This window comes from Falco cherrug, chromosome Z, assembly GCF_023634085.1.
Source record: "Falco cherrug isolate bFalChe1 chromosome Z, bFalChe1.pri, whole genome shotgun sequence".
Lineage (NCBI taxonomy): Eukaryota > Metazoa > Chordata > Aves > Falconiformes > Falconidae > Falco > Falco cherrug.
This window is the reverse complement of record NC_073720.1, coordinates 13,887,914-14,032,009: the sequence shown is the minus strand read 5'-3', so window position 1 is coordinate 14,032,009 and position 144,096 is coordinate 13,887,914. Positions and strand designations below refer to the sequence as shown.

At 38.6% G+C, this 144,096-nt stretch overlaps 1 protein-coding gene across 1 annotated transcript; it reads right to left on the bottom strand.

The window, feature by feature from the left end:
• Positions 1 to 43,151: 43,151 nt before the first annotated feature.
• On the bottom strand, positions 43,152 to 111,368 carry SLC1A3 (solute carrier family 1 member 3). The gene is made up of 10 exons (XM_005432892.4): positions 111,183 to 111,368; positions 109,350 to 109,624; positions 90,349 to 90,486; positions 63,454 to 63,658; positions 62,032 to 62,074; positions 53,043 to 53,338; positions 51,234 to 51,467; positions 48,499 to 48,693; positions 46,941 to 47,075; positions 43,152 to 45,706 (listed from the first exon to the last, which is right to left on the bottom strand). Exons 2-10 carry the CDS (start codon positions 109,528 to 109,530, stop codon positions 45,502 to 45,504), a joined length of 1,632 nt encoding a protein of 543 aa, XP_005432949.1. The 5' UTR covers positions 109,531 to 109,624; positions 111,183 to 111,368; the 3' UTR covers positions 43,152 to 45,501.
• Between the last annotated feature and the right edge of the window lie 32,728 nt (positions 111,369 to 144,096).

Below are 144,096 nucleotides of genomic sequence, written 5' to 3'. Positions count from 1 at the left end.
CTTTTGCAGTAAGGCACTATGCTTAATTTCAGACAAGTTATTAGTAGAAAAGTTGATTTTTTTTCATGCTTCCACAGAAATCCTATTAAAGATATCTGTACTTGGTTTTTAGACTACAGTTTCCAGACATTGATAACCTTTGATTTAGTTACACTGTAGTGGAGACAATCTACAAAGTTTTAGTTGATGTGATGTTTGTTGACACGTACTACTAGAGCAGGAGCTGGCACTGCAGTGGAAGGAGGTATGTCAGAGTTTCCTCACTCACCAAGTGACTGGAAGACATTCTGCCAGTTAAGTAGGCCACAAAGAAAAGATGAATGGGTGTCCAAGGAAAGAACTGATCCTGGTTTGGAAGACTGTTCCTATATCAATAATTTCCTGTGAGGCCTTGAGCACACCACTCAGGGTGACATTTGTGAATACTTGTAATACTTACTAAGGTCCTAAATCACTGTTCTGAGTGGAATTGAACAGGTCCCTCGCTGGAGAAACCTAGATGGGGACAAGAAGCTAGCACATGCTTGTTTTCTGTTGCTTTGCTCATGATTCATGTGGTCCTCAACAGATTTGACTACTTGCCTTATATAGCCCTCCAAGAGTAGCTCTGCAGGCCTTGTGGGCTGCTAGAGGTCCAAGTCCTCATGTTCTTACCACTTCTCCACATTTTCAGGCCACATCTTCCAGACAGCTCTGTAGAAGTCTGTGCCTAGTAGTCCACAAAGTACTTATTTTTAACCTGCATCTGTGAGTAGCTATAGTGCTGACACAAAGTAGTACCTGATGTGTGATTAACGTTTGGGTGGACTGAGCCTAGACACAGGTCTCTACTGCGGGGAAAGCTTAGAGGCAATAATATACAGATACTGGGCTGAAGCTGGGCATCTTCACATAAAATGACAAAAGTAGAGTTCGGGAAACTGAAGGATGTATTGTGTCTACAAAGACAAGAACTGAACTTAACCTGCCAATTCTGGGATAAGTTGCACGAGATACTCAACAAGGAGCTGAACTTGAACTTCTGACAGTCCAAATCCCTGTGCTTTTGTGATACCAATGAAACCAAGGACATAAGGGAAGGACCCTCACTGCTAAACCACCAGAATGCACATTGTCATCTTTTTCGTTGTCAGAGGGATCGGCTAGTCTGGGGCAAGTCTGCGGTCTGCCAGGAGCCTAGATTTAATGCATTTCCTCAAACATCAGTTATGGCATCCCAAATGCAATCCTATTCAAGAGAGAGGACCATGGCAACTGTCTTATGCAGCAGGTAAGTGTAGGCCAGTCAGGAAAGTCCAAGGAGATTAGAGTACGCCACTGTTAAGTCCAGTCTAACTAAGGAATTAATGTCAGATCACCTGCCAAAATGTACTGGTTTCAACTAATAAATCTGGTTTTGGGAAGAGCATCTGAGGTAGCAGAAAGTTCTCAATCTGTTCAACATTCATAGCTATGCTGTAAAGATGCAGGAAGGACCAGCCAGTGTGGTGTCTCACACAGGAAGATAGAAGCTCCTTGTTTTCAGCTAAATATATAGATGAGCTGAAATAACTTCTGTTACGAGATCCAGGAAAAAAAGACAATCAATATGTTGAGAACCAGCTGTTGCTGGTGAACCACAAAGAGCCTCAGGTACTCCTGGAAATTCTGTAGCTAAATGCATGTAGTTGAAGCACCAGTGTAGAGAAGAATATAGTGGCTGTTGGAAGCAACAATATGGATTATCAAACCTGGCCATGTTTAAGGTACCATCATACTGATGTGCTACAGTAGAGGCAAGCTTCCACGTACTCAGGGGTGCTAGCTGCTCATGCTTCCTAGCCAAATGGTATAAACAAACATGAATAGCAACAGCATCAGAAAGAAGGTAGGTGTTGACCTCTCTTGCCATGATCTCTTACAATAATTAAATTACTTGATATTTTAAAACCCTTAAGGATTTTGAAAAGAAGTATTTCTCAAAGTGGAAATGGATTTAGACAGAATGAATTGAAAACTGCCTTTCTGAAATGCTGAAGAGGATGAAATCTTACAAATTGTTTTAGTGAAGTCTCCTGTGAGGTGTAGATGTTAATGTAAAATTTATTATAGGAAAGATGGACATGAATTTGGAAATAGCAAATTTGGAAATCTGAAAGTACTTGGAAGGATAGTAAAATTTCTGTTTCACAAATAAAATTGTGAGCTATAAAAAATGAGTTTCATAAAAAATTAAAGAACAATGATTGGATACAAGTACAGACATTTTTCATTAAAATATAAAGGAGTTCACAACACAAATCAGTGGTATCATCAAGCAAAAGGGTTATTGTGTCCTCCTTTTAATAAAAGAAACAAATACATAAACCTACTTTTCTCCACATATTTCCAAGCCTTGCAGAATCACTGTTACTGACCAATAGGACAAAGCTCCAGTAAGCCTGCAGCATTGAAGTCTTGGTTGGATTTCTTGATAGATATATGAAGCTTGACCGGGGTCATTTGTGGCTCCAGAAATAACCTAATTACACTGAGATAGATGGCTTAAGTTGGTATAAGCTAGCATTGCCAAAACAAAGCTGTCCTTCCTGCCCTCCCAATTCATGGCTGTTACCAGCCCCTTGTCTGTCCTAGCACAGGTATTCATGTGGTCTGTGAATGCTACCAGCAGTGAACTAACGTTACTTTTTGCCTGTGCTGGTTTTGCCAAGTGCTTTGCTTTGTGGCTGGGAAAGCACTTGCACCAGGTCAAAGAAAATGTTGCAGAGGTGGGAACAATGACAAGGTAAGACTGTATGTTTAGCAGCATTGCTGACTTATTTGGCTCAAGACATACATAAAGTTATGGCCTGCATTTCCAGACGGGCACCCAACCACAAAAAAAAAGCAGCGATGAGAAGATGACAGTTGCCTAGGATGAAAAGGGTTGTTCTGTTCAGTAGCATGAAGACAACCTGTATCTCAAAGGGGTTTGACATGACTGGAATGGAGAAATCTCATGGTTTTGAGTGGAGAGGCTGGGACAGTAAGCTTAAACATACAGCATTATGCCGGCATTATCAAATAGACCTAGACCTTGCCTAGTTGCCCTTACAGGATGCAAAAAATAAGCTTTAAGGACTGAATAACTTGAATAAACCAGAGTACATTACAGATGCTATCTCCTATTTACAAGGATTACAAAAAGAATGAATTATGTGATTTTTACATATCACCAAGAAATTAACTACCTGATTTTCATGTGACAACAAGAAATAAAAACACCTTTGTGTTTGCCAAGGTAGTGAGTATCAAGGCATGCTGACCTGGGTCTTTCAGGGTGGAAACGAATATGAGTGGGTTCCTGATATGTGATAAACTTGATGACAATGGTGGGCTGTGTAATCCTCTGCTAAGTAAGAAAGAAAAGAACTTGTCAATGCAGAGAAGCAATTGCCAGACAGGACTGAATGAGATTAATTTGAGACATGCTTAGTAACAAAGGCACAGGGGAAAGGTGAAGTGCATTGTACACGTGGAACTTGAGATATTATAACAGCTTCATCATACTTACTAACTTGTTTCATTAATCTCTTATTTGTTAAAACTGTTGCCCTCAAAATTTCTTGGACTGGCTTTACAGAGCAAGGTGAATGAGGTAAGGAAGAGAAACACTGGAAGAAATCCTGTTGTGTAAATTAACCACAGTAGTGTATTCTGAATCTGTTTCAGAATGAATCCTATAATCAGTGTGAGCACATACAGAATGAAAGTTCTTTTTGTAGCATTGTCCAATTATTTGTGTTTGCAGAGCACTGAATATAATGTTAACAATTGGCTGAAACAGGAAAAGTGACAGTTGTTAGGTTTTCATGTGGCTTCTGAGATCTGTGGTCATTGGGAATTCCAGTACCTTTGTGTGAGGCACCATCTACATTTCAGAAAATTATAATGCTATTACCTAATTGATTGTTAAATGTGAAGAGCAAGCACAGGCAAGAACTTCTGAGGCATATTTTCAACTAACTACAAAGAGTGAAAGCAAGGAACTGCTTGAACAGGATTTTCTGAAGGGAATATAATTCAAGATCTCCCAAGTTTTCAGAGCAAAATTTGAAAACCTGAAAGGAAAACACATCGTGGTACAATCTGAAGATCTTACAAAGGAACTGTATATAGTTGCCCAAAAGAAAAAATTCCAAGCATCCAGAAGTTGTGTACTGTGATTATTGAGATGAAATTGCTCCCTATGATGCTATTATCCCAAATCTGGGTTCTTCAGTTTATTATTGTGTGTCTGTGCAGTGATGGGCACTAGGTGGTAAATCCACAAAGCCAGCACACTTTTAACACATGGGAAAACATTTTATACACTCTGAACAATTGTTTACAATTACATTTAGTCACACTTAAGTCTCACTGGTTCTTATGAGTCTTGTCTTCATTTAAAGGTACACTGTTCTTTCTTTTCACCGCACCTGTTCTGTGGGGAGGGGGTTTTGTTAGTAGGGGGCTCTCTTTACTCTGGGGTGGATCTTTTGGTATGCTAATTAGGATAGTTCACGTATGGCCAGTAATTTTCTATTTAGTCTCATTAACCACTTGGTTCTCCTGGAGTTTTATCATGTTGTGCCCCAGCTTGACACATTTGTGGCATCTATTCCTTCTCCCAAGGCCATGTTTTGTTAATTGTTTGTAAGGATTTAACTAACATCCTCAGTTTTTCAAATGCTTTCTTGATTTCCACTATATATATTTACTTTTCTGTTCATTTTTTATGTAAATAATTCTTATAACAATGGTGTTCTGTAAAATGTAGTGTTCATATTTTACTATTCCTAGGAAACTGGTGGAAGCTATGTTACACTCGCGAACAACTTCATTTCCATCAGATTTAGACAGACAGAAATTTTCTGTGACAGTGAATGATTTGGATTTATTGGTCTGGTTTCTCTAATGCGTTCTTACCCCTTCTGACAATAAGACTTGGAAAACTATCACTGGAAGAAGAGGATTCTCCATTCTCAAGGTGTGCTACTGATTATTTATTACAGTTTGTGTTTATGCTCTTCTGAACAGACACACCCAATCTCTTGTGAAGGACTCGGGGAAATGAGTCTGACTTGTGGGTTTCTGTGTTAGAAATGTTCTTTCAGAATTGCCACCAGAATACATTTACAGCAGTGAGCCATTCCTCACTTCCTCATTTTCCTCCTTATTTTTTAACTATTTATTAGAAAATGGTAAAGTTCTTGAAGGTTATGCTTAGTCTGATGCCTTCTGGATACTATGACACTATGACAACAGGGTGGGGAAGCATTTCTGTGCTTTTTGAATACATTAAGTGCATCCTGCAGATTTTCATGGTTAAGGTCTTTAGAAAAACAGCACAATGCACAAGGAGCTGCTACAGAAACAACATATTGTTTCTACAGAAGGGGCATCAACTACTGCTTTTTATTTTTCACAGCCATGGTGTGTTATAGTAGTACTGTATACATACCACACACTCCTTGTCATTTTTAAATTAAATGTTTATATATTAAAAACCTTTAAGTATGTCAACATTTATTTAAATGGTAAGTGGCCTACCACATCCACATCAGCCGTCCACAAAGCCAACATTTTAATATGCTACTCTCAGGAGAGTTAGCAGTGAAATTTCTGCTTCAAGACACTGCTGCCATCTGCACACAATGAAATGACATACTGTTGATCACCACTGACCAGCCCGGATATTTGCAGGTCATTTGTGATAGAGGAGGAAGGCAGTTTCATCACCAGAGTGAAAAATGAAAGAGATAAAATGTAATCTTGATGGCTAATCTTGTTAAGAGGGGAACTGGAAAGTATTTAAACATCCTGCTTGATACTAATATGCTGTTCTATAGGATTAGAGCAAAGATTAATACTCGGTATCTGTAGACAAAGCTTCCTCTGTACAATCACAAGCTTCTCTTGAGTCTTATGAGACTTGCTTTTTTGCAGGTGGTACCTCCCCCTCACCCCCTTGATTATCAGAGCAAAACCATATGCTTTTAGGAAAAAAATGGGATTTTTTAGAAGAATGCCTAACAACATTTTTACTCTATTATTTAATTTCAAATACAAATTTTTATTTTCTTTTAGAAGTTGATGTAGTTAGTAACTTTCTTGAAAGTCAAAAGACGTCTGGAAGTTTTTTCTATCAGTTGTAATGAAGGCAAAGTACCTTTTTTAGGGAACCAAATCTTCAGGTTCCTGCTTGGCGCCAAGTTCTCTTTTTACATATGAGCAGAGGGAGAGAATGGCTCAAGAGTTCTCCTTGCCTTGGGCAGATCATGAAAATGCCAAGTAGAATTTTAGCCTTTTCTTGGATGGGGCTGGAAAGGGCTACTTGCATTCCTGCTCTTTCCAGTGGAATGATACAGATCTTCACTGTACTGTAAACTGTTTAACAGATTCACTCTGTTATCGTGAGACTATCTCAGTATTTGATCTATGCTGTTAAAGAATTAGTGAATATGTAGAACTGACATTGTTTTTAAGTACAATTCTTCATTCCTTACTAGCATAATGGATGATTTCATGATTCAGTTGAAGTCTGAACAGGAGAACATGGACTTTAGATAGTAGAATGCATCTGTCAGACATGTAATTAGACTATATAGTTAAAACATTTTAGCAGCAACAGCAAAAATCTGTTAGTTTTTTTCAATCTGCTAGTTTTTGTGTCCTAATAATGGAAGTAATGTTCACATTTTAACTCATTTCTTAAATTCCTTGGTGTAAAATTGAGAGCTACAGATTCATGAGAATAAAAATACTGCAGAATGATGCTACCAGTAGTAAGTACGATGTTCTGTTACAGAAATCTGATAAAATGAACCTTGAAATACACACTTCATATTGGGATCAGATTTTCAGAAGAACAGCTGTGCAATTTATTCATTTGAATTTGAGAAGAACACAAATATCTATTCAATAATGTTTTGATTATTGACACAACACTACAAGGTCTAATTCAGTGGAAACCAATTTATGTGTTTGACTCATGTACTCTATACTTAATAGACTATTTTTTCTTCACTGGATTAAGGCCTGTTGTTACAAACAGAGCAGTCGGAAGGGAGAGTCTTTGGAGAGTCAAGTTGTTAGGTAGGAGAGTAAGAGATTCTTGCAGCAAGAATATGAAGAATGAAGTGAGAGCTCTAGAAGAAAATAGGGATGTTGTTTTGAGTTTACAACAGATGTAATTGATGTCTTGTCAATATCCAGCACAGCTATAAGCTTTATAAGTGGAAATTACTAGGATACTGAAAATCAGAAAAAAGTCTGGAAGAGGAGATCACAATGTTAAATGAAACTACATTATATGAGAAAACACTGTATGTTTGACAAGTTAATGGAAGAATAATTTAATTATAGATGTTACAGTTTTTGTCTTGCATTTATAGCTGAAGCATTTTCTCCTCCTCTTCCTGATATTTTCTTCTATTCTATGCTCCTTCCTGCTTTGCTTTGCCTTTTTCTTCCTATTGAACATTTAAATTATTTTCTAATCTGTGACTGCTGTAATTTTATGGTATAATGTGCTTAACAGACCATTTTGTTAATATATTTACTGAAGCTTTATGTGAATTTTTATTGTAAACAGGAATAAAAAATATGTATTGCAATATGGATAGGCATATTATCAATTAATGTCAGATTCAGAAATTGTGATGCTCTGAAGGTTCCAGATGGAAAGAATGCTGTCAGCCTGCCTGAGGGAAACTACCTGTGGGACCTGAAACTAAAGAGCCCCTGTATCCTTCCACTTCGAAACAGGAGATGCAATACAGAATCCTTTCACAAGGTTAAGTGTTATGTTTCCTGTGGACTTGAAACAAAGAGCTATACCTGGATGAAGAGAAGACCAATAACAAAAACTGCAGAGCTTCAAAGACGCACCACAGTGCTTGCACTTTCACAGGCTGTGCAGAGAAAGTTTTAATCATTATGGAGAAATACAGAGGGCAGTAAAGAAATATTTTCACCAATCCTAGTACCCTTAGTACGATTCCTCCCAACTGCAAGCTGTGAAACTAGGAGCAATACAGTTCTTCTGAGGAGTCAGGTTTGTGTGTCTGGTTTGCAGTCTCTTTCCTAAAAGCTATTTGCCTTTTGCAAGCCAGAATGGAAATGACTCTTCTCCTATCACTCTGGGGAAAAAAGAGGAAAGATTTAGGGTGTATTGTGAAAGAGAGGGGCAGAATCCATCTACAGAAGTGAGACGTTTTCCAAGCACTTGAGGCAATATGAGAGCAGTCATTGAAATTAAAAGGAGACAGAGCTCTAAAGAGAGGAGCAAAGCTTCAGTAATTCTGGCAAATGAATGCAAACAAGTTACCTTGACCTATAGTACAAAATAAATTTTCAGCTGCTTCTACCATGTATTTCTAATTTCTGTGTTGAGGCCTGAAGAAAGTGGGTTTTTTGGTGGTTTTTACTTCTATAGCATAGAGCTACAAGGACCAAAACAAAGCAGCAGGTATAACATAAATTAAACCAATTTGGTTAAAGAGGTATGTAAACATTTGATTTCACTGTAAAATGACTCATTCCCAACACTTGATTTAGGATAACAGTTGTCAGTGATGAGTTGAGATGCTGCCACACCTGCTAGCTTTGCAAGCTTGTTTCAGTACTAAGAGTGGAGATGTTTGGTGCATAAGAGGTCTGACACCTTTAGGGAAAATGGGTGCAGATGCAAAGGGTAGGAGTAAGCTCTGATGATTATTTACTGAAAACAACACTCCAAATCGCTGGTGCTGAAGATCTTACTCTAAATGAAGACAATACTGTGATCAGGAAGTCTTGCCAGTCCTTCACAAGTGGGAAAACAGATCTTACAAGAAATTTCTAATAGTACACCCTTGGTACACAGAGCTGTAGTGCAAACTAAACACTCTCAAACTTAAATGGAGACAACAGTTTATTGTTAGATTTTTCCTACCAGCGCTGTTTCTTTCATCTAGCTAGAGTGAGCTTATTCTACCAAAATACAAGGTTTATGGCATCGTTAGCATCTTCTACAGACTGTTTGACAGCACAGTTACAAAGACAGCATGGAAAGAAATGTATATTCCTTTCTTCCATAGTGATCAGGGAAGATAACGTGGAGCTGGCTAGAGGAAACTTTTCATTTTTTCATCACTAGTTTTATAAAAGGTGTATCAGACCAAATCCTCAGATAACCGGCTTTGTTGTTTGAAGCTGTTTGCTTTTGATGAATGATATACAACATTTCCTCTCCCCCCACCCCTCCTCAAGGTGGTAAACAGTGAACCTACATATCCCATCCAGCCCCTGAAGGCACAGGTAGTGAGAGATCAGGAATGGGAGCCTGGACCTGACTAAGTGAGTGTTCAAATAATTTACAAACTCTTCCACAGTGTTCATTGCTTGAGCTGCTTTTTGGAATTTCCTGGATCCTCTTTCATCAGTCTCAACTTGAGGTAATTAAGCTTGGAGGAGTGGTTTAAGCTTATCAGCTTATATTTCTATATCTCAATAGCTTTTCTTGTTTTGGTTTTTTTTTTTACTATTTCATAAGTTACATTGATGAACACTTATTATAGATTATATTACTATTAATTTACTTAGTAGGATTGATTTTTACATGCTATTGTATGCTGAGTTTGCTAATTCAATATTTTGTTTTTCTCCTTCCTTCTCCCCTGTCTCTCACCTGCAGAAAAAAGGTTGAAAGAAGTTGCTATAGAAATGCAGGCATCTCAGTTGAAAACTGAAGTTACATCAGAATCTGAAAAAACTTTGAGCTTCCTCTAGTTGGCTCCCAACTAAACATTATTTTATTAAGATCTATGACTCCAGTGACATTCATGATGAAGGATGGAAGAGTCTGGATCTAAGCTAGTTTCAAACCAACCACACAATAAAATGAACTAGTCTTGAAGATATTACAGAATTCTAAACCACCTAATAGAGCATGACTGTTCCATCAACATTTTTCAAGGGAGATAAACGAGAGAAAAGAAGTAGAAACTAATTCACTGGGATTATAGCTGTATGGAATGTTTATTGCTGTAAAATGAAACACGCAGGAGAACGTTTCAGAAGCAGAGCTAGGAAATGGTCCTGTACACTTGGTGATATATTTAGATGTAAAACTGACCTTTTGACCTTCTAGAAAAAAATAGCGACCACTTTTTTCATTAAAGATTTGAAAATAAGAAACTATGAAAATCAACATTTTGTTGTTTTCTAATACTAGTTTAACAGTAAACTGAATATTTGAAAAAATATCCAAATTTTCTGGAGATTCTGATGGAACAGGATGAGAATCTTCTATTCAGTTTGTAGTAATTCAAATTATTATAAACATAGCTCCTTAATATTTGCTTTACTGTGTTGGCCGTAGACTTCATTCAGTATCCCGATTCTATATACCTCTATATTCAAAAGGACATCTAACTCTGGAGGAATTGAAATAAAATGTTAGTGAGTTAAGAAAGATGACATCAGCAAGAAATTTCAGTTTAATTCTTCCTTTCTTGACTTAGATTTTTTTATAAAACTACAATAGCTCCAATATGGCATTTTTCCCGCATAGATCTTAGAAGATGATGTATAAAATTATATGAATAGGAAGATATGCTTAGCCAAACACAGATCACTGGGCTTAATGTAATGGTGCCTTTGGCCTTAAAAATCTTAGGAGGTTTGTACTTCGTTTACAAATGAAGGTGCAGGGGGTGGAAATGAGCCAGCAGAGCAAGTTGCAGTAAAGCAGAGCAGAAATGACACATCTCCTGTTTCTACATCGAACATCCTCTCAAGCTCTTGCTGAATTTAAAAAGAAATCAACTACTCCAACAGAAGTTAATGGCATGATTAGGGTCCTTCAGTGACATAGGCAAAATCAGAATCCTTCTACTTAGCAAACTAATCACTCTGAAGCTGATGAGCACTGGCTGCTGTCAGTTGTGTCAAAGCTGACTGACAACATTTGGTCTGCAGATCAATAGCTTGGAAGACCATAACTACTGGGAAGCCATTGGAGTCAGTGGATCAATAAAAGTGTTGTTTACTGGCAGGCTATGATAGTTTGGCAGCAAATGTTTTTATTTGTTGTGTTATGAATTCCTCTGAACTGTAAGAAGCTATCCAGTCAATGACAGCTGAATCCTAATTTTGCTGCTGTCCATATATAGGTGTATGTTATACAGACTAAACAGTGTGCATTTTTAAAGGTAAGTCCTGATGTGTTACCCTCTGCTCCAGGCATTTGCATGCAAGTGCTCCCCGTTAGGGCTCTCTTTCCTCTACTTGGCTCATATCGACTGAGGAGATCCATGCTGTGACAGATAGCAGACATCACTCAAAACTGATGCAAGATACTTTATGACTAAAGAGGGTAGTTCAGTTTTCCCAGGTGCTCCTGGTATGAAGACTGATGCACCAAACTTAAGGGTGTCAGGGTAACAGGTGAGTTTATATGTGCAGATGTCTGTCTTTTCCTCTTTTTCTTTCTGCTCAGCACTGAAAATGCACAGGAGTATTTTTTTAATTAAACAGTAGTTACCTAGACCAGATACTAGCAGTCTGCAAAGGAATGTCATGCAGAGTAATAAAAGCAATGTAATGTCTGCTGTAACACTACACACTGAAACTTAGTTGCTCCAAAAGATCCTAAAGAATATGTATTTCAAGTAATATCTACTACATTAAAAAAAAGTTATCACCCTCGAATTTGAAAATAACTTTGCTTAACAATTTTGTATGTATTTTTTTCTTTGTTTCAGGAAAGGGTACAGAAGTTTAAGTAAATCACACATACATTTGCCCTTTTCTAAGGTCAAAACAAAAGGTCATTCTTTCCCAAACCAATTCCTGCCCCAGTATCTGCAAAAGATGATCTCCAGAGGAACACAAGGGAAGCCTTTCACTCAGTTTAGATATCAACAAAACCGGTTAGTCAATTTAGAAGAAGCTTATACTGTAAGTGGAAGTCTTTTGTAGAGGATAAATAAATAACAGCATCCTTTTGTGTCTGAATAGGAAATTAAGTATCTTAAGGTACTATCTGACCTTAATTGTTGTGTAGGTCAGTAACAGATAGGTGAGCTCTTTAGACATCTCTAAGACTATAGATCAGAACTTCAGTGTGGAAGCAAAGGGGAAATCATTGTAGCAGGCACAACCAGTTGAAAAATTGGTGTAACTTCTGCTCCTTATAAATCCAAACCTAGTAAACATTCAGACATCTCCTTTGTGGATTTACCTCTTAAGTGTCTTAAAATGCATTCTGTGCAGAATTGCCTAATGTGATTCAGTCCAGATGTCAGAGGTGCAGGGAACTGAGAGTGCTCTGTAATGATAGAAGCAGCATACAAGAGATGCCAACAGGTGTGGAAACAATTAATGCTACTTGTGATTTGAGAAAGAACTTATATCTAAGAACATGTTGCAGCTCAAACAATCATTCATGGGGGCAGAAAGCTGTGCCTATGAAATGTAGAATATTCTTCTGCAAACTAATGGCGTTGCTATAATCTTGTTTGGCCTGTATTTCATCCTTGTTGTGCCTCATTCAGTCATGCTTTGCAAAGACATTTTCAGCTAGCTAATTACAGGCAGTCTCTATGCTTTCTGAACAGAGCAAAGGGTCTGTATTTTATCTGGCTTGCAGCATGACTGCTGAACTTTGGTCTGTTGCAGACTGTTTGCAGGCAGAGATGATCTAGAAGTTGCTATACAGTGAACTGGCTCTTTGGAGATGCTTGATTGATAAAAGAGCCATGCTGCTGACTCAGTGTAGAAGTCGAACTGTTTCAGAAGCTTAATGGATAGAATGTCCCTAAGGCGTAGGCATAAAGGTCAGAAAAATAAGGCTGTCCTGTCAAACCTGAGGTATAGTCAAGTTCAGACTGAGATTTATGATTTTTATTATTGAACTTAGCAATGAAAGCAACAGGGGAAAAGGGAGGACATGTACACTATATCCAGAGAGAGCATTAGAAACAAGGGAAAGTGATCTTGCTGGCTAGGCAGCATTTGGGAAATGGATCCTTGTCCTTTATGCAGAAGCATTTGTGTCGTCACTGTCTGTGTTTGTACCTGCAAGTGCCATAGCTGTTTATAGAGTTACATCTGCATGTGCTGTGAAGAAAATTTTTGTAGTCACTATATTTATGTATGTAAATGGTTGTAAGAGCAGCATGGACAATTTGAGATGAGAACAAAAGTGAACATGTTCATAAAAGAGTAAAGCTATAGAATTCTCTCTAATGCTGGTCAAAAAATATACTAACCCATCAGTTTCTGAGGGTTCTTCTGTAGGAAGAGGAAATGTAGGGCACTTGATTTTTTTCCTTATGTTTATTTGCCATTAATTCTAATCTCCTTCTGAAGGCCTTGCTCTTACAGTGCTTCAGTGTTGCTAAGTAACTTGATAATTAGTTTAAAGTACTAGTCCAGCCAACTGAGCTCACATCTATGCCTTGGAGAACTACCTTTTACGTTCCTCTGAATAATATTTCTGTTCATTTAGTTTTTTTCACTTTGATAGCTCCGATTTCTCCAGCCTTAGCCATTTCTTACTTGGCTTGCACTTGATGAAACAGAACAGCATTCTTCTAGTAGCTGTGCTAGGTCACCAGCATTGACCAGTATCGTTACAGCCTTATCACCTAAAGACATGGCAGGAAAGAAAAACAGGACTGCAAGTCAGCTACAGAGAACATAGAGAAGCTAGCAGACCTGCTGGGATCAAAAAGGATTAGGAAATCTGAGTAACAGGGACTTTTTAATCAGAGAAGGAAGAATATCCCATGGAGAGAAGGTCCTTTACTAAGAGGTGCCATGTAAATAGTGAAGGCTAGGTAGTTCCCACCACATTACATAGCCAAAAGCTGTGCTTGGGTAGGGAAAGTGTAGAAGTACCTAAAGGATCTATGCACTGCAGCTTGTGGAATGCTTCTTTGCAGGAACTTTTGGAAGTAGTGTATTATCCTGGTCTCTTCACTGTGTTGAAACCCAGGCTTGATATATTTCCAACTGTAGAGAAGGTTCTGCTTTGGTCGTGCAAATAGGGACCCCAGTGCCAGGAGAGTGAATCTAATGCATCATTCATTGTGATATAAATTTATAAGTTTAATATCTGGACTTTTGTAAGAATTGCCTTGTATCTTAACACATACTAAGATGAATGTGGGCTCACAGTATCCAAAATAACCTATTTACACACTCATAGTGCCTAAAATAACCTCTTTAAATGTGTATAAGACTTTAGTTACTTTCCAGTGTACTAGTAAAGCAGAATTATTTCCATTACTAATGGTTGAGCAATGGCATAAACAAGTTGTGGTAAAACAGAATATCCCAAGGTGACAGTGATAGCAAGGGATAATGAAAATATACTCCTACTAGGTGTGTTTAGTACAATATTGTTGTTCAGGGTACTAGACATCATGTTTGTTATGTGGGAACAAACAAAGGAAAGACTGAGCTCTCCTATACAATGCCTCTCAGACTTACCTGCTGGCAAGAAGAAGGTAAAATTGGTGGAATATATCTGCCTTTTGCTGCCTAGTAAGGGTCTTTCCCTAATACAGATTCACAGCATGGCTACACTTTGACTTTTAAACACATATTGTTGCTGTTTTGTATTTAGGCTGCTTCTCAGCTCTGTTAACTTGCGGTGTCCAGCAGGTATTTTTGTTTGTTCAATGGATGTTGTCAAGCTGTCTAAGTGTTAACTATAATCTACATCTAATTGTTGATTTTTCTTACTTAGCATCGTTTGAAAAACTATTTCCATTCCCTCTCCTCCCTCTTTTCCTCTTCACTGTGGGTTTTAAGCAAGCACAGGTGAAAATTAAGGCTGTCACTTACATCTAAAAAATGCATATGGCCCTTGTTGGCACTGCAGAAAAATAGTCATTAAAATGTTTGTAAGTGTACAATACAAAACATGGGAAAAGATATGCTGTTTGGGCAGCTGAAGCATTTGCAACACCTTTGTAATAGCTTCAAAATCTCATTACTCTGAATGAGAAACTGTATGAAGTCCAAGCATTTAAATTAGCATATGCTGTAAGCAGTGTTGGCCACGTAGCTGAACCTGATTAAAGCCCAACAACTCTTTCTTCTGAGTTCTAAATCCAAAATCTGTTAGAAAAACAGCATGGGCTACCACACATCACATGAGTCTTCAGGCAGCATTGACCTTAGAAATTCTGGGACCTCAGGCAAATCTCTTCCATACTTTCTCCTTCTCTCACTCTCAGAGGCACTATATACCCTTTTCTGTTACATTTTAGAGCGATCTTCTTTCTAGTTAGAGCTACATGCTTCCTTTATGCTATGAAGAGGAAATCCCTTGCGACTACAAAAAAATGCTCTCCTGTTATATGGTGACAGGTCTCCATTCAGTGTTCCTGCAACACATTGCCATAGTGACAGGTGTTGCTAGGAAGTTTTTCCAGTGGTTCTTAAGATGCTGACCTGAACGTTTAAACCTTAAAGGGGCCACTGGAGCGTGCATTTTCAATGATAAGTAAAAGAAATTAAATAGTTCCTTGATACTGACAGATTGTTCTATAAAGCTTAGCAGTGAAAGCAGTTTTGTAGCAAGACCCCAGCAGTTCTCCAAGGTGGTAGTCTAGCTTTCTGGTCAGGTAGCCTGGAAACTCATTTAGCTCAGGGACATGATTCAGATACTCAGAATTCAGTTGTCAAATTACAAATCTTTGCTGTGGCACCAAAGAAGATTTTGTATTACCTGTCCATGAGAGGAAGCTGGAGAGCTTTGTTCCCCCTGTAGAGAGGTTAACCAAAAAGCTCATTACTGTGTTTATGTGTGTGTCACAGCCTGAGGCCCATATTCAAGATGAGTTTGGCTAAGGCCTAATTCAGGGCTAAGCTGAGAAAACACTAAGATAACAGAAGGAGAATGAATCAAGAGTACTAAATAGGAGCCCCTCATTTCTTGTCCACCTTACTCCAGACCAGCAAAAGAATCTGCTATGTAGGTTACTGCTGCTGTCCTAGTTTTTAAGTTTACCGCCACTGATTTACTCTCTAGAGTTATTTTAGACACAGAAGAAATTTTAAAACCAGAAGATGTAAAACATTCCTTTAGCTATGTTACTTAGAAAATCAAAACTGAAAGAAGTTTTTGTATCTCACTTGTTTTGTTTTGGATATAACTTCTCAGGAACTATGTACTTAAAAAAAAATCCAGTGCATGGGTTGCAAACCCTGCGGGGATTGTCGTCTTCAACACACCATTTTTCCATCTGGAATAAAAAATATCTTTGAAACAGTCTGCTGGATTTTGTGATATTAAGTCTTATAAACCCAGAAATCTGAGATTCCGTTTTCTCATTAAAATTATTAAATAATAAAATGTTTGCAAATCTTATTTGAAGGATGATTCTGATTGTTTGCACTTTATTGCAGCAACATAAATGTTCTGGAAACATTTATAAGAAAAGTTCCTGAGCTTGCAGGCATGTAGAGAGCAATACTGCCTGGAATAATAAGTATAGAGACTTGCTTCTGTTGTACGCTAATGAAAAGTAACAAACAGATATGCTGTTGCACTGCAGAGCTCAAAGCTATTATGTCCTACAGGTCCTGCTAGAAAATGTGTAGTTTTAAAAGAAACAGTGAACTGGATAATTTTTCCATTGCGCTCTTTTCTTTATGTGAAGTTCTGAACAGAGACGACTATAGAGCAGGCCTGTGTGACGGATTCCACACAAAGATGTCTTTGCCTAATGTCATTGTATATCATCTTTTTCCAGTTCCCTTTTCAGTCAACTCATTCACAATTGCAGCAGCACAGCTCCGCATCATGAAGTGCCAAGGTTAGGACCGGGGGAGAGATTTGAGAAGAAGGAACAGGTACAGTCAGGTTGTCCAAGTTTAATTATGCTAAACTGACAGCATGGGAGACCCTTAAAAGTGCAGTTCTTAAAGTCTTACTCAAACAGCCTTTAGAGTCAGTCCCCTGAGAGCTGGGGTTATTCTGCCAGAATTACGAGAAGAGGTTAGAAGGGGTAAGTAATACTGACTTAGACAACAGTTGATATTTCAATGAAACAAAGGAGTTCAAACCTGAGTTCACTCATCCTTAGGGCTGCAGGTATTCTTGTAGATTTAAAATACTAGTATTGAAGAGAGGAAGCTGGTAAGGGCTCCTAGCTTAGCATGTATGTATTTATTATAAAAACTGGATTTCAAAATTAGACATAAGTCTTTTTAAGAATGAAGTTTCTAAGTGAAAAAGTAGCTGAGATCACGTGTGTTCCTGGTCCTGGTATTTGTACTCCTGGTTCTTTTACCGTCATTTTTATGAATTGTTCTCTGGTTTGAAGTGTAGTCCTGAGAGGTCCATAAAGTCAAGCTTGAGCTAACCGAGCAGTCGAACTGACTGCCATGGGGCATGCATAGCTCACCTCAGGTCAGCACCAGCACCGTTTAGAAGACAGTTAACTCAGCTCCTAGGAAATTGCTAAACTTGGAACCGTAGATGTACGATGTTTGTATATGGCTCTAGGTATTGGCTAAATTTCCTTTCCTGCTGTCCCCACAATGTTTCTGTTCTAGCATGTAATCAGTCTTGGTGACACTCTCCTCTGTTCATACTGGTGATGTGACTTTGAACTCTTAACTACCGCAAGGCTGACTTTTAAGAAAAACTGTTCTTACATGTGACAGAATTGTGTCCATATTTATAGCTAGTAAATCCTGTACCTTTACGATAAAGTTTTCCATTCAGGTGAGGAACTGTTTACTTGGAAAGTACAGACAATGATGTAAGGTCCAGACCCCTTTTACGAACTAATGGTCTACTGTGTGTCTTTACTTAGCCCTACTTGTCCAGGCTATAGGAAACCTAACACATACTTCAGGAAAATTGAGGGCTTCAGGTTAAGAAACTGTAAATGGTATTACAGTTTTCTCCTCCAAGCAGGCTAAAAGTAATAAAAAGCAGCTCCTGTCAAACCTGACTCATGCAAAATCAACAACTTGTGCAAGGAGCATCTATTCTGCGCTAGTGTGTTGTAAGAGGTTTCTCATCTACTTTAACTGTCCAATACTGCACCCCAGAGGTAGGAGAGCATTGCCAACTTTCTAACATGAAGGAAACCAAAGCGTAATGCTTCAGTGCCCTTTTGGCCTTCAGTGCTCATTTTAAGCACCATCTAGGACAATTCAGACCGTTCATAACCACTCCATGTCTTGCCATTGAATGTCTTGGGTTTGCATTTGAGAATTACTGTAAGTAGTACGCTTTTCCAGGACAAAGGATTTGGTTGCTGCCAGTACACCGAAACCATCACTAGCTGGTGCCAGATGATTAAAAGTGAGAAACTAGTTGGATGTGTCAGCAGTTTCTCATTGCAGCGTGCCCTGAAGATGCATCTTGGCTCCATTTTGGCACTGGCCTGAGTACTCAAACTTCAAATGGTGGTGAGATTCCAGCTAGACCACATGTTTCTAGATCGCTTCCCCTTTTCTCCTCTCCTCATCATATACTCTTTCGTGGCCATTGAATTCTGCTTAATTGAACTGAAATCCAAAAGTAGCCTGGAGCCCAGAATCTAGGTCAGATTCGCCTTTGAGTTGCAGCAAATTTTGCCTGCTGTGCTGGGCTTAGCTGTTCAGTGACAGATGTGCGCTCCAGACATGGCACTGCAGACCACTTGCAAGCCTTGGCCGAACATGGTATTAGCATGTGTAAGCTTTGTGCAAATCTGCTGAAGCCTAGGCAGGTTCTGAGTGTCAGAAGACCCCTCTAGAAAATGAATGCACTTGTGCTGCCCCACAAATGACTGGAATATACTGTGTGCACGTATTACAACCAATGGCTAAGCAAACCGCCTGACGGATGTGGATTCAGCGTACGAAAAAGACGGTTTCAGATCACAGAGTGCAGCACACTAAACATAACACAGTAGCATGCAAAACACCCACCTCTCAGTGTAACTCTCTGGTGTGAGTACAGTTAACTTTTCTCAGTAACAGAAAAATAAAAGTGTCGTGAAAACAGTTATTTTAACAAAATAAGTAGTTAACATTGTCTGGGGAGCAGATTGGGTAGTTGCAGGTGTGGATTTCTGTTCCTAAATCTTTGATTCATGGTGTGGCCTTAGCTATATCAGGTCCTACCTCTTCATTTTCTCACATGTTTTCCCACCTTTTGGAAAATGCCTTCCTTAGGTGGAAGATAACATCTAAAAGCAAAGCATCAGCACTGCTGCAATTCTGTTGCCTTCTGAGCTGTTTCTCTTTTGATTCTCTCTGGTGAGCATAATTTCACTGCACAAAGCTTGCAGTCATTTTCATTATCTGTCTGTCTTTCTTTTGATTGACAAGCCATTTTCTAGAAAGTCTTGCCTGTCTGTACAAAATAAGGACTTACTGGATCTGATGTTTATAAAATGTAGCTGATTTTACCAGGCTTTGGAAACCCTGCAAATCCATGAATGGATTGTGCCTTCCATCTGCACCGATAAGGTACTATTCCTGTATCTCATATTGTTAATTTTATACTGCATACCTGCAAGTTATGGCAAGTGATCCCAGCCAGGTCTTTGGGTCTTCCTAATTATATTACTCTAAGTGTTACCATACTGAAAACAGGGAGAGTGTAGTTTCTGTAACAGTTTTCATATGTAGGAAAGTAGTCAGTTCCTTTTGGAACTAAACAGTCCCAAACTCTGAAGAACTCTAAAGTGGGGATTTTGCTCGTAAGTTTGCTGTGGTTTCAGTGCGAGAAGCCTGGAACTTCCTACTGTCGTGAGTCTTGAGGTAAATGTCTTCCTTTCCTCATTTGACCTGAACGGTCTTTAATGGATATCAAGACTGTCTAGATACTGGTTCCACGTAAAATCCATTTTTCTGGATTGTGGTAATTTTGTCTTTTGTAGAAGCATCCTTTTACAGGCATGCCTCCAAGTGGCATTTTGTTGTAACTTAAGTCTGAGTTTTATTTAAAACTTGAAGCAGAAAGCCAAGTACTCTGCAGGTAAATGACATGAATTGAAGAGTCCAATCTCAGTTTTGTAAGAATAAACATAATCTCTAAAATTGTCTACTCTTTTTCAGCTGTCAGTTTCCTTGTAGTTCTTTCCCATCCTATTTTGATCAGTAGTTTAATCAGTTACATACCAGCTTCCTTAGGTTTAACTGAATAGTCAGCTCTACAATAAGTACAATTCCAGTTTTTTTCTGCAAGGCGGTCTTTGCATATGTACAGTTGGAAGAGATTGCATATATAAATTTCTTGCCAGCAGTAGCAAAGGCATCATGTGCTGTTATACCTGACTGTTGCACATCAACAGATGGTCAAAAGTAACTGAAGTTTGCCCTTAGTTACAGGTAGTTAAACACCTTTCTCTGTCTGAAAATGTCCTGAAAGATCATAGTTCTTTCTTCTAGAACCCAGCATCCCACACCACCTCAGAGTACCAATTCAGTGAGTCAGAACAACAGGAATTGTTAGTGGTGCTCTGTTCTCTTTTTGTCGTTTTCTCCAGAATGCCTTCTTTTACATATTCTGATTGCTCCTTGGTATTTTTTGTTTTCTATATTGATGTGCAATACAGTTTCATGTTTTCTGTGAAAACTGGAATGAATAAAATGTTGAATTAATGAGATAATGTATTTTGAGTTTTGTAAAAGGGTTGCAAGAGAGTTTTTCATTTAGACCTTACAGTTTCTTAATTTAGCTTGTAAAATCAGCCTTATTACATTGCCCTCTGGTGGTATGAACTGGTAGTTTAAAATGCTTGTCACACGGTGATGGAAACTCTGCCTTGAGGAATTAAATAGAGAAAATTCACTTTATGCTGCAATGATATTACAGTTCAATATCAATGTGAAATTAAACAGCATTTCCTGCTCTGGTTGAATACATCATCATTCAACTATATAGAAATGAGTTTGCTTAGAACAATCGCAAAAATAAGTTTGAAGTAAGCTATAGTCATTTTACTGTCCTAGAAACTTCCAGTATGATCATTTGTCCTAAAAGTTTTCCAATATGATGCGTTACAAGAGAGAATTGAATTTTAAAGACCCAGATACTACTACTACTGCTACTACTACTTGATGATGATGATGATGATGATTTCTGATAAGCACAAACAACATGCTTGCAATAAAACATGACTAGATATAATGAGAAGAGTTTTGTGCTGTTTGTATGAAGGCCTAGAAACTGTGGTAATCTGTCTGTTGCAGACAGAATTCCATTCTCATGCAGAACTCATAGATTACGACTAGAAAGTCGGTATTTTATTTTACCCAGAACCCTTTTTGCCCATGTATATCTTCCTAGAATGCCTAAACAGAAATAAATAATGAACAACCAGCCATAATGTGCCATGTTCCTCACCAAAGTTAAGTTTCTTACTATGTCACGAAGTTTCTCAGATACACTAGATTCTGCACAGATGTCTGGGGTGATGCATCCCTGCCTTAAGCAGATTACCTGCATTACTTTCTGTGAGAGAACAAAGTGGAATTTTCTGCTAATTATTCATCTATAAAATTTTATCTTGTAGGTGTGTTTAAATTAATTGGCATGAGTTTACTCTCAGTGTTACTGGTTCTGTATCTGCATCAGTACGCTGCTTTCAGTTTTGCCTAATTTGTAAGAAAAAGAAAAAAAAATTGTGGCCCACAACGTGTAGCTGAAATAAAAACTCTGCTTCTTGACCGTCCCCCCTCATAAGAAGAGATTTCATGGCATATAGACAAAGCACCCAGTGTAGGCCACGCTTTCTCATCATGTGTTAGGGTAACTAAGAGCCTCCCTCTGCAGACCATGACTATGTGTGACTGGGGTGATCTTGGTTTTTAATGGGTACAGATGCTTGGCAGTAATAGGTCATATTTTGGCACACGTTGTTTCTTTCTTGCTCATGCTATGAAAAGAGAAAGTTGTCATCAGCTGCTGTGCAGAGGTTGTCTGAGGAGAGGCAGGTGAGCCTCTCAGGCTCCTGCTTGGGGTGTAGGATGTAACTCAGTGGCTCCCACCTCTTCTCCCCCTGCTGCGTTACCCGCCTCTCATACACTGCAGCACTGCTCTTCCCTCCCCTCCTGCTTCTGGACTGGTTGTGAACCTGGGACGCCAGCATTGTGTTCTGTCAGATTGCCACGTGTTCTTGCTACAAGCAATGTGTGAGCAATGGAGAAGTGCAACTTGATCACTGATATACCAACTAGGTAAAAGTGGACTTTAGAAGACAAGTCAGACAGGAATAACTAAAATTAGCCTTAGGGTTGTTCTTGGTATGGAGTCTTAGATCACAGGAAACTGAAAGTTTGCATGTACACCAAATTTTTTTTTTCCAAATGTATTACACTAAAACGTCAAGCAATACATTGCCAGTCTTTCTTATTACTCTTGGCATTTCTTCAGCATTTTAAGATAATAATTTCCTCCAGGCAGTGGTTTAGTCTTTGTCTCTGGAAAGAAGCACTACAGATGGTGGGGTTTAAATATATCTGAGCATGGAACAGTTTCAAAACATCTTCCTTCTAAAATCATCCCCAAAAAGTCCACCTGAGAATGAAAGCGAAACAATCAGGGCAGCCAAACAAAGCTGACATTGGATCTTAGCTCTGATCAAAAATATGCCACCATGTTTTGTATATACTTCAGATATTGTATACAGAATCCAGCAAGCTAGTTCGTTTTTCCTAAATATGGAATGAAAATTAATGTGTCATCTAGCAGAAATCTCATTGGATTATTTATAATTTCTCTTAAAAACAGTAAAGTGTGCTGTGACACAAAGCATTGTTTTTGAAGCTTTTTTAGAGTTTTTTCTCTTTCACTGGCATTTATGAAAAGATATTTCCATTTTGACTTTTAAATTAGAGAAAACAGGGTGAAGCTCACACGGTGCTTGTGCCTGCAGTCAGATTGGAAGGTTGGAGAGGAATGGACTTAAGAGATGTTTGGGGGTCTTGCCCTCCTTTTGGGTCTCTCACCAATTCAGTCACCACAAATCTTTGCAGTGAGGATACTGTCAATGGAGCCTCACGGTGGGAGGGGGAATAAAATACTTGCATGCACTGATGGAGGACATGAGCACCAGTGCAAGGCTTCTGGCCTGCTCATGGCACCCCTTTGCACTGTAACATGCAAATTCAGCAGAGGTCGTTGTGCTTTCTGGAGTACTCCCAGAGATGTCTGTAAAGGTTGAAGTTCTGAGGATAGTGGAGATAGCTATAAATTTGCTATACATTTTTGGGAGAAAGGCAAGTCTGTTTATATTCCTTTTAACTGCTTCAGTCTTGCAAAGTAATTTCTTTCTACCTGTTTCTGTCACACTCAAAGATGTAGTTCCAGAGTATATCTGAGGTAGGCAGAGGAACCCTGCAACATTGCTGGGTTGCGTCAGATGAAACTGGAGAAAAAGTTATCCTAGAATTTGCCGTAAAGCTAAGCTTTTTGAAAGACTGTCTTAAGATTCTTGGATTCACTGTGGACCAAGTGAAGATCTGTCTTTGACCCTCCAGCACCTTACAAGCGGGAAGCACTTAAACTCTCATTGCAAAGAGCCCAACAACTGAGTTACACCATTACACAAAAAGCTCAAGTAAGGATGACTTATTTGAGGTAATATGTGCATCAAGTAGACCAAAATAAACAATTATCTCAGTGGCAGCCACTCCTTTTTCTTAACACTTGTTTTCTGCTACCTCTGTCCCCTGTTTCGTCTCCTGAACATTAGGACCAAGGCTTACAGCCAGCAGATTTCCATTGTACCACAACTGGTTGTGTTTTTCTCACTTGCCCTCTTGTCTCTCTGCTCGCCTCCCCCAGCTCTTCCGTACTTTCAATGAGCTTTGCTTGGCCTGCTAAATGCTTAAAGCTTCATTAACTGCAGAGCAGTGGAGCCTGACCCAGCTCTAGCCTAAGGGACAGTGGTCAGTAAAAACCAGCTAATGCCAGCTGACCTTCTGACCGCTGTAGCATGAACATAGCGCCCAGTATCTTGTTTCAGCCCAAGTGTCCTGGGGTTTACCACAGCACGAGGTTAATCTTGCCTGTGTATAGATGGGCTGTAGTTAAAGTGGTCTGGGATAAGTGGCAGGACCCTTTGACTGGAAAGACCAATAAAACAAGTAGATCTGCATTACGGATTTTCCTGTATTTTTGGGTCTCTTGTATGGAGCTTGCATTGGATTTGGATAAGGAGAGCTTTGCCCACATTCAGTCCAGCTACCACATTTTGGCACCAATGCATTTATTTTCTTCAGCAGATGCACAAAGAAAGAACCACATGGGCTTTTCTACAAAAGACACCATTGATGCAGTGAGTCGCATGCACTGGGAGTGATGCTTGCGCATTTCTCCTCCTTACACTGTATGAACCATGCATGCTCGGTGCCCTGAGCTTCGTCTTAGAAGTAAAGAGGACCCCAACCTCAGTGGACAGTCTCCTTCACAATGCAGGCAGTCTTTACTTTGTGAAGCTAAAGTTCCCAAAGTTGAGTTAGAATGGAATGACACAACAGTAGAAGCAATGAGACATGATGCATATGAATCCTTTCATCTGATCTAAAGCACACACGCAGGCTTGATCTGATAGGGTAGAACAAATGGTTATAGGCAAGAACTTAACATTTTGATGGTACTGTAACTTGTACGCACATCCTTTTCTCTGGGTATGTTGCGTAGCTGTTATTTATCTCTAGTGGAGAAGCTAAAACTCATAGTCATGAATCTAGGACACATTGTGTTGGACAACGTTGTGCTCAAATGTTTCACAAGTGTCTCTCCCTGCCCATTGGAAACCAGCCTTTCTGTGGCATTCCTCCTTCTTCCACAAACTTGTCAAACTTTCCTGGGAAGGATATGAAGAGTTGGAAAGAAATTTAGAGAATGAGTAAGCTGTACGCCAAAGGGATTTTACATGCTTTTTTTAAGACTGTCAAACAGCAGTACTTTTTGTTGTGTCAGTGGCTGTGAAATCAGTGGTGTAGAGTAGAATAGAATAAAACAGAACAGAATAGAATGGAATAGAGTAGAATGGAATGCAATAGAGTCGAACAGAACAGCATAGAATAGAACAGAACAGTGTAGAATCACTCAGTTGGAAGGGACCTACAGTGGTCGTCTAGTCCAATTGCCTGATCACTGCAGGGCTGACCAAAAGTTAAAGCATGTTATTAATGGTGCTGTCCAAATGCCTCTGAAGCACTGGCAGACTTGCGTTGACCAGCTCTTTAGGAAGCTTGCTCCAGTGTTTGATCACCCTATCTGTAAAGAAATGCTTCCTCATGTCCAGTCTAAACCTCCTCTGGTGTAGCTTTGAACCATTCCCAGTGTAATCCTTGATGCACTAAAAAGCTTTCATTTTGGAAGAAACAGTGCACAGTGACCCATACAGAGAAGCCGGAGTTATTCTGGAGTTTGCCAATCTCTGTAAAGTAAATTTCAACTTTGCCATTTCTAGCTGCTGCCAAACACCTTATTCTCTGCTGTGCTGAACCATGATTGCAAGAGGCAGCATCTTTTAGTCACTTCAAGGATCCACTACTCTGGTCTGTAATGTGATGAGAGAGCAGTTTTTTTATTTAAAATGCTCTTCAGCTTTGCAGGTATGTCTTTGTAGTAGCAGAAGTTTAGCAGTCTTCTTTTACGCTAGTTCAGATTGTGTTATTTGTGGACCTCATAAACTTTGCTTTTCCAATATATGAACTCCGTAACACCTGTATAAGCTCAGCCAGAAGTGAAAGTAAGTTAGGGTGAGTCGCATTGCTTTACAGGTGCTATGCGCCCAGAGCACTCTGTGGTTTCCTGCAGCTCACCTGGTGAACAAAAACCATTTGCCTTTGCCCACAGGAATGATGTTACTGTAACATTGATCTAGATGCAAAGTATGAATTCTATTTTCTTGCACAAATTCTTGGCCAAGGATCTTTTTGGGAGGTCAGATGTTTAACTGAAAAGCTAGGCATACAGCTGGACAGCAATAACTACAGATTCATACTGAGTCCAGCATGGATTTTAGTTTTGTTGTTTATGTTTTCTAATAAAAAAAACCAGACCCCCAAGATGATCTTCTGTGTAGTTTGCATCCACAAGATTCTCTCTGATGTGAAGCAGCTTACAGGATCAATCCTGTGTATAGAGGTTGATGAGTAGGGACAGAATAATGCTTAAATAATTATTTGAACAAAAGAGCTGATCAAACATCTCTCAGGGCAGAATATATACTGTAATCCCAAGAAAATCAATAGAGGCTGGAAATGAGCTAAAGTCTAGATAAACTTGGGGATTTTTGCTTGCAACATTCTAATCTCTTAATTAACAAGACGTTCTTAGCTGCACCACTTCACTTTTTGGTGATCTCAGCTGATGGTATGTCATCAGGTTCTATCTTTGTATGGATAGATCACAAACCAGCCCGTGTCCTCATACACCCTCCTTTCATCCACTCATTTCTCTCCTTGCCCTCATGAAACCAATTGTTCACATGCTCTCACCCAAACCTCTTTATCTTTGTTCCCAAGCCCTCCACCGAATTCCCATCCCTTAGCATTACCACCTCCCTGCTGTTTAACGCTTCCGCCGAGCCACATACATGGGGGCTGCTTTTACTCTGCTTCCAGAGAGAGTTTCTGGGCCTGAATGAGGGATGGCTCCACCCAGCTGATACCAAACCTAAAGAGGTAGTTTGGATATCACCGGCTGTTACACACCTTTTGTCCTACGGCCGTTCTTACCCGTTGCTACACCAGCTGCTCTGTTGGCTCCAAGTGGAAGTGAATGTGTCAGCCCACCAGTGCCTTGTATTTCCACTTGCCCTAAAAATCCTCTTTTGCTCTGCACCTTGGTGAATTTTAGAGGCACCGTCAGTTTTATCGGGTGCTGTGCACAATTTAGACTACAGGAGATCAATAGGATCTCCCAGCTAGAGATGTGTGGAATGCAAAACAGTTAAATGGTTAGGGTGGGGCTGATTCCCATGAATGCATTGTTTATAGTTTCTCAGCATTTAATTCTAAGGCCAGTAATAGGCTTCCTGTCCCTCTGGGGTGAGAGGGAGTGCTGCTGGAACCATGGACCTCCCTGGGGTACAGGGAAGTGTGGCAAAGTTAAGTGTCTGCTCCCCTTGCTCCTAACACCTCCATATATCCTGCTGGCCCTGGATGTGCCAGGGTAATGCTGGAGGCACATCCTGTGGTGATGAGGAGGGTTACACTGCAGTAACTCCCTGTCTCTGCCTCATGCTTTGGTTTTGTTGCCCTGTTTGCATTTTGCTTCACATGTGCTCAGAGTTCACAAAGGAAGGGAACAGAAAGGCTGGAATGAATCTGTAATGTTCTGAAAGCACTTCAAAGATGCCAATGTGACTGCTATTGCTGCAGTAAAAATGCATCTTCCACCTCTGTCACGCATGACGTGCTCAGATTCTGCCTGTTCTGAGGGCGCTCATACCAGCCATGTAGAGTGCTGCTGCCCTGCTGGCCCTGCTCACCTGGCTGTCCCTTTTCACATCTGACACATGAATTTTTATGCTGGCTGAATAATTACTCTCTGAAATTAAAATGGTTCCAACCATGGCTGAGATTTCTTACTCCAAATTAACATGAAATGTTGCGTGCATGAAGCCGGTATAGACTGGAAAGGGAGGGGTGGGGTTGCTTTGTGGCATCCAGTTCCCACATCAGATGATATGAAACGAATAAACAAGTTGGCGCCAGGAACTGGATTTTCACAGGCTGGCTAGAGGTGCAGTGGAAGATCTTCACTATGGGAGAGCTGTGACTGCAAACGTGACTTGAGCACAACAACTTATGAAGACAGTGAGATATTTACTTGAGCGAGCTTGGAAGGCTCAGACTGAAGCAGATTTGCTGTTTCTAGCAGAAACAGATTCCCCAGGACAATGTAGACATTTCAAGACATCTGCCTGCAGATTCAGACAGGGGATATTCTCATCCTAGAGAACTCTTCTCCACTTGATCTCTGCTATTATAAATGCCACTTAACTTCAAGCAGGTGAACAGAAGAGCTGTGAAATGAGCAAACAACCTGTTCAAATAGCTAGTTACTTAATGCTCAAGAGGACAATAAATATTGCATTGAAAATCCTAAGATCCATGCAGAAAACTTGGCTCACTGAGCTTAACAAAGGATGTTGTTTGGACTCGGTGATCTTTAAAGACCCCTTCCGACACAAACCATTCTATGATTCTGTGGTCCATCTGGCACAGGATCTGTGTCTGGTCATGTTCCTTCCCAGTTTGCTGATATGCTTAGGTAAATTCCTGACAGTGAGCAGTTGACTAGTTCCTATGGCCTTTGGAGACTGACAGGTGGATCCTGCAGGAACGCCTGCAATCCTGCGTAGGCTGGAGCACAGTATCCTATTGCCCATTCAGCACGCTGCAGGAGATGCTCTGTTGCTGAATCAAGGTGATTTATTCCCCTTATAAAGTTACTCAGATGCGAACTGAGAAGGCCCTTGATCATGTGAGGGGAATTCAATATAGGCCACTACTGGCACTGACATTCTGACAGAAAATAAACAAACATAATTTCCTGCCTTGTTCTTTCCCATGCTGGAAATTGCATTCCCTTTCTCACTTTCCCAGGCCCCCTCCCTTTTCTTCCCCTCCCTCTGCCTGATACTAAACCTGGTTTTAATGAAGATGCTGCTGCCAATAAAACAGTGGCTATATTTGTTTAATGAGCCTGTTCCAATGTGTCATGTAATTGCTCCATTATTTCATTTGTCAGCCTCTGGATAACAAAGTTATTGGTATTTGCCTAATTTTTCATGCTTGAATTAAAATACATCAGTAAATACAATGTCAGCTGCAGAGAGGAACTACCAGCAAACGACAGGGATTTAGGGCCTTTTTTTTTTTTTTTTCTGTCTCCTTAAACAGTAATTACTCAAGTAAATGAAACTTCTGGGAACTATTATTTCCAATCAATTTTTAACTGCTTGCTTCCTGGAAGGGAAGACAAGGAGCTTACTGAGTGAAGCATAAACAAGAATAAATACGGAGAGACTTAGTGAAAGACTCATAGGGAAGGCAGATAGTGCGGTGTTTCTGCTAAATGTTATGCCCTTCATATATCATATAACAAAAGAAAAATGAAGTAAATGAAGTGACTGTTACCGATGTAATGTTTTTATCCTTCCCTGAGGAGATATACGCAAAGGGCATTTCAGGTCCATTTTCTTATTTTCCTTTCCAAAGAGTGGGGCTTTTATAGCATGATCACTGGGAAATCAGAGCAGGAGGCTGCGAGAGGAAAATATTCTTCAATCCACATGGTTGGTGCTGTAAGGGAGAGACTAGACCTGGCTCCCATGATACCACCTCCTGCCCCACAGGGCACCTTTCTGACCTGCAACAGGGAAGGGAAGGGGAGGGGAGGGGAGGGGAGGGGAGGGGAGGGGAGGGGAGGGGAGGAGAGAAGGGAGGGAAGAGAGAGGAAAAAATAAAGTCTGATTAAATTCCACATTGAGCTTTCATTAGACCCGAAATGAGTGGTTGTGAAAGCAGGTAAGGGCAGAGTGTGACCCATAGTGATATCAGGCCCAGCAGTCGTACTCAGAAAATGAGTGCATAAAAGCAGCTGAATGCTCTGTTGACTTTTTCCAAGAAGTTACTTTCAAGGAGGACTGATTCTGAAATCATCTCAAGTAACAAGAACAGAGTTTCAGTAGCCTTCTCAAGCTGCAGAAGACAGCAGCTTTCCTTCTGTGTTGCCATGCAAGCCCAGGCTTCTATAACCCCTTGAGACATCCTGTCATTGATTACCATAGAGCATCAGAGAGCGGGAAACTTGGAAAGCTGCCTGGGACTGGAACACACCTTCTGTTTTATAAAATTTATAAAACAAAAAAATAGATTTTTTTAATAAAATTTATTTTTGTAAAAAATCTGTGATTGCTGCAGGACAACATCCTTTCTAGCTCATTTCATTTAAAGGCAGGGCAGCAGAAGTGAGGTGAGACCATGTCACTGAATGTCCTACTGACAAGATAAGCTTAGTGAGCAGCAGAGACACAGAAGAGACCAGGGGAGGGGACTGCAGCATTCTCTGAGGCAGATAAACAGAAGGGTTCATGTTAAGATGTAATTAATAAGGTACAGCTGCCACTTGGGGACTGTGCTACTGTGCTCTTGCATCAGATATTCAGGCACTTTCATCATGGTTGTTCTGACAAGACTGGAATTCAAGCCTGTAAAGTGATGCAACAGTGCTTAACAGCTGACAGCAAGGGATTAGTTACCTCTGTGATGGAAAGGGGTGAAAGAAAACCTAAACATACAGTTTAGATTCTGAATTAGAACACAAAGGAGGATCTCCAAAATAAATGAGTGCTGTAGAAAAGATGTGTGACAGGTGAAGTTATATCTGCTGTCAAAATGATAAATTGATCTTTAAAAAATGATAACATCTAGAAAGTGCTAGTACTTTACTAAGGCTTCTATATGGGGAAAAGCTCCATGGGAAAAGCCTTAGGAGTCCCTTGCAGCACAGGATGGGAGATCTTGGAGCATGGCAAGGCTCAGGTTTCCAATGTAAGTTGCTAAGAGTTTATATTCTAATGATATTGTATGTCTTTGTTCTCCTGAACATTTCTTTTGATTATTGCATAAGGAATCATGGGATCAAAATACCTACCTTCTTTTAAATGGAATTTGTTGAATTTGTGAGCAGACAATGTTACATGGCTGCTCATCTGTTTAAGAGAGAAAATCTCTGGATTTCAGTTCCTGCTTCAAGCTGTGCTTTTGTGTTTGTATTAATTGACTGTTTAATATAAATGTTTAAGTGTGCATTGGAGTAGAGGCCAGAGAACATCTGTGTTTCCAAATCACCAGACAACAGAATGATGATATTCCTAGCTCAGCATCTTGAATTCTTTTCCATGTGGTGGTAAAACTAAGCAAAGGATGAGACCATACTGTCCCCATCTGTCCCCATCCTGAGAGCTTTTTACAGGGCTAGTTCTTACCTCCAGGCCAGGTGCACCCTCTGCAACTGCGTAATGAAAGGTACTTTCCTTCTGCTTTATCCAAGAATCAGTCAAGGGGAGAGCAGCACCCTTTCGCTAGCAAAAATGAGCATGGTGGAGCAGCAGCTTTTTAGAAATATCTGTCTTCCAGAGAGGGCAGGGTACTTTGTGACCAGACAGACAGTCACTGCTGGATTACCCTGTGATGAGTTCTTGCAGGAAGACTGGGAGTGGAAAGTTACACATTGAATGAAATTTCATTTGAATATTCTTTGAATAGTTTTGAATACCGTAGAAACTGGTAGAAATTTTGTGCTGCTCATAGATTTAACAAGTCTATAGGTACTATTTAAAAACGTAGATTTGTATGTGTTAATAATTCTTCTGAAGTTAGTAATCAAAAACAGTAGGCATGAGCTCTGTAGAGCGATTGAAGTGACTTGCTGAAGTTTTTGAGTCTGTAGGATCAGAACTTCAGAAATGTAGGGGAGAGGAAAAAATAAAGTACTTCAAATGGGCAGCAGGTGCATCTATTTGACTGATACACAGTGAAACGTTTGCTTCGCCAGTTACCAGGCTGAGGCAGATCCTGTGTATATTTATTTGTACAGGCATATGTGTCCCTGTGTACATGTTGGACAACAAACACTCACTGTACTGGTTACCAAGTTGCATTCATACTTGAAACAGGAATTACAGGATTGCAGGTAAATTACACTGTAAATTATAATGAATAGGTTAGAATTTATAATAGTTGAAATATCATTAAATAAACCGGAGAAAGTCCCAGGGAGAATGTGAAGAAATATAAAAGGTTTGTAAAACATGCTATTAAGAGTGGCTGAGAGAACGGGGTTTGTTTAAACTGCAGGAAAGAAGACTGCTAAACAGCCACAGTCTGTCCACGTAGCAAGACTATTATAAAAAGGTCATCAGTAGTATTCTGATCTGGGTGGGAAAAGAAAAAACACACATCATCTTTTGTTGCAGAGGTGGCTTGAAGTGAACCATGGGAGATACTTCTGACTGGAGTGTAACACTGGTGTGGTTAATTGAAGATTTTCACAGCATGTTAGTTTTTGAGAACAGTTTGGACAAACATCAGTCAAAGATAGTGTTGGCTGTACATGATCTTGCCTCTGCACAGGTACTTAAACTGTACAGGTCTCTCTGAAGCCCCCATTGCTGTGATACCAGTCTAGCCTCAGCTTAGTAGAGTGTAAAGGCTTGTGTAAAAATCACAAGGAAGTGAGATGTGAGGACTAAATAAAACAAGATAAAATGCAATGTGGATGCACGAGACATAGATGAAGGCAACCTTGTTGTATCATTTTCTTTCTGTAACTACTTTTCTTGACAAAAGCACTTTACTAGATCTCATTCAACATAGCATTTGGTATGATTTCTTGAAGAAAGTTATTACCTGAAGTGAAGATTGGCTTGTAAAGAACTGCTCAGGAGTTTGAGACTGGTTAAATGAGAAAAAAAGAGTTACATTGAAGTGGGGCTTACTAGTGAAGTTCCCCAGTTCCCCACTTGAGACAATTGTTAACAATTCTATTAATGACTTTGATATAAAAAGAAGTACTGACTAAATGCAATTAAATTCATTTGTGCAAAGTGCAAAGTCATTGCACTTAGGGACTAATAACAAGAATTTTTGCTATAAACTGGGAGATAATTAGTTGAAAATCTTTATAGGATGACTGCATGTAGAGAGAATGAGATGGTAGTAAAGCAGTAAATGAGATCTTGGGATGTGTCAGTGAAATATTTGGTAGCTATTAAGAGGAATTAATGTTTTTATGCATCTCTAACTTCATCTGAAATAACATTAGCAATTCTGGTCACTTATATGCAAGAAGGGTAGGGGCTCAAGCCTAGAAGAGAACTACTAGCACAATCAGGGGAGCAGAGATGTGTGGGAGTAGACTTGAAAAAATTTACTTAGTCCAGCCAAAGAAGGCTGAGAGGGAATACTGTAATTCAACTTGGGGAGTGAGAAGCGCTACTTACCTGCTAGAAAGTATCTGGAGTAAGAACAAATGGATATAAAATAGTTTTATAAAAGGGAATTCCTAACCATTGGATAGGTTAATAAACAGTTTCCCAATTGTAATGATGGAGGTAAAATGCCAAATCCTAATTGTTTTTAAAATGGAGCTTTGTAAATTCTTGACAGGAGATGTATGATTTGATGTCAATGGTAAGAGGGCATCTGCCTCGCAAGCTCTTGCTTTTTTGCCTTCCTGTCCTCCAGTAATAAACATGCATGTCTTTTGCCATCACGTGCTGCTGTGGTAACTGGGGACATGAGAACTGCCATCCTGGATCACACCTCCAGTTCATTGCATTTGATAATTTGATTTTGGCAACAACAGCAAGGCAAAGCTTCAGGGGAAGTGCCAAACTGCTAAAGAGGGCATGTGATCTAGCAAGCCCCTGAGGGATTTTCCTCCTACTCAGCACACAGAGACTGGTGTGTCTCCTGAGGCATGAGAATTTCTGTCCCTTTTAAAAGTTTGTATACAAATTCGTCTAATGTGAGTATGGATGTTCTTATAGTCTTCATAAACATGGAGTCTCTTCTTGATTCTGCTGAAATATTCACCTCAATATAATCTGAAGAAACTAACTGTAATGTGTGAATTTTCAGTTTATTATTCATAGACTGCCACTTTGCTTCTTCATTAGAAAAGAGCATAAATGGCAGGCACATCTTCTTTCCACTTAATGGAGATCTTGACCATTTAGTGTTTTCTTTAGTAGCATTCCAACTATTTCTAGTCCTTCTATGCTTTTCTCAGTTGGAAGATTTTCCATTTCTCCAGTGTAATTTCTCTTGCTTTTCTTGGAATGCCCTTTTGCTGTTGCACAGTTTTTGAAATGATGTGGCCAAAGATGAACAGTGAGGAGCTGCTATTCAGTCCACTGGAGAAAAAACACAACTCTTTTCTGCTTTTATTTGTACTTTCTGGGTATGGACTTTTTTGATACTGCATTTCATACCAGTAGCTCTTGTGTGTCTTTTTGAAAATTGTACTTGAAAGAGATATTAAATCCTTAAATCAGAGTAATGAAATTACAAGTAAGGTACGTAAAATCCAAGATGAATTTCCACCTATCACTTGTACTGAGCGACATGTCTAAAGGTAACATGGTTGTTCTGCACAATCTGTATTTTGACTGTTTTTAAAAAACCTAATGATTATGTAGCATAGTACAGTTATTTTACTGGTCATGTATCAGAGCTGCCTTCTTCCAGAGATGCTTGTGCAGATGGGAAAGACCCATGGCAAGTGGTTCTCTAGAATGCTGGGTGACATCTCTTATACTTCCATATAAATTTTTTGTTTCACTTGAAAGGTAAGCAGAATTCAGATCAAAATGCTGATTTAAATAGTTTTCAGGGGAAAATGCTAGGAAAGGCCACAGGCCCTCTGTAACGCTGAAGTTTCACATGATGTTCAGGCTAAGTGTGTGTTTTCAAAACGGGAATCTCGAGGAAAAAGCCATTCAGAGTTGCTGGAAATGTTTCCCTTTAGGACCACTAGATGTCAGGCAGAGCGAAGAGTTCACCCTGCCTGATCCGGGGTGAATTTCATCCCGCTGTCGGGGATTACTGCAAAGCCTGTGAATCCACTCGAGGAAGGGAGGAGGAAACAAGGTCACAGCCCGTGGGCGGGCTTTCCCTGCAGGACTGTATGTCGCATCCGTCACCCAGACTTCCTCTGCACTTCTCTGTGTGGTGAGGTCTCCCCTTACTGGGGTTGCAATTAGATACTGTAGGGACAGTGCATCTTTGGCACAAAAACACCCTGATGAAAGGGCTTTAAACCTCACCGATTTAGTGCAGCTTTTAGATGCAAAATTTCTGGTGCGTGGGAGCTAAAAAGTTCTGTGCTGCTGCTTCTCTGAACCAGTTTCATGACATGAGGATAGATGGCCACTGCCCAGTCTCCAAGAGGGACAACAAGAAGCCTTTTTGCTTAACAGGCAGTGTACATAAATACAAAAAAATGCCAGTCCTAGCTCCAGAGAGCAACAGGCAGGAGGGAGAACTGAGTAAAGAAGGAGGGAGATGAAAAGGGGCAAAAATTAAACGAACGGAACTCCTGTCCTTTATGGTTTATTATGAATGTATACTTCATTCTTGATAGCAGCTGAAGAAATGTTTAATCTTGGCAAAAGTAGCTGATCGGCCCAGTGAATGATGACCCTGTGACTGGGTTATAACTGCTCACAGCCCTGACCTGTTAGGGGGAGGGAATCGTGAGTCTCATATTCTCTCACGCTTGGCACACTAGTTGGAACGGAGATATCACATTATACCTGGAGCCCCCGGATTTTACAACTAACGGTATTTGTGTCTATGATGAATTCTCCTAAATAAATGCTTTAGAGGTGTTCAAAATCAACATGTAAGTCTGATTTACCATGTACCAACCTGCGTATTTTTTTTCAGAACTGCTTTTCAACACAATAAAAACTGGTAATGCTCAGTATGTTGCAGGACAGACAAAACTTCACAACTTTGTAGTATGCCATTTCTAAATATGTTGGATTTTCTAAGTGATACGCTTTTAATAAAATGTTTTGATAGATTTGCTAATCAACAATAAAAATCCATAAAACATTTGCACAAGAACATTTTTAGTAATTATCTGCATTAACAAATTCCTAATAGTTTAATTTATAAAAACAAAAATAATTTGTATTAATGAAATTTTAAATTAAAACCTGAGTTCTACAGTGATGACAGCACTTTCATTAACAGATGATGAATAACTGTACCAAGTTGCTGGCTTTCTTTATCTGTGTTGCTTTCCCCAGCTGAAGGAGTGGTATGAATCTGGAAAGAAGTCTGTTTTCTGGAGCTTTTGCTTTCACAGTCCAAATAATTTGCCAAGTTCTTCAAGAGAATATTGCATGAAGTCCCAGAAGCATCAGAATCACTAAAGATGTATTTCAGGAAAGTACATGTAGGTGAGCTGAAGTCTCTGTGCTTCAGACTTTGAGCTTTCTCTGCATGAGTGGATTCGTTGGAAAATGGCAAAGCGCAGCTGTGCAGCTTTGTGCTGACACTTACAAGGTTGTTCTGAAGGTAAGCTGGATTTGCTGAAATTGTTTAAGGAATAGAAAAACAGGAGATGAGAAGATGTGACATAGTTCACCTGGTCTTTCTTACATTGCCCAAACTGCAAAATGATACTTACTGAGAGCTCTAAAAAGCAGGTCTTGCTGCTCCAGGTCTAGAAGACAGGTCTGTGCGGGTGGAAGTCATGTCAGTTTTTTAAGAAGTTTAACACTGAACTTTGTAACATGCTGCAAAGTAAGATAGCATATCATACACATGAGCACACACAGCATTACAAGTGTGAAAGCAGAAAATAATTCTTCCTTAAAGATATTAACTGTCAATTTGCAGGTGCAGGGTAACTATTTTATGCAGAACTTCAAGGCGTGAATCAGTGAAAAGCCACACAAGGAATTACTAGTGCCATAGGATACTTATTAGCAGATGACAGGACAGGCCATGTTGTGTTGCCCAAATGCCTGCTGTTGTGGGACAGGTAGAAGAAAGTAAAAACATTAGAAATGTCCTGCTAATTCACACCAATACTCTTATAAACCCAGCATATTCTTACTGCTCTGCAGTAGAGACACTATTTAGTGAAAGCATGTGAGCTGGCTACTTCTGTGGGTGACTTGCTTAATTTCCAAAGTTGTTGTTGAAAGACTGCTGGAGGATTCGTTCTTCCTTATTCCTTTCGGTACCTGCTCTTAGGCCTGTTCATGAGCGTATATAATCCCTTTTTGAATGTGTTGATCCTGTTGCTTCTGCTGTGATACAGTCTGCTTGCACGTCCTGTGGCAGCCTAGTTCCAAAGTTCACTATCCACTTTGTAAAGCTGTACTCTCTTTTAGCTAGTTTAAACTCTGCATTTTTAAATACTCTCCCAGTAGTGTCATCAAGTTCCCCCTGCATCTAGCGGTGTTGGATATGGTGGATAGCAATTCTACATTTACCTGATCTATTGCCTTCTTGGTTTTGTTACTCTTCATCATACAGCCTCCGCAAGTAAGGAGTCCCAGCCTTTTTGTATCACTTCATAAGGCAGCTGGTTTATTTCAGTGTTCATTTTTCTGTACCTCTCAGTTCTTGTACATCCTCCTTGAAAGGCACAGACTTGTACTGTCTACAGAACCTGAGGTGTGGCTCCACCAAGGCCTTTATATAGCAGCAAATTGTGTCCTATGTTCTTCTTGTTTTGCCTGTCTTTGCTGAGGACACCCAGCATCTTGCTGCCTTTTTTGGCCAGTGCATTGATTCAATGATTTCAGGAAACTGTCAGTGACAACTCTAAGATCCTTTTCTTGGCTCATAACTGCCAGTTTTGAGTTCAGCGTCATGTAGACACGGTTTAGTTTTTTTTCCATAGGTGCACTGCATTGTCTAAAGGGAAGCTTACCTGGCAACCTTCCACCCATTCAGTTTTGTGAGCTCCTTCTGGAATTTGGCACCATTGGCAAGGAGTTTAACTATTTGAAAGAGTGTATGTCATCTGCACACTTGAAGAGATTTCACTGCGAACATCCTTCTCCAGGGCATTGATAAAGTTGTTCAATAAAACTAGTCCCAGCACCAATTTCTGTAAGGACTCACTTTGAACACTTCTTCATCTGAGTAATATTAGTTAAGCTCTACCATTTGTTTGTTATCTTTTAAGAAGCTTTAAATCCATAAAGGACCTATCCTCCACTCCATGGCAAGTTAGTTTCTGTATTAACCTTTGGTGCAGGAAATGGTCAGTGGCTTTTTGAAAATCCATACATAGTGTATCCACTAGTTTCCTTACTGGTGCACTTACAGAGGTCCAGCAGGTCCATGAGGCAGGTTCTCCCTTTGCAGAAGCTATGGCAGCTCCTTAGCAGTACTCTGTGTTTGTCCATGTGCTGGGTGGGTTTATCTTACCATGGCAGGAAGTCAAAACTGCTGCTGTTTGGTTCCCAGTATCTCCCCCAGCAGGCTTTTACCCTTCCAATCCTGTCTCTATTGTGTTCACAGCTGAGCTTCTATCTGCAGAGTGCTTTACCCACCAGACTGAAGTATACTGTGAAAAGTCGTGAATGGAAAGGAAAGAAGGAACAAGCAAAGCTGGACTCTGTTACTGCTTGTGGCTCTGAAATAGAAGAGCTGCTTTAGGTTAGCAGTAAAGAAAGTCCTGCTCGTGATCCTGGAATTATTTTCACAATTTTAAAACTCTTCTCTATATTTTTAACAAGTGATGCATTTTTTGATAGTGGTGGAGTTTCATGGTGGTTTTGTTGTTGCTAAACTGTGTAAGTCCTCGTGCAGTTTGACAAAGACATTAATTGACAAGAATATTTGTCGATATTTGCTGGAGTAGCTTTGGAGGGATGTTATTCTGGTAGGATTCAGTATCACAGATGTAGGATTCAGTATTACAAATGTCAAATGTTCAAAATCATGAGTTGGGCCCCTTTAAGACTGACTTAAAAATAGTAATTTGGATCTCTTTTTCTTTACTTTCTGATCCTTTATGTCACACCATGTTTTTAGACAGAAGCAAGGACTGGAAATGTATTTGAAGACAGCATAAGCAAAATTCTCCTAATTCTGAGTCTAGGATTTTGCAATATAGTACTTTGTAAGTACTGCAAGAGCTGGCAGCACTTCTGTTTTGCAAAGGAAGAGCTCAGGCCCTGGCCTGATGCCACACAGCGTGTGCTTCATGCAAGCACGGAGCAGCTGCATAGCTGGTGGATGTGGCCTTGGAAGATCTCATCTGACTCGTCTGAATTCTGAAGCAGTTCAGAGCTTTTGAGGCAAATTGTTGGCCCATGGAGGGGGAAACCCAAGGAAGTGCAGTGCTCATGCTTTGTACTGAGGGGTCTGTAAGCTGCTGGCAGGTTAGAGCAGTTGAGTCAGGGAACTAGCCTGGTCTGGACTCCTCTAGAGTTCTAGGATCTAGAGAAAGGAAACTGGAAAAGTTTTGTATGTTCTTCTCTTCATCAGGCATACCAGATGCTGTTTGGCCACAGCTGACAGCTTGGATGATACTTTTTCAGTTAGGTGTTACTCAGGGGTACCTGTAGAAGGATTAACATTTGGCCTGACCCTCAAGTCCCTTCAAAATGCATTGTGTCAAAGTACTGTCTATATGTGTCAATAGGGACAAGGTACACATTCCAAGGGTACATATCTAGCATTTTTGTAGCACCTTGGGGGACATCAGATCATCAGATTGCTAAGAGAAAGCCCCGTCAAAGAGAAACAACTGGGGCTGGAAGAGATTAACAACTGCGTGTAACTCCCTGGTTTTAGCAATTCATGTTGATGCATTAGCCTATACACCGCCGTTCCCCCAGTATCCAAAAGGATGCTCTAGGAGCCGTGGCACATGTTTTCCGTGTCACACATTCTCGTCTTGCCTGAGAAATGCTCAGATGAAGCACAGGCATATGAGCACACATATGCAGGAATCGATGAAGGAATGAAGGTGTTCACACCTGAACTTCTTTAAAGCCACCTGGCAGGCAACAAGATGAATGACTGTATTCTTTATGTGAATAAATTGGATTATAATAATAGCATTCTGCAGCTGAAGCAAACTTTAAATGTTGTGCTCAACCTTTCATGAGAGGATTTAACTTAATTTTCTTAAAGGGAAAACGTTACTTCTTAACAACATGTGCCACACGATGGCAGCATAATCCAATGAGACGAAAATTTTGGCTGTCATGGCTGGGAAACATCGCAGTTTTTAGGAGACAAATGCTGTCTTACAAAGCCACAGTACGTCTGAAAATGAAGCGCTGGCAGCATCTGAATAGCTCTTTTGCACTGCGGAGGCTAAGTGGCACAGTGGGTTAGTACCATAGCCTTTTTCTTCTGGAGACTCAGCCTTACATCCTGACTGAGCCTAGAAATGAAAGCACGTTGGGTGGTCTCATCTCAGTCCCCATTTGTGCATATCACAAAACCACCAGGCAATTTGGCATGGCCAGGAATTGCTGCCTGGGAGAGGAGCGGGATTCAAATAAGAGAGGAACTGCAGGTCACAAGCAAAGCGAACCACCAGATCTGTGAAGGGAGGTTTGTGTAGCACCTGCTCCAGCTGAAGGACAGTCACCGTCCGTAATCAGTACTAATTTTATTATGAATAAGTTTGCACTGTAGTTTATTCTCTCTGTGTGAACTCCAAGTCAGATCTTTATTTTATCCTTCTCCCTACTGCTGTTCATGGGAGTTTTGCCAGTGAGAGGAGCCAGCAAGCACCACGGGATTTGGCCTGTTTTTATGTACAATTATGTTGAACAAATTCATTTAGTTTTGTTTTGAAGAAAGGGTAATATAAATTCTTAAATACACCTCAAGTATCTGCAGCACAGGAGATAGTAGTGCAAAGGTACTGTGTACTAGGGGCAGATCTGCAGGGTCTGGGTGGTACACGAGACGTGACACAGGTGTCTCTCCTCCTCCGTTGCACAGGCTCCCCACAATCTTGATTTGTCTGGAAACAACCCTGGTACTAGGGCAATGCTATTGTCCCCATTTTATTGATTGGGAACTAAAACACAGAAAAGTTAAATCATGTCTATGTTTATGAAGCAGACCAAGAATACTAGTGAGACCTGAGCCTGGGTGTATGGAGACCTGCTGCTTCTTGGAGGAGAAGCTGTAAAAATGAAGAGTATAGCCAAGCGACCAAGTGGGATGGATGGAGAGAGGAATAGGGTACTGTGGAACATGAGAAACTGCTCGAGGCATTGAAATGAAACATGATGCAGGAAATGGATACAAGTTTAGGAGGAAAAATAATAGTAACAATAGAGGAAAAATATCAGGGAAGAGTTATTTTGTATCATTTTTTATCAAATATCCAGGAGTTTTAAAAAGCTTTTAGAAAGCCAACAGTATAATGAAGAAAAAAATATAAGCAAACAGGAAAAGCAGAAAAATGTGCAATGTCTGGAGAAAGGAAGTTGTAAAGAACAAAGAAAAAACATTAATACAAAAATATACTGCTAAAAATGCAGTTTGAAGCAAATACTTTTGAAGCTGTGCCAACTTCTGTAAATACAATTGCTTTAAAGTGAGGAGATACTATAGAGAAGTTGAAATATTTCATTTTGACATTTTCCTACAAAATGGTTCAATGGTTTTTTTTCTGAATTACAGTTCATTTTACAGCTGAGTTTGTTTTAATTTAAAATACAGTAAAAGGAATCCAGAAGTGAGATAGGATGTTTAGGATGTTTCAACAAGTGGAGAATGAAACATTTCATTATACCTGAAAGAGACTTTCTTTTTTTTTTTTTTTTTTTTTTTTAAAGCAATCAAAAAATTGTTTCATGGTGTCCTGGAAGAATATTGTCCCCAGTTTTTCAGTTCTCTCACTGAAGTGAAAAATCAATTATTTGTGCAGCCCTAGTTGTGTAATGAGGCATGTTGAAGAAAAACTTTGGTTAGAGTTGCAAGTGCTCCTGTACTAAAATTTTGGAATTTTAGATATATCTGGGTATCTGAGAGACATCTGAGGAGCCAAGTGGGGGAAGAGGGGAAAGGAAGAAGCTCACCACGCAGGATTATATCATCTGACTGCAGCTTTCTTTGTTTGAAGGAATTTTGTTGCTTCACTGATGTTGCAATTCTGGGTTTTCAGTGTAGCGTGGAGGTGGACAAGTCCTTCTCCATCTTCTAAGAGTCTTTCCATCTAACTCCATCCTTCCAGGGTAAGCCATTCTCTTCAGAAAGATGACACTGAAGTCCAGGAACGGAGTGATCTATCAGTTCTTCTCAGATTTTTTACCCTGTTCTGGGAAATGGTTGATCACACTAAAAACCTAAACAGATCACACACTGTTGATCACACCTAGCACACCACCGATCACATCAGAAGCCACTCTTCTGTACCATTTCCATTGTAGCATTATTAAACCAAGCATGTGTTATAGAGTTAGTTGAAAAAAATGCCCTAAATTTCTTAGGAGTTGCGACTGCATTGGAACACAAATGTCACTTTGCAAATTCAGTCCTTCAGAAGGGAAGACAGAAATACTTCCCTGTGCCAGTAGCTGATTACATGCATGGTCACTTTGCTTTATACTGGCCACACACCATTACAGACGCATAAATTCTTGCCCAAGGATGGCATGGCTGTTTTGTACCCTGATTTCCAAATGAAAACACTGCTGACAAATTATGGAATAACCAGAGATCTTTGTTCTGCATGGGGGTACAGAAGACTAAGCAAGGCCACTGTGCCAGTAATATCTCCAAGTGAGGCACTAACGCTCCTTATTTAGCTTTTCCCATCACCATAGTAATTCTAGAAACACAAAGATTGTTACCCGTATTGAGTAAATGACTGTGTAGATAACTAGAAAAAAACTGGGAAAAGCTATGCTTATGTAGTATAGAACACCATGTCTTCTCTGAAGTTTTTTTACAAAACTGGTTGCATTATATATTGTTTTCACTCAAAATGCTACAAACAAATTTCCTAGAGGTCATTGTCCAGTGGCTTGTCATTGTATGTTCAGGAAAGCAGGATTTCTCCCTGCTGCTGCCATCTGCTCCAACCAACACAACTTTCCAGATGCAAGTGGTTCAGCTTGTGTTTTATATACCTTCCCAGCCCTTCTGACAAGACATTCCCTTTCATTAGATGATAACTGCTAGCTGACGTTGTTGGCAAATGAACTCTGACCCCATCACAAACCACTTCTATGAGAAAAGCAGGGGATTGTCTAGGCTGGCTGTAATGTTATGACTGTCTAATACCCCGGTCAATGGGTGTTTTCCACCACCTAATTATACATCCCAAATGAACTGGCAGCTTTGCAGTAGCTGAATCATTGAAAATGTAAATACTTATTTTTTAATGTGTTTTGCAGATATCAATATGAATTTATATAATTTAATTTGAACAGGATAAACATTGGTTCTTTTAATTTTTAATGTTCTTCCCTGTCCCCTTCTACTTGTTTATTTTTGTTCATGAAACCGTAAGCAGAGGTTTGAAGTGAGGAAGCCTTGCTATATCAAAGCCCTGCAGTTCCTGAAATGCCATATTATAAGTTTGTGAACTCTGAGTTTGTGTGAAGCTTCTGTTATAGACCCTTTGAAAGAAACTTTAAATCAGAAAAAAGCAGTAATGTAAAACTATTTTTATTGAAAATACATCTACAAAGTAATGTTTCACAATCCACTCTGGATGCATACAATGCAGTACCAGTGAGGGATGGGGAAGGGAATCTTTCTATAATACCTGATTTTTGTAAGAACAAAGTTAGTATAAAAAAAGATCACATTCTTTGTGACACAATTCATTTTTCTCAGCTGATGTCATAGAAAGACAGCCATTTACATTGTCTTTGCAATGTATTTCCAAACAGAATCTTAACAAAAAATTAAATTGTTATGCCATAAATTCTACAGTTAATGTTTATACACACATTCTGAATACAGTATCTATATAAAAATATCTCTAAATACATATCAGAAAATGCCTGTCTGTATCCTAGATTGGCATTTTGTTAGAAAAACCCCCAAACCACATTTGTTTTCTTTTAGAGACCTGTTTAGAGCTTTGTTGGTTTGATTGCTCAATGCTCTGTGTTAAACCCTGCACACTTCATTCACTGGAGAGTTCCTGCTCATACAGTCTGGGTTACCCAGCTGGAGGAGATGGGCAGGAGTTTTCAGTCCTAAAAGAAGTCTTGCCTGGGAAAAGATTTGCCTTCACCCAGCATGCTAACATTTTCACTACAGTTACTTGGACACAGTATTTATGTTCTTTTAGTGACAGAAACAACATATTGAATGTTTTTTGAGAGGTAACTGGGGCATAGCAAGGGAATCCTTCATTTCCATCATCAGAATTTTTTGGTAGAGGGAGAGAGAAAGAAGAAAACTGAACATTTTAAGAAAAAAGATCACTCAACACTATCGTGCCTGTCGATTAGTATTTTTTCATTCCCCCAACTGTAACTGCATTATAAAACCTTCCACTTTAACCTTTATAATAATACAAGGCAAAAAGGAAAAACTACATAATTTATATTTCTAAAAAAGGGCTTCATCAGGGAATAATCTTGAAATTAACAAAAAATGCCACAAGATTACAAGTGCATTGTCTCCCTTTTTTCATTCTTTTCTTATCTTTTCCCTGAAAGAAACCTACAATATTGCGATTTAAAATCCTTTCTAATTAAAACTTCAACGTTTATTATAGTACTGACTATTTTGCAATTTATATATTTTTCCTAGTAAAAAGTAAAAAAGCACCCATTAGTTTTGCTTTCTAAAGGGTTATTTTTTCTTTTTGAGATGCTACTGATAAACACCAGGATTTCAAAATTTCACATTGACATAGGGAGCCTTCTTCAGATGGAAAAAAGTAAATCCAGCTAACAGCTCTGATAACTTATCAATGGGATGACCAAGCATTTGGGAGGTTTCCAATCAGAAAACCTCCTGTTGGTCTCAGGGGTTCAGATTTAGAATCCAGTCCCTTTAGGATCTGAGCATCTCACCCTTCTGCACCTTCTGCAGAAGGCTGGCACTGCCTTCTATTCCTATTATTGCTTATTAAGTAGATAACCAGTGTATCCAGAGTATGCTATAGGGTTTTTTTTTCCAAAATGAGATGAGATGTTTTCTGTCCCAGAGGTCCCAGCCTAGGACCTTGCTCTAAAGAACAGACACACAGATTGTTCAACTGAGTTGTGGTGTTGAAATTAAGGGGAAAAATCCAGACTGGAGGTACCTACATATATGTAAATGTTTGCAAGCCAGTGGGAGCTGACTAGGCTAAGTTTTTGTCAAGATCAGCTGAGGCTAATATGAAAAACTGTGTCTAGATAAAATAACTTTCTTAGAAATATTTCAACTCAGCCGATAAAAGAGCTCATCTAGGGTATATTTTTTATTTATATATCTTCCCTCTTTTTATCCTTTCGATTAATGTCCTTCTTTTTATTGTCTTGTTACTATTTTAACAATGATATAACACTAGAGAAAAAAATCAGATAAAAAAAGATCAGATAAAAAAAGCAAAAATCCTGTAAATTTACTTAGCTGGATGCAGTTACCAAGTTAGAAGTATTGCTTGTGTGTTTAGATGTTAGGAATTTTGCAACAAGTATTTAAAAAAATAAAACCGTTTCGGTCTCTGTTGTCTGTTTTTACTTTCCAGTTCATGTTAAAAAAAAGTTTCACAGGACTGAGTAACATATACACTGAATTTTGTTTTTATTCTATTGACAATCTCTCTTTTTTATCCCCAGTTAGCACATGTCTAGCAGGACCAGTGTTGTTGCCTGTCAATATTTTTAAGTGGGAAGTCAACATATAACACGATCACTGCTAATTAATTCTTTCCAGTGCTACTATAAAGGGAGAAATCAAGGAATAAATGAACTCTGTGATTTTAAGATACAAAAGGCTGGGAAAAGTGTGTATTTTCCACACTTGTAATGTTGGACTCATGCTTTCTCTACCCTACATCTTGGTTTCACTATCTACTGGCTTCTCACTCTCATTTTCTTGTGAGATCAGTTGGTATGGTTTCTTCATTTCATTCTCCTCTATCACAGAATTACCCATTTCAGCATCCCTGTTCTTCAGCTCATGCCGTGATAAATGTTCAACAATTCCTGCTCCAATGGAGTCTCCCAAGACATTGGTAGTGGTACGGAGACGATCCCTAAGGAGAAATAGTAAGTTAGCCTTGATTTCACTTGTTCAGGGAAACATGCAGACTAGATGTTAAAATGGCCTTTAAACAGCTACTAGATGATTCAGCTGTTTTATACATATTTCTTTCTCTGAACTGCTAATGCCATTACTTCTTCTACAGAGATTAACAAATACACTAGGATTTGGAGTCACAAACACGTTCATACTCTTGGCAACTTCACAGCAAGAAACAGCTGAGTGATGAAGATAACAAAGGGAGCATATGGCAGATGCTTCTTGGAGGCATTTTTGTACTTTGGTGGTTTGGGTTGGTATCCTATGAACATGTAAGCCAATGAGAATCTACCTTGTTAGGGTCATTTCTCTCCTTACCATGACCTATGGTCATTAATTTAGGGTGGAATAGTGCTGAAATAATGAAAATTAAACTACATCTCAGCCCTCTCAGAAGGCTTTGCCCAGAAGAGGTAGGAGGCAGATTGGCGGGGAGTGCCTGGCACTGTTACTTAGTAAGCGTCCACATATATAAGGCTGTCTGTGGGCATGTGACTAGACAATCGTTTGAAGACACTATGTTCTGATAACAACATGGGCAGCTTCTTGCAGGGATCACTTAGGAAAACAGAAGGGTAAAAGCTTCTAGAAACTATAACTGATAGGTGTTAGACGAAACAGAGGTCAGAGGAAACCTGCCTTTGATTTTCCCCATATACCTACAGGTGTCAGTTAGTTTTCCACAGACAGAGGAATGGAAAAACTGAGGGGCAATACATCTGATGGCTGGATAAAAGAATTAGACAACTGGTTTTCATTTCTCTGTCCATGGAGTGACATGTAAACCTTTCCTAGATTAGATAGTCAGCAGGGCTGCAAAGAACCGGGTTGGATCTGAACCAGCTCTGAGCCTGATTGATGGGAAGGTTTTCATTGCCATCCTACAAAAATAGAAGACTAAAGCAATTATTTGCTAATTTTGTACAGTGCATCTGAAATTTTTCTTAGTACTCTAAGGATTCAGATTTTTAAGTAACCCTTTTGCATGCAAGAGGAGTCATCATTAACACCCCTCACCATCTGCTCTAATGCCTTAACCACAAGAAATTGTGATTCTTTTTAATACTTCCTTCCAACTGTCTTCCACAGCAAAAGTACACTGCTGATTGCAGTATTGCCAGAATGTCCCTGGCTATTGTACTTCTAAACATGGTCTAAGCCTTTAGTGACTCCACAAAAATACTTACAAGAACCAGTCCACCGCAATGATAAGAGTGATATCATCTGTAGGCAAACCTACTGATGTAAGCACAATGACCATGGTGACCAGTCCAGCTTGAGGAATGCCTGCAGCCCCAATACTGGCAGCTGTAGCTGTGATGCTGTGCAGAGATGGGAAGAGCAATTAATTGCATTCCATAATAAACTCCCCTTATCACCTGGCAAACATTAAAAACAGATATGAAGCAAGAAAGCATTTGCTCAGGAGTACATAAAAAGATGATCCCTGTCCCTTACCTGAGCACTGCATAGCTGCAGGGGGGTATGGATCTTAACTCAAAATGTTTACACTAAACCTTTATCCAGAACCCTTGAAACAGGATTTTGTTAGGTGTAAATCCCCTACTAGATGCTAAGGGCTAGACAAAAGCATTATAGCTACATGCCCACACCCACTGAACAAACTCACTCCACAAGCTTGAACATGTTAAAAGAGAAGTTGAGGAGGTAATTTTGTCCTGGCAGATCTAATGCAAGAACTTTTGTTCTCTATCCATCTCACTGTAACTTCACACCAGATGAAGTATCTGTCCTCCAGCAGCTGGCGTTCTGCCATCAGAAAAGAGAAAGCTGCCAGAAACCCTGTCAAGATAGTAACTTGACAGAAATATTCACACCTGGTTTGAGAAGAATTTATTTTGTCAGGTGGTTTGGCAGGGAGTAGCTCTAGTACTAATGAACAAGGAACTATTGCCCTAGAGTGTGAAGACAGTTAGGCCTTCTGTTGATGAATATTGAATTACGCTGGTGGTTTTTATGGAGAGAAGCACTTCTGCTTGAAAATCTTCTACATTCCTGGTTCCACCGTATGTGTACCGTCAGTGTTCCAGAGTGATAAATACAAGTGTGTCTGTCCTGCAGTGTCCCTCTCTCTCCTTGCTGACATGTATTTCTTCTGCACATGTACCCATCACCCTTTCCTCTTGAACTGTTTGAGTAACATAGCAAAATTAATGCATATCAGTTATCATTGAGTGCTGTTTAGTGGGTTGTTTGCTGTTCTATTTCAAACATGAAGACTTGTGTGCTTGAAAACATACCTGTTTTCTCCACCTCTGTCTGTTGGTGTAATAAAAGATGCTAGTGCCCTTTACACAGCTTTCTCTGCTTGTACCCTGAAAACATCAGGACCAGTAAAACACTATCTCTCCTAGAATCAGCACTGCGATGTTCTTATGCTGCTGCTTTGTACATGTATCTGGTACTGATTGTAAGTCTGTAGCTACCAACAGCTGCATGAGCCTTTAAGAAAACTTAAAGGCCATTAAAAACTGTTCTTATTGACTCTACTAAGCGCAGTGATAGGTGTGTCATGTTACAGGTTTTTTTAAGGTTTACCTAATGGACAATACATGCTGGGGGGCATCTTCTGTGCAGAAGATGTGATTCATTACAGTTACTCATCTGCTGTTAGCAGTTCTTGTGTTTAGCACTAGATGGTTTCATTTAATCCCACATATAACAGCAAGAAGGAGTCAACACAAAGGTGCTGTTATTAGACGTAGGTAATAATGGCTTCTGTACCTGATTGTGATAATCTGCCCAAAGTTCAGATCAAAGTTGTTAACCTGTGCAATGAAAATTGCAGCCAAAGCCTCATATAAAGCAGTTCCATCCATATTGATTGTAGCACCAACTGGGAGTACAAATCTCGTAACTCGTTTGTCCACTCCGTTTATTTCTTCTAGACACTTAAATGTAACAGGTAGTGTTGCAGAACTGAAACAGAAAGAAAGAAGGTAATATATGATATAAATTCTACAAAGAGGGAATGAAAAGAGTGTCAGGCATTGTGATGACAAGAGAGATTGTTCTGTTTTTCTTAATTTTTATGTGATCTACCAGAATATTTTTTTTTAAACATGCAAAGGCTGAACTTAAAGACTTCTAATGACGGACATTCTCCTAATGCTCTTGGAAACTTTTTCTAGTGGTTAATTACTGCTACTCTCTATATAGTCCCTAGTCTGAATGTGTCTTAACTTCAGTATTTTGATATGAGATTCTTCTGCTAGGCAGAGGAATCTATTTAAAAATTCCTACTTCTCATTTTTTATGTTAGGATTCAGTCATCCCTAAACATTGTTTTCCTGAAGTTATACGAAATAAGCTATTCAGGTCTTCAGTAAACAGTAAGTTTTGGTTTTTTTTATTTGCTGGGCATTTTGTTGGACGGTTACATTACTTTACCACTTGTGGGTTAAGACCAATAGGCAGCTAAGCACCACACAGCCACTCGCTTACTTGCCCCCGCACCCTGAGTGGGACAGGCAAAGACAAAGAGAACAGTAAAAGGATAAAAACACAGAGGTTGAGATATATATAAAAAAAATATTAGTGCATCAAGGATAAGTGGAAGAATAGAGAAAGAAAACAAAGCAAAAGAAATGATGCAAAGGCAATTGCTCACCACCTCCCACAGGCAGACCAATGCCCAGCCAGTTTCTGAGTAAAAGATGGCTAGCCTCCCTAAAACCCCCTCTTTGACCTTTTTTATTGCTAAGCATGATGTATATGGTGTAGAACATCTCTTTGTGTACTTTCGGTCATATGCCTGGTTGTGTGTCCTCCCAACCTATTGCGCACTCACTGTTGGGCAGACTGAGGAACAGGGGAGTCCCTAATTCTGTGCACTCACTGTTCAATAGCTAGAGCACCAGCCTGCAGTCAGTGTTGTCTTGGTCACAAATCTAAACCACAGCACCATATGAGCTGCTATGAAGACACTTAACTGTCCCAGCCAGGGTCTCTACACCACTTATTCTTGTTCCCCTGCTGCTAGATCCAAATAAGATATAAACTGTAATTCCATTTGAAGATGAATGCAACTGAACATTTGGGCTTCCTGTGCTACAGGAGTACCCAGTCGGCCCACGGGATGCCAAGATCCCTTTCAGAGGCACTGCCTCAGGAGGAAGGATAAGGTGGCTGCCTCTAGGAGCTGCCTGGGCTTGCTCTTCTTAAGGATATATCTCTGTATCTGATCACACCAAGGTAAAGAGGTTTTTCAAGACCCAGCAATTCAGATTATCTCAGTGACCTCTTCATTCTTAGCTACTTATAAAATGTAAAGTAAAAAAGAACTGTGGAGGATTGTGCTAGAAAAAAACTCTTTTCTGATGGTCAAGCTACAGTTGAACTTTAAGCAATTTTTAAATCCACTTGTAGTATATTATGCTCTTTTGCATTAAACCAGGTTCTTGCTGAGAATCTCGAGCACACCAAGTGCAATGTCTTACAGAAGCTGGAACACATCCTTTTAACACTGTTACTGTTACCCACCGAAGTTGTAGTTTTGTTTTATTTTCTCTTAAACCATGTTGACTGACATTAGTTTTATTAAATCCTTTTAAAAACCATTGCTAATCAAATTCTCTTTTAGGTGTTTCACAGATTTGCAAGGATTGATATCAATATGTCAAATGTGAAATTAATAATTATCTCTCTCTACCAATTAATGTACTGTCATGATTTTCTTAAGTCCTCAGGAGCTTTTTCAATGGTAGAAAACTTAACCAGATTCTACATCAATGCTCACAATAGCTTCTTATCCAGATCTTCGAAGTAATTCCCAACACCAGGGACTTGTATTCAGTAATATAGAATACCTGACCTAGAACATCTGACTTCATGAGACAGTTTTAAAATCTATTAAAATGAAAGGTGTTTTATGAAAGGTCATATGGTATAGAAATGTATATTTTATTACAATAATGTTTCCTGTCACCATAGATGCAAACAGTTTTTTTTATTCACATGACATGCCTATGACTGCCATCAAAAAAGAGCCAAAGTGGCATTTCTGTTGCAGGTTGTGTATCAATCACTGGCTACCAGGATTTTGAGCACAGAATGTCAGCTGCAACTAAGGGCTGTCAAGCTCACTCAGAACCCCCACTGAACTTTGTTGTTTTCTGATCCATTTTGCCATGCATGTCCTTTGCCAGCTGCATCCTTTACCAGCAAGCCACTACAAACTGCTTAAAAATCTCAAACACTGAGGCTAATCAAAATCACAAGTGTTCCAGCCATTCAGTCAGCATCAGCAAACAGGCTCATTTAATCTCTGTTCAGGGATTCTTATAGAAAATAGAGTTCAAGTCAACATAATAATTATCTCTATCGGAGAGCAGCAGGTCTGAAATAAAGTGTCCAAGTGAATACTTGAATACAGAGCTAACCAACTACATTAGGCATCTTTTTTTCCTCAAACCAGTAATATTATAAAAACAGTATGGCCTTAAGATACTGTATTATACCTTGAAGATGTTCCCAGAGCTGTGACTAATGCCTGGATTAAGCCTCCAATAAATACCCAAGGGTTCTTACGGGTGATCAGGAAGTAGAGAAGAGGTAGGACAATGACAGCATGAATTAGCAAACCAATGATAACTGTTACAGTGTACATGGCCAGCTGACCACCGATCACACCCATATCTTCCATCTCAACAATTTTTCCAGCAATCAAAAAGAGGATTCCAAGTGGAGCATACCTGAAAATAAGAAATCAAATCAGTATTGTACTGAAGAAAACAGAAATTCACTCCTCCATTCATACCTTTTGTGTTTATACACATGCACGACTGTAGGATTTCACTGTAGAGGTGACTATTAAAAAGCAGTTCAACAGTTTAACTCTTTAATTCTTAACTGTTCAACCTGGATTAAACCACAGCAGCAAATGTTTCTGATAGGCTCCATTGGATTCAGGATCTGGTAAGGGTTTCAAGATGTACAGCATGCCTTTCAGACATGTAGGTAGATGAGCTACCTTTGGAATTCAGGTGACATTCAGAAGCTAATTTGGCCAATTCTGTTATAATTCTGTATGTATGCAGGAAGGCTCAGCTGACATAGTTGTAGACTATACAAGTGCTCAGTTCTATCATCTCACCAGTGCTGCTTCCCATGCTGTTGGAAAGGAATGCACAGGGAGCACTGGATAGATACTTTAGCAAGAAGCCACCATTTACAAAGGTTAGCTGCACTGTGGGGCGGCCACAAGGGTGGTGTGATCTGCTTTTTCCTATTGGTGAGCACAGCTACAGATGAAGAAACGGCTATCACTGAGCATAAACTAACATAATTCTGCTGCATCTGGGCTTTTGGTACTGCCTTATTTTTATAAATGTCCACTTGCTTTTTCACACTAAGTTACCATAGAATAAAATTTATCCAGAATATCTCAATTGCACTTTAAGCCATCAAATCCATGTAGAAATTTCTCAGATGTAACAATTATAATTCACTGCTTTATCATCTTAATCATGCTTGTAAAGAAGGAGGAAAGATTTTGGTTTCGTATAGATGCTTCCAGACGGAATAGAATTATTGGAAAAATACTGTTAGTTTTGTATCTGCTATTGCAATGTATCTGTGTGTGCTCTTGGGTATGCTTTTAGACTTGATTTGTTTGTTTGTTTTCTGCAGTAAAGGAGGGAACGAGACATAATTTCCTAATTACCCTTCTACCTGACAAATAACAAATCTTCGTTGTTGAAAAGACTTCCTACCTAACGTTTCAGTGAAAAGGTATTGGATTTATTTATCTATTGAATACAATAAAGAAAGTAGGGAAATTATGTGTATGTGTAAGCAGTGCAGCTACAATGCAAGGATGTGTGTATATGCTATGCAACTGCAGGAACCAGTTTGGTTGGAAACTAACAATAACAAGGTCTTGCTGCATAGAAATAAGATCATGGCAGAGGTTTGTCTGTTTCCTTTAGTGAAGGCAGATTAGGATATAAGGAAACTTTGATAGCATACTGTTGTGATTGCTATCTTTATGAAGACATAGAATGGCTCTGTATGTTTAACAAGGTCTGCCACAGACCCTGATTTTTCTCATGTCAAAAGCTAAACACACTGAAAGAGTAGGTGTGTTCAGGCAGATTATTGACATACAGAATTACAGTTCTTGTGTTGGTTTATGAAAAAAAGCTACAAGGTAGTTAAGAACCTATTGTCTGACTTCCTGCCAAACAGACTCTTGCTATCCGATACCTGACTGTGATGAAAAAATATTGTTAGTACCTTAAGACGGATTTTATCAAAGGGGCACTTACCACATGATTAGAGCTACCAATCGCATGATAGCCTCATTGAGGCTATCAAAGAAGTCTTTTAATGCCTGACCTTGCTCCTTCATGCTTCCGATCACCAGGCCAAAGCTTATTGAGAAGACCACCAAGCCAAGGGCATTCACTCCATTTACAGAACCTGGAACGGGAACTATTTCCTCTTTCATCTGGGTGAGGGTTTCCATTGCTTCTGACACATTGCTTATTATGGAAGCCACTGTGGATGTGTCATTGGATGGAATACCTACTTTAAACATTCTCTTTTCATAGTTAGTTTTGAACTGTTAAAACAAAAATAAAGATAGGAATTCTGTGAATTACAGCAAACAAAGGTAAAAATCACACATTAAATTATTAATTATTATTGCAGGACCTTTTAATTCTTTGTGTAGTATTTGTTGGTAAAACGTCTTGTGATAAAAACCTGGCTTTCCTGAAAGCAACAAAAATGTATATGAACTTCAAGAGCTAAGTCTTTTACCTCTAGCTTCCAGAATTCATTTTCTCATAAATATGTCAAAATCAAAGATGCGTATTTGTCATTCTCATGAGTTTTGTGACAAAACTTTTGATTATTAGTTTGCATTGTTATAAATTGCCATTTTTCCTACCAATATATTTCCAACTGTTAAATAAAGAGGTCTCTTTTGGCTAGTGAAAATACTTTCATGAGCTCTGGAATTTCTTTCCTTTTTCATCTCCTTGAATTAGAAAAAATTAGACTGAAAGTATCTTAAATGTATCATTCTTCTTTTCTCCTTTGCAATGGCAAAAGCCGTTAGTTTTCTATGCTTTGCCATAGCAAATCACTGCTTTTCTTAATTAAGAAAAGAGTGCTACCTTAAACAGTTCCCTTATGGAATGGGCAAATCAATTTAAAAATCTCAATATGCCCCTAAATGTCTGCTTTGAAAACCCATCTTTCACCACCTAATGCTTTTCCAAAGAGAAATGTGCATTCTGAATATTTTGTCTGGGCTTAAAAAGCCCTGCAGCCCTGTCCTGATTAAATTCTCTTGAACACAAAGAATACTAATTATCACCAGTAAAATATTTGTAATATATCTCAGGATGCTAGATACTCTACTAAAGCAATGGGATGCTGGTGTCAAGGTTATTCAGGAACTTTGAATTTTTATTCCTTTAGGCCTGCCAACGAAAGACAAACATTAAATCTAGGAGCTGTAGTATTATCAGTAGTTATCTGGAGAATGTTTTGCACTTCAAAAGTATTTGAGTGAAATAGAGTACTTCTGACTAAGATGGGAAACTTAAATATCAGCATCTCTCAAAACTGACCTAATTTTCTGATATTCCCCACACATGAATAGTTGTATGCACTCCTTTCACATATTTGCTGTATCCCCCTGAAGGCTTTAAGTCTTTCAGAATTTCAAATCTAACTTGCTTACAGGAGAGTTATGGAAAGTTTCAGATTAAGATGTATCAGAACAAATCTCCATGGAGGCCAAATGCTCTTGAACTTTAAGTGAAATCTGCTGAAATGTTTCAAGATTTGGGCTCTGGTGAGAGGAGACAGCTGAGCTGTTCAAACAGTTGGCTGACACAGAAAAGCCCAGTTCCACTCCCATCCAACCTGTGATAATTTCCCATTGGTGTCAGTTCTAGTTGGATCTCTCAATGACCAATTCTACTTTTTAAAATGGCAGAAAATTACCAAGCAAAAAAAATCAGCCATTTTTGGGTAAAGGCTATGGAGGTGAAGTAGCTCACTGACTGATGAATGCAAGGGAGGGCAAAACATTGAGACTGGAACTACAGAGCCAGGGAAGGAGGGATGCAGTTACCTCTTTAAGTGACAGAGAAATATTAGAGTGGAAATGGAAATTTTCTAGAAGTTCTCACTACGTTGTTTTTAATTCAGTCCTGACAGGAATGTTAAATTATTGCCTAAGGCTGTATATTAAACACTTCTATTTTTTTTTCTTTTAAATCTGTATAGGTATGACAATTGTGTTATATGTATATCTTTGTTACTGTTTTTCAGTAGAAAAAAAAATTGGGAAAATTTCCTTAATGCAAATATCTGAAGGGTGCAATTATGCCAGACTTGTGGGCATACAGATTAGACAAACATAAAAAATCAAGCTGTTTAATGAGGATTGGAATTAAAGCCTAATTTCCTAATGAATTTTCTATTAATTTCCTACTTCCACTAGCACTTCGTAACTGACTTTGTCCTGATTCTCCTCTGTTACCCTCAGGTCCTTCTCTCATTCTGTTTGAGTAGGTCGAAAGCGACATGTGATACGGCTGTTAGACGGCATTAGATGTGTGCTGCCTCGCTGCTGCCTGTTGGAACAGGCCACGAGTGGGGTCATAAACTGCTTTCCTTTCAGTGGCAGCACAGCCACGGTTTGTCTGAAAATCACCCCCCTCATGTCAGATTAGGTTGGAATTGGCCACTGGGCTCAAAAACAAAGACAGGACTGGGAAGAATTTGGGTAGCTACAGGGGAGAAAGCACAATCACATCAAGTTTCTTACCTTTAAAAACTCCATCTAGAAATTATTTTAGCTTGTAATATTCATATTCTTTCCTTTTTTGGTGCTAATTCTGGAATGCTGTCCCGGCACGAATATGCTTTTAATTCTTTATTAGTTAAACCTCTTTAGGGTTATAGTATAGATTTTAGGACCTCACTTAGCAAAGTCCATTTCCATTTTGGCTACTAGGCTGGTATAGAGAGATGTAGATACTACCTGTTGAGTCACCCTGCTGGTCAGACTTAAGTATTCAGAAATGTTACTAGGGAGTATCATAGTCTTTCTAGACACCCCCCCCCCCGCCCCACCCTGTGGAGCAGTGGAGAAACAGTTTATTTAGAGTGAGATTCAGAATGAGAATCAGAGCAACAGGAATAGGAGCAATCATTTGCTCTGGGACAGTCACTGGAGATAGCCTTTCTTTCATCATTGCTACATGAGGTTAAGGATAACTCTGTGGATGTATCTGCCTTCTTATGCCCAAAGTTGTCTGTCAAAGGTCATGAGAAGATTCCTGGTGAAGCAAAAGAAATTAAAGAAAACCAAATACATGAAATGCAAAGGGGATGTCTATTGAGGAAAAAGTGCAGGTTGAGCTTTATTCTCATTAGTGCTTTTTCAGATGACACTAAAGGCAAAATACAGGATTGCTTGACAACACAAAACAAATATTCTGTGTGTGGAATGGTGAAAAAGCCAACTGTTTATAAGAAGTGACAGGTTGAAAGACCACCTTCAAGGTGACAAAAAATGTCAAAGGTTTTGAAATAGATAATAGAAATAGGTAATAGTGGAGTTAACTATTACTGCTCTGCAGAGGAACTGTTGATAAGAGATCAGTTTGTGAGCTTTTATGAGATCCCTACTTTCAGGCAGATCTTTGTCTTCATGGGAATCAGTTATCAGCTGTTCACATAGCTTGAAATGACATTTTAATGTCACACTGTGATTCTGCTAATCCTTGTTCTTTTGCAACAGTAAGTAATGTCAGAAATTAGACAAATTAAAACTGCTCATATGATAGATCGTAGGCTTAAGGGTCTCAGAAGAGCTGCTTATGTTTTACTGGAAGTCCACACACCTACACTGATAATCTGTGATGGGCTAGACAACATCACTGAAATCCTGTCTTTCTGAGGATGGTTGGTGCATTTTGTCTCCAGGCAGAGTTATTTTTGCCTGGTAAGATATTAGATGCAAAATACTCTTAATTTTTCCTTAATTTCATGTATAGAGAACAAAAGAGGAACAAGGTAAATATTATTTAGAATGTATTTGAACAATCTATTTTTTCTGCAGTAAAATATAAAAATAATGGCATTTCTGAATTTTTTTACAAGACACAGTGCTAATGAACAACTCAAAAATGAATTTTAATTAAGTTAGCTCATTATGAAATAGACAAAGTAATTACATTGTTGCATAATATAATGAATTAGTTGTTTACATTTCTATTATAATTTTGTTTTCGTTAGTGGTACAAGATACCCACAGTCATTTGACTTGAATATATCACATGACTTTTTAAGAAGCAACATTATAACACGGTAGTAGCACATTCCACTGCTTAACTTGGAGACAAAGTAATTGTATGGGTAACTGCTCTGAAAACTAGTAATTTAAGTCAGTGCTCTGAGATAGTGTAATCAGCACTGTTTGTGCTAAGTCTGTGTGATGGTGTAGTCTTTAGTGAATGGTGATATTAAAAGCAACAAGTTTGGTTAAATGCAAGCCTGAAAAAAATGAAAAGAAATTAAAATAAGGCAGTGATTTCCCATCTTCCTAATTAATTTTTTTTCTTTTCCATATAGACATGTCTGAAAATGTTCTTAATTGTCTGCGGAAGACCTGATGACACAGGTCAAAATATATCTTAACTAGCCAAAATTATCATGAGGATTAGACAGCATATATTAATTAATATTCACGTCTGGATGTGTGATCAACACTTCCAGTCCCCTTGATAAGGATGAGTTCAGGAAAGAATATTTAATTCAAAATATCTCAAAAGAAGTGCAAGTATCAGATGCACCTTTCCAGTTCTTTAAACTTCAGCCGGCATCAAATTCCACTTATTCACAGTAGAATGACCCTTCCCAAATTGTCAGACTGATTCTGTTTCTCTTGTCCCAAGCTCACTTGTATTTCTTTGACTTTTGATATATTCCCAGAGCACAACACAAAGAACAAGCCGTTAAAAAAGCAGATTAACAAGCAGACTGTTTATGACTGCTTAGCTCTAGGCTAGATAGCATATTTTAGTTTAGCAAAGAAAAAAATGAGGAGATAATGACCAGAGCTGAAGGATATAACCAAAGATTTTTTGAGATATCCCTAAACTGGGAGTGAATATAGTGGTATAGAGAAAATTTTGAACAAAGTAACCTAGTTTTAAGTAAGTGTGGAATATTTATCTGCAGTCAGCCTTTTGAGATTCTCGACATCCTGATAAAAACCACAGAAGCCCCCAAATGATCAGTGCATAGTGAAAGCAGCAACATATGTCATATGAAAAGAACGAGCATCAAAAAGTGTGCTGTTTGGATCAATGATCTGCTGTTTCCAGCAATTCCTATCTGCCACTGATATATTTGGAGGAGATCCTGATAGAGACAGGGTGCCAACAGGACTTTGATCTTTCACAGGGACAGTGGGAGTGATGAGTGAAGAGCAGAGTGAAACTAAAGCCCAACTTTTCCCAGATTATTGTTCATGACTTGACCTGCTAGGCAAGGTAACTCTTTGTCCCTTTAGACTTTCCTGACCCATGGGGCTGAATGCCACCAGATAAACTTGAAATGGTTCTGCTCCCTCAGCTGAAAGGTTTGATTGAAAGGATTTCTTTAGCTTTTCTGTGGGCTCTTTCTCTCCTACAGGGACTCCTCCTGGCTTCTGGGCCCCACAATGGGTTGCCTTTTTTTTGAGAGGAAGGAGCATTTTGTTCCACCACTCTTCTTGTTCCTAGGGAATAAAATGTGCAAAGAAGGAAGAGAAGAAGAAGCAAGAGGAAGAAGCTTTGCCTCATAGACTTGCTGGGAAAAACGAACAAGAAAAGGAATCCAAAGGATCAGGAGACTGAATGAGGAACAGTAGAAAATTTAGGAAGAGCCTTCCTAAATAAGTCCTTGGGTCCAATCTTCCTTCATGACTCTTCTCCCAGCAGCAATCCTGTAAAAGCTTTCCCAGCTCCATCTAGAAGCCCTCCTCATGTTGGTTACCCTCTCCATATAGCTCCATTTCATTTTGCATGAAAGCAATTCCATATCCAGAAAGCTAGTTTTACCTTGCTGAAATGAATTATGCAAAGGAAAGTACAAATTTCCATGCTTTGGTGTTACAAAAGTTGAGTGATGGTTGACCTTTTGAGGTTAAAAACTTGGGAAATTATAGTTGGTCCTGTGTGGAGCTGCTTTGGTGTTTTGATGCTTGCTATTGATGGGGAAGTAACAGGTTCAAAACCCGCTGTGGGTACCAACACAGTCATTAGGGGACCTGTCTGCTGGCTGTGGTGAGAAAGAAACAAGAACCTTCCAGTGGGTTTCAGTGCAGGTCTGTCAGGAAAGAAACCTGCCTAGGGATGCTACAAGACAGATATGTGCACCTTAAATATCAAAAGATGTGATTTGAATGTGTAATGTATATGCCAGTGATGGTTTCCAGGTGTGCAAAGCTGTGTGGGGGTCAGTATTACACCCTTCAGTGTGTGACTATGAGTGTTTTGTGTTTTGGCCAGCAAACAGTGTTACAGAACCAGATCAGTGCCAGATGGATCATCCATCTTCATAAATCTTCTAAGAAACATATGAAAAACCTGATGTGAACTTTTGAAAATAAAGTTATGGAGTTAGATGGACAAAGTCATCTGGATACCTATGAATCTTACATATACTTGTTTCTCCTGTCTGCTACAATAAAATAACTTATACCTAAAAATCTAGATTTTGGTACCTGATTCAAAAGGTAATAGTATCAGTATGACAGATTCAAAATCCTGGTGCTTCAGTAAGCATAGCTGCTGCTGAAAGTGAGAAAAAACTTTCACTGAACATTTCCATTTTTTGGAACCATTTTTTGGAAATCCCTTTAAGCTGTAAAGCACATGAGAAATACAATATACTTAGTGTAAACAGAATCTGCAGGAGATCTTTGATTAAGAACATAGATTTAGGACTGCCAGTCACAGAGTCAAGTTTCCTGTTGCTGTAGGATATTTTATTGAAAGAATTCTTCAAGCTGTATCTTAAAACTGATGAGGTAGTTTGCTACCACAACTCCTAACTGCAGATTTTTCCAGGACCTCATGTAGGTAATGAAGATTAAAACCTTTACTAATTCCCACTTTAAATTCAGTCATAGTGATACCCACTTCTTACTGTATAAACGTTTCTCTTCATCTTATACAGCTCTGTTCCCACTTTGGTTTCTGTACCCGAATACTTTTAAATCAAGCTTCTTTTTGCTTTGTATGCTGTGTTCTTTTGATAATACCAGCAACTCCTGTCTCCATTGTAATTTTGCATGAATGTTACTGTGTAATGAGCTGAACATACTCAGTATTCCAGCCACATTCCTCTGGCTTTGTTTCTTTTGTTGTAGTTATGTCACCTAATATATCCTAGAGCTGAATTTGAAGGGGTTTAAATTTTGTTTTTCTTTCCATTGATGGCTTCCCATTTCAAAGCAGGAATTACTGTTTATTTCTAAATGTTTTATTCACATGTGATGAAGAGCTATGAGGAGATAACCATAAGATAACCATCTTATGGCCATATCATTCATAAAAGTACCAATTAAGGTACACTCATTCTTTCAGTCCTTCTATTGCTATCTCTACAAATTTACAGTTCTTACAGTAATCTTATCCCCTGCTCAACTATTTCACTTCCCTCATATTAAACCCTTTGTTTTACGGAAGTCCAAAGAGATTTGATCATTGTGCTTCCGTGGTACACACACACCAAAAAACGGAACCCACAAAGCCCCACAAAACCGCCAAACCAAGCAAGAGAAATCTTCTGGAAGAAAGGTGGAAGAATATTCTGGTACTATCTAGGTTTCAGAAACCCATGTTATTCTTCACCTTGTTGGTTCTTTTGTTGTGGGTTTTTGTTTTTTTTTTTTAATGTGTTTTTCATTTTTATTTGTTATGAAGCCTTTACTCTTTCCTTCAAGGTACTTACATCCTTCAGTACAACTGAACTCAAGCTAATATGTTACTAACCACTTAAATAAATTCCCAAATCTTGTTGAAATTGCAATTTGAAAGGCACTATGATTGCTTTCACCAGTTACAGATAATAACTTCCCAATTTGAGACATTTATTAAAAAAACTTGTGGCCAGATCTGTAACTTTATGCCCTAATTCTTTCATTATTTTGAGATATAGATTGTGTAATTCCCTGACTTCATTACATTATATTCTTTGACTTTTGTTTCTGGTTTAGATACAGACTTTTGTATTTCCATACTGTTATTCTGTGTCCCTGTCCTAAGTTCATCATCATACTTACTGAAAACAGAGGCACAGCATTTGTTGATTTTGGATCTGGGTGTAGTTTATCTTTAATGTTGACCAAATCTTTAATCTAGAAAGCCACAGTTTTTATTACTCTCTATTTATATAACTAAAGACAATGTTACTGTTTCTTTTCAATTCTTCCACAAGACACAACTCAGCTGCACTTTGGTTAAGTTTCTACTTTATTCTCTGGCTTCTTGACCTCCATATTTCAGCCTTTTTTTTATTTTATCGCTGCAGCAATAACTGGTAAAGAATATCAGTTCAAGACTGTCTGTAGAGTCAATATGAAGCAATTAGATTATGGAAATACATATTATAGGTTTCATTGAATCTATAATGTTCTCCTTTTAAAAAAAGAATGTAACTAGTTACTATTATTTTCTCCATAGAACAGTTAAGGTTAAGACTAGGCTAATGATAGAGGAGTTTGGGAAGCAAAATAGAAGAGCATTCCTATGTACCCCTACCATAGGTCACAGAAAGTCCTCTAGTTTGATTATTTATTGATGCCCACAAAATCATTTCCTCTGTTTCAAACCTATGCATGTTTTGAGCATGACATTCCTGAACATCCTCCAGCCTTTGTGCAGATGAGGCGTATCTCAGTATATCTCCATTTAACATAATACTGGTTGTGAAAAGTAAATTCTGTATTGACTTGAATGAAGCTTCCTGTAGACTTATGAATTTGACATTTTGAAAACCTCTTTTGTTTATTTGCTGTGCCAGGTGTGTTTTCTTCACTTTTTGTAGCACATACCGAGACAATATGATTGAAAGGAAAGCACAGATTTGGCTGGTTTAATTTGAGGGGCTTTTGACAGTTGGCAGCATACATAAGATTTGTTACTGCTGTAAGTACGTGATATTCCTAAAAAAAAATGCTATTTCATTTCAGTTTCTTACTTTGTTATGATCTGGTTGGAAATAACAAAAAATTTTTACCTGTTTAAAGCAAGCTTCCACCAGATTTGGAGGGAACATGTTTCTGTGAAAAAGAAACAAAATAACATGAGATGTAATCAGACTGTAGTGATATCCCAAGTAGGGGCACAGCTAATAAAAGAATTGACCAGCTCATTTTCAAAGGAATCCTAAGACAAATATGTAATTATGTATACAGTGAGTAGAGCTTTGCATATAGCATTGGCCTGGTTAGTGGGTTGGATAGATCCTAGCAATTGCAATCTGTGTATCCAATATTGTATAGAGATCCGATTATGGAGCAGAATATTAGCTAAGTTACCAAATGAACAAAGCTCTGTGGGTCAGTGTTGACTTTTAGTTTTGTATTTATTGATGCTTTCTGAATCCAGATTAATAAAAAGGTTATCAATATTTAATGTATTTCTACTTCTCAGTTTCTGCAGGCATGTAGCTTAGTACAACATGACACTTATCACTCAATTTAGAGTCTTGTCATGATTAAGAGATAAACGTTTCTGAACTCTGAGTATTCTTTAATAATAACACATAGACATATAATTATATATGTCTCTCTATATTTGTTACAGATGGGGGTTTGTTTCTTTGCTTTCCAAAATGGTGACATTTCTGAGGGAATTAGAAGCAGCCTAACTGAATAAATCTTGAGGAATCTGAGTGCAAACCTCTTCATGGGTCTTTCTGAAGTCCCCCTTCCTGGCAGCATGACTCTTGGAGGCCTTTCTCCATGTCTCTGGTTTCTCCAAATGGGTTAGTGGAACACAAAATTTTGGTGGCTTTACCTGTGGAAAAGCTCCCGAGTTCAAAACCTCAGCTTCCCTACTCCCTGGAATACATCTGTGACATATTAGCTCTATAAAAGAGGCATTGCAGAGTCTCTGAGCAAGGAGAAAACAAGATTTTATATCTGTGCCCCTCTATTTCAAGCATTTTACTTGCCTGTTCCTTGGATTTATTTCCCATCCATACAATTTAACACGTTGAGTAGATGCACCCAGATTGGTAGCTACAATTCAAAATTAAGATGAATAGCTAAATCAGGAATTCAAGTGAAGTAAGAAAACTGTAAAAGGTTGGAAGTAAAGGAAAGCAGAGGATTTTGGTAATAAGGACTGTGCTTTGGAAGGAGGGGAGAAGACCCATGCAGATAGCAGAAGAGAAGTCTTTCTTTTGTGTATGAAAGAAAGAATCTTTCTTTGAATATTAAAAGTAGTTTCTTCCCTTGCAAGAGCTTGATTGGAAAACAAATGCATGTATTCTTTTGTAGTGTTATAGTGTTTAGAGATATTGGTATCACATAGTTGAAAGAAATTTAGCTAGTTTATGCAGTCGCTGTCTAAAATTTCTACTTTGTTTTCACGTGAATCTAAATATTATTGTTGTTGCTATTGGTACAGAAAATGTGCAATGTCATAGCCATACCTGATTAAATCAAGAAAGGCATCTGCTGCTGTCACTTGCACAATTTTGCCTTCTCTGTGCATGTTTTCTTTAGTACCTTTCCCAGGGTGGATGATGACCACAATGATTATACCAATCAGTACAGCAATGATGGTAGTACTCATGTAGTAGACTACTGCTCGGATTCCCATCTTCCCTGATGCTTTACTATCCAGGGCAGCAATTCCTAGTAAATTTAAGCACAAGGATATTCACCTCATACAGTTGTGAGTAAAGAGTGTAAACTCAGCATGATGAAAACAGTTTTGTGGGAAGAGTTTTGATGACTAGTACATTTAAAGCTACCCAAGGTAAGTTGGCCCTCTTTTGCAGCTCATACTGCCGCTGTTTTCCCATCCCGCCCCTAATGCTTGTTATAATTTTCTATTAGAAGACTTACAGCTTTCTGCGCTTTGTTAACACTTCGTTAAAAGCAGGAATTATTGGTCTGATGCAGCGTGGCACTGTCCATATTCCAGTGAGCCAATTCATGGTTTTTGATTAGCATAGTTAGCATAGTCTGAAAAATGTGCCTTAGAAATGTGCTGCAGCTAATTTGTAATAGTAAGAAAGAAAACACAGTACTCTCAGGTAATGTTGATAATATTTACTTGATATTGTTGATAATATTTAGTTCATGTGTATGAAGTTTTCTTCATACCCTAATGGAATGACCTCAGTTTGCCTCTGTTCCAAGCCATGGGAGTTTAAAACAGATTAAATGCTGTTAGCTTGTTTCAGAAAATCCTTACTATTGTATGAATAAGCATTTAGAGTCTTTTGTAAGCTTTGCAAAACCTGCGACATTAATCCTAATTCTTGGCTTGTCTTAATGCATCTGATCTAATGTGAATACTGGGGTGCTCACAATGGCATCTGCTAAAGTGTTCGTTTGTGAGATTGCACCAGGAGGGCTGCGATGTGTTTTTAAAATGAAGGTGCAGTTCTGCCAGGGAAATCTCTGAGTCTCTGAGAAGGAGTGTCTCATGAGGACTGTCAGAAATGGAAATGTTTTTTCTCTTTCCAAGCAGGTCCAGTTAATGGTGTTCTCCTTTAAAAGCTCCTTTGGTGCTTCTCCTTAAAAGTAAAGTCAATAACTTCCCCATACTTCATCTGGAGGGCTACGCCATCTGTCCCAAAACATTGGTGATGCTTCTTGTTGGAACCAAGCTTTCAAAATGCATAATGAAAAAAAAGGTCAGGAATGGGTATCTTTGCTTTATCATCTCCTCCTATGGACCCCTATATAACACTGTCTAATCCAGACTTCTGTGGACTGCCCAGACATTTATTTTAAATGCCATCTTTGAACATACAACATACAATGAAATCTGGCCACCTTCTTCTCTGGGTACTTGTCTCAGAGGAGAAGTGTTTAAAGGACTGCATTAATAGAAATAATACGGAAACATTTGACTAGAATCACGACCTGGCAAAACGAAATGTTTTCTCAAATCATTGTAGATATATTGTACTTCTGCCTGTCTTCTAAAGGAGAAAATATGTGCTACTGGAGTTACAATGAAAATATTCTAGTCACTGATGTAACTGAGATCAAGGCTGTGTTCCAGGCTCTGATCAAATCTGGAAAGTATAAAACCAATCACATGCTTCATACTTACCCTTGCATTTCAGCTGGTGTTTGCCTGTTGTTTTGACAGAAGCCATTAGAGCCAGTAAGATCTGTACCCACAAAATGAATTGCAAAGGGAGATCACTAGATTTGCACCCCGAATTGCTTGATTTTCGTGTGTCATTGTGGTGGAAGAACAAAAGTGTTACAGGCATACTAAGAGACTGAAAATGGAAATCCAACGTTTGAAGCACTTAATCCTTCATTTCTTTGCTCAGCTTTTCCATCTGTAAAGCCTGATGATAATGTTTGTGGTAAGTTTACCTATATGTTTTGAAATTCTGTGAAGAAAATGGTAGATAGTACTAAGTAATAGATAGTTTTCCTATATTTACAAATAGGAGGTAAGTCCTTAGCCCTCTTGTCAGTGGATGAAGGATTGACTTTTTTTTTTTTTGGCTCCTCAAAATATTGCAAATGCAAAATAATACAAGTAAAATTATGCAATTCATAAAAATATATATTTTTTTAGAATTTCAGATCTGCTGCTGAGTTGCACAATGTTTCTGTCAGACAGAATTTTATTTTCAAACTACCTGTATGCAACTTAAAACAAATTGTAATTTAAAAAGTGAAAAATGAACATAAACATACTAGTCCAGTCAATTTTATCTTTGTATATTTTAATTTGTTTTTAATGTTCTTACTTACTGTTTCTAAAGTAGCAGCAATGGGCTATGTATTTTTTCATTTTAGCCAAGCTAAACTTTTTAAGCTTTAAACTTGGTTACATCCTAAGCATGAAAATGTTAACATAGATAGTTTGGTAAGAAGGTTTGGAAAAGCACAGGTGTTAAATCAGTCAGTTCCCAGTACCCTGCCCTTGTCAGATAATAGATTCAGGGCCAGATGCTGAGCACTGTCAGTCTAGAGGGTTTTGCAGCCGTATGTGCTTACTGCTTTGAGCAAGCAAGTCTTTCTTTGTAATCCACATTGGCCACTAGGTTGGGTCTTCTGCAGTTGGAAAATCACTAGGAGTCAGTGTAGGGCACATTTCACCACTGAAGATCGCTGTGTTGAAGGATTAGAGTTTGTGATCCTGTTTCTTTCTTGGACAGATTCTGGGATTGAGTGGTGAACCATGTGCACGTGGTATGTCAAGGAGCAAGAGTCATGCACTTTGTCTTTATAAGCTGCTTTCCAGCTTGGTTTCCTATTATGCACTCTGGCTGTGAGTACAGGGCCCCTTATTTTAGGTTGCTCAGTCTCATTCCTGCTCTTGCTATCACATAAATGACTTCTCAGCTTGAAAGTAGAGAACAGCAGTTCCTCTCGTCTGGAGCTCTAACTGCTCATGGCATATATAGCAACAAGCATTCAAAGCATAGGGATGACAAGCCTAAGGATGAACAGAAGCTGTATGAAGAGGAAGCATGTTCTCACCTCAGAGAGCCCTTACTGGGAAGCTGCTGGGCAACCTTCCCTCCCACTGAAGTTAGTGGGAACTCAGGGAACTCACAAGAGGGACAGTCGGTACCATCCAGGGCTGAAACTGCAAAAGCTTCCAGCATACCAACAACAAGATTTATCTAAAAAAGTGTTTAAAATCTGTTTTCAAAACATGGGAAAATGAAAGGGGTTGAGGTTGTTTTATTTACACTTTTAAGATGTTGACAAGATTACTTAGCACTGAATGGGGCTCTGGAAGGGTCCTTGACGGAGAAGCAATAAAGTTTGCTCCAAAGCTTTCATGTGTCACAGACTATTGTATCCTCAGTGTGTCCTTTCACAGCCGGCCAGCAAAACTCCCGTTGTCCCACGGGAGATGTATGTGCCGCTTTCATCCTGCTCGCAGCTCTCTCCTCCACATTGCTGCTGGCTCCAGCACCTCTGCCTCCGCTCTTCCCTCCCCTTCCCCAGGGGGCCTGGGAAACTCTGCTGTGCCACCGGTCCCCACGCACAGGGATGCCTTGGAGTTGTCAAGGCAACCTGGAGCAGAGTGCCTGTAATTTTTCCCAGCGTGTGCGCGCACACAACATGAATGGGAATGATTTTTTAAGTGTTGATGGGGAGGGAGGGAGGCAGGGAGGGAGGAAGGGAAGAGAAGAAAGAAGGGGGCAGGCCTAAGTCTGTGGAACTGCAAAGAAACCCAAGCCCTTACCCCTGTCCTCTCCCTTCACCTACTCTTTCCCTCTCTTGAGAAGTAAGTGAGGAATCAGTCACACTGTGGGTGAAATAAAGACATGACAAGGAGTTCTCCAGTGTCAGGGCAAAAAGCAAAGCACTACATTGTTCTTTAACAAAAGTGTTAAGAGAAGAAAGGGAAATATTTTGTGTCATAGGAAAGGCAGCAAGCAAGTGTCATTGCAAGAGGAGGAGAAAGAGAGAAAAGCTGAAAGGAAAGGAGAAAAAATCTGGTTAAGGCAACTTGTTAAAAATTCTGAATTGTTAATCTGATAGTTCTGATCAGTCACCTGGCTTGATCATGTTTCTCTACATGAACTGATGGTGCAGCAACTTTCCTGAATAGCTACTAGACTATGTCTGGTTTTGTGTCATTTATATTCTTTTATATTGTATTTATGATTCTAGATAATACAGAATTCCAAAATTGACAAATCCAGAGTTGCTTTATATTGTTTTTACTTTTCTTGACATTGAAAGCATGCTGTGCATAATGTATGTGTAGTCTTGGACTATACTAGGGCACACTAACACAGAGGAATGGTACTGTACTCATAAAATATACTAAGCATGTTTTCTTTAGATAACATTTAAGCCAATAATAGCTTTAGATCTGCTTGTTCAAAAATAAGTTCCAAGGCATCATTTTAAAAACCAAAAAGTAAAGCCTAAGCTAAAAAGTCCTACAGATTCAGAATATTTTCTCCTTTTAATTAACATGACTGCATCAACCGATTTTTTGCAGAACAGTCCAATGTCCTCAAGTCATAAATTATGAGCTATTTCAGTCTGAGATTTGAGTTTAAGCACATACCTCATTTTCCTGTTACAGTACCTACGAGTTTCTGTCTGTGTTTTTTTTTGTTTTAGGAAGAGGGAATATTCATATTTGCACCATTAAATGGAACAAGCATATTTTTATTTCTAACTGAGCCCCTATTTCTCTGTGTAAACTTCTAGTCAGTAAAGCATTCTTGGACTTATATTTGTCCTTGATGTTAATCACTAACTAAAGTGGTTTGATGAATCAGGGTCCATAACTACCTGTTTTTAAATGGGATCTTTTTCTTTACACTCAACAATAAGTAGTATGCCACTGAAGAACTGAGCCAGTAGCAAGATTAATTTTCTTTTGCTTTTCCTAAAAAAACCCAGTCGCTACTTAGACTGATCCTAGTACCTTCAGTGATTTGTTCATTTCTCAGAGCAAGCAAGACCCTCTCACTGGGATGAGGGGGTGTGCATGTGAGTATATGCATATATACATGTATATAATTTTAGATTGAAAACCGTTAAAATGCTCAGTTACCACTTTTCATGTTAAAGTCCCTGTTTCGGAAATCTTTTTGCTGACCTTCAAAAACTTTTGGAAAAACTAACAAGTTTATGTGATTGCTTTCCTATACTAAAATTCTTGCATTTGTAACAACCATCTAACATTTTGCTCACAATATTTTTAACCTTTGGTTTCTGTAAAATTACTTTTGATGCACAGTGATGAAAACTTTAAACATATAATAGAGTAGTTCAGTTGGAAGGGACGCACAACGATCACCTAGTCCAGCCGCCTGACACCGCTTCAGGGCTGACCAAGGGTTAAAGCTCATTACTAAGGGCATTGGCCAAATGCCTCTGAAGCACTGACAGGCCTGGGGCATTGCCCACCGCCCCAGGAAGCCTGTTGCAGTGTCTGACCACCCTCTCGGTGAAGAAGTGCTTCCTGACGTCCAGTCTGAGCCTCCCCTGGCACAGCTTTGAACCATTCCCGCGTGTCCGTCAGCGGATCCCAGGCAGAAGGGATCAGCACCTCCCTCCCCACGCCCCCTCCCCAGGAAGCTGCAGAGAGCAGCCGCCCCTCAGCCCCCTTTGCTCCAAACCAGACAAACCCAGAGCCCTCAGCTGCTCCTCATAGGACAGTAGTAACCTTAGTAGAGGAACCACAAGTTCAGAGCCTTGATGTGGGCACTTGGCTGAGGAGCCACTGGCACAAGGCTACAATCTGTGGGTATATAACAGAATGCCTCTACTTCGTAATCCTGCTGAGACATAGCAATATGTTCTTAGAAATACATAAAATTATGAAGCAGTTCTGAATGAGCATGCAGAACAAACTGTGCATTCCAGTCCTTCTAGATAATGGCTACTGGAAATAAAAGAAAGCATTTCTATGATCATGATGAACCTTTATTCGACGTGTTAGAACTGAATTGACGGCACTTCCTTGCTAATGTAGATTTTAACATAAATTTCCTTTAGAAGTTTTCGACTCAGTCTTTAAAAACAAAACAGTATGAACAGAGCATCTCTTAATTGCAAATTATTTTCCTGTTTATTTTTTACAGTATCTTCATTAGGAAGTTGCAGTTGCTTGGTAAGGCCTCCTGTGGTGGACCAGTAATAATGGCAAATGGTGACTGAGGAGTGTTGCCCTAATTTTGTTTCTTTAAAGTTGTCTTTCAGTCTCCTAATAAAGCAGTCTTAAATGGGCTACTCCCAACCCCCTACATCCCCTAAGTACTGTGTGATGAGTAAACTCTCAATGTGAGACCATGAGAACAATCCCTCGTGTATGTTGATGAGGATTTGTGGAAATGAGTAGCACAGTGCAAGGTCATGGTAAAATATGCTGGCAGAGAAATTGTAGGGAAAAGCAATAGTTAGGTAAAGACAGCAGAAGTATTGCCCAAGTTTAATTAACAAGATTAAGCTCTACAGCTTTATTCTGATAGCTGCTAAGCATGTCCTGAGTGGTGCTGAGCATTCCCAGAAAACAAAAGTTAAATGGCATTTAAAGCTTTGACAAGAATTTAAAGTCCTTCGCAAGGCCAGGTCCAAAATCAGTCCAAACTCTAGATTATTATTTTTAATAGCAGTAGTAGTAAAAGAATAAAATTGCAAAGAAAAAAAGCTAACTAACATTTTTGAGGAACTATATGCATTGGTGAAGTTTATATTAATTGAATACAGCTAATGACTTCCTGAAGCCACATGAAATATGTGTCTGAAACATAGTTCTGTATGCCTTTTTGCATGAACTGATGGGACAAGCTGCCCCCAAATCTCAGTTCAACTTACCCTTATTTGGAATATGGAAATTTAAATAATGAAATTAGGTATTTTATTAACTTTTCCAGGTCCATTAGGAACACTAGGCAAACACCTCACAGGAAAATTAGCAGTTGCATTTGATCCAAAATCATGTGACTGTGATTAAGCCAAGCTGACTAATGAAATGCATGGCTGGGATATAGCAATGCAATTCAGTTAGCCAATTAAATGGCTAGGAGTGGCTCCTAAAGGACTAGACCTGCCCCACAGCTTTGTAGTCCTGTCCCACCCCTTGCCACCAGGAAGCTATTAACTTTAGGGTTTGTAGGGTTAGTTTTTCTGTCAATTTGTTATTCTGAATCATCTCAGAATCATGTTATGTGAACACCAGATCTTTAACAAGGGAAGCAGAAAGAAGGCATGTCAGGAAGCAGAAAACAAGCGTTTTGTCAGCAGTCTGCCATAACTTCCAGTTGGCTGTATTGTTAAACTGCATTCTTTGGTGGCAGCACTGCTAAAGCAAGTTAAGCATTCCTTACTTCTCCCTGCTTATCTTTAAACTGGCTCTGTTCTCATCAGGTAGCTGAGAAACACCGCCCACCATCTGATGACAAGGAGAGAGCACCTGGGCTCAGGAGAGATCTGGAGGGCCACAGCTGCTCAAGACAGTGCTGCCTTCAAAAAAAATTAACAGAAAAATATACCACTGTGAAGGTACAGACATGTTCCTGTTACACATAAGAAAAAATTTCACTGTGTGAGCAAATCAGAGAAATTACAGACTTTTAACAGAAAGATGGGATTTAACAACATGTGAAAGAGTCCACATAAGCACTTAAAGAAATCAATGTACTTTTCTTTGTGGATCCTCCACTACCACAGCGAGGAGAAAGGTTGTAGATGATCAAAAAAGACTTCAGAAAAAGGACACTAACTTAACCCTGCCATACATAGTTATTTCTGATATTCATAGAATACTTGTTTTGAAATACCCTTGAATGTGGATGCTGGATACCTACCTCTCAGTGATTCTGAAAGCTTTTGCATGTGCAAAAGTGATGCAAACTGAACATTATACTCTTTCTGTTGGTCCCATACTTCTGTGTGGAAACAGCCTAAAAATAATGCCAGCAAACAGATGTAACGTATGCTAGCTTCAAATATATTTCCTCCATCCCTTTCTAATTCTTGTTAAGGGAAAATATTTTGTGACGGACCATACTTTTTCATTCTTTACACTCTTTGCTTCCAATGATGCCCTTCTAGCCACAGTTTATTCATCAGAACGAAAATGTCAAACCATGATAACACAATGCCAGAACATCACTGACTGGGATGAATGGTAGAGGCCCAAGTAATCTCTGGTGGCTTTACAGTGGCTTTCAGTTAACCATGAATAATGAAACACCATTTTGTTGTTATTCATCACTGTGGAACAACTTCACTTTATGAAACTCTGCTCAGTTTCAGTGCATCAAAATTCGTTGTTATCTTATTAAAAAATATGACAGTAATCTATGCTGGGAAGTATTTCCTGGCTCATAAAGTATAGCATTCTGATGCAGCAGGCAAATATATTACAGTCTTAGTTAGAAATTTATTGAGCTTGCAGTTCAAATCAGTTGCTATTTTTATCCTATTTTCATGGTGGGGTTTTCCACAGCCTTGCTCACTTCTTACTTGGCTTGTTTCTATGCACAAGTAACTTGACTGATCAACAGCTCAATATCCAGATGGAGGTCAAAGACAAGTCATGTCCCTCAGGGTTCTGTACTGGGACAAGTTCTGTTTAATATCTTCATCAATGTCATAGACAGTGGTATTGAGTGCACCCTCAGAAAATTCCCAGATGACACCAGGCTGTGTTGTGTGGTTGATGCACCTGAGGGATGAGATGCCATCCAAAGGGACCTGGACTGGCTTGAGAAATGGGCCCATGGGAACCTCATGAGGTTCAACAAGGCCAAGTGCAAGGTCCCGCACCTGGGCTGGGACAACCCTGGCCATCAGTACAGGCTGGGGCAGCCCTGTAGGGAAGGATTGGGGGTTACTAGTGGGTGAAAAGCTGGACGTGGCCCAGCAACGCCCACTCGCAGCCCAGAAAGCCGACCGTACCCTGGGCTGCACCAAAGGCAGCGTGGCCAGCAGGGCGAGGGAGGTGACTGTGCCCCTCTGCTCCGCTCTGGTGGGACCCCACAGGGGTACTGCATCCAGCTCTGCAGCCCTCAGCGCAGGGAAGACACGGACCTGTTGGAGTGGGTCCACAGGAGGGACACAAAGATGATCAGAGGGCTGGAGCACCTCTCCCGTGAGGACAGGCTGAGAGTTGGGGTTGTTCAGCCTGGGGAAGAGAAGGCTCTGGAAAGACCTTTCAGTTCTTAAAGGGGCTTATGAGAAAGCTGGGAACAGACTTTTTAGTAGGACCTGAAGTGACAGGACAAGGGGTAGGTTCAGACTAAGTGGAAGGAAGAAATTTTTTACAAAGAGGGTGGTGAAACTCTGGAACAGGTTGCCCAGAGAGGTGGTAGATGCCCCATCCCTGGAAACATTCAAGGTCAGGGTGGACGGGGCTCTGAGCAATCTGATCTGGTTGAAGATGTCCCTGCTGATTGCAGGTTGTTGGACTAGGTGGTCTTTACAGGTCCCTTCCAACACAAACCATTCTATGATTCTTCCTTTAAAATTCTTCTCTGTGTCAGGAAAACATCAGTCACTGAGGGCAGGGAAGAATTCCGTAAACCTCCCCAGCCTGTGCTTGCTGTTGCTAAATATTTTATAGACACCAAAGTGTTACACCTCCCAGTAAAATGAGATATGTAAATATGGTACACTCAGCTGCTTCATTTATTGAGTGTCTGTGATATTTGCGTTACTACAGGAAACCTCTTACAAGAATATGCTCTACTGTGCTGAGAAGTACGGTTGATTTACTTTTCGGGTTTGCAGTATGACAGAATACATTTGGAGAACCAGTAGGAGAGTACATTTCCTGAAACTCACATCTGCTGGAGAAAGACCCTGCTGTGGGTCTGTTTAGATACCCATTTAACTCTTCGCATTATTCCATCTTTTGCTCACAGTATTGGAATGTGCCAAACAATATGCTTTTTGAAAGGAAACTAGGGAGTAATTTATCTTCTTTATGTGTGCTAAGCAGAGCAGGAGGGAGAGGCAAGCAGGGATTCACAGCAAGCCATGGAGCAGTGATTAGTAACAGCTGACAGTCTCAAACCAAGACTCTCTTTCTTCGGTTACCTCATTGTAATAACAGAGTACAAAGGACTGACTGTCTTCAAGCCAAGAATCAGAGACCCAGGAACACAGAAAATAGCAGCTCACAATTTTTTTTGGTAACAAAACACTGCTGCTACCTGCACAGTGCAATTCTGAAAAGACATCCTTTTATGTCCAGACATTTGGACTAAGCTTTCCTGGAAATGGGATTCTTCTGTTGGGCATAAAGCTGTTTATTTTCTGTATCATGAGTGAAATAAGCAAGTACATTCCCTGAAGAAGAATCATAATGTAACACGGTAAATTATTTCAGTTTAATTAGGAAAAAAGTTAACAGTCGTATCTGATAAACCAAGCACATTAAGTTAGCTTGAATCCTACAGGACATGTTGTTACAAGACTGAAATAAATAAGCCAGTAGTTGTAGGACTTCTTCCCAGTTCCCCAAGGATGAAAATATTAATTTTCGCTTATTCTGAACATATTGCCAAAAGTATCTACTTTAAACATGAAACGCACCACATGCTGGCAAGATACCAGTGATAAAGATACATTTGCCTTCTGGATGGTGTTAAGCACATTACTTAGCACTCCATAAAAATCCATCATACAGTTTCGTAAAATACATGTGGTAGCTTTTTATCTGCTAAAATGCTGGTCTGAGCTTTGGTACACTGTGCCTGGTGTCCTTCACAGACATGTTGTTGTATGTGCAGCACTTACTAAACAGCATTCCACAAATGTACAGCGCTCTGTTATCTGACTGGCTGTATACCATGTGATGAAGCTGTGAACTATTTACTGTGCTATATCACTCCTGATCTGCTTTAGCTGCTACTGAAAATGACAAACTTGAGAATACTTATGTGACATCAGAGGTATCATTAAAGGAACAGTCACTCACAATGCATCCTAATGTAAAAATGCATTTGCTTTTACATCTTTGGCATGTAACAGATGTCTGAAGACACACTTCTGTTGAATTTCTAGAAAAATGAAGTGAACATAATTCTAGTCAGAGAGGTGCAAGATTTAAATGGCCTCTTTAAAAAAAAGATAGAGACATATCTCTGTTTACAAAATGACATGGGATTTGGGGTATGGGATTGTACTGATCTGTAACTTGTCACGGCTGTACACTGGAGGCATCACCTTCTCACTCAAAATGTGATCCAGTATTGTTGGCCAGCTAGTTCTTGGCTTCTTCACTAAAACTTCCAATAATAGACTCTACTGCAGTGATAGTGTCTTTTATTTGGATGATTGTCTACTAGGATCTGACACTAGTTAAGTTAATTTTATAGAGTTCACGCAGAAGCCATCATTTGGAAAGAAGCTTTGCCCAGTTGGATGTGACTCAAACTAAGATTTGAACTAATGGTAGTGTGTTACTAATACATCTGTTAACAACCTAGCTTTTGGATTTCTGCTTGGAATTTTAATTTTAGCACAGTTTTTAAAACACTGAGATTATCTGTCTTTGCTAATATGACAATATTAATATTTTTTGAGTGATCTGAAGTTCCTTACTAAAAAACCCTGCATATTTTTATTGTTGCAGTAGCTACCATCTATTCTTGTACCAGGTTTACTTACTAGCAACAAAACTGCTCTGCCTTTTTTTTTTTTTTAGAAATCTTGTCAATGACACAACACTGGTTGGTGCATCTATGTCCAACTTAAAAGTGATACATTTTCATTTTACTTTCAAGCTAGCAGTTCATTTGTCTACTGCTGTTTTATCCATTGATCTTCCAGAGAATTTGTCTGAGCTGCTCATGGAGCTGTCACTTTCCTTTTTGTCTGTGTTATGCACACCCTGCTGGTGTTTACATGTTCGTGTAATCCTTTTTCTTTGTTATATTTGTTCCCATGTGCCATGCATTTTTTTCCATGTGTGCTGTTTTGCAGCACTATGTATTCTTCCATGGGCTGTTCTTGATGGATTCACACTTCCTTCACTGAGTTTCCTCCTCTCATGCCTCAAGTATAATTGTAATTTCTGCCAAGTTGTAGTGCTATCTGCATTTGCATGAAGCAACAGAAATAATCTTGAATGGAGCTCCATGCTGCTGTTGCTGTTCTACTCCCCATATTGATACAAAATGAGCTCAGTTACCTATGACAGTGAAGTCAGCAATGCCAACATAAAACCTTCTCAGTGTGGAGAAGTCTGTTCTGAAAGACATTACCCTCAATACTGTATTGACTTGTGGTGCAGGAGCTAGTATAGTGGGGCCTCAGTCCTCTCATAGTTCTGGTAGAACTGAGATGCACCGCTACGTAGTATTATCTATCCATATCAAAAGCAACTGCATGGAGCTCCTTCATGTCTCTAAGTCATTATTTGCATTAGAAATTGCAGAACAGTAACTAATTTAGCAATATAGAGTTCTTTTAGATTCTCATTATTCGAAGAATCACACTTAGTTGGTTTTGATAAGAAAAATTCTGCATAAAAATTTGTATATGGCATGAGAAAATGTGTTATTAAGAAAGAATCTAGAAACAATCTGAGACTTCCTTTATCAAGTATAACAGTCTATTTAAAGATTATGGGATTGGATGCAGACATAATTAAAAAAAATATTATGTAGACTTTTTAAAATTTATAAACTAGCAGCATTTTAAAACACCACTGATAATCCATAAGTTAATATCTTAGTAATAACATACTAAGCATTTTTCCTTTTTTTTTTTCATGGGCCATAGGGGTAAATCCTAATGTAATTGCACGCTAAATTCCAGCCCCCCTACCCCCCGCCACCCCCACCCCCACCCCCCAAATTTAATGGGTGACAATCAAATCAACTTTAGGAAAAAGATACTTCCTATTTGCGAATTTAAGGTCCTCTGGTAATATGCCGTGTGAATACTGAGGAGTCATTACTTTAGCTGCAATTAGTCTATTATGTTTAAAGCTGTCGTTATAATTTGGGTTTTTTTCACAATTCAGTAATGATGTTAAGGCTGTTGTGTGAACTCATTATGAAAGTGTGGAATTGGAGTTTCATGTGAACAGGCTTTTGTTTTCCTCCTTTTCTCTCCTTTGTTTTGGTGACCTCTTGAACTTTGGGTCACTGATTCAGTTACAGCCTTGCAACATCAAAGCCGTACATTTTTTATTATGTCTTTCTCCACCTTACAGACTTGTAGGAGGCAAGGGAAAGATGTTAAGATTTCATCTGGAATGCCTGATAGTAGCAATCAGTGGTTTTAAATAATATCATTCAGCTCTTTTCCAGGATGTTATAGGGCTAAGTACATTTGGCTTCCACAATTCAAGTACTATAGAGCTGCCATCTGGGCATCATCTGCTCGCAGGCAGGATTGAGGATATGAATTGCGATGAAAGGTCTGGGGTACCGAAGAAAATATCAGCTGATTTTAAACTAAATGGATGAAAGAGGGGTTTTTTTGATCACTGTTATTGTTGGACTGTGATATTCTGCAAAACAGAAGAGACGCCTATTTACTTTTTAATGAACTATTAAACCTATTATCTTGAATTTGAAAGATTTATTTTCATTATGGATGTGGGTGTTTTGCACAGCTTCATTAGCCTTCAGACAGATATTACCCAGGCTTAGTAAGCTAATGTTCTATAACTTTGTTTTCAGGGATTGTAGAGTTAAGACATACTGCAATTGTAAATATTGGACAAAGATGATTTTCAGTGCAAGAATGTATTCATTAATGAAGGAGCCATTCATTAGGTGAACTCTTGACCAAACCCATTCTCTAGCTCTGAAAAGAAACTATAGTCACTGGAGAATCTCTGATATTATCTAGGTATTCAGATCTAAGTTAGAAGTGGGTGTTGAAATATCAGAATAAAGTATTTAGCTCTGCATACAAGTAGAAAGAAAATAAAAGCTGCTTATGGAGGAAAGACTCAGCATCAGTATGTTAATTCTAGTGCAAATAGTGTACTTCTAGTACTATGATGTACTTTTCTTTTTCTTATCTACCACAGCAGGGAGCTAACAGTATAGCTGACTGAGGATGAAAAACAGATACTATCGAAAAAAATGTTAATTCTGTTTAAGTATGTAATTATTACAAACTGAAGCCGGATCCTGAAAACAAGCCTAACTGAGGCATCCAAATAAATGTATGTGTCAATGTACTTAGTCCAAAAACCTCTTCACAACTCGTGATACACTTGAAGACCTTCAAACTCTTCAGTGAAGCAGAGAAGATGAATATTGCTTAAAGATTAAGAACAGATCTGATAACTCTAACCACTCAGGCACTACAAGTCATGCTTTCCAAACAGTGACCCCAGCATTTTTTTCAGATAAGTTCCCTTTGTTGTGTGACTCCTGAGTTTTCAGAATATAGTCACAATCTGGTTTTGAGCTTTTCTTCACAACCAGGGGGCCAGGAAATTCAATTTGCTTTGTTGCTTGACTTCCAGAGATGTTGGGTTTTTAAGAATAACATTAAGATCTGAAAGCTGCTGTTGGCATGCAGTTGAGCACTTGGCTGTTTTCTTTATTTGCATGTTTCTTGCTCAGTATTAGAACTGAATTGCTATTCAATTGTGTGAAACTGTAAAGAATTTTATCTTTTTGTTCCCATATAATATGACCTCAAAAATAATGAGTCCTTTTTTTGCACAAGTCTTTCTGTATCCTAGTAGTTCTTCTTTTTGTAGATCAACATTGGTATAGCTAGTTTTGGTAGACTTCTGCAGAGAAAAAAGTCCTTTCAAGACACTGTCAGTAGAAGGAATATATGGAACTTTCGTATGCAGTGAGCAGAGGAACCAAAATTTGAGAGCTTGCCATCCTAGATGCTTTTCTTGCTGCTTTGCTAGATACAGTCTTCACAGTAGCAGGAGCTGAAAGCTTGTGGTGTACTAAACAGCCCTCTTTTACTAGGTGCAAAAACCTGTGAGGAATCTGTATTTGTACTGATTGCACATGTCCCTCTTTCAGATGGAAATGCCATGCTTAGCAATGATGAACACTTGGCCAAGATTAAAAATACTAAATACGCAAACTTTGCTGACCTGAGAAACACTGAGACAGGCAACTCAAGAAAGTCAACATTGAGAACAGGTAGGGGTCTGTAGGAATTTCTTTTTCCCCTTTTCTGGAATTCATATGGCGCTTGCTACCTTCCAGAGACACACAGGTGAGTTTTTAGGTAAATTGGATTAACTTTGCTGTGGTGTGTATTGGTGGCATCATTCAGTTAAACTTGGGAAGATCAAGTCCCAGAGAGAAACAAAGGAAGAAGGTCTTGTGTAAATGACGAAAAATGTCATCAGGGTGGCTCAAGTAAAATATCTGAGGCAGTGCATAGAATTGACAGACTATGCCCAGACCTAGCCAAAACTGATGTTTTCTAGAACAATCCATCACCACAAAACCCAGTCGTTTTTGGAACCGCTGGTATGTTACAAGAGTTTTGCCTCAAAGTTCAGCTGTATAACAGCACCCTGGACCCGCTTGCTTGAAGAAAACTAGATCTGATAGTGTGAGCCTGAAAAAGTTCACATTCAGACACTTTCTGCCTAATCAAAAAAGGCTGGCAACTCTGTAAGGAGATTCTAGGTTTCAGCAAACATTTTGCTGTGCTCATGGCTGCCCAAGGCACTCATCTGGAGGCAACATTGCAACAAAAGAGTAAGGACAACATATTTTACCCCATGCCAGCCACATCTCTGCAAAAATTATCAGCTCTGAAGAACAACTACAACACAACTGGAAAGCAACTCCTAGCAACGAGGCAAGCTCTTAAATATTTGCAGTGGTATCTTTTAAGAGACTCTTCATGTCATATACAACACCAATTTTTATATTTTGTTACATTCATTTCTCAAGGGTTGAAATAGAGGATATAGAACTGCCTGGAAGAGAAATAAAAGAAAAAATATGGACTATCAGGAGTGTCTGGTTGAAAGGAATTGTAGCTGATGCAGGATCTGGTTTGTGACTCTCTAACATGCAGCTCAAACCCCAGATATTGCTGATTCATAGTTATATCTGTAGTCTCAACAGATCGTTAGACATTTCTGTCCTGAATATCTCTGGTTTTAACTTCTTATCCTCCACCACCAGTAAGAGCTGTGTCATGGAGCTGTATACCAGGATGAACAAGTACCTGGGCAGTCTTCCTTCTCTTCCAGACAATCCAGCATCTTACTGGAACCCAGACCCAAGGCTTGAGTCCTGTAGCTCTTGTGGTGCACAGTGACTTTCCTCATTCCCCATTGCTTAGAATCCAGGTAAGGCAGCCAGCAGTGCTAGCAAGAGACAATTATTCAGTATCTCTGCCTCCAGTAATGATGATAATGATGGATCTGCCTTATAGAAGTGTGTAAGCCAAATATGTGGATGAAGGACAGCATGTAGGGGATCCAGCAATTTGACAATTAAATGGAAATAATACATTATAGGTCAACAACTTCCCATTATCAAAACATGGGAAAAAAATCAGGGGTGAAAACAAGTGTGGAGTACTTAACGATAGAATTACAGTCCCTGTTTCTAAAAAATGACAACCTTTTGTGTGTGGTTTGGTCTGCAGGTGGTTTTCCTGTGTAGCTGATGCAGTGATCCAGAAAGAACTTGTTGTCTGTCAGATTTTACAGCACTGATGAAAGGATTATGTATGTTCCTTCTGCTGGTGTGAAAGTACTCCTGGTAGTGTTCCTGGTGTCCCCAAAATGCAGCCACAGGAACTTTCTTGAATTAGATTCTTCTGGTCTTCATGAGCAGTTACGGCACAGACAAACCAACAAGAAAGCAAATACAATGGAGTCGTGCTACACTCGCATGTAGGAGATGGGGACGCAGATCATGCCATTCAGGCTAGAGGTAGATGGGTGAAAGGAGTAAAAACTGAAAGCTGTTAAAGCCTGAACAAAGCCTCTGTCCACCTAACTACTTGTAACTCTTCATAAGTTCTCAGGCTGTTTTTTGTCATACTTTGATAATGGCTATTACACTGTTGTGTACAGTTCTTTCCTTCTTTCTTGACATAGGGTTTGCCTTATCTCTTTTATTTTTAAGTCTAACTTCATGTCAATGGAGTGAGTTTACATTAGTTGAAGGTGAGATGAATCTCAGATCCTCGAAGAGCTTTTCCTTGGTTTTGAGCTGGCTCTTAAAAGAGGTATGTGTGTCAGGAAGCTGGAACTGCTGACAGTAGTCATTGCCTTAGAGCAGTTGGTAGTTGAAAATCTTATCAGGTCAAAACAGAGAGACCCCTTCAGTCTGATATTAAATTCTATGGAGTGCAACAAAATCATAAACCTTTGGGAAATTAGTTTGTCTGATGGTTGGCCAACCTATTGTTTTGTTTTCATTTCTACCTGACAACAGATTCTTACTGAAAGACTATGAGAAACAGAAAAAGATAGCATTCACTCCCCTTGCTGGCCCTCCCTGCATCTAGCCATCAGTGGGGACCAGGGACTTCCTAAATTGCTAGTTCCCCAAATGTAATAGTCAATGATGGCTACATCTATGAACTCTCTAGTTTCATTTTGAAACTATTAATTTCTGGGTTGTGGTGCTGTACAACGCAATTGCTGTACAAAGCAATTCCTTTGCTTTATTATAAATGCACTCTCTAATGGCTTCCTTTATTATGAAAAATAATCATGAGATATACTAATAAAAAGTTACTCCATCTAAGCCTCTACAAATGAGTCATGATTTCTGTGGACTTTTATGGTGATTTTCTACAGCTGTATCTTTTTCAAGCTGAAAACTTGTAGACTGTTTAATCCCTCCTTGCATTTCACTACAACACCATTCCACTAATAAGTCCTGTCACCTTCTCTGGACTGTTCACAAGTCTGAGAACTCTTGCCTGTCTACTAGTGGCCACCTGAGAGCTTGTGATTTGGTAGATTACAGGTGTAGCATATTTCTCTTTCCCAGGTGTATCAGTTTGCACTTGGAACCATTCCAATTCATCTGTCGCATTATCAGAGGGTCATTCATTATTGAAAACATGTTTTTTTACAATTCAATCTTTGATATACCAAATAAAATGCTTGCTCTCAGTGTCCTAATTACCAAAATGCTAAGGATACTGGGTTTTGCATTCTGGACATTTTGCTGCACAAAATACAAACCCAAGTCTTTTCCATTTACAATCTAATGTAGCTGATTTTACATTTAATAATATTTTTGAGGTTTTTGATTTTCAGGTGTGCTTTTTTCCTGTAACAAATTCATATTCATTTATATTAAACTCAAAAAATTGTTTGGAGTTGTCCCTAAGGTGTTTTTAGTCCTTCTGCCTTTGACTGAAATAGAAGTGTTAATAAAGAGACAGTGTGGATTTACAATGGTCCATTGGTGCTCAGGCAAGATGCTTTAACACTTACATATTCTTCCAAATAATTTTTGCATTTTGTTTTGCCAGTGACTTGCCCATCAGCAAGTCTTGATGTCACGCATTTGAACTAAAGTAAAAACCCAAAATTAAATCTTTGTGGATGGGAGATTGTTACCTATTATCAACTCAGTTGGATTCACATGCAGAATGCAAACTGAGTAAGTGTGTGTGACAACCTGTTATTCAATATTTCATGAAACAACTAAAAGTAGTGTTCTGCTAGGAAAAACTATATTTTGCATGAAATTTAAATCAGCCTTTAATTAAGGGCTTCTAGCAAACTTGAATGATTTTAGAGGGTTTTTTTTTTAGTTTTGCTATCTTTGATTATTGAAGACCTTGTTCTTGAACACCCTTGCTGTTTGTGCATTACTACTTGCAGAGACTTAAGACTTCCAAAACTACTCCTGCTGTGTACTTTCTGCTTTTGGATGCTGTATATCATGCTTAGGTTTTCTTTTTTAAGGTATAATCAAATTTTATTTTATACAGTGTCATTATAGCAGGAATCTTACCCCTGCTCTTATTGGGTTTTAATTTTTAGTGGGATCTGGGTTCATGTAGGATTGTTACCTCAGGCTCTGTGAAGATACATTGCTGTGTACTTCCTATTGCAAAATTGTTGCAGAAATAGTTCAGAACTGAGTTCTATTTTCATTTTATGATCCTTTCTGTAGCTTCTTGGTCTTTGTACTTGTATAGGTTAAGTTAGATAACACTTTCTGAGTAAGAAGTTCCATGCAAAGCTGTATTTGTTGTATAAATATGTATGACATTTCATTAAGATTTTCTACCATCTATGCCTCGCACAATGCTTTCCGACTTCCAGCTGAGTATAGTTTGTTTCCTCTGGAGCATTCTCTGTGCAAAACGTTTTTCAGGAAACATATTCAGGAAATCATAGTCAAACTAATTGCCAACACACACTGCATCTGCAAATAGTTCTTTTGTATTTTAACTTGAAAAGTGATGTTTTTGGTGCTGAATATTTTCTAACCTACCTATTGATTTTTAAAAATGTAGCTGACTGCTACTTAAACTCATTTTTTTTAACTTATAGAAGTTTTATCCAAAATACTTCAGAATTACATGATATAATAATTAAACTTATCCTGCCTACAATCCCTTGAAGACTATGGAAGGGAACAGTGTAAGAAGGTTCCAATCTTTTCATATCTGAGTGCCTGTCTAAATAATGATTATTAGAGGCTGTATGCCAGACTTGATAGACATTTTCTTAACACAGTAATACAGGTACTGAAGAGCAGGATGTTTAAAGTAATTATGTGTATGAAGTTTCATGTTTATATAATTTTAGGTGATGTTGGCCCAAATGTACAATAAAGATGCTAGCTTGAGATTAAATTGTTACAGAACTTGGGTCAATACTAGTAATATTTCTTCAATTGTTTCTTTATCTGTACAGGAAATCCAAATTAAAAGTTGACTGGATCTTTACTAATTTAGTAATTTTCATGCCCACATTTTTAGCCAGTCTTGGTTTTAGACATACATAAATAAAAGCATGGGATTTCCTTTATTTGTGGAAAAAATTATTTGGATGTTTACATGAAATAGCACTGTCATCCAGTTATGCAAATTGCATGTCTAAATACTTATATGAATGCATATACTGATGTGTGCATGAAATGTACAAGTGCGTAAAATCAAAGATGCCATGCAATTCAGGTTTTATAGTATTCAGCTTTGATAAAACATTTTATTAAAAATTAAAATTTGATAAAATTTTATAAAATTCAGCTTTGATATGCTTACATAGTATTGGGGGCGGGGGAGGAAAAGGGAAGAGTTGCCTGAAAAATAAGTTAGGTCACCTTTATAATAACATTTTATGTATTAAAATAAAGGTTTAAGTGGAAAAATAAGACTCCTAGAATGGTCATGCATTGGTTACTCATAGTAGGTGTTACTACTATATGAAATATCTACAGGGTTCCTCTGTAGGAAGCTTGCAATACAAATATATAGGCAACTCAAATACTCTGGCAATCCAAAAGGTGCTTCACTTCTGGTGAATATGTCAATTCTCTTTTTTTTTTTTTTTTTGCCTATAACTAGAGTCAACTGAGATCAGTATACACCTTTACATTGATTTGATAAGTTTTGATTATTTTGATTTCTAAAATAACTTCTTTAGGACATGCAAAGAGCAGAGATTTTTGGGAAAATCAGAGAATTTCCAATTTTTAGAATTTAGAAAATGGGTTAATTGCCTGGTGACCAGCTAAATGGAGCACACACGGCCTACTTGTTTCTCAGTTTTCATGTATGAACTATATGAACTAGAATCAGGAATGCTGTATTTCTTAAACTGAAACACAGGAAAGTAAGGCTGACTTTCGTTAATATTTTTGGCTTTCAGCTTTACTGTGAGTACACGAGGTGTTGCACAGGCACTGGTTTTAGGTCTGTTATGCCAGGATGAATTCAAGGGAATTACTGCTAGGCCCCTCCTTTTTCTTCCTGGGAGAAGGATATTGCTGGCCTCACAGTATTTGTTCCCTTCTCTGGAATCTCGCTGAATGAGAGACTTCCCATCTGTTGAATTACCATAAATATTTGTAGCTGATATGAGACAGCACCTGGGACCTTGTAGTAAGTGATAGCCTTTTTCCTGCTATAGGCTTGTAGGCAAGTAGGCAGAAGAACACTGGAACTTTATGGACACTCCATGCAGTGTGGCTCCTGCTTCCACAAACCCAGACACAGGATGGATTCCTAGCCTCTTTTTTTGAAGAGGTGATGCACAGATCTCTTTATGAATAAAGAATGTTGGCTGCTATTAATTTAATGTGTTAATACAGGACATTACAACCGTAAAAATGAAAAATGCTTATCATTTGCTAGAGGATACATGTTTTGATAAGATTTAATAGCATTCACTTCCAGTTACACTTCATGGGTCATTTGCTGCCTCATTCCAAATATTGGAAAGGCAAATGTAAAACCTGATTTCTTAAGTTTAATAACATGAGACTAGAATTATGCCTTTACAAAAGACTGGGTACAGCTGCTATATGGATGTGGGAGGCTGTGCCATTGTATCGCAGTTCCCTGTCTTACAACCTAGCTTAGATCCATCACTCCATATGCTAACTTCAGTAGAAGTTTTTTTTTAACTTCATGGTGTGGTATTTCTACAGTAACTGTCAGTATGGTCCCATATACCATTCTTGCTGTAATTATTTCTTTATTTCCATCTCTACACTGATAAAACTGGAATAGTTATATGCTTTGTGTCTGCTGAGCTGTGACAACTTCATCTACATGCCTCCATTAAAATTTTGATCATGTATAGTCATTTTCTTTTTTGCTTAGTAGCTATAAAAAAACTTCATCAGTGCTACACCCGAAAGGAGAAAGAAGGCAGGGATACAAAAGGGACATGATATGCCTAAGGTTATACAACATGTCACAGCATTAATTTTCCTCATTTTACACCCATAAGTTGCTTTGAGCAAAATCTGGTTTTGCAGCAGTTGAATCTGTTCGTATGCAGATGCTGCATTTTTCCTGACTTACATAAAGGAGTGGCTTGGATACTATTTTGAGTTCAGTTGTTTCTGTGAATACTATCCTTGTTTCATTATAGGTAATTTCAAGCAACTACATCTACAACTTGGCTGCTAATTGTGATCTCTGCTTATGTTTTATTTCATTGCTTGAGTCACTTTGTATGTCTTTCTTTTTATCTTAGTGAGGGGATAGATCATATTCCTTATTACTTGTTTTTAACATTGTCCCCATTCACTGCAGTCCTTTGAGTGCTGAAATCAAAAGCATCATATGTACATCCAGGGTTAGTTAAGAAACACCCACACATGGAAATGCCAGCTTTCTGCACTTTGTCAACACTTTCTATAGTTTCTGTAGTGGAAATACTATGAATATGTTGAAAAAAACCTGAGGAGAAAATCTTGTGTGTCTCAGCCTGCCTAAAGGAAAGGAACTTTTGTCTCCTGCAGTTGTCAATATTGTAGCCTGTTATTGAAATGTTGTGTCAAAGGTAGGGAGGTTTCTGTCTTCCAGAATACATGAAAGATAGTCATGGCATTATTTGAATTAGAAAGGTGAGTACATATAAAAATAGATGTGCTACACACTACATACTAAGTTGCTTTTCTTCTTTGAGGTAAATTTTGCACACTCAGTCTTCTAAACTCTTACTATACAGCCTTCTTTTGTGTAAGAAGATTCACAGTCTTTATGTTTGTACAGAATCTTGCACATAGAATCCTTGTGTGTGATTAAGGTTCATTTGTACCATGTTAGTGCTATGCCTATTAACAGTTTGGACAAGCATTATCATCTAATTCACAGTGTGTTGTACTGGTATTGGTGACTGGGATCTTTCCTTGAATCTGTTACAACCTTTGGCGAGACAGTGGACCTCACTGTTCCACTGTGTCTGCATTCCCTTTCTCTTTCCCCAGCTTGATTTATGTTAGTAAACCTATTTTCTTACTGTTCCTGCTATGTACAACAAAAATTAGTCTCAGATCTTGACTGGGATTTTTATGCTTTGCTATATTTTACCAGACAAAGATATTTGAAAGAAATGCACAGGATTTGATACTAGTTTACTTGCATCTAAAAGTAGTGGTCCCTGTATAACTAAATGCCAAGCTTCCAAAATTTTTGGGAAGGAAAAGCAGCCTGTCTATTAAACTGAGCTGAGACAGGAATTGTGCGAAATATTTGCAAATAACCCTTATAAAATTTTTCTAGCTTTAATATTTGTCACAAATGTTATGATCCTACTATGCTTTTTATAAAGACTGATCATGCATTATTTTTGTGAATGTAATTGCAGGAAATATATAGTTTGGTTAAGAAAATTTAACTTGTTCTGATGCCCTTATATTCAACGAATCACTGAAATGTGCAGGTAGAACTTGGCCAGTTTGAAAGGATGGAATTTCAATTTCATTATGGTCTTGCTGTAACAGCTCAAAAAATGTTAATGTACAGTGCTCTTAATGCTGGCGCAAATCTTGCAGCCTTTGCCTACTTCATGATGAGTTTAATTTTTATCATATACATATGCATATTATTTTATATACCTTTTAGGGACAATGCATATTTAAAAATAATTGTGTCAAGCAATTTGTTTATGTTAAATACTTCAAGTCTAATGAAATAAGGAGGTATAAAATATTTTGAACTCCTACAACTGCAGCAGATTCAAAACAGAAATGAAGCAAAATTATCAGACCTATGTTTGCATAAGAATTCAGGTCAGATTTGGCCATAAAATAATCCAAATGGGAGTTTCATCTATTTCTTTAACTATTTATGCTGCCTCCCATATACCATGCTTTAATTTTGCCTTTGGCTTTTTAAGAGATACTAATTGGTAATGCTGACTTAGGAGTTCTCCTGTTTGAAAGACTGTAGAGAATAAAGACCAGCACTGAGTATGCAGGTAGATTTGTGTCTAAACCACAAAAGATAAAGAATACAGATATTCATATAATCATATTTTCCTATAAACAGTGAAAGATGGTGAAAGGTATGCAAGTAACTTCTGTTTTCTCCCAAGCAGCTGTTGGTACATGTCTGGTAACATACATATCAGGAGATAGAATCTCATAGGGAAAACTGCATACTTGCTTGAGCCATGTGTCATAAGGCAAATGTGAGTAAAAACCTCTGAATGTGATTCTGCATTGTTTCTTTCATGAAAGTACCAAAACAGTCTAATAGAGAAATGTGACTGCGTTGACTTCACCCTTTATAGTATATTTTCCCAAGACTCTGTGAATAAACATCAGAACTCTTTACTTGTGTAGCAGAAGTCTTCAGTTTCTCAATCTATCTTTCACTTACATATAACTATTTTTATATAGTTTATACATATATATGTATTTATAAAAAATATAGTTATGTTTTTATGGTTCTAATTTCTTCGACATTCACAAAATTTGCACGGGAATGTAATCATCCCCAGGCTATTTCTAATACCTCAGAGACCATGTGTTCTGATACTGTCATAACCAGTCATATTGAGCACACTTACATAAATACAAATGGAAACCCAGAACATTGTATCTGAGAGGCACTGTCATGTCTGCAGACAGCAAAAACATGTATTCAGTTAATTTCCAATCATAAGAAGAAATTATATAATCAGTGTGCAAGACCCTGGAGGAATCTTTTTGAGCTTAGTTAAAAGGCATCCACTTTGCTTTGCCAAAAAAAATACAGGAAATAAAAGATTTGACTCATGGATGCCAAGATTGGTCTTGAGACTGACTTTAGAAGCATAAGAATTTTACCCAATGAACTATCTTATGATGTGTTAAAAAATAAACAAATAACATCTACAAAATTGCACAGTAGTGCACATGTAAAGGTTATAGTTCATTATTATTTAGTTATTCAATAATACCTGTATATTTACTTGGGTATGACAGTTCTGCAGCAAATATGTAAGACCATCTTCTAAAAAAAATAATTGTGTATGCTATATGAAGAATATGTGTGGAAAACAGTTTATCCACAGTTTTTAGCAATAAACAGGGAAATGTCTTTTAATCCCCTGAAAAAAGACATAGTCCTATTGTATTTTGCAATTTTAAAAAAGAATGAAATCTGTCATTTGTGAACTGCAACCAGTTTTCTCCGATTGTTCTCTGCCTGCATAAAGAAATTTAAAATGTTAGTTATTCACCTTGAAAATTACTGTCTCTACTTCAAAGGGGAACTCCTAGGAATAATCCACTTAATATTACCAGGCACTTGTATGATAATAAGACAGATCTTATAGGTAGATAACATTTTCTTTGCCAAAAACCTTTGTGTAATAAAGAAAACTATTGTTATGAAAAAAAGACATAAAAAAGGATAAATGGCTCCAGAGAATTTAAAGAGAAAAAAAGCCATCAAAAAGAGGGGTACTGTTGAATCCAGAGACTGAAGGTTCTTTTCAGAATAGAATTAGTTGGAAAGTAATTATTCTGAAATTTCACAAAAGACCTGGTGATACAGTAAATTAACCTGTTTTACTGCAAGGCCAGCTCCTTATGACACTTGTGACTCTCTGAGGTGGATTTGCTGATCTGTACCTGAACAAAGTGTTCCTACTTAGAATTTTGAAAGTAAATTTAAATCCTTATGTAAGACGATCTACCTAATTTTCTGTTTTAACTTGAGCTCTCTCAGAGAGCCAATATGGGTGCAGAGGTACAAGGAACTGAGCAGGTAAATTCTCCTGCAATAACTCATCCTACAAAATGGACCATCTGACACTGAAAAATGGTAAATTTGTCTCCTTTTCTGCTTTTAGTGGTTATTCTATCAGTGTCCAGCCAACCTGGAGAGTTCTGCAGGTGAAAGGTACAAGAAAACATTGAGGAGATACAACCTGTCATCAGTTATATACTGGTTGGGAATAAAACCTGTTATTGTTTCCTCTACAAGATTTATAAATTTCTGTCTAATTTCAGGGTTCATTAAACTTTCAGTATCTGTATAATACACATACAGAAACAAACCTTGCTTTCTCCTTGAAATATGTGAAGGCAAATGATTTTGTAAATGTGAATACCCTAGTTTCTGCTCTTATATTAACAGGTTATATATATATATATACATACCGTCTTTGATATCTGTGAAGATGCAGTCTATGTTCATTTGCATTTGTGAGAAGAGATCTTAACATTAAAATATTTTGAAATCAGTGAAATTGAGAACAGCTTATAGTCTCTGGATCCTCTGACAGTTAAGGTAGGGTATTAGGTGTTTAGATCTTAGGACTGCAGAGTGGGCAGTTTTAGTTAAGTTCTCCACAAGTTATACCACTGATATGCCGATAGACCAAAGTCCATGATTTCTTTTCTTCAGATAATTAATAGGATAAACAACACAGATGCACCATCAACATTCATAAAAAAACCTCAGGGCTCTTCCATGAAACTTAGGTGGAATGAAATGGCGTACATCATAATGAGAAATTAAATATTGTATCTCTAGCACAAGGAAAAACTTAGGGCTTGAAGCTTGATAGAATTGATGACCAGGAGACAGGAAACCAGAACTGATGGGAAGAATTTTCTTCCAAACCACTCAGTCTATCCCATCTATCACCTATTTTTTCTAATCTGTTGTTACAAGATTAGGATGTAGACAAATGTTTTACAGATGTGAGTTTATGGTTATTGGTTATTGCCCATGATCACTAGTTTATACTTTCTTGGGTCTTGGAACTGTTTTTCTGAGACACATTATCTTTGATAACAAAAGGACATTGTGGAGGAAATACCTGTTCAGAACATAAAAGAAGAAAGTGGGGAGCAGAGTCAGCTTCATAGCAACTACATACAATAACCTGTACAGTTAGATTGCCTTGGAATTCCATGTCTTCTAGGACATAGAATGTTCATTTGCTATGATTTGGTGTGTGTAGCTTTATCAAGTTATTTAAAAGAAAAAAAAAATGTTTCTTTTTTTACCTGTGACTAAACTGGATACAATTAGTGGCAGGACCAACATTTGCAGCATTCTCATGAGTAATTCTCCTGGAAATGAAAAGTACTTGACTTCCCGATAGCTCATCTTGTATGATCGGAGAGAAAATCCAAGGATTACACCTGAAGAGAGGGAAAATATATCATGACTTTCTCTTATAAAGTAGTAATAACATCCGAATGTGAACATCATAATTTCGTATTTAGTTGACGTATCTGATTGTAAGATGCACTTTTTAGTATGCCCTAGATTGCACTCCCGGTTTGTTCCCATAAATACCAACTACTATTATGAGTAGTCCTACTGAAGACATTACATTTTTTTTCACTGTAACAGAATCAGAAGGTTATTTGTGCTGCTATATTTTAAAATCTGGATTAATCTAAAATGTACATCTTGAGCACTAATGAAAAGGAAACAGCCCCTGCTACTGCAGCAAAGTGCTTTGAATTCTGGAATTTTGAGTGTAATCATATATGCAATGCATAGACATACTAACTACCAACCTGCATAAGTCTTGTCTGTGCCTGTTTACTCTGTGGGGCCTGATCCTGCCGATGTGCTTCAGATTGGGTGAGATAACCAGGACAGACATATTTGAGAATGCCCTTGTGGCTTGGTCTTTACACGACAAAACAGCATCAGGAGGTCAGTAGTTTTACACATGCCTACCTTCAGAAACACAAGCACTTGTGAAAAAGTGGCTAATAGGGGTTGGAAGGTCTTACTGAATGATTAAGTGGAGTTTCAGTGCCTGAGGGAGTGGAGTAAGGGAGTGCCTGGATCCATTTATCTTGCTGGGAACAGATAAATAGTGCTTGAGATAATTTACAAATGGAAGTGATAGGTTGACATGTGACAACCTAAACTTCTCAGCTAGAACTTTGTAGATTTTGTGCTGTGCTTGACACCCACTGCTTTATTTGCTTCTTTGGTTAGCAAATAACTTATTTTGTTATTATCGTAACTAGTTACGTTTTACTGAATGTCAAATGATTTGGTGCCTATCTGATGTAGGTGTTCTATATCCAGCCAGGCAATACATGGCTTTATCTGGAACACCTTAACCATACAGATGGTAAAACTCAACTATCCCTCCTTCCCATTCCTGAATTCATGTTGTTCCCCACTGTCTAGTACTGGCATTTGTGCTAATTGTGGCTGTATAGAAAGTTGGATCAGAGAATTGATCCTGCTGCAAAAAGAATTTATTTTACTTGGTTAATTTTCATCTAAGTCAATTCCCAGAGATAATTTGTTTGCATGACTGCACAAGTGTTGGTATCTTCACAAGGGAATGTACCTTGGTACATTGTACAAGGTACAAGCAACGCACCTTGGAGTAGGGTAGGACTGCTCTTTTTGGCAGATAGGGAGACTTATGTTTCCTAAAGCTTTTCATGAAACTGTGTGGTCAGTGATGTGAGGCAGAAGAGCATTCAAGCTCACTTCTAGACCATGTTAGCACTTGGAGATGTCCTGAAAATGCCATAACATTGAACACTTCCGGAGACTACTAGTTCCAATTCTTAATCACTTTGTGGTTTTGCCTTCTTTTTTTAAATCAGATTTTAGATTGGTACATCCATACAGTAGACAGTATCTTCATGCCAAATTTTACTAGCTAAAATATGCTGTTATGCCTCCTACACTAGCTTGCTGCCATCTGCTCATGTAAGGCAAGAGCTATAACCCTTGTGTTAGTGACCACTGTCTGATCATGCCGCTAGAGACTTCAGCAGGTTAGCTAGGTTAGAGTAGTCCAGAAATCTCTTGTGTAGGATAGAAAATTTCAGTGTCATAGAATGGTAGAAAAATGATTAGAGGACAACTGGAACCAAGCACAGAGTTCACACTATGGAAGAAAGCGGGGGGACTAGAAGGCATTTGTTTTAGTCTCATTCATGTTCTATAGACTCAAGTAGTCAAAGTGCATTTTGAATAAATTATATTTTTTTTTAGGTAAAAGTAGATCATAAAATGCAAAGAGGAAGGACCTCTGAATTATTCTTGATTAAAGACCTGCCTTAGAGTTTTCCTTCTTTTCAGTAAGGTTCTAAATTCCCCTGCACTGTTACTCATTATTTTCTTTTTATATGGGAAACACATTTCTCAGATATAAAGAATCCATCTGGACCCATTGTTTCAGAACTTAATGAGCACTACATTTTGACAACAGGATAACAAGCAAATAGAGCTAGGCCAGTCTCTTACTTAGACCACAGTCCTGCAATTAGTTCCACATGAATTAATTTCTGTACTAGTACAAAGCCTCACTGAATTTAGTAAGGGTTTCTGAGGCTGCTATAAGAACTAGTTCTGACTCTATACTATAAGGGCTCGATTATCTGGTCCGCTACTGTCCACGCAGTACAAAGTAGCCTAAGAAAGAATCAGGACCTGAGTCAATGGCTGTTTGAATGAATATTATTGATAGTGAGAATGAGTTTCTGAAGTTCCATGTAAACCTGTTGAGCCAAAAATTACTGCTTTTTTTTTGTTCTAAAGTGCTCTATGCGTAATTACAGGATTACCCAGCACTGAAGTTGCAAAAAGAATTTCTGAGATGTGGGAAAAATGTGCTTGGTAATGTATTCTAGTGAACTGGTTGACACCCAGTAGTTACTAATTCTTCAGCCCTAATCTTAGCACTGCTGTTAATTTATATGCAGTCATGCCTAAGCCATAAGAACCTTTCCCTGACTCAGTTTCTTTCCTTGTAATATAGGTATAGTAGTAGTTGCTTCATAGATGTTTCTGAAAATCGATTGTGTTCACATAATGACCTTAGCAGTGCAAGAAGGAATTTAAGCAAATTATTTCCTCACTGTAGTGTCTAATAATGAAAGCAGAACCGCATAATTTTACCCATCTCTTTTGGTTTTAGAATATATGGTGATGATACTGGGTATTACATCCTGTCTGAAAGTCAAACTTGGCAAGGCAGCTTTGACTTCTTTGACTTCACTTCTCAGAACCAACATTCACATGTTTTAAAGAGTGAGGTAACAGCATACAATGATGATTTAGAGATAGGCACAATGATAAAGTATCAACATAAAATTGGGAAGTTGGACCTGGCAGAAGGTACTAAACCTCTGGAAGGTGTGCAGTATTTCAACAACCATCCATGTCTTTGTGTGTGGTAAGAGTTGTAGTGCTTAGCACCCTCCATGGTCAGGATTGAGAAGATTAAATACTGGAGCTGGCCTTTCTCTGTAAAAGTTTCAAGTTTCTGACTAATTCTGAGAATTTTAATGAAGCAAAGCTTTGTGTGAAACAAGTTCCCACAACCTGTTGTGCAGGTTTCTGACTACCCTTTGTAACAGAGAACAACTAATCAACAATCGACACTATCAGAGCCTGACTTCTCAAATGGTAAATGGTGTACCATTTCTGCGCTGCAGGGAGGAGTAGATTTCTCAACAGAATTTGTTAATTTTTTTCTGGAAATAATCAGCAGTGCATGTTTAAGTTAAGGAGCTGAATTCTACACATGTGTATAGTTGTATAACAGAACCACTTTGCTGAATAATTTATACTGTTCATAATGAAGAAGCAAATCAGATTATAGTTATAAAAAGATTTTTGAGGTGTTCTTGTCAACGGTATCATCAAATTTATGGAAAACTTGGTTTGCACATAATCTTGATGACAGAACAATCCTTGAAATAAACCATTTCAGTGCATTTTTATACCAATGTAGATGTTTAAAATAAAATTCAATCTGTATGAATACAGTGAAGAGAGGATTTAAAACTTGAAAGGAGAAGAAGGTGAAAATAATTCTGACAGTGATGGGAATGAGATGGAAATGGCAAAAATGGCAGATATAATTTGGGATTGCTTATACCTTAGATAGGAATTCACAGTGATGAATGGCCTAGGGTTTTCACTTCTAGATGCTGCAGTTCCAGAAAGGAACAATAAAGTCTTCATGTCAGGCTTTAAAAACTATGGGTATACCTGTAACCACTAAGAAAATTACAAATTCTATATAAAATTTCTTAAATGGATTAACATCAAAGTGTGATGAAGTGATCATTAAACTCAGGATCTGAAGCAACAAGACAAAACATCAAAACTTTTGTAATAGTTTTTTAGGAACAGATTTGTTATGGAGATGCTGCTTCTTCTTTATTTGTTTTGGTTTTTTCACAGAAAAAAAATATTGTAATGATCTACCAGAGCATCATCAACTTACATAGAATTTCTTAAATTGAATTTGGGAATAAACTTCAAAATCCTCTATGGAGAAAATGAAGTTCTTAACTGTATTACAAAATGCCTTGGTCTCACAACAGTAGAGAGCTGTTTCACATGATAGTTTGTGTTGCATAGAGGAAATAGGTTGCACACCTACACGTGGGTTTAAACCACCACATCAGGAAAAAAAAAAAAAAAAAGAACCATAACTTTTAGAAGATAAGAGATGGGGCTTTATTCAGATCTAAATGCTCATTCAGGAACTTCAGAACTATCCTCCTCCTTGGCTCACTTAGAAAACTTAGATATAAAAATTTAATAGAGAGGATTGCTTTTTTCACTACTTCAAGTAATTCATAATTTTAAAGAGAATAAGGAAGTTTTTAATTGGCATGATGTTTTTAAATGAACAAAAGCAGAAGCTTTGTTGAATAACTGAAGTTTTTAAAATGAATCCTTATGAGCTTCTGGTCTTCATTTAATTTCAGAAACATGCAGGAATTAAGGCCATACCATTATTTGGAGTTAATATTTTCTACAATGTCCATGCTCTCTGCTGTATTTTCATTCAGAAAGTAGAAAATCTAGGCAGTTTCACTTTTTAATTGATCAAAAATCACTCAAGCATATTTCAAGAGGAAATTCCAAGGTGATATATTAATGACAGTACAAGAGCTGCCTTTTCTTTATTAGTGCTTTCCAGTTCAAACAGAACACACCCATAAGAGTTACATACACTTCTGCTCTTTACCGGTAAAACTCAAACCACTGTTGAATGAGGTTCCTATCAACACCTTTTCTGTAATAGGTGAGGTATAGACCTTTTATTTTCTAACACGAAATAGAAAGATTCATAGTAACTGGAAAATAATACCTTAAATTAGGTAGAATAGTGCACTAAAGTAACAGCTGTTAATAGTCCTCTTCCAGAAGACCTTATAACCAGCAAGCAAATAACATTTTGTTCTATAACAGAAATTGGGCAAAAGCCAGTAAGAGAATCAGGCTCCTACCAGTTTAATGGGACACTGTACATTTTTGTTAGCTGCACAGCCATTTCGTTCTTACATTCCTGCAGAGCTCTGGAATGAATGCTTTTGTTCTTTGGGTCATTTATTTCTGCTTAATTTACCATTTTGTTCTGACACCTTTTCCTCCAACAACTAGTTTCAGATAAGGCCACAACTGTATTTGCTTGAGAGAAAAAGTTAAATTAACTTCTCTAGTGGTAAGAAATACTTCAAGTTGCCAACAAAATCACAATCATTCTTAATCTTTTTCTTTGCTTGCCACAAGAACCACAGACTCACAAATTCATTTGCATGCTTCTGATTTTAATTTTTTTCCATAATTTCATATTGAACCTTCCTCCTACCCTCACCCCCCTTGTATATCACATGCTCCTTCCTTACTTTCTGGTTTTCTTTATGTAGGTAGAGAGGCATGTTCCCTTTGAAACCGTTCTGATGAACCTAAATGCTAGGTACCTAATCTAAATATTCAATACCTAAATACTACAGCAGTCTTTTTTTGGTGATTTTTTGTGACTTTTACTGATTATATGTTAAAAATTAGCTCTTACTATGCTAATTATTGTTTAGTTGCTAACTAGTTACTTTTTTTACTCAATTGATTTAATTTAGGACTGCAGCGGAGTTGCTGTTCTTAATCATGAGGACTATTTCTTGTATAATACATACCTTGGTACTGCCTTATTGCATCTTTTTGACCTTTTTTATCCTAAAGTTTTAAGATTATGACCCTCTCTAAAGGTTCTTCACACAAACTATATTTGATGGGAAAACCTAAAAAGTACTGGAGAAATGCCCTTGGTTCAGGAGAGACACTTACAGGCTCTTTTGTCCAAGTCCTGTGTCAGGCGAATTAAGTAAGGTAAGGAAAGGCATGTACAGCTTCAAACTGAGGGGAATAATGCTGTGAACAACACTAGATTGCTACAGTCAGGAAAATAATACAATTTAAGCTGATTCTTTTAATAGAAGAATTAAGTCTTTTAATAGACTAGACTAGAATAGAGTATTTCAGCTGGAAGGGACGCACAACGGTCACCTGGTCCAGCCGCCTGACACCGCTTCAGGGCTGACCAAGGGTTAAAGCTCGTTACTAAGGGCATTGGCCAAATGCCTCTGAAGCACTGACAGGCCTGGGGCATCGCCCACCGCCCCAGGAAGCCTGTTGCAGTGTCTGACCACCCTCTCGGTGAAGAAGTGCTTCCTGACGTCCAGTCTGAGCCTCCCCTGGCGCAGCTTTGAACCCTTCCCGCGTGTCCGTCAGCGGATCCCAGGCAGAAGGGATCAGCACCTCCCTCCCCACGCCCCCTCCCCAGGAAGCTGCAGAGAGCAACGAGGTTGCCCTTCAGCCTCTTCTCCAAGCTAGACTGACCTAAAGTCCTTACTTCAAAGGACTTGTCAGATACTGAGATGAGCTCATTTGGGGGCTAAACCGGGGAGGAACTATTTTTTACTGGGTTAGATTTCTGCCAGATTAGTTCCCTGTACAGGTTTACTGCTGTGCTAGGTGGTGGTGGTGGTGCTGGTGTAATGGCAAGGGAGGAAAGAAAACATGTGGAAGTGGGAACATGCAACCAGGGACAGAGGTAGGACTGGCTTAATCAATCACAGAAACATACCCTTAAGCAACCTAATCAATTACTCTTCCTATGACAATCCAGAACAATCCAGGAGCTAACAGGTAGCTTAAAATTTCTTTACTTCTCTTCTTCTGAGGCCAAATTCAGAGTAAATGTTTTCCACATGAGCTTTCTTCTCTGTTTCATACATGAAGAAGACCAAGTATCAACTGTCTTAATAAACTAGCTGGTATCCCTGTACAGTTGTCACCTGACAGAGACCCAGTAGAGAATCTCACACGTATAGGTGTATATATATTTGTGTGACATCTTCCTTCTCTTTTAACTGGATGATGCCAATGCAGTAGAGAGCTTAAGGAGCTCTGCACTAAGTAGCTTTTATAGGTGGCTGTACTGAAGTGGAATATGTTGGTTAATTTGGACACAAATAGCTGCCTCTCCTTTGCTTGAGAGTTATCATGAGGGGAGTCACTGGAGAAGTTCCATAGAAGAGCTAGACATCCTAGGCACGATTGGGATCCAGAAGATCGCAGTGGTGGGATATGTTGTGGTATGGGACGGTTCTAGCAGCAAGGTGATAACTTACAGCTTGTTGACAGTTCTGTCATTGAACTACCTGGTTTATTTGTATATAAAACACATACCTGCTTTAGTCAGGGTGCAGTACACTTATTGTGCACAAGTAGACTGACCATGGCAGTTCTGGGTGGCAGGTACTGATTTGTGGCAGGCCTGACACTCTCTGGGAGTGCTAAAGGCATTGCCCAAGGCTACAGCATCTACTGTGCATGCACAGATGCACCCTGGAGCTCTCAGAGACTTCCAGACACCAAGCAATTTAGCTGAAACTGCTGTCTCAATTAAGGTGTGAAAGATCAGAAAACACCAGGCCCCAAACCCTCCCATTCCACCTGGAGAGAATTCCAAGGCTGTAAAAAGAGATATGTCTGGAGAAAAGCAGATGTATAGTGAAGTAAGTTACATTGATGTCAATGAGTTTTTCCATGCATCGGAAGAGAAGTCAGTGTATCATCTTTGCTCAGGGGTCACGACAGTGCCGTGGTGTTCTCAGCTATACTGAAAAGCGACAGAGCAGCAATCACTGTGCATCAAGGACACCTGCCTCCTGAGAATGACTCTGAAGGTTTGCTTTGTCCAGTGACAGCTATCGCCTCAATAAAATCACACCAGACTTCTAACATCATTATTCAGTTCCAATCTGCAAAGATTTAGAGACATTTTATAATATTGTATTTTTATTTTATAGTATTTTATGGGTATTTAGAGGTAAATTAACATAGATACATAGCCATTTAATTTGCAGCTCAGAACTAAGATGCTCAGAACCTCTGCCTGTCACTGCCTAACTCTGGAGGTTGCTGAACTCCTGGAACACCTTCATAGCTATGGCTGGGCACTCAGATGTTTTCTTTACTTGTAGATAAAGCAGCAGCTCCTCAGATTTTGTGGACAGAAGGCATACCATAAGAATGGGGAGTTTGAAGTTGCAAGGAAAAACTGATGTAGCCATCGGTGTTTTATGAGGTACTGCCTAAACCAGGATGCTTCTAATGCCAAATCTGAGGATATAACAGCATCTGTGTGCAGTTAAAACTATTTTAAAAAATCACTGAAATCTGTCCATTGGTACTTCTTGGCTCCAGTGTTACACTCACACATTTGTTCCTTTCCCTCTCTAGTTATTTGGTTCATTTGCCTTCCCCAATTAGGAGGTAATTTTCTTCCTTTGAGAACATGTCCAAAAGATTGTTCTCTTTTTATCCAACTTTTGCTTCCCTGTTTGCCTTTAATTTTTTTCTTAAGTTTTTTCTTGTTTTCCTTGAACTGTTTCTATATTTATTTCCCATCTTTGATTTCTTTTTTGTTATTTATAAGACAAGAAATTGCAGGGCATTTGTAGGGGATTTGGAATGAAGAGTTTTCACTGCTTGCACTGAAGCCTACTGTTCTTTGTGGAATGGGGACATTATTCCTGATTTTATCCACAGACAAAAGGGTTTACTGAAAGACAAGTACTCATAGATGCATGTACTCTTATTAGTCTCTGAGCTATAGAAAATATACTTTTGATGCAAAAAATAATTCTATCAAAATTCAGGAATTTGCTCTTACTATGCATATAAAAAAGATAATGCATCACAATTACGACAGATTGTATTTTGTGAAGTATTATTTAGAGTTATGGTACTACTCAGTGCTTTACAAAGTGACTGGAATAACTAGATTTTTCATGCCTGGGTTTGCTTTGGTGCTTCACCTTCCTGATTAATGTTACTGGTTTTACTCCCATAAAGAATAGTTCCCAGTAGATAAGAAAACTGCTTTCCAAAGGTTTACATAGTTCCTTTCTTGCCTTTACATTTCTGTCTTTCCTGTTTTTCTTCAACTGGAAGTTGACACAGTCCTTAACAGCACCAAATTCTGGTTTACTCTGCTACAATTTCAGCTGATCATCTGTACTATTTTGTCTTTTTTACTGTGTAGATGCACTGAGGAGTTGCATTCAATGGGGTTGAGATCTCTCAGTGCCAAGAACTTTGTGCAAACATGCCCAGAAAATGTGCTTCAGCTGTACTCAGAAGAACTCCTGGTGTAGTTTAACAGAGAGCCTGAGGTTAGACCTTGATAGTTGCATTTATTTGGTTTTTTTAATACCACCTCCGACATACACTACGAAATAGATCATTGTAGACTTGGCTTCCTTGATAGGCAGTTTCACACCATCATTTGTGGGACATTCAAATTATGCATTCATATCTCTATGGAGCAAACCCAACTTTTAATTCCTACAAAACCACCAGTTAATATAACTTAGTGTTGATAGTCTAAATCGGTAACCGAGTTCTTTGCCACTAAGGATTAAGTATTTTGTTGAATCAAGATATGCCTATGCCAGAACTGTTTGGGTCATGGAACATAACTCATGTGGCAGGCTTTGTTGAAGGATTTTAAAGAATTTTCTATCCAGTATTTTGCTGACACATGCAAACAACCTGGACAGACCTGGACAGACAGAGGAAGGTTTTCCTGTTGTAGAATACAAGACTATTGCTATATCAAGTGTAAGCATTACTGCAATCAAAGGATTGTTTGGTTTTTTGTTCAGTTAATTCTTTCAATAAAGAAACCAGGTTTGTGACTGAAATTTGTGGAATCATGTTACCATCTTTTTAAAAGGATAGATAGGAATCCTTCAGTCCCTAGCTGTTCAAATTAGTTACTTGAGCCACTTCATCCCTAAGAACCTCAATATGACTATGAAACTATTTGTAACTAAAACTTTCCATCTATTTGGTTTACTGGTTAACAGCCTCTTTCAACACATGAAAAAAAAAGGTGTTTTCCAAAAGTGTTTTGTTTCAGTTGATTAGAAAGAGGTCTTATGCCTAACTTCTTGTGAGTTAACTCATCTGAAGGATGTGTTGTAGCATAGAGGATTACTCTAGATGTATCCTCTGTATAGGTTATCATACTTGTCTTCTCACTGCTAGCCATTACTCAGAACGACAGAATTTCCCTATCTTAAAAGTCACAAAATTTGCAAAGGGAAACTGACACCTGGAACAATTACACAATAAGTACTTGACTCCCAATTGTGACCTTCAAAGTCCCTCTTGGTAAAAAAGCTTAGTTCTAGAAATCTATAAAGTTAAGAGGCGCTTCTCTGTTTTGGAAGACCCTCCCTTCTCACCATTCTGCTTGTGTTTCTCTTAGAATTGCCATGACCTAAACATCTATTTGCATATTTCCAAATTAAGTCCTAGGCATCTAGAAACTGAACACAACTGGCACATGCACACAGAGAATCACCTGGATTTGGGATGCCCTGCTGCGTTCCTGTTACTTTACAGCCTGGGGCTCCCTGTTGCATAGCCATTAGGCTAAAACATCAAGCCACCTTTTGCTCTCTTGGCATATGTATTTGTGTTTCCTTCTGCCTGATGACACAACTTCTGCCTGATGATGAAAGGAATGGTGGAATTGCATCCTTCTGTAACTTGCCTTTTGAAAGGAAAAGAGTAAGCCAATTCCTCAAGTGCTGCTGACACCATTCCCCAGGTGAGGGCTCTTATGCTTTTGGATCTTGGCTGGGTGAAAATACCTGGCATGGTCCTGACTCAGAAAGGAGTGGGAGTAGGAATGCAAACCTGTTTGTTTGTTTTTCTCCTGGCAAGTTTTAGGCAGTTATATTTGTGGGGTTGCCCTTCTGAGCCTTCTAGCTCTTGCTCATGTACTAAAAAGACACACAGCTCTAAGATTTGGATTCCATATGCAGCTTCCTTTGCTTACATTTTAGGCTTTGAAGGACTAGATTGTACATCTAGTTTGTTTAAAGTGTGTATTCCCAAGTCAACGTTATTTTAAAAGACATCAAAATGTATGCAGTAGCCTTTCTTATCAGCTGCCTCTGGGTAGTGCTCCCAGGAATTCCCTTATTAATGGTCCTGCTATACAAAGGCAATTTTACTCTTTTTTTAATTTAGTCCTTGTGAATGGTAAAACCAGAGCACTTACTAGAGCCAGTTTGAGGGAGCAGCCTATGTTTCAGTGTAAATAATGCTTAATGCTTAAGCCTCATCTTTTATAGACTTTTTTCGAATTAACAAATTTTCAGTTATGCCAAGTTATAGTAAATGGTGAAAAACAAGGCCACGCTTTGTAACTGTTAAACTGATTTCCATTTATGATCTTCTATCCATGCCAATAGAAAATACATAGACATGTCAAATTTCAAGCAAGAAAATTCATTTCTTCAACGTACAGAACTGAATAACAATTCAAAAGGTGAATATAACAGCTACTAAGAGAACAGACCTGGGAGAACAATGAGATAAAATGAGTAACAGTAACATTTTGTTATTCTCCTGATTAACCTGTTACCCTGATGTTCTTTTCCTCTTTTCTTTTTTTAACTGTTATCCGTTTCACTGTTGTACAGTGCATTGGACCTATCATTTTCCCCTTTTCTTAAAAAATACCTTATAAAATCTTCATCAAAATACATTTATTTTGTATGGATTTTAAAAAGTTAACACCCCCCATGGCTTCATCCTGTTGATTAAAAGTGCAAACTGTGTCAGTTCAACTTCAAGTCTGAAGGGCTGACATATTAAATGGAATAATCCAGCTCTCAGCAAAATTTCTCTGGAATAATTTCCATTTGTACTTTCCCTGTTTTCCATAGTTTCTTCCTTATTCCATATTGTCAATTTTTGTTGTATCAATGACTAACTAAAATTCCTTGGTCACAGCCTGGTTGTTTCTGATATATGTTGGAGACACTGTAGCATATTCTATGAACAACACAGTTGCAGAAATTAGTATGGAAGAAACCTCTTAGCTCTTTACTATTTTTTTTTTATTTATCACTTGCATTGCCTTACTGGTGTAGAGCTCCAGCTTGAACCGAGCTATAATATGCTAAGAAATAGATGTATGACGAAATATGGTAAGTCTTAAAGAATCATAGAACTGGTTAGGTTGGAAAAGACCTTTAAGAACTTCAAGTTCAACCATTAAGCTCACACTACTGATTCCACCACTAAGCCATGTCCCTAAGCTCCACATCTACACATCTTTTAAATACCTCCAGGGATGGTGACTCAGACACTTCCCTGGGCAGCCTGTTCCAATGCTTGACAACCTTTTAGGTGAAGACATTTTTCCTAATACCCAATCTAAACCTCCCCGGCACAGACTGAGGCGGTTTCCTCTTGCCCTGTCACTTGTCACCTGGGAGAAGAGACCGACCCCCCTGCCTACACCCTCCTGTCAGGCAGCTGCAGGGAGCCACAAGGTGCCCCCGAGCCTCCTCCTCTCCAGGCTGACCCCCCCCAGTTCCCCCAGCCGCTCCCCACCAGCCTTGTGCCCCAGCCCCGGCACCAGCCCCCTGCCCGTCTCTGGACACGCTGCAGCCCCTCAGTCCAGCCCTTCAGTGAGTGGACTACTGGGTTATAACCTGAAACTTAATGAAATACAAAATCTGAAGGGAATGCGCAGTAAACCAAAGGAACTGGGAAGATGGAGAGAGGATAAACACAACTAATTTGAGTGCATAGATTATTTTATGCAGTTGGTGGTTCCAGAACAACTGTTTTTTTTAACAAGGCATGAAAAAATGTCAATATCTCTCAGCTCTAGAAGTCATTGCTACAGTACAAATTATCACAATCCCTGCATTTATATCTTAAATTTTTAGCATCCTTATTAACATCCAGAATATCTAATTTCCTTATTTAACACTCTTTGATATTGGATTTCTTTGTATAGTGCACCTTATCTTCATTCACCTAAAAAGGTGATATTTTTCCTTTGGTATAATAAAATCCCTGGAAACTTTTAGATGCTTGGTTATTTCAAGAAATGGTGTGAGAAATTTAAGCCACATCAATGAAAGTTTTGGGGATTCATGAACAACTGATCATGCCATCTTCAACTACACCTTCATTGTGGGCAACTCGAAAGCATTCCAGTGCAGATGACAACTCATTCTAGCTTTACAACAGCTAGGGTGCTAGTAAGGGTCTAACAATGTTAAACATTTACTCAGCATACAAATAACTGGCACCTTGCTTGTGTTTCTGATGTTTTGCAATCACCATAGTGACTACCATGCATGCCTGAAACAGGGAAAGGACTGGCAAGCCCTAATACTAGCTCATTTGATGCTGAAATGTCCTTTTAGTCCCCTTTGATGCTCAAATAAAAAAAAAAATTTACAGTCTTTGAGGTGACCACTGTTTCTGTTGTAACACATCTTTTGATAGCACGATTGCTGTATTCTACTGGCTTTCAGGGAATTTTTTGTAAAATTTCTGAGAAATCATGTAAACATCCTAAACATCTCATGCAGTTACTGTCCTGCATGCCACCCAGGACAGCCTTGAAAACTGCTCTGTAAGAAGTGGTATTACATAAATAAACTTAAATTTAATTTCTATAGAGAATTTTGAGAATCTCACCTTCCTTTCCACAAGCTGTATGAAGAGTGCAGTGAACGTAAGTTTGTCTGGATTGTTTTATGACCACTCAGATGTACTGCTTTTGAGCATCACTTTGAAAGCCCACTGATTTGACAATTTAGAGCAAATGAGAAGGTAGCAAGTATACATTTAGTACATTTTATATCTTTACTGTGCATATACGCACAGCTGCTCTCTCCAGAATGCTCAGCTGTGATTTGCAATGTAGCCAAGTTTTTTGTTGTTACTCTGTGCCATGTATGGCAATCCTACAACCAGCCCTATTTCATTTCAGTAACAACAGAGTGCATGGAAGTAAATTCAGATTGTGATCATAAATTTACATAATTTTATTCAGCAAACAACTGCTACACTAGCATACGGTTCACATTTTTCAGCCTGGCTTTTATTACTGGCTACTTAAGAGCAGAATTAAACTTTTTTGTATTTCTATACTTTTTCTCCATTTTGAAAAGGATTATCTCTTTAGAATTTTCAAGTGTTACTCTGGATCTGATGATGTCTGTTTGTGTGGGTTTTTTTCCCAAAATTGCAACCATTTCTTAACTTCAAAAAGGAGTAAGGTTTTGCTGAGCATTTTTTTCAGAGTATTATCTAGGAAGGTTTTGCTACTCAGTGAGAAAGCAATTGTGCTGCGCAGGTTCTTTAGAAAAGCGTTGGGACAGAGGCAGCCTCAGAGTTCGGCATATATACAATTAATTTCTCCTTAGCTGTCCCCAAACTTTTCTTGATTTTCTTCTTATATGTTAAACTTCCATCTGTTATCACATTTCTGTCTTTATGTTCTGACATATTCTCTCACCTATGTCTCACCTCCCACAGCTGTTTCCCCCATAGTGATGCATCTTTGCTTTATTATGCAAATTTTAGCAAGGCTGCCTTTGGCAGGCACTGTCACTGTGTTCATCGTCCACGGGTAAGGGGGATCAAACACCCTTCTCTGGGTATGTCAGCCTCAGTCTTCAGTGGATGCAGATGATCTGCCAGTGGCAGGAAAGCTTCAACACACAAGAGGCTGTGTTTTTGGTGGGCGTGATCCAGGATTCTGCCTACCTGTATATTACAGACTTGCAGCTCTTTGGACTCATTTCATTTGAAACTATTGTTCAGCCCAGACGTGCATTGGGGTGGGAGAATCTGCTACTCTGGACAGCTTTTTATGGTTCATATATTTCAGGGGTTTTGTTGCATTTTTGCCTTCTGTATTAAGACAGGCTTTATTTAACTCTGAAATTTTTTCAGAGACATATGGACATTGGCAATGCCTTCATCTCTCCTGTACTCCTGTACAACATTCTTCCTGTACTTTTCAGTAATTTTTTATAACAGTGTTGGAAAGTTTTGGAATCCTATATATGGTGTGCTCTTTTGTAGATGTTATATGTGCCTGTCTACGTTTCACATCCAATGTGAGATTGCCTGCAATTACAGAAGACTGCATTCAGTAACACATCCAGCCCTGCACTCCTTCCCTCAAAGGTGGATAGGTGGTCAGAAAACAGAACTGGATCCATCTCCATCCCCCTTGAGTGTCCCAATGGATAGCTGTGGCGTATAACTTTGGCAGAGTCAAGAGGATTTTAACTAAAGATTTGGAGCTGTAATGGCTTCATAACTATGCAGAAACTGCTTCTTATAGTGCTTGTTTCACAGCCTCCCTCTACCTCACCGAGCCCCTCAGTTAAAACAGTATTTCTTTGGGAACAGCTTCTCAGGATCTCTGCTCAGCAGCTCTCTATGTCTTGATCTTTCCTTCAGTACAAGTTCAGAATCCACAGGAGATTCTTTGGCTTTAGGAGTCTTTGGCATTAGAGTAACATCTGAGCTCCTGTGGCATTTTTGGAAAATGGGCCGTAAGTAGCAGAGAATCAACACAGTCTGCTGAAGGAAGGGTATCTGAAAGGAAGGCAGTTTGGGGACAGGATGATGGAGCTAAGTAGTGTGGGAGAGAGGCATGGGAGAGAGGGCACTGCCTGAGATTTTGCTAGTAATTTGGCTAGGACTACAAAGTTTGTAAGACTTCCTGCAGATTTTCCATGAGCCACAATGACCCCTAGCCTACCTTAAATTGCTCCTGGTCCTCATGACACTCTGAATTTACCAGTGGTGAGCTTCCCAAATTTGTCTCACATAATTGTTCTAATCTATTTGCTCTTGCAAGATCCACTGCAGAAAACAAATTTAGTAATTCTAGGTGTCCCAGAAGAATCTGGAAAACTGCATCATAACTAACTCACTTACTGACCATGATTTTCTCAGTTTCTCAAAAGGCTTGAAAGCAGTTTAAATTTGACTAAAAATAGCAACAACAATCATAATGGCAATGTGCTACCTAATGCAGAATGTGAAGTCAGAAGGACCTTTAATGAGGTTTTTGTGAAATGGAGAATGGTGCCAAGTAATTCTCAACATGAATTATAACTTCTTGCACATTCATAATTAGGTTTTTAAAGATTAATTGGTTCTATATTGTAGCAGCTAGTGAATTCTGTTTAGAATTGGGTTCAGAATCAGAGGAATGGTAGAAGTTAGGGTAAATGGCTATATTTCTCCTTATCGTGTGAATGCCAGAAAATCTCTGCTTTGTCTGCAAGATATCAGTATACAACCCAAACAAAGGCATGTTGCAGCTACCAATTTCATAATAATGTTCATGTTTCCACAGACACTAACTAAAGTACCTGTTGCAAACTACAGCCCTGAAACTAGGGTAAGACATATGATCCTATCCACTTAACGTCTACCAGCATCAATCCTGCTCAACAAATAAATCAGAAATGCTCTATTAAATAGACTTTTTGATGTAAGTGCCTTGACAAAAGAGGCCTGAAAGAAATTTTTCTTATGAAATGTTGCTCTCTTTAAAGCTAAGGTTTTGCTTTTCCTGAGTTTAGCCTTTATGAAGATTGCTGGATGGTGAGTCCTGCACACTGATGTCATCTGTCTATTTAGATTACAGAGCATTAAGCATCATTTCTCATAAATGATTCAACCCTGGCTTGAGTATAGTTTGGTTTCCACCTACCGCACATCCAAGTATCTCTGATAAGACAGCAAGTGGTGCTAATTGATGGGTTAATTTAGCAATGTTGATTACTCTTTGCTAGGAAAGGGATCAAGCCCACCATCTGATTTTCCACAGATCACCAAACAACTGAGAGATGGTAACAATTTAGTCCTTGCCAAACTAGACAGATGGAGTTCAACCACTGAGTGTTTTCCAGACTCTTTCACCAACTGTCCCCTGCTTCTGAATATTTCCACAACAGCAAAAAACTCCAAAAACCCCAAATCTTGCCTTTTTGGGAGCTACCAAATGTGAATTACTGTTCTAATCATACATATGTACTGTAGACTTACACCACAAATAACAAATGTAAGAAAATTTTGGAGTATTCTATCATACTAATGAGAAGACTTTTTTTCACATATGACACCATATATGTCTGTAGGTTCATGAGCAGAACTAGAACAGCCAGCTCATCCTAGGCTGCACATTTTTATTAGTTCTTCAACTTGTGTTCCAGCCTTATTGGTACTCTGACATTGCTGTATGTGGTAGTGGACCTGTGGGCATGCATTTGTCACTAGTCATCTAACACTAACTGGAACATGCAGTAACAGTAAATATACTTGTCCAGCCTACATTTCTGTTCTCACATTGCCAAATATACAGGAGTCACACTGGAGCTAGATGACAGTGGAAAAATTGCAAAATCATATTGGTCTTCTGCAGTATAGACAGGTGACAATCTAAGAGTTGCATTCCTTTGAGGTTGGACAGCATTTCAAACCCTGTTTAATTTGTTCTGCCTTTCCTATCCACTGTAGATAAAATACCTAAATTTTTTACCCCTCATATTAATGGGAGTTTTGCATGGAACAAATTCTTATTTAAGAATTAAAATCACTTGTGATTGAATACTGTTGGCAAATATGAAAGACTGACATTTCTATTGTGGCAACAAAGTACTTGATTTTACCAACATGAAAATTAATGTAGTTGTCTCCCAGGCAAAGACCATCAAACCTGAAATGAATTTAAAAAACCCCTGCAGATGCAGTATCAATGAACGATAGCGGTAAAGCCCTAAAATTTTAATTCTTGAAGAAGTTGTAGGAACATAGCAAGCAGATTTATACAGAACAGCATTATCAAGGACATTAGGCCCTACATAGGTGTAGGATATATACCCTTATCTTTCAAGTGCTAAAATTTGTGTTTTCATGAACAGATTCACAGTTTTAAATTTTAAATTACTTAGAAAATGAAAATGAAAGTAGTACAATAAAGCCATAATATTCTTACTCACACTATGAAGAATGGTATTTCATGAAACACATGGTGTCATTTAGAAAATCTGTGGTTAAATGAAAATTACCAACAGTGATCATGCAATTATACAAAGGAAAATTTGTTTTAAAAATTGTAAGCCTTTCTCAGAAGATTGTAATGTAAATTCAAAATGTGTAGCAATATTTTAAATTTACATTTTGGTGCATTCCAAATCTAAATGCTATTTGATGTTTTGGATTCCTTCCCATATACACTAAAAAGGCATTCAGTCAGGTGCTATCTTGCAATCCTTTGAATAAGTAACATTGCCTTTGTTACCCCAATTGCATCTGAAAGATGCATGTATAAGATTGTGAGTAACAAGAGAGCTTGTACTTTGGTACAAAAAAAATGTTTTTTTTCCATTTATCAAGTGAAAACTGAAAAGACTGAGGCTGTAATATATACCTTTGCTTAGAAATGTCCCTTAATGTCATTAATTGAGGACTTCTTTTTGTCATTGCAAGGTATTATTTTTTGATAGGCCAGGTAAATAAAAGTTACATCTTGAGTGTTGTGCTGCAGCTGGATTTGGTAGGAAAATATGTCACTGAGAACATTCAGTTATTCTATCTGATTCTTTAAGGGAAGGATCCATAAAACAGCTGGATTTTCTTCACCAAAATTTTCCTTTGGAGTACTAGAATAATTAAAATAGCTCTTCCCTAAACTTCAACATGCAGCTGACAAAGCAAAACTCTCCAAGCCAGAGCATTCTTATCGGTGCAGAAGAATTTGGGATCTCATTTGTAATGCAAATTGCCCAGGCAAATTGTCATTGTCAAATACATTGGAGAACAGAATATTCCTGTTGAACGAATTACTCACCAAGAATCACAGCAACAACCGTGAAAAGCACAAAGGCATTCCTCAATAAGTAACTTTTAACATCATCCTTTGTTATGCTCTGCACTTTTTTTTTTGCCAAAAGTGTACGTTTCCGGACTCCTTGTTGAATGCGTTCCATCCTACTTCCAAGTTTTGGATCTTCTCCGTTACCTTTAGTCATCTATCTTGCAGAAAGTTTTCTTTTGTAATTAACTTCTGTCAGTATCCCTTGAGAGAAGTGGAAGACTCTTTTCCGTGGGAGGTACTGGAGAAACCTGCAAGACAAAAAATATCAAATCTTGCAATAGTATTTTAGAGAAGTGATTAGCCATTTGTTTACATGGAAGTAAATATTCTTCATGTTTCAGTAAAACTTGTATAATTTGTAATATCTAAGTTGTTGATTGCAGATTTTGATACATAGCCTCAATGACTGTGTAAAGAACTCTTTGAAAAAATGATTGTATAGACTGATCATGATGTGTCCTGTGTCTTCTGAAATTAATCTGAATTGCTGTCATACCATAAAAACCAGGAGTACCTCATTTTTTGCAGTTGCTAGCAATATACTAATGTAAAATCAGTACAATTTGTAGAAGCCTAAGGTGCTATAATGTTTAAAACTGCCAGCCTTGCTTTTCATCTGTTTAGCAGGCCTATATTATCTGAAAAAAATTTCTAGCTCGCTTTCACATTAACCATAGGAGAGAAATATTTTGCTTGAACTGGTACATTTAAAATGTTCTGTATTTTCAGATGTTTTTAAATGGTTGAATGCATTGGCTGAATTCCTCCTTTTCACATGGCAAAAAGCAGCAGGAATAGTTTATTTATCCCTCAGCCACTACTTAGAAGATATGACTTTAACAATTTTGTGTTGATAACATTAATCTTTGAAGAGTATAAACTATTCAGAGCACATCTGTAAAACATTGGAAGATATATCCCACTTAGCTTGTTGCTACAGACTAATACAAGTTCACATTGCAAAGTAATGATTGCCTTGGCCTCACAGCAATTATGGGGATATAATCTGATTTTAAGAAATCACGTACTGAATCTGCCTTTAAAACGTTTTAATATTAAAAATCCTTCATTAAAGACATTCTTCTTAATTTTTAAATTATCTTTTTTTGTGCCTGCTTGTGAAGCCTGCACAAATGTATTTTTCAGACTAAGAATCTCATTTTCTGAAGTCTTATTTAATACATTGGCATGCTTTTATAAAGAAATGGGAAATTAATAGATTTACTTGCTTCCAATTTATACAGAGTCTGAGCCTAACACCTTACTTTTAATAAATCTACTGCATAAATAACTTTATTTAGAAAGCCCTTAGGATATAAATACACAGAGTTTTCAAGCAGCACGTTTTAGAGGAAATAACAAGTAACAAAATCACTTTGATGGGATTTGATCGCTGTTTCTGCCATATGTTTCAAGACTGGCACTTTAGTGCAACGCCCTCCCTGAATTTTAACAGATGCTTTTTATATGCTTTTATTTAGACAGTGGAAACATACTGAGCTGGGTATTTAAACTAGTAAGTATTGGAGCCTGGACGCGACTACTGTGTGCCAGCAGGATTTTTTTCAGAACAATTAATTTAAGAATTTTGTAAAAACAAAACAAAAAAAACCACAATTCGTTCACAGTGCCTTTTCTTTCCAAGATGAATAATGCAGCTAATCTGTCTTTTATAACTTACATTAAGGTCGAGACAGAACGTGGGTACAGCCACAAGGATCATTGCATTAAGTGGTGTACCAAGGCAGAGAGTGAAAAATGAAGACTTTGTACTCCAAACCCCACCAAATGAAACAACTGTCTCACCTTTTCAGACCTCCGGTGCCCCAAGGAGACGATGGCGGCAGATCAGGTAGTGGTTTCCCAGCAAATATCGGAGCTGCAGAGCTGGGCGAGTGGGAGGCAGGAAACACTGACAATCTGCATGTGCGCTGGCATACAGCAATTTACTATCACTGTAACTTAAGGAAAGGGGAGGAGACTGGCAGCCCAACTCTGGGAAAAAAAAAAAAAAAAAAAAGAAAACACATTAGAAGAGAGGGGAAAGCTGAGCTGCTGGAATATTGATTAGTCTTGGCACAGTGAAAGCAGGGTCACTTTCTTTGTTTTTCCTTTTAGACCACTTTCACGCTTTGTCAGTTCAGCTTCGTTAGAAATGCAAAATCAGAACCCAGGATGAATTGGAGGATCGCACACACACGCACAGAGCAGGGGAGGCTGGAGCACTTCTTCGTTAGACATTCCAGACTGGAGATATGAACAGCCTAAACAAAATTATATAACACGACACCTGCGCTTTTTCAAATAAATGGTAAAATATGTGAGCATGCCAGCTTGTTCTAAAAACAGACGTGGTGTGAGGCTATCATGTATATTTTCATTCTTAAAGACAGTTACTCAAGATCTGCTCTCCCCAGGGTGTGGAAACAGGCATATCTTTCAGAAGCAACTGGAGCATTATCAAGAACAGAGAAAAACATAATCAGCTGTAATTCTTTGTATGTTTCTTGTAGATATTCAAAACACACTATGAGACGTGGCTCTTCTTTAGCAATTTAAACTCACTGGTACTAAGCCCCATTCAGCCTGTATCAATAGCATGGAATGAATGATGAAGGGAAAAGCATAAAACATCCACTTTTGAGAAATAAGTGGCCTTCAGGTTTTTTAGCATTTAAAAGTTTGTACTACTGAAAAGATACTTGCAGAGGAGTGTCAGGGGAATTCCCAAAGACCTTCTTTCACTTTTTAGAGGAACACTTTCATTGTAAATGTTGCTAAAGTCAGGTTAAAATATTCCATAACTATATTTCAGTGTATCTTTCATGAGATTTTTCAGTGTATTTCCTTATAAGATGAACAAATACGGTAAATGGAAATTTGTATAAATTTTTACTAAACATATAGCTTCAGAAGTTTGTTTATAGATGATGTGGCTTCTAATGTGTGGGGTTTTTTTTGGTGGAAAGTAATTTTAAGTGTACAGAAATAATCTTATGTACTAGACACCCAAAAAAATAGTTTGGTACAAAATAAAATTAAGAGCAGTGTTACTTCCACACAGTCACAGTAATGGTTTTACTGAAGTGTTTTCTAATTTAAATGTGCTTCAAATAATGATGTATAATGTACGAAAAATAATCTTACAGTAAAATGCAAACTTGCTCTTGACTAATGCAGGTTTAGAGATTGAACTGTGTACCATGGAATACCAATTTTAGGTATTGAATTTAAGAAAGAAATTAAACATCTGAATTAACTTCTTAATTGACTGAAAAAGGCAAGAAAAAATGTTGACAGCTTGTGTTGCAAAGATAAAAACACATGCTGTATTTTCCAATACCTGACAGCTTAAACGACTCTCCTTCTTTTCGTGTCGCGGTTTTAACATACTCTCACCATTTTGCCTGGAGATGGGAACTGGCCTTTTAACTGACCTTTGGCCTTTAGTGATCTGCTTGTTTGATCTTTCTTTTTGGATTATGGCATGCTTTCTGCGGGACATTCCAGATAAGGACTTCATTCTGCCCTCTGCTCATATGAATAGTGATGTACCAGTTGCCTTAATGGGACAGGGCTCAGGCCCCAGATGAGGTGATAAAAAAGTATGTCATCATTTAATGCGTTCATTAATAATGGAGTCTGTGAGAAACAAGGATAATCCTGTGAGAGAATGACCTATTCAGTGAGACAAAATGGAAATTGACAATAAGCAGTAGTACAGCTTAGCTTAACTTCAGTAGTGATACTTTTATTAGCTTGCAGTGAGCAACAGATTCTGTTACACAGTGCTTAGAAAAACAGAATATGAAGACCTTTTTGGCAAAACGTTCTTGTTCAAAATGTTTTTCCTCTGTCCTTCATTTTGTGACATTAATTTCTTTTATTGATTTTAACTTTGATGGTGAAATAAAGGAACTATAAGGTATAAAGAGTATTATCCTTTTTATTACAGGAAACATGTATCTTAGATATCAATATATCTGGATAGAAATAAATGAGTCACAGTTCATAGCACAGTGTCACCCTGCAATACAAGAAACTGCAGTGTACTAGAACTTCCTTTTACATATACAATAGATTTAACAGATTTAATATACAGTGTTTAATACTAGGACAAATACAAAATGTTACTGGTTAAATGCTTCTATCTGTGATTTTCAGTGGTATTAATAGTTTCTAGAGGGAGCAACTTAAAACATAAAGTTACTAGAAACACTGTAGACTTGAAATCGGATCAGCCAACACTAAGAATATAGGAAAGCATCAGTATGTTTTGTAGAGTAACGGAGGGCAGCAGCCATTGATGTTATTGCCAGTTTTATAGTGACAAAACAGTTACATGCTTCTATATGCTTTGGTTTTTTTGTTTTGGGTATTTTTTTTTTTCCTCATAAAAGTCAACAGGAAATGACCTAAGGCCTTATTGAGCCTGTCTATGTTGTCATATTAGATCAGCACTCTAATTTGTGCTTGGAGTTTCAGCTTCAGTGCTTCTTTGACAGTGCATCAAGTGGCTTGCAAAGCAGGGAAATGCAAGTGTAAGGTAAGGACTGGCTTTAACCTGAACCTCATCCTCACAGGCAGTGTGGATTCAGCCAGCTTCAACTCAAGCCCTGTTTGGTTGTGGCTAACAACATCAGTCAGTAAATGTACTTTGCATGTTGGCAAAGTATCTGAATGCCTTTGTAAAATAAGTAAAGGTATTAGAGTGGAAGCTGCTGTTCAAACATAAAGCATTGTTATTTTCAGCTGACTAAAGCTGTCAGACAAAAACCCAGGGAAGTCAGTTGTAGCAAATGCAAGAAGTGAAAATGAAGCAACAAATGGTACAACTGTTTCATTTCCCAGAGAGTAATATATCTAGTAGGAGAGTGCACGGATCCCAGCTGAAATAAGCTTTTTAACATTCAAAGTAACCCAGTCTTCACTTAATAAATCAGCACTACAAATTAATATTGGCTGAATCTTTGAAGTTTTGGAGTTTTAGATAGAAGTTCAGTGAAATATTATTGAAACCACAATAGCAAAATTGTAATAGATATCTTGTGAAATAATATGTTTATTCAAGATAAATGGTATGCCATTATGTTCCCACTCTTCAATTAAGTTGGACAAAGTAAGAATATATGTGACTCCCTTGCAAGCTCCAACTGTTCGTTATTTTAAAAGACAAGCAGATGTGGCGCTTAAGGACATGAACTAGTGGTGGACTTGGCAGTGTGAGGTGAATGGTTGGACTTGAGGATCTTAAAATTCTTTTCCAACCTAAATGATTCTATGATTCTATGATTATACCCCATTTCACCAATGAAGAACAGAGTCTGTAAGAGGTCAAATTTAATCCATACAAGCTACCAAATAGTTGGCAAAGCTAAGACAGAATCATAGGTTCATGAATATTTCCATAAGACCGTAGCATATTTTTTTTCCTGACATACTTGGTTGGCTCTTGCTTTTTTAATGTTAAAGTGTGTGTAAGAAAATGAGGTTTGGTGTTTGTTTCTTTTCAAATCTGTTTATCAGAGTGGGATTTTACAAATATCCCAGTTTTGGCCAGCCAAAGGTGAAAAATAGACCTTATTTTTTATTGATCTAATGCAATGAAATTGCTTATTGAAGACACAGGGAAGAGATAGTGTGCTGTAATTTATATACTTGCACATGCTCTACACGCATCAAAAAAGACATAGGCTGTGTTCCGTTAGCAAATATGAAAAGCTGCAGGAAAACATCTGTAGATCCATAGTTGGTATTGTGGACATGACATTTGCCATGTATGCACTGCAGGACTATTACTTTGGATTAGTTCTAACCTTGTTTTGTGGCCCAAACACCCATTAGTGTTTGCACAGTATGATCTGGTTTTGTTTCTCCTAAAGGAACCCGGTTCACACCTTCTAAGACCACCTCATAAATCAAAGCATGTTGCTGTTAATCACTTTTCACAGGAAACTTCCTTTATTGGTTACACCGAATTGAATTCATCTTTGATGCATCGCAAAGTTCAGTTATCAATATAAATTCTGTTGTAAAACATTCTGTTGATGGTAAGTATCAAATTACTATTATAAAATACTACTATTCCATCAAAAGAACACTTCAAAAGCAAAGTGTTTAGCCTGAGACTAGGCAGAATTTCTCTTTAGTGTCTCATTACAGTCTTAACGTTGCTCACTCAAGCCAGCCAACAAATTCTCCTGGACATTTTTTTCCCTGCATTTTAAGGTCTTAGTGCAGTGAGAATAACTGTGATTTTATGCTTTGCAGCTCTGTCGGTTGTCAGTCAGAAGCTGTGCAGCAAAACCACACTATTCCTTTTCTGCTCGGTCCAAATTCCCAGCAGAAAAACATGAACCTCAGTATCTCCACTCAGCATCACAGGCTGTCTGGGCCTGAACACATACTGGATGTCTGACTGGCTGAATAGACAACCTTGTTTCCTTCCAGCACAGGTGTTCAGATCACCCACTCCCTCCCGGGAGAAGGGGGAAGGGAAATGGAGTTATACCAGCAGAGGATGTGGCTCATGAACTTTTCCCCTGACGGTCTTATCGAGAATTCGAATGTCTGTATGTACAATGGAGCGATTCTCACCAAAGAACAGGCAAGGTTGTCTCCAGAGAATGGGAGGTAGGATGGGATTGTGTCATTGTGAGAAGCCTAATGGGATCGCATCAATAGCTGATAGCATTTCAGAGCCAAAGGGCTGTGTAGGATGGCTACACTGGCTTTTCCACAGCTAGCGGCAACCACTTAAATGGGCACAGAGGGACAGAGAGGTTCATTTGAAAAGTTAATACAGCATTGTGGCTAGTTACAAAAGAGTGTGGCATTGGAGCCAGAAACTTGCTACCCCCTTTCTCTCTGGTCCTTCTATTTCCTCTTCCTGATCTCTCTCTCTCTTTTTTTAAAAAAACAAAAAAACAAACAAACCCCAAACCCCCCCCCCAAAAAACCCCAACCAACCAAAAAAAAACCCCAAACACTTCTCTGATGAGGTGTAAACCAGTAGCTTGTGAATGGACAGAACTATAAGAGCCCCCTGGGGAAGCTCTGGCTGGAAGTACACACTGTCTCAGGTACTCTATAAATTGTAACCTCCAATCCCTGATGGTCACAGTAGCAACAGAGCAATGATTCCACATAGGTCCTATTTTGGGATAATAGCACCGTTGGTGGGTGCCCCACTGGCTGAACTGTTTTCTGTCTTTGTTCCCTACAAGACTGTTTATTAAAGAAGCCCATCGTTATACTGTACAGGCTTATCACTAGTACATGTGCTACACTGTGAAGTAGACAGGGTTTCAGTTTCCGTTTTCCTTTTTCCTTACTGTATTTTCTTGACATGATCTCAAACAAAGCAAGGGCAGATAGATGAGAAACAAGACTAAAGAGGAATGCACATTTCTGAGTTACAATCCGATATTATCTGTGCGAAACATGTTCTGTATAAACCACTGCTTTTCATTTGACATCTTATGTCCATCGCTATTTTTGTAATGAAACAATGACTTATCAGCTGTTTAATACATCCTAGTGTGTTGTTAGCATAGCAAGTAAGATAAATACAAATAAAAGCACTCATTTGTATGAAGTTCATTTAAGGAAACTCATTTATTTGGAGCAGCAAGCTAACGTGACTTTTTAAATATGCATTTGCTGCTATGGAATCATTACTGCAATCAAGATACACAAAAATCTTTTGTAAAAATAATTATACTTTAAAAGCACACAGCTCAAAGTTGCTGTTATAATAATGACTATAATAGCAACTGTTTAGCATTTGGACATTTTTTTGGCAGGAGGGTTTTGCATTGTTTATTGTGAGAAAGAAACAGGCTCTGAGAAAAGATGCAAATTTTCAGCAAGGGAAAAAGCAGCATCAGGTTTGGAAAACAGAATGGCAGAAAGTCTTCTATCTTCCAGTCCACATAGGCTGAGGTGATTTAAAGTCATTAGGTTCTTGTCAATTTAATATGCCAGGGAAGATCTCAAAATATCTCTGTTTCATAGTATCCCTGGTATCCAGATACTCAGGCTGTGCGGTGGTCAGTGGTTTTTTGGGTTTGGTTTTTTTTTTTTTCCCCTGTGTTTTTCATTCTGGAATTCCATTCTCTGTTGGGATCCAGGGCCCACAGAACTCATTGGTAATCTGCGATTTACTTAAAAGAAAATAAGAACAGTTCTTTCATATTTATTACTCATTGTTCTTCTTGAAATGTTTCAAATGCCTGTCATCAAATCTATAGAAAAATTAAGCATTAGATAGCAGGGTGAATAAGTATGTTTTAAAGGAAAAATGATATGTCACTGGTGTGATATATTAGCTCAATTTTTTCTGTTCAGAAGGACTAGGTTCTTTACTTAGTGTTAGAGAGGATAGGATATGAATATTACTGTTGTAGAAAAGAAATTTATAAAATTGTAATGAAAATATAAGAAAAAATCAAGAAATAAAAATGTGTCGAGTCCACATTTTAAAACCATCTTTTCTGTAACATCACAAAGGATTGATGTACTGTCCATTGTTTTTATTTTGATTCATTTAGCATACAATGAAAGCTCTTCTACACATTTGTAGAAAGAACACAAACAGTAGTCTTTTTCATTCAGACCAGAAATTATTAAAAGAAAGATGTAAATCAAATATTTCAGCCATAGTTTAGTATCCCATCCTTCACGTACAGACTCACTACATAATACATATCAGGTCTGCATTTTCATGCAGTCAATCCATCCCTTCTTCTCCCTTCTGAACTTCTGTCCCAAGACAGCACTACCTCCCCCTCATGTCCTCTTTTCCATGGTAGAGTAACTGCTCTCTATGTTTCTGCAGGTTCATTGCTTTCCTTCTCCTTTTGCTTCCATTAAGACTATTTCCCTTTTTACTACTTAGCCCACCACTACTTTCCTTTGAGTCAGAGAAAAATGTTTAAGGACAGGTCTGGTTTTCATTTGGATCAGTGAACCTAGGTTTTGAGGGAAGCTTAGATCTTGGCCCTGTTTCGTTCTCAGACACCTACTCCAAACCGTCCCTTACTTTATATTCCTTCTGTGTGTTGTCTGTAATAACACTCTTCTCTTTGTTCTCTCATGTCCCCTTTCCCCTGCAGGCTTCCTTGGCTATTTTGTTCTTTTTCTTTACTTCACTCTAGCTCCTTTTTCTCCCTTAGCTTCTCCCTGCGTTCTGCCTATACCAGCCTCTCAGCTGGGTTGGCAAAGGGCGTTGAAGGTCTCACTCATGTTGACGTGTGTTCATGGAGGAGTTTGTACCACAAACCTGTAGCTAGGGGTGTCTCTATACATCAGTGCATGTGCACGTACACTGCTGAGAGCTGGCTAGTTCCCTTCTCCAGTGAAACCATGACAGAGGGTACGGACAGTGGAACAGATTTCTGTTCTCAGCTGCGGGGGTGTCAGCTCTTCCCCTCCAAACAGGGATGTCTCTTCCACCTACAGACTGCATACAAAAAGGAAATTATTTTAATTAGTTTGTGAAATCAAAGGGAATGCTGGAGCAAACAGCCAGATAAGTTTCAAAACAAAAACATTTAAGCCAAAATAGGGGGAAATAAGAGACAATACATTTGAAGTGCTGCTTTATACAAGTCTTTCACATGGCTCCAAAAATGTCTGTATTTCTTCCAGTTATGTCTACCACCTAGTGTTAACTTCAAAATGGTGATGTATTGGGTGCTTTACTTAGCTGCTCTGTGAATGGATCCCATTCACCAGAAGTCCCAGCTCACTCCATATGCAGGCAAAACTCCCAGTGAAGACAATGGGAGTCCAGGTCTCCTGACTCACATTTTGCTCAGGCAAAACCCCCATTGTCCAGTGGCTGTGGCTGCTTTGCTCAATGAGCAGTGATTCAGAATTGCTGAATAGGAACTCAGTCAGCTGTGCTTTGATATTAATTTCCTGATGATTCATTTATGCTGTAAAATCACTATTTTTTATTTTTTTTTGTAGGATTAGCTAGGAATTTTGGTTCAGCTTAAACATTAAAAACACATCACCTATGACAATGTGCCATCTTGGGAAAAGTATCCCTAAAGCAGGATTATCTCTGAGATCTGAATACTTCTTGAAAAGTATTTGCTATTCTTGACTTCTTCTAAGCCCAGGAATATGAAAGCTTTTGATTCTTTGATTGGGTTCCTGGTAAGTTATTGAAGAGACAATTCCAGCGATTCAGTGGCTCAAAATAAGAGAATAAAATGAGAGATGAATGAAATGACTTGATCACATACAGCTGCTTTTGTAATGCTGTATTCAAACAGCTTAGAACAAGTTATGTGAACTTTGGATAATCACAAGCTATTAAAGTCTACAATGGTTCAGTAACAAACGAAACTCAGAATTCTTGTTTGCACACAAAACATAGTTAGAATAGCTGAAATCTTGTTTGAACTGTAGGAATAATATTTTACTTTGATGGACCTATGTGAATACCATAAAAACGAAATATGCTTTGCCTCAGATTAAATTTTTGTATTTTGTATTTCCCCCTTTTTGTTAGTGATGTGTGAACAGCTTAATTCCCTTTTTTCCTCTGATACCTAAACGTTCTCTAAATGTAGTGCAAAAACCATGTAAAATGCCACTAATTTAACTTCCCATTAATTCCAGTGATGTGAATGCTTGTGTAGGTTGTGTGTATTTAATATTTATTCTGTAAACAATTTGAATAGAGTCTAATATTTACACATTAACAATATACTACAAAATTGTACTTTAAATAGATATGAAGCACAACCCTTAATATATTTCATTTGCATTACCAGGAACTCCAGGAACCATCTGTAGCAATGAGTCTCATCTTCCGCAGATAACTCACTGCTCCATAAGATGTGAGAGCAGTGATCCAGAAAGTGCAGCTCTCTGCCTGCCACAGAACTTCCCCTGGATTACATTAAAAATGCAGATATTTAGCCTCTCAGAGACTCAAGGGTGACAGTGTAGTGTAAGGGTCATGAAGCACATTGTTTATATATCAGATGAATGTCATAGCCGGAAATTTATTAAATAGGAATCTTTAGATAATCCTGGAAAGGCATTTCATCCAGTATCCTGGGATGGACATCAGCTAGGTAGCATACTTCCATCACCAGTAATCAATCAGGTTTTTGCTTTAATTGGGATTCTGGTTCTTTCCTTTCTTTCCTCTTCCACATTAGGTATCCTATCACCCTCTTGTATGAGATAGTTTTTAGACATACTGTTCATATAAAATATTCCAACATTTCCATCCTTCCAGAGAAAGCTCTCTACTGGTGGTTCTTTTCCTTGTAGGGTTTTTACTTAATTTTAATGGCTTTTTGAGGTGTTTTTTTTCTTTCCACAGAGGTAACCTTTCCCTACCACAGTGTTGGCTATTGTGATAGATACAGGGTAATAACAAGCCTTCTTCCCATACCAAATATTAATTTCCTCAAGTTTCTTCCAGTAAACATCCCACACTAATCTCCATAAAAGCTCAAATTCCCATACAACCTTGAAAGGTACATATAAACTCAGATATTTTTTTCCTTCTGTGTCAGACTGTTTTCTGGACTGTTTTCCTCTGAAATCACATTGATAAATGTAAAAGGACCGATCGCTGCTCTTTTCATAAGTTATTAGTATGTTCTAAACTTTTCATTATTTTTCTTTGTCATTATGATTACGTAGATTAGAATAAGAAAGCTGTTTGAAGAGGCATACAAGAGATATTTTAGCTACCTCTCATTTTTAATTTTTTTTAAAAAAAATATTACTAAACTGCTTTCCAGTGGGAGGTTTCAGCTCTGGACTTGTAAGCACTGTGAGAACTATTTATAGTTCTGTTCATTTTCTGAGTACTTCAGGTAAAAGACATGGAGAAGGGACATAACCAGTTCCCACAGTAGGGCATCAGTATCTGATAACAGCCTCTCCCAGCCTCAAGATCTCAGGATTATTCACTTCATTCTGGTACTTTTAACACAGTGCAATATAGCAGGTTTTTCATAGTCCTCATACATCACTTCCAGGTGAGGTCTCAGCACCCAGGATGCACAGCAATCTTCAACAAGCAAAATAATTTCTATTACAATCTGTCTCTCTCTTTTCTTTTTTTCCCCTTCCTTTTATTTTAAATTGCACACTTCGCTTCCTTTCCAGTGGAACAGGTCAATAAAGAAAACTGTTTTTAAAGCATGTTACATTTGTTTGGTTTCCTTGGAATACTTGTTTGTAAGTAGGGTTATGAATGAGTATAGTGTATGTGTAAAATAGAATCATAGCAGTCATTTTGAAAACACGATTTGTGACACACTGTTCTTGTATTTTATGGTACATGAGAGTATAGCAAAATTAACATAAATTTTATATTTTTAAATTCATTTTTTATTTCAATTTTTTGAAAAAAATTATAAGCAATAGTAATAATATTTCACTAAGATATTTTTAAATTTTTAAAAATGGAATTTCCATTTATGGCACTTTGAAATCTTTAACTTTTAGTAAAACAGCATGTACCCTTCACTGCTATCCATAGTAAAGTTGTCTGTGAAACAGTTAGGTACATTTTGACATAGTAGATCATTCCTGAAGGCAAAGTAAAGTTCAGTAAGTTTTAGGTCTCATAATATATGCGAGTAAATAGTATTGCCGCAAACGGAGCCCAACATGGAAAAATGGGGTTTGTTTTTATTGATACTTTGTGAAATAGAACTTTGAAAATGTTTTAAAATAATAGTGAACTGTGTGTATCTTGGTGTTTTGCTTTTTCAGATCTGAACTTTAAAATCTGTAGCAGGTTACAGCAGTCTGAGTTCAATAAAATAATGACTTTTAGAGTAACCATTACAAAAGAATGACTTTACAGTAACTACTAAAAAAGAAAATCAGCATAACATTTCTGTATAAAATCAAATAGTAAGATGAAATCTCAACTTACTGTAGAATATTGGTCATTATATTCCATGTATGATGCCACTTTTGTTCAATATGTTGGAATAACATGCAAAATACTTGTATGCACCAACCACACAGGTGTAATTCAGACTAAATAATCGTACTCAGTCTGAAAATTCAAAGTTATCCATACATGCCACTATTTTGACAAATTTCTGAACAAGAAGACATTGGACATATTCAACCAAGGGGCTAACTATTGAAACTTTTAAAACTGTTTGAATATATATTATTGAACCCTTACACAGTACGAACTTTTTCTTTTTAAATGTAAAATGAGAGAAATTATTCTGTAACTTCTACCAGATGCTAAATGAACTATGAGAGTTAGAAGGTTTTGAGGTAATTGTTACGCATCATTTAAAATAGCCGAAACTGTCCATTCTTCCTAGTATAGGTAAATTAGCATCTTTCTACACTGTAATGTTAAGATCCCTTGTAGAGAAAAAGTTTATGATTTTAGTTGGCCTTAGTACAAGCCAGTATCTTTGACTGTGCTGAAAGCTAGATGTTTTTAAAAGGTGTCACTGTGGACGATCCTGTGAAACAACTGTCTAGTAGCTGATTTTTATCTTGTTCAGGTATTCTTCAATCTGAGACAACATGTTAAGGCATACAGCAGTTGCTTTGGATATTTCTTAAGAAAAGGTTTGCAAGAAAGACTGTTACCCTCATGAGTATTTCTGTATGTGGACTTCTGATCACATTACTTGCTAGGAATAGTCTACAGAAAAGGAGACATATCTGTATTTGTCTTTTATTAGCTGCAAAATTTGCAATTTTATATTAACATCTATATGCGGCTTTTTAACAGATTCTTGACCAAGTGAGATTACTGGAATATAACCTGGGCTACAAAGTCATCTAAAAATTGTTTAGGAACTTCCCTATTTCAAAGCTCCTTTTGCTTTGTAACTTGAACAAAATCACGAAAGGATCCAACAAGCATCAGAGCCAGGTAAGAATAAAAGACAGGAGAGTACAGCTGGGAGTAGAAAGGTGGGCAGAGTTGAGGGGAGATGACACTTTGGAAGAGCTGTGGCCTTTGATGATCTCACCCATCTCATGAAATTAACTGGCATAGGATATGCAAATTTTTCCAGAGAAACAAAGGAGCATGTTTAAGCATATGTTGTGTTTACTGACACACACAGCACTGCTTTTCCATTGTTTGTTCATTGTTTATTTGTGTATCAGTCCTTGACTAAAATATTAAATACTTTTGCATCAAAGACTTAGTCTTAACAGTTTTGAAATGTTGTTCATGTAATTTTTTTAAATGATGTAATTTTTTTAAATGCCTTTTGGATGAACTTAATTTCAAAAACAGCTTTGGTGTTATGCATAAACCGAATTCAATCTATCTTTCAGAAAGCTGTAAACAGTTAATTATATGTATAAGTCCATTCATTATTTAATATCGTTAGCTAACACAGGTTTTTTATCATTTGGACTGAAACTACAATGTTTGTAAATGAGAAGTGCTGATTTTTTTTCCCCCTTTTTTTGGTCATAGACAAGATAGTGTCTGTGTTTGCTGTGACAATAACAGAAGATTTTAACATCATAGATTTTAGTCTTAAAGAAGATGGTAAATGAAGGAATAGTCAGATTGTGCTTTGTGAACCAAGAGGAACTGCAGCCCACAGCCATGGCTGAGGTGCCCATGGGAAGCTGTGCCAGACGGGCTGGTGCATTACAAGCGCGGGGCTGCAGGACTGGCAGACTGTAGCTGCTGAGTGTGTTTGCCAGGAGCAGGGAGCAAGAGAAAACACAAACAGCAGTGGTGACCACAATCCTGTCAGGCAGCTGAGAGTCAGAGCTTCTTTGGAAAATGGTTGTCACTGGAAATACATAGTTTTCTGAACTTGGAAATTAGCTCATACTTAGTGAAACAGGATCTTGTGCATATTTCTGAAAATAAAGAGCTACCAGACCATCATCTTTCTAGTCAATAATCTGCTCCTGCTCCTGCAGCTGGATAAGTGCTGAGGGCTCTACATCTTTACTTGCCTGTCTTTACCATTATCAACAGCTCTAATAACTCTTGAGTGAGAGAAATACTCAGTGAAATCTGGATCTGCCATAGAGTGAGTACAAACGTTGCAATTCTAAACATAGGCTTCAATATTTAAATAAGCTATATGTGTTAATCTAAAAACTACTTTTCTCATGCTAAGATCTTTGAAGTCTTTCACACTTTGGACAGGAATGTTACTTCTACCACAGGGCAGAGAAAGTAGACACCGTTTTACTTGAAATTAATGAGAGCAGCCACACCTGAGTAGTTTACGTCCTGCCTACCTTGCTGTCCTAATTATATTCCTCTCTTCCTGCATTTGATCACAAACAGCCTGGCCTTTCCTAAACAAACAAGCAAAAAGAGTCTCCCCCTTACCAATAATGCCTTCTCCTTTTCTAACAATGTATGTAAGGTGATTCCCTGGGGTTTTTTGGTACTCATGCATGTGAAAGTCAGTACATGCGCTGACTTTTGGATCACAGGAGCTCTGCGGAAACTGCAAACTTATCAGCAAATATGCAAATAGAAAAGTGCTGGACTGCTGGATTTGGGATACAAAAGTCTTAAAAGGAACCCTCAAAGAATAAATGTATTATGACCACCTTTATATACTATTTCTCTAGTTTTACTGACACTATAGCTTATCCTGTTAAACTGTCTTGATTGTGTCATCTGGAAAATGTTTTTTACAGTATTCGGGAGCCATCAGTATAGCATTCTGTAGTATATTTCAACAAGACTCTTGCAGACAGGAAAACATTCACTTCCGTCTCCCTGTAGGTAGCCCTGAATTTTCTCATTGTAAATTCTACCAAGATTAAAACAAGAATGTTATTAGAAAAAATTAATATAGCAATATTTTTGCCATAGGTACTCTCAGAAAATTTTGTGGGAGATTCATCTAAATATCTACAGCACCACTTTTAAGCCTGACATTCTTCTGGGATCGGAAAAGCTTCCAAACCTCTCATTTCCAGCATGTTAATCCATCACTGATTATATGACACACGCAAAATTGAGGGACAAATCTCTAAGCCATATTTTGGCAACCTCGTTAATGTAATTCTGCCTTTCCTCTTTATGCTGCCTCTCCCTTTTGTTTGCAAATGTGGTAATGAGTGAAATCTTCTTCGTATGAATGTACAATGACTTTGTATAGTTAAAGTGGTTTTGTTTTTCTATTCTTCATTGTTTTCTTGATAAATCTGCACTTTGATCTTGAAGCTGCCTTACCCCTGGCACAGCTCTCATGCTGGTGGTGCCTGTGGATTCTTTGTGAATGAAGACTAAAAAGTAGAGTCTCCAAGCACATGAGAATATGAGAGCTGAGATTGAGATGATGTCTAGAAATTTGCTGGTTTGTTTTCAGAAAAACACGCAGTCTCTGGGGAAACTCAAATGGTGATTCACATAGGTCACACAATGTCTTAGCAGAGCTACTGTGAAAACATTTTTTAAATATATAACTCCATCTTTAAGATCTTAACTATATTGAGGCAAGGGCTAAATCCAGTATTGAGCCAGCTGGACACTGATCACATCCAGTGATGCTGTGAATCAAGGTGAGCAGCTTGTCAAGAATAACATGTCAAATTGTCTTTTTCTTTGCTAAAGCAGACATCAAGCATGCCAATATGTACTCAGTGGAAGCCAGAGGTGCTGTCTCTCAAAGAAGCTAGATGATGCCAGTTAGTTAATTGGTGGTATCTTGCCTCTAAGTGAGGCTCTAAGTGTAGAGCCCGGTTGGAGTTGGGAGCAGGGAGCAGATGACTGAACACACTGAGATGCCAGCCCTGTGCCAGCCTGCCAACATGGTCTTCAGAATTAACCATAGCACATCTTTTTGCACCAGCACTAGGGGATGCTGATTTTTCCTTTGTAGAATTTTCTCAGGCCTACTCTGAAGAAATTTCGTATAGAACTTAAATGCAAGTTAACTGAAAGGGTGAAACTGGATTGAAACTGTTATCCCATTATTTGGCATCAGTATGGTATCTTCAATCAAAATTTAAAAATGGAACAATCAAAACAACTTGAGAAAAGCATTGCATTTCCTCAGATCTGTTGCAAATTAAAGTTCTAATTAAATTATAACTGTGAAAAGAGACATTTCAAATGATTAAAATTTCTTTTGTCACAGATGGTTTATGTGAAATTGTACGCCTATAGTATGCACCTTCTCTGCAGCCTCCTCAGCGGCAGGGAGCTGGTGACTGAAAAGGCTGGGAGAGCTGTTGTCCTTGAGCACTGAATTACCAGGGTACCCCTTGGATACACTTCAATAGCTGTCAGTGATTTGAGGTACGCCATAGTGAGAAAACAAACTGAAAAGGCAGTAAGCAAAAACCAGACATTCTTAAACTAGATTCCCCTGCACAGGATTTTTTTCAACTCGAAAAGTATTTTCATCAGCTGTCATGTATTTAGAGATGCCTAATTTTGGAGGAGAATGGCAGCTGAACCCCCGCAAAGATCTTTTTATTCAGAGCATATGCACTAGAATAATAAATATGGCATGTACTGCTGGCATGATACAGCCTTGCTGCTTCTTATTTTTCATTCTGTATTTGTGTTTACAAAGGTTGATATGTTGACGCAGTGGGAATCCTATGTTTGTGCCTTAGCCATATATACTTCTGTGTGATACAGGCAGCCACATTGGGAGCTCCCTGGTACACTGCCAAAAAACTCAGTCTTGCGATAAAAAGCAGTATTTTCTTCATGGGCAAGAGGTAATTCTGTCTCTGCACATGTTCAGTTAGGGCCCAGCGTGACAAGCAGTTCAGAAAACACACTTTGTATTTGCATGGTTATTTTGTAATTCCATGTGGACAGTGGAGTCAAAACGTTCACAGGGATTTGTTTACCCGCTCACTTGCCACTGTGACTAGTGTGCCTGCAATTTTCACATGCTCAAAAATCCATATTTGAATGTGCCTATTGAGAAGTTTGGTTTCTGGCTATCGGGCAGCTCATATCAGGCTGCATGCAGCTACAAGGTCCTGCATGTGGCAAACTGTGAGCGCGGATTCAGAGGTTGTAAGGGCGGATTCATTGTGCCTAGGCTGATGTACAAGGAGAACAAAGGCAAGGGGTCTTTTTAAAAGAAGAACAAGAAATTTGTTTGTCTATGGGTTTGTATATGGGTGACAAATGCAGAAGAGCCTCAGCAGTCTGATGCGGATGTCTTGCAGGGATAGCCTGGCAATGGAGGGAGACCAAAGCATCTGTCAGAATCCAGATAGCGCCAGGTTCCCAGTGAGGGCTGGGACTTTTGTGTCCTTTAAGCACAGAAAAGAGACAGACTCTCTTCTGTCTGAGGCTTTCTTTCTGCCTGAGGCCGCAGAATAAGGGTAGGTTTTACCAAACAAATCAGCTGGGGAATTGGCCCTGCTCTCAGAGTTGCATGGAATGCACTCTGTTTCTTTTCCTTTTCTTCTGAGTCTGGAGATTGGGAAGGAAGCAGCGTTGAAAGGAATACAGGGATGGGAAACGGCCACAAAATCTTTATAGCTGGAAATCTGCCAGGAGCTTGAGGCCTTACAGGGGGGATTTGGGGGAAGATAAAGTAACTTCCAATGGTTTACTGGAATTTTAAGAGGATGGTTTTCCAAACCACAGTATCATGATAGAAGGAATTTCAATCATGCTTAGGATTTTGGTGATAAAAGGGAAAAAAAAGGGAATGTAAAGTTCTTATAACAACCAATAATATTTATGGTGTCATGACTTTGTGTATTTTATTTACTATAAATTAGCCCTGTGCTGCTTTGAACTGTTAGGATTTATCTAGGAACTAGACACTCATATAAGTTTCCCACTGAACCCTGTGAACTTGAGTCAGTTTGAGCGAAATGTTTTAGGAGGTGCTTGCAGAGAAGCTCTGCTGGCAGGACAGAAAGCATGGTAGACTCTGCAAGGAGCGCACCAGTGAGTAGCCAGGTACAAGTAGGAGTTGCAGCTGTCTGAGCTGGCAAAGCCACAGCCAGAAAGGACATATACCCTTTGTGTGCCCTAAAATACTCATATTCTGCTGCTGCACGAGTAATTGTCTGCAGTGGAACTCATCAGGTCAGCAAGGAATGTGAGGAAAGAGTGACAGCAAAAGAGGAGAACAGTCTCACCACCTGCCCAGTAGCATAAATGACATAATTCAGATCTGATGTAAACTGATCCTGTCTGTACATCTTCCATACAGGGTTCTACATCTCCATATAGTCATACTGACTAAAGAGCTGGGAAGATCTGTCTGGCATTTGTACTGTCCGAGGACCTAAGACCATGTGGCTGTACTGCTGGGGTTCAAAATTATTCCATTTTCTGGATTCCATGATGTTAAACGAATAAATAGAATAATGAACACCCCCGTGCTGTTTTGGGCAGTGACATATTTCAAATATAGTTTACTAATGGCTATGTAAAAGACTCAACAGAGTTGGAGGCAAATAGAGGCTAATAATTTTTCTGAATTCTCTGGAATGTTGGTGCCTTTTTTTGTGCTATGACCAACATATTTTTCTAAAGCATTTTTGATACTGACTTCTATTTTTAGTAGTAAAGGTAATTTAATTTTCTTTTGTTTGGCTCCTCCTATGCAATCACAGTGACATTTACATGACTGTGGTGGTGACTCTAGCAAATGAATATGAACCATGCTCATCTTGTTAAGCAGTTACAGTTCAGTGTCATGATTCTTTCTCTTTTCACAAAGCCATGACTTTTGGACAGCTGCAGAGCATTTTTTGGTTCCATTGACAGGTTTGCACAGCATCTGCACCTGCATTAGCCTCCAGGGCTGACTGTAAAATGCTTATATATGGCAATCAAGAAGACAAGGCGTGCAAAAGCCTCAATAATAAACTCTGCTGTCCTTTCTAGACAGTGAATCTTTGATCATTTTATCTTGATTTTCTCAACAGCTCTTTTTCTCTGAGTTTGTTGTTTTGTTTTTTTTCTTGGCTCTTCTCTTGGCAGAAAATCTGCTTCTCTCTGGCCACTGGTTATAGCCTTATTTTTTTTATTCTTGTCTTTAACTTTTGTAGGGCAGCCAGATACATGGGGATGGGTGTTATATAACAAATACAATAAATAAATAAAGCCTGATTTGCAATGTTCTTGCTGTCCACAGTGAAAGCTGTGGCCATGGAGAAAGGAGTTCATTACACAAAAATGCCCTGCTTGATCCTGTTGGGGCAAATGGCTAAAAAATAGGAGGGGTAGTTTGAACACAAAGTTTGAAAGCTGAAAACTGAAATTAACAAAACGTCAGCTGGTTTAGGGACAATGACTAGATGACTTAAGTGTTTTTGTTAAAAAATGAAATAGAAGCATAAAATGTCCCATTAAGCTAAAAGAGTCACTGGATTTAAATTTAAATTCTTAATCCTTCCAAATTTTAAATGGTTGAAACTTAGGTTGCTGCTGGCACTGGCTGCCGAGAAGCAATGCCAGAGTCCCAGTGTACTGCAGAAAGTTGGTTATGCAGAGCCAAAAGACTGATCAAGGATTCACGCACTGCAAGCAGTCACTGAGTTTATTTGAAACACTAGGATGGATTTTATAGCATTAAGAACTTTAAAAGGGCTTGAAAGAGGAGGTCAGCAGGGTCTGTTTTTGCAGTAGGCTGTAGAGCTTGAGAAGAGGCCTTCGCTAGTGTTGCCAGACTTTCCAGATGCTTATAAAGACTGAAGACTATTTCTTCCCTTTCACCTCTACAATAACTCTCTTGCCCTTTCCCCTACCTTTTTCCATTTTGCCCTTTCATTAGACCCTCTTCCTTTCTTCCCATGCCACTACTCCTCCTGGCTAGCTTCTCATTACATCTGTCCCTTTGAACCATTTCTTTCTATTGCATTCTGCAGTCACTGGGATCAAGTACCATTTGTATTATTTTTCCCTTTAGTGTTTAGGGGGTAAGTTGCTGTCTTGAATGGAGAATGTCTCCTAAGCTGGGCAGTAAAATATAAGAGACGCATAACTGTTTTGTTTGCAATTTCAATAAGAAAGCCCTGATGATACATCTAAGCATACAATCAAAACAGAACCTCCATTTTCACTGACCTTGTAACTCCAGTGTCAGTGTGTGTGTATCTTTCACCTCTGATGGGAGTAACATGTTTTCACAGCTATGCTAGTGTGCCATTGTGGAAGGCCAAACACGTAAACAAGATGACTTTTAGACTGTAGCCAGTAGGTCAAGGGAGCTTGTTTTTCCCCTCTACTCAGAACTAGTGATACCTCAGTTAGACTACTGCATCAGGTCCTCGGCTCCCCAGTACAAGAAAGACATTGACATGCTGGAGTGACTTCAGCAGAGAGCTATGAAGCTGGTCATGGGGTTGGACCATATGACAGATGAGGAGAGACCTTGGATTGTTCTGCCTTTAAAAGAGAAGACACAAGTGAGCAGATCACACTGCTGTCTTTAATTATTTCAGATGTGGGAAGGTGTAGAGAAGGTGGATGCAGATGCTTATCACAGGTGCACAGTGGAAGGACAAGAGGGCAATGGACGCAAGTTGGAACAAGGAAAATTCTGACTTCATATGATTTTTTTATTTTTTATTTTTTGCCACAAAGGCGATAGACTTTGGAAAAGAGGACCTGAGAGATTGTGGACTCTCTGTCAGTGGAAATATTAAAAATCTGACTGGATAAGCCCCTGAGCAGCAACGCCCTCAATCACACGAATCTGTCATTCTGTCGACATACTACTGACTTCTCGCAGTGTCATTGTGTTGGGGGCATTACCCTGAAAGACATAGGATGTAATTTGGGCAGCAGCATACTACAGATAAAAAACATAAACCAGCTCAGAAGAGTAACAGGGATCAAAACTGTCTGGATACTAACTAACTTAGTTACCTTTTGCTGAAGCGAATGTAATGTTATTTAAACTTGGCCTGAGATGTGCAGCACCATAAAACAGACTCAAAGTCTCCTTCCATTTGTAAGTCAGTCTAAAGAGAACAATATTGTCTCAACATTGCTAACAAAGACCTGGAGATGGAATGTGCTCCTCATGGACACCGGGACCCAGTGACCCTGAAGGAGAACTGCACGATACGAGGAGTACTATGCCGCTCCCTGATACCCGGCACTGGAAGGAACAACTACGATAAGGCCACATAGCAGCTGTCCAGAAGATGGATCACAACCGTTGTCGTAACAACGGAACAGAACATGCGTGATAACCTGGCTCGAGAAGGCAGAGACTGACAACAATCCACGGGCCAGAGGAGGAGCAAGGTGTGCTGCTTGGCATAAAAGATGACTCCTGAGCAACCGAATTTGGGAGATCTTCCCCACCAAGGATCACAACGATCGGAAGGACAGGCAGGATGGTGCTTGGACCTGGGACCATAGGGACGCCTTGGACCCGTGGCGGTAGCTATAATCCTCTTTCCTTTTCTTTTGATTTTATCTTTTCTTCACTTTCTGTCTTTCTATCTATCACACGCCACTTTATGGGCAAACAATAAAATTGTGCTGTTTGATTGAAACATAACACCTTGGCGTGATCGCCTTGATTTTTTTTGCGCTTCGAGATTATAGTAAATGAACCATCACGAGTCCACTGAGTGGACCGTGACACCATTCTCTTGCTTTTGAATTCCAACAGGGCAGGCTGAGGCATCATGGTGTAGCCCACAGGGGATGTATTTGTGCTGGAAGTTAATTTCTCACACTGCCACACAGTCCTTTTGGGAAATATGAAGAGTGACATGCAAGGAATACACAAAGCAAAGCCTTCATTACTAACACAGGGAGAAAAAATACTCAGCTCTTGCAGGGCACTGGTGGTTTGCTTCTTGCATTCCAGATGTTTGTTTCTCCATTAATATAACTGTATCTCAGTCACTGTAACAGTATCTATTGACAGTGATGGTGTTCTTAAACCAATGTAAGCAAGTGATGAAGGAAAAAAGTGAGCCAGTTTGCTTCTGAAATAGCAAAAAAAATTATTTAATAGCAGAGATACAATATAGCCAGTGAAACCTGCCTTTAGTTATCACCCCAGCTGCATAGATTTAAATTGACTTAGAAAGGTTTTTCTCAAGGAAAGCTTGTAGAAGATTAAACTGAAGTACAAGGTGAGAATTGGAGTGGGTAGTTACAGAAGTTTCTCTCTATTTACTTCTAAAGAATATTAGTGGAGCACCATGTGTTCAAGAAAATGTCTCTGGTACTGGTTGTGATGCCATCATGAATGACATTAGAAATTATTTTATACATTTCTGTTTCTTTCTAAAAGGAAATGCTGTTCTGCACCTTTATATGTTTATTGTCATAGTGCAACAGAGACTGCTTAAATTTTCCTCTATAAATGATGCAAAAGTTTTCATCACTGTTACACTAAGTCCATATATTTGGATATATATAAGAATACAGTCTTTTAAGTGCTAGCTAGGAATGCCTCCCTCAAATTTGGATTTCCATTTTTGCATAGAGCCTAATGTAAATTGCTACATGAGTATCACAACATCTGTATTAATCGATAGAGCAGGGCCATGGTACAAGTTGCAGCACTGATCTGTAGCTTTCCATTCTGCTTAAATGAAACATGCTGCCAGGTGTTTTGGCTATGGACCAGCTAACGCTTTTTCACATGTGGTTGGGCATGGGTCAGATTGCGAAACTTGCTAGGAACTGTTATACTGCCCTGTTTTAGGAGGGATGGACTTAGTCATGTAGATGAGAGCTGTGCTGTGGCATTATATGGCCTTTATGCCATATTTTTCCCTTCTTACTCTTCCCCAGGTTTCATGCAGTCTTTCAGAGCTTTTTCTATTGTAAACTCTGGAAAAATAAAATCAGGGTAAAATTTTAGGATGAATGAAAAACTGCTCTGGTCAAAGCAGTGAGTCCATGGAGACAGTGGTTACACATCAGCCTTTACTGGGTCTGCCACTATGCAGCACACCAGATTCTCTCTTCTGTTGGAAGTTTAAGAAATATTTTTTGCAGAGCCTTGGATGAAGATGTGTACTGGCTACTTACCTCCTACAGAATTTGCTGTGGACTTCTGCTAGCTTTCTGTTCACTGAAAGTTCTGTACAGGTATGAAATCTGTGCTCTCCCATTTTTCATGAGTTATATGAAACTGTGCAGCTAGTTGTTGTTTAATAAAATTCACATTTAACAGGTTACCTGTTCAGTTTCAAGCTGTAAATAACAATTTTGGCCAAGCACCTGTGTAAGATTTCCTCCCCTTAAGGTAGGTCTGTGACTAAGCCTGGGACTTGAAAAGCTCAGGGGAAATTACCACTTTCATCTCGCTCCTACTAGAACATGGGCTGAGTGTTTCTTTAGGGGAGATATGCACATAATTTCTTAGTCTGAATGACCAAAGGTCTGGAAAGGCTTTTTTGGTTACTATCTCATAATTTAAGCACAGATTCTCTGTATGACAGCTGCCTGAGAGTCTCACATTTCACAACTGGTATTCACCATGTAGGTTGAACACCCTGAAAATTCCATGGTTTGCTCAAAAAACACACCCTGCTCACGGTGCAGCCTTAGGGTATTCTAGTTTTGGTATAATCCTTTAAGACGTACTTGGAACAAGTATAAGGCAGTAACACTGGGTGAGTACATAGGGAAGTCACTGTGTGCTTGCTCTGTTCTTTGATGTTTGCTCTGTTCTTACACTTTTCCCTAAGGATCTTCTTTTTGGCCATTACTGGAAACAAAATACTGCACTAGAGAGGTCTTAGTCTGGCCCAGTACAGCCATTGGTATATTCTAACGATGAATTAGAATTAGAGGAGGGGGTAGTTTTTAGCTGTCTTGTCAAAGACAAAAGAAACAGTGTAATATGTGAAATATCTATATATCATTTTGTGTGTCTGTTTCCTTACCCTTTTTGAGATTTGGGAAAACATCCGTTCAGTGTTTAATATTCACAAAGACTTCACCTCTTGCTTCAGGCTTCTTCCTTAGATTATAGTGTTTTCTTTGTTATTTGTACATATTTCCTTTCACTGTCAACTGATAAGGCAGTCTAAAGATTTTCTCTCTTTTTTTTTTCTTTATTTTTTTTTTTTTAGGTGGCATGTCCTTTTTGTTCTCAAACTCTTAGATCTCAGTTTTTAAAACTACTATGAATATCTTGCTTCATTGCTCTTTTCTTCCATGTTAGAGACATCTGTCAGATCATAATTATTAAATGCTAACAACTTTGATTGTTTGGTAATTTCTTTCAGCATGTTAAGTGGCTGGGTCCTCTTCAGCCATTTGTGTATAAAGGTTTGGAGTAGTACATGTAATTCATAAATGTCAGAATTAGTCTTTAGCAGACAGAATTAGAATTCTGTTCTGTCTTCACATTTTATCATGGAACAACTTAGGAGAATTCTGATCTTGTGAATAGAAGAGGCTAGGAAGCTAGTCATGCCCGCCACAGGAATAAATTAGTGCTAAGATATCCTAATTCAGTGGTCTAGAAAGAATTCAAATCGCTGGGGCAAATATGGAGAAGATAGGAATGAGATAATTTACACCTACTTCTGTGCTGCACAAACCCTCAGGTCAAATATTTCTCTTAATTCAGAATTTCCAGCTCAGGACAAATACTAGCATCATTCTCTGTACTGCAGAACACACTTCTGTCTCTCTCTCTCTGTGTCTCTCTCTCTCTCTCTGTCTTTCTTTCTTTCTTATGACAGAGACAGGGTTGTCTTGCTTTGGGTTCCAGGTGGCCTCAGGTGAGAGCAGGATAGCTGACAGTGCATCTGAAATGCAGACTATGTCAATTTATGGACAGGTTAAAAGTTTTGGCTTAAAACGTTTGATACTGCAGATATTGCTTGTCACTAACATAAGTTTTTAAGTTCTGCACAAATTACACTTTGAGTACCTGAATTCTACTTTGATGGGGACTAAGAATGGAAAAGGTGTAAGTATGTTTTGCTAGATTTGATTTAAAGAATCAGTCACCAATATTCGAGTGAGCGGAGGTGATCTTTATTTGGCAGCGCCGGGTGCATGGGGGATCGCTCCACCAAAGCCATGGACACCGAGAGCACCTTTCAGCCCCCTCTTTATACAAGTCACTCATGTCTATTCATTAACTATTAACATATCTCGCACCTGGACAATTAGCACATTCCCATTCAAGGACCTAGTATATCTTCAGCGTTAACAACATTAACATATCTCGTGCCTGGACAACTAGCACACTCCCTATGTCACCCATTCAAGGATTTAGTGCATCCTCAAGTCAACAACAAGGGTCTCCTCAGACAAACATGAGCACACCGTTCTTTAAATAAATCATATATGGCCCATTATTCATTCCCCGCTTTTTTAACAACTATTGTAAATTCTTTTACAACTATAAAAAATTACTATGCCCTATGATTATTCTTTGACAGCACCAAACAAAACATTGAAGTAATACATATATTGGTATTTCTAAAACTATTACAATGAGTATTATAACAAAAGCATGCTTTAAGCATTCCAGATTAGGTAACCACTAAGTTAATTTGTTCCATATAGCCTTAAAATTCCATGATAAATCATCTTTAGTAATTTCATGTAAAATCTGAAACCTTTTCCATATCTTATGGATATCTGTTTCAATTTTATTACTTGGGTCTACGTATATATCCAGTAATCTTTCCACCCATCAGATTGAGAACAAGTGTTTTGCCCTGGGTTTCCAGGACATGCTCCCCGTCTTGCTTTGAGCTTTCCGATGACAGTTATTATCACTTTTCATGAATATTGTGGTGGTCAGGCTTAATATTTGTAAATCAAATCTGGGATCCAACTCCTATGTTTTATCATCAAATAGGCAATATCCTCCACCATCGCCTGGCTTTTTCCAAAAGTCTGGCCAGGTAAGCCATTTGTCATCAAGATAATTCCAGTTTTGAGAGGTCACCCCATACAGGGGTGTTACCAGGCCTCCTTTAGGAAGAGAGGTACATATACAGCATTCCTTAGCTTTCGTAGCATTAACAATCATTTGCAATGTTTAAGACAGGCATTGTTTACCCATGCTTCAGTTTCTAAAATCCTTACAACTGTTACAATCAAGATCAGAATAAATTTACACAAATATCCCCTGATCCTTTTGACAGTCCATTGTGTCTCCAGAGATTTCTTTACCATCAATATTACGTTCCTCCTTTATCTTGATTGAAGTAAAGATGGCCAACAATAGCCAATAGGGTCTATTCCACTTCTCTTGTAGAGGATCACCCTATTATAATTAGGATCTAAAGAACCATAGTCCCATGGGTCCTGCCAGGGTGATGGCCCATGATTTCTCAGGAACCTTCTTTATTGACAGTAGTGAATCCAGGCTGGTTGTTCTCTTATCTTGAGGGCAGTGAAGGCTGTCAGCAGCACCAGATAGGGTCCTTCACACTTTTCTTCCAAAGGTTTCCCTGAAAAAGTCTTTATCACCAAATTTAAAGGAATGGACTGGTTGATCTAACCCTCTGGCCCTTGTTAATTGTCTCTGGAGGGCCTTCACATATTCACACAAATATTCCTTTCCTAACTGCCTTAAATCTCTGGCAAATTGTAACTGGTATGGTCTCCCACATAATATTTCAAAAGGGCTCAAATTCTCCTTTGTTCTCAGTTTATATTGTATTCTTAATAATACCAAGAGAAGAAATTTTGGCCAAGTTAGATTTGCCTCTTGTCCTATTTTCGCTATCTGTTGTTTAATTAAATGGTTCATTTTTTCCACTTGCTCACTTGCTTGAGGCCTACAAGGAGTGTGTAATTGTCAATCTATTCTTAATACTGTACTCACTTGTTGTATCATTTTGGCAAAAGTGTGAGCCTCTATCAGAAGAGATTGTTGCCAGAACCCCAAAGCGGGGGATAATTTAATTTAACAATCCCTTTGTTATCGTTACCTCTCTTGCTTTATTTGTTCGACAAGGGAAAGTTTCTGGCCAACCTGAAAACATATCAGTCGTAACTAATAAATATCAGTACACCTGGTTTTCTTGGGAGTTCGGAAAAACCAACTTGCCAGTGTTGTCCTGGATAATTTCCTCTACTAATGTTCCCTAGTTTTATTCTATTTGCTACATTGGGATTATTATGCTGAGTCACCTGTTTTATTACAGTATGTAAGTTTCGCCCTATCAATTTCTGATTTAGACTATTATATAACGTATCAGCTCCCCAGTGAATCTTATTATGTTCTGTTAAGGCTGTGGTCCATATTAAATTGGATGGTACCGCTATACGGCCATCTGCCAAATAAGCCTACTTATTTAATTTTATTTTACCATTCATGTCCTGAATTAGCTTTGAATATTAGAATAGTTTGGCTCCTGATCTGTACTTACAGTTTGAATTTTACCATCTGGTATTAAGGATAATTCCTCCTTTCCCACCTCCTCTGCTACTCGTTTGGCCTCGTGGTCGGCCAGGCGGTTTCCAATTTCCAAATCAGTGCCTCAATGGGCCATCTTATGTTCTTCCTTCACGGATGATCCTCTTATAACAGAGGGGGCCATTCCTCACATCAAGGTCTGGCATGGCATATGTTCCCACCGCTCAATGCCTACTGGGTTGCAGCCAACAGCGGAGCTCAAGATTCTTCTTGGTGGCAAACACAGAGGCCAACCCAGTCTTGCCCTTGACTATGGTGGGAGGCACCTGACCAACCTTATTCCTTGTACTTTGTTGTCAATGCAGAGTTTCATCTGTGCATCCCATAACAAGTCACTGTCATGGCAAAACACACAGTTTTACATTAGTAGAACTACTACAGAGTGTATTTTATCTCAGTTTTTATGCCAATATCCCCCACAGTCCTGCTGACCAAGGGATACTGTTTTACCTGAACTAGGCAGGCCTCCCCCTTATCATTTTTACTGTAGCACGTAAAGCATTTTTCGCCTTACCTGGAATTTATTTCCAGATATACCTGGTTGAAGGTTTCTTTTATTTCAGGAGGTCCTCTTTTCCACTTTTCTGTTGAATTAAAGATAAGCTCAATATTTCAATTACTTGATAATTTTTAACTTTTAGTTTCATTTTTCCTTCTTTAAACGTCTAGATGTTCTAATAAGTCTCATCCCAACAAAGATTTTGGTGAATTTGGCATTCTTATTTGTTTTCTTAGTTTGTACTTTAAAGGTTTCAGGATGTTTTCCTGGTGGCCAGCAGCTCCCACAACTGTAACAAATTCTTTTCACTGAAGTTTAACACTAAAAATTCCACCTCATTTTTCCTAGTCCCTAGTTCACCAGAACCTCTTGTTGGTTCTTTAGCTTAGGGCAATCTCGCTTCCAGTGCCCACTTTCCCTACAATATGCACAGTGATCCAATTCCATAGGAGAGGGGTTCACTCTTCCACTTCTGCCTGACATTCCTCCTCTGTCTCTGCCTCGTCTCCTCTACCAGTTTAGCACGACCCAGCTCTTCTTCTCTTACCTTCTGTACGCGCTCCCTGTTCCTTCTATCAACATCACGATTACCTAGTAACAATCAACTCGAACCTTTATCTAGTCCTATTAGATCATCCTGATAAGTCTTTCACAACCAACTTTCAAAAATCTAAATTTCTCCATCAAAGATTCACCTTTATTCTCCTCAGACCCATAGCCTGGCCTAATGGGGCCATTACCGGTCCTGTTGTGCTGCAAATGCTGCAGCAATTGGGGTAACTTTTTCAGGTCCTTCTGTTCAATTGTCAGCAACAGCAACCCCCTCCTCCTCACCATCAGAAGGATTGGAGCAGGAGATGCTCTTCCTGCTCTGCAGGTTACACAAGCCTGCCTCTGCAGCAGCACTTCTGCTTTAACTCCTTCTTACCCTGAATGCAAATCTGCTACTCGTTGCTTTAAGTCTGTGTTCTTACATATCATGCCTTTGCAGGCAAACAGCAAACACCCAGCCATACATCCAGCATGACTCAGCCGCACCTTCGTGCGGGTACGGGGTACAAACTCACCCCAACACTTCGACACTTTCACAGGGTCTTTGATTCTCCACCCCCACCCCACCCCCGCTTCAGATCTTACATACATTAGTACAAGTTTTTATCTTACAACGCGTTTCGTTCTGGTTGCTCCGCAGAAGGAACCACAACCTGAGCTTTTTTTTTTTTTTACACAAAAATTTCAACAAGAACATCTTTATAGTTTAGGTCTCAGTTTTTCCCTATCCTTTTCTAGAGCCATAATCAAAGGTCAGGTGGTGTTAATCCCGCACTCCTTCTGTCACACAAACATATCTGCACACATTACTTCATCCCACTTTTGTTCTCTACGAAGAAACAGCGTAAGCTGTAAAATTGTGTTGTAATATAAGACTTCCTTCGAGTGGCCATCTTTCACCATCACCTAATGTATACAAAGGCCACCAATTATGACAATATTTTAAAAATGTCTTTTTGTTCAAATTTCCACTGGGATTTCCACCAAATTCTTTCCAATGCTTCAAAATACATCCCAGGGGTGTTTTGGTATTTATTTCTTGGCTCGGTCTGCCCCCCCATCTTCCTAAAAGTCTGGTATTTGTCTACATTGTATTAGTTATTACTGGAGGCACCATACTTATCTCAGAACACACACCACAGTTCAAGACCTCTATTTAGCCTTATTTCTTGGTCTCATTATTTTTTTTATTATTATTATTTATTATCATTATTTATTATTATTATTATTATTATTGTGAGGAGATAATATATCTTAGACACTTGCCACCCTTTGTTCGAGTATACAAACAGCACCTACGACACAAAAAGCAGAGGCTAATTCACGCTTTTTCCAAATGATGTTAGTTCTAATGTTTTGTTCACAGTCTCCCACTCTAATTTCTAATTATGCATTCCAACACTTCATAAATTGATTTTTCAATCACTCCGTCCGTCTCTGGCCAGCCCCTCGCGGGGAACACGGACACACAGATCGGGACTCCCCACTTGCTTCGCAGTGACACCGCATCTCTCACACACATCACACTCTCCAGGCAGCCCGCAGTCACACAGGCAACATGTTACATGGTACCGTGCACTTACATACAGCTCTAGGAACGCTGACAGTTCGCGTTATCACACAAAGTATGCATTTCAATGAACAACTGCCAAAAACAGATTCTATTTTTTTCTGGCCTTAAGCAGAGTGTTAAGTTTTCAGCTATTTGCCTAGAATTACCAGATTATTTTTTTTTCCAACATACATTTCTTAACTCCAATTTTGAACGTGTAACAAGACAACACATAGAACAAACAAGGCACAGAGCGCTATTTCAGTTGGTACATTCTACGAATTCCCCAAATCTTAAAACAACCTAAAGGAAGTTTTTAGCTTCCCAAATCTTAAAACAATCAAATAGAGCTATTGCCCTTTTCAGAAGGCGTCCCTTCTTCTCAATCCTGCCAGATGGTGTCCCGTCTTTTGTCTTATGGGGTAAAACCAACTCTTAAGACAATCAAATGTTCAAAACAAAGAATAAATATAAATACCTTTTATGTCGTGCAGAAGTCCTTGTCCACCTGTGTGAGAAGCGGAGGGGTAGGGGAGTCTTGCCGACGGAAGATGCAGTCAGGGGCCCTGAGGGTCCCCAGGCCCCTGGATTCCAGCACTGGTGGAGAGTTCTCCTGGCTGGCTCGCCAAATTGATGCCAAAACAGCACAGAGTAACTGCTCAGAGACAAATTTTGTCTTTAAGCAGCAACCCCCACCATATACTCAATAATTCTTTACACTATATGCACTTTAAAACATATAGAGGTTTACACTCACCCCTCGGATGCTCAAGACAGTACTCACACACCCACATTCACACCTAATACAGAAATGTTCTTATATTTACAACATAAAGTAAGTACAATTAATATTAGTCCTATAATTATAAATCCTATGTATACGGATTGACTCCAAATCACCGAATGTTTTTAGTCTCCAGACTAAAACACAAATTTCTGATATTACCTTAATATTGAAACAAATTCTAAAACAGAATCAGAGTTCCGATATTACCTCAGCATCAGAACAAATACCAAAACAGAATCAAATATCAATCCTATGTATATGGATTGACTCCGAATTACCCAACATTTTAGTCTTCAGACTAAAACATAAATTACCAGATCAGAATCAGATGTATGCCTGCAGTGCTAGCTGCCTGGCATATGCCACCCTGCATAAGCACACAGAAATCTTATGACTGACTTACGCATAGTTTTACAGACAGACCAGTCCCCAGAACCAGAAATATCCAGAACAAGACAGTACTGTTCTAAATATAATAGTAATATAATATTTAAAATTAATATAATATTTGAATAAAGGTAGTACCTTTGCTCCTCAAGATGGAGTCCTTGTCTGCTCCTGCGGTGATCCAGATGAGACGAGGAGCCCCTCCGGGAAAATCCCTGGGGGTACCCTAGGGAGTCCCCGGTCTCAATGGGTCCCGCAGCCAAGCAGAGGAGGTCCCACCTGGGTAGCCAAATTGATTTAAAGAATCAGTCACCAATATTCGAGTGAGCGGAGGTGATCTTTATTTGGCAGCGCCGGGTGCATGGGGGATCGCTCCACCAAAGCCATGCACACTGAGGGCACCTTTCAGCCCCCTCTTTATACAAGTCACTCATGTCTATTCATTAACTATTAACATATCTCGCACCTGGACAATTAGCACATTCCCATTCAAGGACCTAGTATATCTTCAGCGTTAACAACATTAACATATCTCGTGCCTGGACAACTAGCACACTCCCTATGTCACCCATTCAAGGATTTAGTGCATCCTCAAGTCAACAACAAGGGTCTCCTCAGACAAACATGAGCACACCGTTCTTTAAATAAATCATATATGGCCCATTATTCAGATCCCAACATTGTTAAGAGTATAATTATTTTCCTGCAACCATGCTTAGAGTATTGAGAAATGCAAAAAAAGAAAACCAGTCTTATTTAATTAATGTTTGAAATGTATTCCTACTCTGCTTCTTCTTCTGAAGGGGTAAAATGAGAAATCATATAAGCTGTGACGCTGGTATCTGCATAACATGATGAAATCATTAGCAGTGACTACATACTACACACTATAATTTCGCTTACACATAAACTGTTTCAGCTGAGGGATGTGTGTGAAAATGTAGGAAATGCCTGTATTACTACAATTCAGAACTAGAACATTCTCAAAAAAGTCTAGAGAATCTTGAACAAATATTTCTTTTCTTCCTCTTCCTTTAGTCTGATGTTTTCCTCGACAACATGAAAAACAGGTTCTTTCATTTTGCATTTTTAACACTTGGATGTCTATTATAAAGACTCCTAACAACAAGTAACCAATGCGCTGAATGCCTTAAAACCTGGAGAAAAGATTTTTAAGATTAATTAATGTTGCATATTAAGTTGCAAAACTGAGGGAAAGTGAAAAAAGAGGTGCTATTTTTTATTCATTATTCAGGTATTTGTGTATCTAAACTAAAGCAAGAGCCCAAAGAACAGGAGGATAATGTCATAACTGTGTTGCATGGATTGGACAGAACAATAATTAAAAAAATAAAATCTGTTTAAATGTATCTGTGCTTGTGTTGGGACAGACTGTACTTCTAGACAGAACAAACATTAAAATATTCTAGAAAGTGAATGATAAATGATGTACCACTTACCTATAGGATAATGTACTTATGTTTATCTAAAAGTTGGGAAACATCCAAGGACCCTTATTGCTAACATGACGGATGTACTAAATTGCTAAGTCCTTAGATTTGCGATCTTTAAAAAGCCTACCTGGTCCTAAGTTCCTGTTGTTTATACAACGTGGCAAAGACAAGGACTTAAATCATGGTCACTAGTTTAGTGAGATATGTAAATAAGTTCCTGGAATTGTAATGAATATGTAAACGATTTCCTGGAAAATTAATGAATAGGTATGAGTTGCTTGTATCTGAAAAATCCCCTCGGTGTGCATGAGTTTGGTGGAGCGATCCCCCATGTACCCGGCGCTGCCAAATAAAGATCACCTCCGCTCACTCGAATATTGGTGACTGATTCTTTAAATCAAAAGCACAATGCAAAGTGAATTCATTTATAGAGGGAGCTTTGATCTTTATAGAATTAACTGCATATACATTTATAAAATCTCATTTCTGGTTCACACATGATTCTGTAATTACCTCATTTAATTTCTGATTAACAGTATGATGCTTTACTCAGATAACTTTGCTGACAACATGAAGACCAAAATACTCCAAAACAAACATTTCATGTGCTCTTGTCTCACATTTGTCTTTCATTTGTGATGTAAGTAAGACCAAAATAACAAACCCCTGCGGTCACTGCAGGTCTCACAGGGAGAAATTGAACATGACTAGCTTTTTCTAATGACAAGGAAACTGCTCAAAAAACTAGACTGACATACGGAATTAGACTCTATAACCCGAAAGTTGTAAAGTAGGTATGTTTATTGCATGCAGATGCACGGGGGATCGCTCCTCCACAAGCGTGCATGCCCGAAGTGACAAACCATCTCACATTTATACAATAAAACAAATGAATATTCAATTAACACCTATACATATTTTTTACCTAAACCCGCTTACTCTCGCTTCCTATGTTAATCAGCTTATCAGTCCTTTGCCTGGAATGTGGTGGTCTTGCAGGTTTGTAGGTGATTCATGTCCTTGCGACCATCTGATCTTCTCCAGCAAGAAGACTTAGCACTCCCTTCCTCTAGATAACATTGGAATGTCTCTCATCCTTTTCTCATCCTTTTTATAAATAGCCCCTCTGTTAGAGGAAGAAGGGTAGTGTCTCCT

Excerpts from the sequence above, each read along its gene's own strand:
- SLC1A3 (XM_005432892.4), bottom strand. The coding sequence starts at position 109,530 with ATGACTAAAGGTAACGGAGAAGATCCAAAACTTGGAAGTAGGATGGAA. Across the intron at positions 90,487-109,349 it reads GGTTGTTGCTGTGATTCTTG|GTGTAATCCTTGGATTTTCT; the intron begins GTGAGTAATTCG and ends CCCTCTCTTCAG. Across the intron at positions 51,468-53,042 it reads TTGGTAGCTCTAATCATGTG|GTATGCTCCACTTGGAATCC; the intron begins GTAAGTGCCCCT and ends TCTTATTTTCAG.